The sequence below is a fragment of the Neofelis nebulosa genome, chromosome 13 (assembly GCF_028018385.1).
Source record: "Neofelis nebulosa isolate mNeoNeb1 chromosome 13, mNeoNeb1.pri, whole genome shotgun sequence".
Classification (NCBI taxonomy): domain Eukaryota; kingdom Metazoa; phylum Chordata; class Mammalia; order Carnivora; family Felidae; genus Neofelis; species Neofelis nebulosa.
Genome location: NC_080794.1, coordinates 75,010,690 through 75,154,868, shown reverse-complemented (window position 1 = coordinate 75,154,868; position 144,179 = coordinate 75,010,690). Strand labels below are relative to the sequence as shown.

General features: G+C 47.3%; 1 long non-coding RNA gene and 1 other non-coding gene across 3 annotated transcripts; one reads left to right on the top strand and one right to left on the bottom strand.

Annotated features, from left to right (window-relative positions):
• Window positions 1-45,608: 45,608 nt before the first annotated feature.
• LOC131493390 (uncharacterized) lies at window positions 45,609-122,526 on the bottom strand. 2 transcript variants are annotated; one of them, XR_009252615.1, is made up of 3 exons: window positions 121,881-122,526; window positions 121,044-121,195; window positions 45,609-47,077 (listed from the first exon to the last, which is right to left on the bottom strand). It is a non-coding gene; the product is annotated as an uncharacterized LOC131493390 (long non-coding RNA). The 2 variants fall into 2 exon arrangements; XR_009252614.1 differs by having other exon boundaries at window positions 121,044-122,526.
• On the top strand, window positions 74,873-74,957 carry TRNAR-CCG (transfer RNA arginine (anticodon CCG)). The gene has a single exon. It is a non-coding gene; the product is annotated as a tRNA-Arg (tRNA).
• Window positions 122,527-144,179: the final 21,653 nt, after the last annotated feature.

Genomic DNA, 144,179 nt, shown 5'->3' with positions numbered 1-144,179 from the left:
GGTCCTTGTGCTGAGAGCAGACCAGTCTCCAGTGTGCAGACACGCAACCGGGAAACGCAAATAGGAATTCGGGGGCAGCTGCAGAAGGCGTGTCTAAGGCTCTGCACTTACTGAACAAGACACGAATCTGTGTCCATTTCTTGGGGGGTAAATACTACCACATGTGCCTAAAACTCTCACATCATTTAGTCTGCGCTGACATGAATCCCCTTGGAAGAGTTAGCATTTGGTTAGGTAAACGTTTCCCCTCTCCCTCCCCTCTTCACCTCCCTCATTCTCCATCAATATCTTGCAGATGTTGGAACAAGCCGATGACTGTCTCAGTTCCCACACTGGAATGCCGGCCAGGGGAGAATGCAGGCGAGCTTTCTGGCCGCCTGCGACCCTCGGCTACGATGGGCCTCCTACATTCTCTTGCTTGTGCATCAAGCCTTCGGCTGCTCACTGCCAAGTATTAAGTGCTTGTTCCACAAACCTGGTGTAGATTATCACTTTGCTGTATAGATGTATCTAATAGAATTAAATAGTTGGCTCCTGACCAGTAACAGATGTGCTACGTATAATGCAACAATAATGAGATTGAAACCACCATGTAATATCGAGGGAAGAGTGGAGGGCGACTTGCATTTCTCCAGTTTGGAAGCCGGCTTGAAGGAAAAAGAAACTAGAAGGAATGGCCATTTATTCGCACCGAGTGAGCCATCTCTGTGTGTTTCAGGTTCCCCAAGGGGTGTCTTTCACAGCCCGGTCCGTGTCCGTGACAGGGGGCAAGAAGATAAACACAGTGGAAACGGGACTGGTTTGTGCTGGAGGTGGACTGATCCACCTTGTTGACATCCTACCTATCCCCCGCCTCCAACCTGGTGCTGTCTGGTTTGGGGACCCAGTAATGGGACCATAATGAAAGACAGTCATGCAGGCTGCTCCGAATGAGAAGTAACCAATGAAACCAGAGCTCAGGAGGCCAGCCACGTAGGTAGGGAGAAGACAGAAGTGTAGACAAGGACAAAAGAGCCCTCAGTGATCCCAGGTGGGGTCTCCAGTGCCCTCTCCTGACGGTTGTGCAGTTCTAGAACCCCAGAATCAGGATAGGCTGGTCCCTGGGGATATCTCCAAGCGTGGACAATCCTGGTTCCTGGGACTGCTAATCAGAAGACCCAGAAGGGAGTATGCCTCCACAGCAAGGGTAGCCAAGCTCAACCCTGGAGGTCAAAGGGTAATCACAGGGGTGGGATTCCTGCCATACAGTGGTGCTTAATGTGAATTCAGAGCTGGGGCTTTTCTGAGTGTTTTGGTCTGTCGCGGTGCCTTCTGCTCGCCTTTTCCCCCCACTGCCCCCCTTTCTCTACTCTTCAATATTAATGTCTCTATCAGTTGGTTATTGCTGAGTAACAACAACAATAACAAAAAAAAAAACCCAAGGCTTAATATATGGTTTGTTTTTTTCCCCTCGGGGTCTAAGGGTCAGTTCAGCTGACCTAAGCAGCCTCCACTGAGCCTGGCTGGGCTTGCTCATGCGTCGGCAGTCAGGGGCAGATTGGCAGCGGACTGGCTGGCCTAGGCTGGCTTTAGGTTCTCACAGCTCTTAGAGTCCTTCGATAGGCTAGCCTCACCATGCTCTTACGACAGAGTTGCAATGGAGAGGGAGCCCAATTATGCAAGACGGTTGTGGATGTAGATCTGTGCTTTCAAACCTCTATTTGTACCACATCACTAGGATCCCATTAGCCAAGTAAGTCTTATGGCTAAGCCATAATCTGAGTGAGAAGGGACTACAGAGTTACAGGGCAACGCACACAGTGAGGGAAGCCATGATCTGGGGCCATCAATGCAACCCACCTACTCTAGTATCCTTGGAATTTCCCAGAGGTTGCCTACAGATTAGGAACAGTTAACGGAACAGGTCAACGACATGCCCTAGAAACCCAAGTCCTCCTTCAGTCCATCCCAAGAAATGGTTGAGAGGGAGGTGGGCCAGTTTCCAGTTGTCCCCACGTAGATTTTCATCTTCTATCTTACTGCACGCTGACTTTGGGATTGCCCGCTTCTCCCTTTCTCTTTTGCCCTCCAAAGTACACATATACTCCCATGGGGAGACCCCGGTCCAATTTCTGGGGACCCTTCCTGCCATAGTCCTCAGCCCCTAAAAGAATGGTAAGGCACAGAAAGGCTGGGTGTGAGAGCCCAGCACACAACCTCAGAGTTGGAGTAACAACAGAAGAAAGATCGAGATGGAACAGACTCGATACAGAGAGGCGTTCACATAAGAGCGGGTTTCCCTCATGCCCTGGACCCAAAGGCACAACTGAGGCCAACACACATGGGGGTAAAGAGGCCCACTTTGTCAGGTGAACGAAACCGAGTGTAGCATGGCTGAGAATTCCTAACAGTACCAAACCATCAGGCTAGAAAAGCAAAAGAAAGTCTGCTGGGCACGTAATAATTGCTCAATGGATATCTGAGGACTGACTGGCTAGGAAACCATTCTAAGAAACCAACAGAATCTCAAACAAAGATTTAGGAACAAGGAGAATCACTGAGGCATATTTGTAAGAGTGGAAACAAACCAAACGTTCAACAATAGGGAGATGATTAAATAATTTATGGCACATCTATATAATGGCATAGGATGCAGTCATTTAAAATGTTTTAAATTAAATATTTATGACCGGAGGAGAGGTTCACCATGTAATTTGAAGTGAAAAAGCAGGTTGCAAAACTCTATGCAATATGATCCCAAGTAGGCATAAAGTAAGTGTGGTTTTAACAGTGGTTTATGGGAGATTTTTGTATCTTTACGCTTTCTATGTTTTCCAGGTTTTCCATAATGAGTCTGCATTCCCTTTATGACTCTTAGTACAACTGAAGTTCTGAAAAGAATGCAGATCTTAATTTTGAAACAGGGACCAAAATGTCAACTTCCTGTTCATTTTCAGGCATCCCTTATATTCTCTCATATATGCTTCCGTATTTTCACTGGTAGCATTTACCACATGTTATATGTACTTGGCGGTCTTTCACTTCTCTTCCCCCACAAAATGTAGACTACTGGAGGACAGGAACTTTGACGGCTTGTTCACTGATGTGGCCCTAGCAGTCACCACAGCTTTATAGACACCACGCCCTCAAGAAATATTTGTGGAATGAACGAATGAACAAACGAACGAACGAATGAACGAAAACACTCAAAGGAATTTCCATTCCCTTTTACTAAGTTAACTAAAATGTCCTGCAGCATCAGTATCAGGAGCAACTTGACTGATCCACAGAGAGAAATGTTCAGAGTAACTTTGATCTGCAAGTATTCCCTGCCTCCCATGGCTATAGATTGCCTATTGGGGACTTAACACGGTCCCAACTATGATGGTGGACAAGAAGGCAATACTTACCTAGACAGAGCATATTGCAGGACAGGGCATTCATCATATCAAAGCAGGGGACTTGAGCACAAAACACAAAGAAAGGCTCAGTTGAACATGGCTGCCATTTTCCCCCTTGAGATGTACCTTCCCGGAGATCTTCAAGAACCAATACAACTGTACTTGGTCTCCTCCACCATTTGGGGGTCAGCACCAGCAACCACACCCGTGTCCTCCCCACCCATCCCCTTGAAGGGAATGATGCATGTTCCAGAACCCCACTCTGTCTTCCACCACATGGAACTCATGTTGCATCTCAGCCAGTGTCTTGTCTCACATACAGGTCTGAGCAGTAACGATGCTATTAGTTAACAGTTATTCCTTTGTATTCTTCATCTCTGTCGGTGGCACTCTCTTCAGACACATCAAGATAACCCTTTTTGGCTGCATCTTTCTTCTTGTCTCTTCTCTGTTTTCTCCTAGGTCCTATTTTGAGTCCACCCCTCCCCCTTAAAAAGTCTCAGAAACCACCTCAAGCAAATGAGTATTGTCAGCAAGAGGTGAGTGGAGGTGGTGGGGGAGAAGCGACCAGCAAAATTAGCCATAAAGAGGACATTCCTGCGTAAGGTCCTTGAAACTGTTCCCAAGACTACATTGGAATATTTTCACCCTTCTTTAATTACACCTACCCTTCTGCACCTGCCAGTGCTTGAGATAAAGAAAAACAGTGTTTTCATCACTTATTGATGTTATTGGTTTCCTGTTTCACTAAAAGTGAAGCTTGCCACTATTTTTTAAGACACAAACATGCAGTATTTCACTTTCCACTAGCAATGGCTACTGTTTATTGAACTTACTGTTACCCAGCCAGTGAGCTAAGGACTGAATCTACCCGAATTATTTAATAACCTCAACAAACATGAACTAGCCCCATTATTATTCATTTTACCCATTATTACTCAGTATTACTCATTCTTCATTTTCCAGACAGGGAAACTGAGGGTCAGAGAGCTAAGTAACTTGCCCATGGTCATCCAGTTAACCTCTTCTTAGATGGATCTGGAAGAATAACCATTACTCATAACATTATTTCTATAAGGAAATATCTATTCCAGTTCCCAAGGACCAACCCAGACACACACACACACACACACACACCAGGAACACAACCTGCTTCTGCTCTTTAGAGGAGGGAAGGGTCATTGTGCGCAAAACTTTTGTCATTGTGGAAGATTCCAATTCAAGTGGCTTCTGGCGATACAGCAATAGATACTTCTGGATAAATGCAAGTTCTTGTCCCTTCCCAGCCAGAATGATTGGTCCACAAGCTGAACCTGTCATTTAAGCTGGACCAATCAGGTCTTCTCCTAGAATTTAAAAATTGTCACTGCGGGAGGGGGTGCTGGATGGCTCAGTCAGTTAAGCCTCCTACTCTTGATTTCAGCTCAGGTCATGATCTCATGGTTCCTGAGTTCGAGCCCCGTGTCCAGTTTCAGGCTGTGTGGAGACTGCTTGGGATTCTCTCTCTCTCTCTCTCTCTCTCTCTCTCTCCCTCTCTCTCTGCCCCCTCCAAATAAATAAATAAACTTAAAAAATTGTAACTGGGAGGAAGCCCTACTTGGCCTCCTATGCCATCGCTGAAAGGCTATGGATATGGGGTGGCTGAAGACTGCCTATTTGTAGAACAGCCTATTTACAGGAGGATAGAAGGAGGCTAAGAAGAGAGAAGCAGAAACCAGCAGTGTTGGAGAGGCAGGAGAGAATGAGACTGAACCCAGCTGTCCCCAAGCTCTTCCAGTTTCGTGAGGTGCCCCCTTAACCGCTTCCTTCTCCTTACAATTGAAAAAGTGGGGCAGGGACAGGGCAGATGTTCACAGGAGGTTATGCACTGAGCTAGCTCCAGAGCCTGGAGCACAAGTCCCCGGCTCCCAGACCAGTCAGTGCACCTGAGGACACCCGTGCGAATGGGGGACTGAGGGCAGGAACAAGCCGAGGGTTAGGAAGAGACGAGGGGAGATTGCTCCGTGCTTTTGGCCATGCCCACGGCCTAGTCATCCAGGGTAAGCGCATGCCCCAGCTCCGTGCCTCCGTGCCTGGCTGGTTCAATGGCAACCCAGTTGATGGCCTCATTAACTGGATCCACCTGTGGGCACTTTATTTAATTATCTCAACTGGAACAGAGTCAAGACGCTGGAGCTAATGTCCTTCCGCTTTCTGAGAGCTAATTATCACCTGTGGCTTGGCCCCAGGCACAGGCGCAAGGGGTTACCAATAGCACCGTAACTGTGTTGACGGGAGTCGAGAGCATTCCCTCTCATTTTGGTGGGAAAGGGGAGTTAAACGTGACAGAAGGTCAGAAAGCATCTGGTCCGCTGCCCGCCTCCAGAGATTAGAGCCCTGTGCCCTGGGTCGTCTATTTCCATCACCAGCCCCGGCCTAAGGAAGTGTCCAGGATCCTGGCACCAGAACACAATAGCTACATCTTATGGAGCACTGATAAGATTGCAAGCGTTCCCAACAGCTTTGAGGGTATTTTCACCTGCACCTCTGCCTGGGGTGGGTCTGTTGGCACAGAGGTTATGTGACTCGCCTGGTGCTTCTCAGTTAGGCAGCTGGGCTAGGATTCAAAGTGCAGTCCAGTCGGTGGTGTAGCCAGAACGTTCCCTTGTCCCCTCTGGGGTCCAAGCTGGGTAACTGGTTACCTATTGTGTGCCAAGCACCGTGATCCGTTTGGGAAATAGAAAGATATTTACCTTCTATATATATCCATTTCCTTCCAGGAGTTCACCTCAGGTCTTCTTGGTATTGAAATATTTACACTATCCTGACACCGTAAGAGGAAGGTGCCACAAAAGCACGTCGAATGTGGAATCAAAAGTTACAGATTGGGGGCGCCTGGGTGGCTCGCTCGGTTAAGAGCCCGACTTTGGTTCAGGTCATGATCTCGCGGTCTGTGAGTTCTAGCCCCGCATCAGGTTCTGTGCTGACAGCTAGGAGCCTGGAGCCTGCTTCCTTTCTGTGTCTCCCTCTCTCTGTGCCCCCACCCCCCCCCTCTCTCTCTCTCAAAAATAAGTAAACATCAAAAAAAAAATTTTTTTTAAGGCAAAGATTTGATTTTCCGCTCCACCCCTCCCTAAATGCATGATTTTCCATACGTTTCTTATCCTTTTCTCACCCTGGCCTCCCCATCACAGAACACGGAGCACGGAACTTGTCTTTTTCCACCCTGTTTCACAGGGTTGCCAGGAGCGCAAGTCGGATGACACATGTAAAAACTGTTTACAAACGCACGGCTTTGTTTGTTGTAGAAACTATTATTATTGGATGCACTCCAGGATTGACTTTACTCCTCAAGGAGACGGAGGCTTGATTATAGCATCATTCGCAAGTGAGAGGTCTCGGCTCGTGAAGTGGGGCCCCGAAATTGGAATGAGGTCCCTGCTCCGGAATTCTTCCTTCTGCCTCACACAGATCCAGCGGTAAGCAGAAAAGGGTACCTCTGTGCCTTTAAATTGACCCGCCGGTTAAAAGTAATAAACCAAAATCATGATTTGCTTACAGACACTCTGGAACTGGAATGGAAGACGATTTCTTCCCGTCTTGGCCTAGGAGATTGTTTTAGGGGAAATTTTGGTCTTGTTAAACAGTAGCATGTGTCATTGTTGTTATTTGCTTCTTCCTTTGTCATAAATCAGGAGGGTATGGGGGAGGGGCTGCCCTATAGGCAAAAAAGTACGATTGCCTTTACTAGGCCGACTTGCCAGGTGACCTCAGACAGACAGAGCTACAAGCATCGAGTGCCTATTTTTCTGAAAACGCTCTTGATGTAAACGCCTAAGGAGGTTCCTCAGCGTCAGACCATCCATACTCATAGGATGACCAACGCCGCCCAGTTTGACTGGACAGCCCTGGTTTTAGCTTTGGAAAGTCCCGCTCCCCAGGACCCCCCCTTCAATCCTGGGCACCCTGGGACAGGTGGCCACTGTACCTACGCTTCACATTCAACCGTCTGGGGCAGACAGCACACGGTGGGACCCAGTTGGCTCGGGTACCCAACAAGGGCCGCGCCTCTTCTCCATCCTGTGGGGCAAGTGGTATAACTTCTCCGAGTTCTCGACTCTCCATCTACAGAAGGGGACAGCGGCAGAACCTGCCTCCTAGATCACTGTAGGGAAAAAAAACGAACATACGTGGCAAGTGCTCCATAGAGCGCAGGCGCACGGAACAGTTGTCCCTGGTTCTTATTACTGCCTGGGGCTGGCCAGAAGAAACTTCCGGTCAAGTCCAGGGGACAGGACAAATATCCTAACAGGTAGCTGGATTTCTTCCTCCTCTTCCCTTTGTACCTCCCTTTCTGGTTTTACGTCCCCATCTACCCCCCGACTCTGCCCCTCTGTTACTTGTTGCCTCAATAGAGATTCGTGGTGCTGGGTCTCTCGCAGTACGTTATTCACGTCTTGGCAGGGCATGCCGCGCTCATAAGAATTAACATTTGGGTTTTATTTACTGGCTTACAAAGTGCCAGAATTGCATCGGGGATTCAGTTGCACAAACTCTCTTGATGGGAAATCAGTGACAAATTGAGAAGAAGGGGGTCTCGAGGATCAAACAGCAAACCCTTCCCAATCCTTGTTTGAAAACTCAGTCCAGGCTGATTTATTGCCGTTCCCAAAGAGGTGTGGGGGAGGGACGAAGTCTCTCTCTGGAGTCTTCTTGAACAGTTAGGCCCGTTCCCGGTCTTACATGAGATTAGTCACAGGATATTTCATTTTAAATCCAATGGAATGTTTTCCTAAATCAGACAAGACTCTTTCAGTGTTTATGGCTGTTTCGCTGGAATTCTCTTTGGCTCCAGGAGGGATTTGAAAATTAGATACATTTCCTTTTGGTGACCTGGGGCTGAGCTGGAGGGAGATCAGGCCTTAGGCTGGGGCCAGCAGTGACTTGTCAGTCTTGTTCCAAGAGGTCTCTCCCATTGGCCAGCCTTCCCAAGCACCTGCGGCCCACCGTATGGCCAAGCCAGGCGCCTCATCCCTACAGGCCCTCTTTCCCCTACCGGGCCCCCTGGTATACCATGGAGACATAACACAAATGTTTTGCAAAATTAAAAAAGGTGGGGTGAGCTCAATCCATTTGGCGGTGAGAAGGCTCGCATGGGACTTCTTTTCGTTTCAGAACTTTCTTTTTGCCTGCATGGTAGGGAAAAATATAGAATTCTTATCAAAGTAACTACGGTCAGACGCTGCAGAATTAGTCTGATAGGGTAGGTTGCTATTTCGCTTGTTCTGAACACACATGAAGAGACGAAAAGAACAACAGTCACAGAGAAATGATGGAGACGAGATTATGAAGAAATAGCAAGAAACAGGGGTAATTGCTTCAAACTAACGCTCTGTTCTCCAAAGGCTGCAGTGGCTTCCCTGGAGACTGATGAAAGTCTAAAGGTGTGTTTTTCCCATTTTATAATTTCAAGTGAGTTCTATTTTAATTGATCACTTCTGCCTCTTCCCTTACGCACTTTTATCTGTGGATCATAGAACCACCTCGAATGAGAAACAATTCAGCTAGCGGCACAGAATCTGAAGCCAGACGACTTGAATCCGAATCTAGCTTCAGCCACTTAGCTGAAGTTATGTGTCTCTGGACACATTACTCAGTTTCTCTACATTTCTGCTTCCCTGGCCACAAAATGTATATAATGCTGGGACCCACCTCCCAGGGCTGTTGAGAAGAGCAAATAAAGTATACAAACGTCTCAGACGTGGCCCTGATGTACAGCAAGCTCTGGAACAGTGCTTGCTCTTATCAAACCTGACTTAATCCAGAAGCCTGGTATCGCCACAACTTGTGTCTCCCACAGGGCTCCATCCACACGAGAACCGGAATCCCTACGAGCACTGCCCAGGCTGTAAGATAGGCAGGGATTGGGTCGAGCCGAGTATTTTTCCTTTGGGAAGGACCCAAGCCCCGATGAAGCCAACTGGAGGTACGAGCGCAGAAATAAATTTCTGGTTCTGCTTTATCAAGTATGTCCATTGGGACATGCTAGAGCATCAGTAACAGAAAACTCCACATACACAGACCTACACACTGAGGAGTATAGTCATATCCCAAGTGCAGAAAGTCCAGAGGGAGATGAGCTTCCAAGTTGGTTCTGGCTGATCAGCTGGATCAAGGACCCAGTGTCCTTCCTTTCCTTCCGCGTGGCATCTCTGGAGTTGGCATCATCCTGAGGCAGCCTTCCCTTGTGGTTATAACATGGCTGGTCATGGCATCAGGGCAGTGGAGTGTTTCTCTGCTGTGTCCATCAGGAGATAACATAGGGAGACGTTCTCTGGATGCTCTCCATTAAGAAACAAGACAGACTTTCTCAGAAGCCTCCAGTCTACCTCTTCTCACATTGTGTTATCCTCCATTGAGTCCCATGCTTGTTCCTGAACCTCTCATCGGCTAGAAGGATGGGCTTACCCCTACAGCTGTAGTAAAATCAAAAAGAGCACTTCTATGACTCAATTAGGGGAGAAGCAGAAAGGCACTGACGAGGTGGCCCAATTGTCCACCATTCTGTAGTTTAGGTGCCCTTCACATCATATTAGATGGTAATGTTCAGGCACGTATGACTTTCTAGGAGTTCCAGAAAGTTCCATGATGTCAGTTAATTCCATAAACCACACTGCATGGTGAAATTGCTATGAAGGAATTCTGGAGATGAGATTTTCAAAGGTGCGTGATGGTGAGCATTGGGTCCATTGTCTGTCCTATCCATACCAAAGCCCTCAGCTTTGACTTAACTATTGTTTTGGATCAGACATAATATTCCAATGCCTTCCCCCAATTCTTCCTTCACAATGACCAGTGAGAACAGTGATCACTTCTGCCTACTTCTCCACTGTATTCCATGTTGCCCGGCCAATAGTAACTTAATATTTATTGAATGCGTGAACCCTGCCTGCCAAAGAAATACTGCAGTTAGTCCTTTTTATTAACTTGTATTCATATTCTTTGCTCCTGTTGCTCTAAATGTTCTCTCTTTCTCTCTGCTCCCTGTGAGGCCTTGGTGACCTTGAAATGACCACGTCCTCCAGAAACAATAATAGCTTCCATTTGTTTACTGAGCACTTAAACCATGCACCCTGCCCCGTGCTAAGAACTTGATGGATATTACCTCACTGAATGTTCACAAAATTCAGCAAGGTGGGTTTATAGGTGAAGAAAATACCTTACCAAAGGCCACATAGTCCAGAAACAGAAACAGAATGGGGAGTAAGCCCAGAGGGGCACCAGAGCCTGGCATGCCAAGCACTCTGTGCATACCTTCCCAGACTTCTGCAGCCCTGGGGACATCCTTCCAGGGCCGGTCTCTTGGCTGTTCTCTCCTGTTGCTTTCCAGTGTCCGTGTGTAAATCTCACTTCCCCCATGCCATGTTATTCCCTGAAGCCCAGAGGGCTGTGTTTATCCTGCTGAGCCCCCAAAACTCATCCTAGCAGAGATATCTTGAGTAGATATCATTTGAATTGAATTGCATCTAGGGCCTTGGCCTCGGGATGGCCCAACTGCATTCTATATGTGGAGACTGCTGAGTGCCATCCCCCCTCCCCCGGCTTAGCCTGTGTGTGTTCTATGTCTAGGCCAAGCCAGCTTACAGCAGGCCACTGCCTCAGAAAATCACTGTAGAGCAAAGCCCAGTGTCCATCTGGATAAAGCATGAAGTCAGCCAGTCCAGTCAGACTGGCTTGACTTGGTTTTCTTCCGTATAAGCAAGCTCAGCGACCCTGGCCTCCTGGCCTTGCTATAAACCTCTCTGCCTCATACAGTCCATTAAAGTATTTGTCTATGTGAGCATAGCTCGTCCAGGCCAGGGAGGGGCACCCAGGCTAGTGGGGAGCACCAAGGCACCGGACTCTTCCCCCTCCATTAAAAGACTACAGCAACTCCCGACCTCTGGAGACGTAAGGATAGAGCAATTTACAAGTGCTTGTTATGGGTCGTGTCTTTAAGGGCACGCTTTAAGAGCTTTCGGCTGGGCCACACATACACACATAATCTGCTCAACACAGCCCTGACCACTTGTTCCTAGAGCCCGGCCAAATTTAGGGCAAGTGTGTGGCCACCGGTCTATTGGGCCAGCTATTGGAGATGCTGGCAGAGCTGGGGGCTGGCTGAGTCTTCGGGAAACCAAAAGCAATTGCTGACATCTGGATGCCGTGGGAGTGGGTTCTAAGTGCTGGATAATTAGTCACAGTCATGGGAGTAAAAAGCTGATAATGAGGGCAGGAGCAGAGAGAAAGCCTACCCGCTTCCTACCAGTCCTAAAGACTCAGAAGGCTGAAATCCCTCTGCCACCAAGGCAGAGTCCACAAGTTGTTGTGAATGAAGTTCTACCATTGAGATTGTGACGCTTTCCCTGGCTCTGTCTGGTAGCTCTCTATGCCACCTGCTGTCACCTCCTCTGCTGCTCTCTCTGATCTCATGCTTTGTCTTTTTCCCCTATTATTACGTGGGCAAAAGACCAAGGGAGCAACACCCCATTCTCTGCTGGCTCTGCACCCAATCTTTTTCCTTCCTACACTAGATCTCCGGGCCCCGGGGAAATAAAGAGGTAGGGAGACTCAGGACACAAAGGATAGAATCTCCTAAGGAGGTCAGGGAATCGCTCATATGTAGTCTTTGTTTGAGATAAAAAGGAAACAGAATGTTTTCTCCCATCACTAAGTTCAATACAAAGCAAGTTGGGAAGACAGGAAGATTTGATAAATGAAAAAAACACAAAAGAAAACAGTTTGAATAAACCCAAGCTGCTGAGTGATCACAATAAATGTGAATGGATCAAAGCCATCATATTTAAGAATGAAGACTTCCAGACTGGATAATAAAAATACCCCAAACCGGCTCTTTAATACTTAGGAGCGGTACCTAAAATAAAATAACACAAGAAGAAGGTTTGGAAATTAAGGGGTGATAGAATAGGCTCCTAAACAATGGGGAAGTGTGGATGGAAAACAGAGAGACAGTGGCCACCAGACCTCTCCCTGCTCTCTGAGAAACAATCCATTTAGAAAAAAAATACGCTGCCTGATTCTATCCTCAAAGTGAGCTTGAAGAAAAGCCTTTAGGGAAAATGGGTCCTACTGGCATCTCCAGGGCAGGCTCAACATTAACGTTTCTCCTCCATTTATCTCCCATCCCCTCCAATTTTAGAAGTCGGGAGAAGGACAGAGTCTCTTGAATGGGCCGTTCAATCTGTCTCCTCTCTGTTTCCAAAGAAAGGCAAAGATGTTAAATTAAAATCATGTTTAGAGAGGGAGGCCTGGGTGGCTCAGTCAGTTAAGTGTCCGACTTCGGCTCAGGTCATGATCTCACGCTTCATGAGTTTGAGCCCTGCATCAGGCTCTCTGCTGTCAGCGTAGAGCCCACTTCAGATCCTCTGTCCCCCTCTCTCCCTGCTCCTCCCCAGCTCGTTCACTCTCTCTCTCTCACTCAAAAATAAATAAAAATAAACATTAAAAAAATTTTTTAGAGGTCTCCCCATGCTTCTTCCCAGTACTATCCCAGAGAATAGCTTCTGGCTGGTCAGTGTAGATAATTCCCCAGGCAAAGAAGTCACATAAAGGCCATAGAGCCAATTTTGTGAGAGGACTAATAGGGCCACATATTGAAGCAACCAAGTGGTACCAGCACAAAGGAAAATGGTGACGACCCAACAAGCCAATGTGTGTACATACAGATATTCCATAGATGGGTCTCAAGGAGTTCAGAAAATCCCTTCCTATTATATGAAAATTATGAATCTAGGAGCCCTCCCCGCCCCACGACACAGGAACAGAATTCATAGCTTCCAGCACATTTCCAAATGGACTCATGTCTCCAAGTGTTTTAGAACCACGGACTTGCCCAGTAATTTCAAAACATGTCAAGGCTTGAGGTCTCACTGCATTTTACAGAGCAGAGGTGTCCCCAAAGTTGGTAAAACTAAGCACAGAACCAGCTCTCAAGGAGTAGGGGTTGAGCGGAAGTACAGTAGTGGGTTTGAGGAGGGTAGGGGTTCATATAGGCCTCATAGGGAACTAAGAGTAAAATTCGTTTTTCACTGGTTCCCTTCCCCAATCACTTCCTAATTCATGTATATGGGAAAGCATTTTCTAGAGCTAATCTCATAAACCTCGCCTCAAAAAAAATGGATTCATCGGTGGAATAAATCTGGGAAATGCTACATAGGCTATCCTCCCCCCATGAAGATTTGCAGTGCGTATCTTTATAATAAAGTTTCTGATATATCCTGTAGTAAAGAGAAACAATTTAATTTAATTTAATTTAAACAGTGTTTCCAGAAGTTGTTTGAGCAGACTTTTCTCCTCCCCGGAACCCCTCTTAGCATAATGCCACTCGTGCAGGATTGCACTGCTCACACTTTGGGAAGTACAAGGAAAGTCAAGTCCAATGAGCCTCTTGGCACTCTGGGCTTACGCTCTGGCCCTTCCCCTTCCAGCCAAATGTGGTGCCCACTCTCATGCCATCCCACCTTGACCTTTCCCACCTCTTGCTTCCACTGGCATTATACTTTAAGTATGCATAATACTTCTTTTAATTAAAAAAATTGTTTTTGTTTGTTTTTATTTATTTCTGAGAGAGAGACAGATGGCAAGTGGGGGTTGGGGGGGGGGGTGCAGAGAGAGGGAGACACGGAATCCAAAGCAGGCTCCAGGCTCTAAGCTATCAGCACCAAGCCCAACGTGGGGCTTGAACTTAGTGGGGTCATGACCTGAGCTGAAGTCGGACGCTTAACCAACTGAGCCACCCAGGCGCCCCAACACTCATAATACTTTTAGCACCCCTTTCAGGATTCTTCCCTGACCCTCTTGAAGGCCGCAGCTCTTACCCATCGGCAGCCCTAGCCCGCATCTCTCCTTTTTTTTCACAAAGACTTTCCAGCAAAGAGCGGATGCAAAATAAAGTATGCTGGAATGGGAGGGAACAATACAACAGGGAGGGTAGCCCTCTGTGGCCATCCCCTGCTATCTTCCAGGCCCTCCGGGACAGACTGTGTTCTTGGATGTGAACATCTAACTTTTACTTTAACTCACGGAGCTGTCACCAGCTTTCTGTCTGCATTTCTAGGCTGGAGGTGAACAGGAGGAGGGGGAAGAAAGAGAAAATAAGGCAAATTCAAGCAATGGATGTATCAAGTGCAGGCGCAAAGCACACTTGACCCGACCCTGCCTTAGTCCTGATAGGGATTAGCCCTTGCCTTCAGGATGAGGCTCCTCTATACCCAATCCCACCACTCATACCAGCTCCTGCAATGCACCCATAGTCTGGGCCACAGGGCAGTTAGTGTTCAGCGCAGGCTGGACTCCAGTCATCCTCAGTCAACAAAAGTACTAAGTACAGAACTTAGTAAAGTACTGGTGTCCTTGAAAAATTGCCTAGATCCCCAGCCAAACTCAGAATGAGTACTGAATATAGCGGACAGGTCTGTGGTTGACCAGATCTCCAAGTTCAGAAGCGCCCTTTGCTGCAGAAACCATAGCCACGTCTTCTTCCATGCTCTATGGCACAAAATTTTGTTCCTTAATCTCAGGATGGGAGGGTAGGCACTGACCCACACTCGAGTCCGTGGGAGTTTATTGTCTTGAGAAGACCCAGAGCAGCAGAGACTGGTCCTCATGCCTAGCCTGGCAGCAGAAGAGAGCAAGAGGAGTGATGTGCACTCGGGTTGGTGCCCTTCCTTTACCACTTGCAGGCTGTGCAACTTTAGGCAGGGTACTCAGCCTCTCTGTGCTTTAGGTGGTTCATCTGTGAACTGAAGATAGGAACTGCATCTATATCACAGGTTTATTGTAAGGACTACATGAAATGTAAAACCCTTCATACAGACCACTTGTGAGTAGCCATTGTCGTGATCATGGCCATCACTGTTAACTGTATCGTGCCCTGGACTTGGGAGTCAGTGCGCCCGAGTTCTTGGCCCAGGTCTAAAACTAATGTACATCTTGGGCTTGGGACATTCTGGGCCTGTTTTTCCATTTGGCAAATGAGAGTTCCATACTCCCTCCTCAGGAGAGTGCCCCAGGGCCCAAATGAAACAAGAAGTGTTGAGGTAGTTTGAACAACGAGAGACTCTAAGAGGTTGGGAGCAAGCAGGCAGTCACCGCACGCAGCTTGGGTCATCCTTTATTCACCCTTTAGTCATCCTCCGCAGCACCCCGGGACTTGACTGGCAACTCTTCCTTCTTGCTGGGACTCTCGACTCCGATCACTCGCACTGAAGTACCCAGTGTCGCTGCCAGGACTTTCTTTGCTGTGGCCCCAGCCTTTTAGGAATCCTCAGGAGACTCAAGAGTTGAAAACCAGCGGCACCGAGTGGCTCAGTCGCTTAAGCGTCCGACTCTTGGTTTTGGCTCAGATGGTCTCATGGTTTCGTGAGCACATCACGCTCTATGCTGGCAGCATGGAGCCTGCTTGGGAGTCCCTCTCTCCCTCTCTCTCTGCCCCTCCCCCACTTGCACTGTCTCTGTCTCTCTCAAAAATAAATAAACTTAAAAAAAAAAAAAAAAGAAAGAAAGGGTTGACAACATTCTTCCAGAATCTCGGAAGACCTCACTGACTTTGTTGACTTCCCGTCTGGCTGGACACCAAGGTCTTTTGAGTAACTCCCAAAATGGACCTTTGGAGCAAGGCTTACGCAAGAAGGAAAAAAATGCTTCCTCTGACAAGACTTATTACTATTGGCATTCCTATTATTCTTAGCCAGTATTATTGTGGTTATGGTCCTGATGGCAAGGACTTACTGGAAGCCAGGCACTGTACTGAGAGCAGAGCAGTTAGACATTCATTCCTGACAGACGCCTATGAGGGACGTGCTGGCATTACCCCATTTTACAGATGGTGAAGATAAAGGCCAACCTACTCCTGGCCCCACGACAACTCACATCACAAGGCAGGGGAAGAGTGGCCAGAGTCAGGGAAGGAGAAAATAGCCCCCTCTGACACTGACATCTTCCTCTGGAAGGTGCTCGCCCTGGGAGCATGTCTCCTGTCTTCTGCTGTGTCCTTTGCATCTGGGTCTGAAGCCCATGGAAGGATTTGGGCTGAGCTGGTCATCTTGGCCTCATGGCACCACTTGGGCACCGGTCTCAGGTCTAACATTAGAAGACCGTCAAAATTACATTGCTTTTCATTATTTTCACTACCCTTAGGATGCAGTATTGAGTTAATCATACTCGAGCTCATGACGCCTCATCATCATTGATAGATTGATTCATTCATTCATTTTACTTCTTTTTTAAAGAAAAAATGTTTAAGTTTCTTTATATATTTTGAGAGAGCAAGCATGCAAGTGAAGGAGGGACAGAGAGAGAAGGAGAGCGAATCACAAACAGGCTCTGCACTGTCAGCACGGAGCCTGAGGTGAGGCTTGAACCCGTGAACCGTGAGATCATGACCTGAGCCGAAATCAAGCGTCGGATGCCCAACCGACTGAGCTACCCAGGTTCCCCCTTACTTCTTCCTCTTGATCCCTAGATTCCATTTCGTTCCTCTCCTCTATAGGCGCTCTTCTAATGTGTTTAGTGAAACTTTTTTGTTTTACATGTACGGCTGCTTTATGTGCATCTACTTTAATTTATGTAAATCATAGTGTCTTATCTACTTCCTTCCACTCCTCTTTTTTTTTTAAACCCAGGATTGTGTTTTTAAGATCCACACACATCGATAGATGCATACGCACACTGACTCCACTCATTCCAACAACCGGGTAGCTTTCCAAGGGAAGGATGAGGCAAGTAAGACAAAGGGCACGTAGGTTGTTTCAACGAGTCAGTGCCAAGTCTGAGGGAACAAAGGAGAAGGTTCTACCAAGAGAAGAAGCTCTGTGCTCTCTCCGGCCAACACACTAAAGTCCAGAAGGGACTCCCCCAGACCCCACGTTCAACAACGTCAACCAGAAAAGGGAAAGGAGAAGAGGGAGGGGTGGAAGTCAAGCACAGTGGATGCTGACCCCAGTCACTTCCTCTCTGACAAACCCGCGTTTTCTAGAAGTCGTCAAATGTGACCCAGCCTTTTGGCAGTTCTCCTTGCCCTCTCTCCATCCACACAGAACCAGAGGAATGGGCTGGCTGTTTAATAAATCAAAACCAGTTTCATTCTTTAAAATTGAAATTTCACAGGTCATCAGCCTAGCCTATGGCCCGCTGCCCTTGGAGAGGATGGAAAAATAATTGGAATCATATGAGCCAGTTTGATTAGAAAAGTGAACGTGGTTTGGAGCGAAGGCCTGGATTCCCTGTCCTCGGTGACTAACGTGACCTCCCCTTCCCTCAGCAGAAATTCTTTAGAGATAAAGCTGCTTCTTGCTCAGGGACATTATCCCCACTTGAGAAGCGAGAGGTCACCTACCACTCCAGAGGTCAAGATGGTTCACCACCAGAACAGACAAAATTGAAAAGTGAGAAAGTCAACCCTATGACGGAATGTTTCCAAACCTTTGCCAGATGGCTGCCCCCTACCCTCTACCCTCTTCTCACCCCACAGAAGTGGCCAGTTGTTGGGCTGTAGACACCAATGTAAAAACACAACGTCATCGATGACCCCAAGGATTGGATTCTGCCATGACAAGCTACTTCATGTTTACAAAGCAGCTCCAGAAATGATAATATAGGAAAAGAGGGAGACACTGCGTACAAGGTTCCTTGTTAGGCCTCTCTGACATTTTCTGGGAGATCTGACGCGTGGTTCTTAATTTCACGGCGACTACATCCAGTCAGGTTTGGCTGGAGGAAGCAATTAGTTTGCCATGTCCCACTTAACACATCAAGGAGTTAGGCGAACTCCCAGAAATCCAGATCCTACACTCTCTTTGGATATCTTAAGCTAACACGCAAAGCAGTACGTTTCAGTAGTTAACGGATGAACATGGGTCTCCTCAATGGTATTGCCATCCAGAAGTTTTGGAAGTTACGCTTCAGGAGTTGAGTGACCCTTTAACTTCAGTGGTCTCTCCTAAGTTCTAAGACATCTTCCTCTCAGCTAGTCTCAAATCCCCAACGCTCCCATCCACCCTCCCTCTAAACCCAGGAATACGTCCATGTATTAGGACTTAGGGCTTGAGTGGCAATCTTCCTTCACTGACAAGAAAAGGTTCTCCAGTGAGGCTCTGCATCCAGTCACACACAAAAAAACAACCTCCCTTCGAAACAAAGAATCAAGTCAAGTGTCTTCTGTGAGCACCTTGGAAGCCTAAAATCTTCCCGGTTCCAAAACTCAAGAGTGGGGAATTGGTGAGTGGCCACAGAATTGCCTCAAGCTGCCTGAGCTTTCCTGATAACCTGTTCTGACCCACAGACCAGTCCCACAGCCATATGGAATGCAGACCAGCAATGACCTCTAACGACGTGGACTTTCACAGCCAGGTGTCTCAGAGCCAGGAGTGGCTTAAGCCAGATGTGCATGCAAAATAGAGCTGGTAAAATACTGAAGGTTTTTTTTTTTTTTTTTTTTAATGCCTCTTGTTAAACATGTTTTCTCCAAGACCTCCAGCTATCTATTGCTTTTTTTTAGGCTTAGTGAGGTGAACTACCTTTCCCCCATAGACCTCCCCTGCAAATTGCTTTTCAATAATCCCAGCACAACCTGCTGGCAGCCGCATTCTACATAACAATGCGACTTGCAAATGCATCACCTGCAATTATAACTCCAGCTTTGATGTAAGACCAATTTAAAGATAGAGAATCTGGGTCTAATTAAGGCAGCTCAAGCTCAGGCTGATAAGGGCCACCTTCATTACAGCTCAAGTGAGCTGAAAGCAGTCCCAAAGACTCAGGAATTGGTTGGGAATATGTTCCTAGCATTTCAAAGCACATTTTATTGTAAATCAGGATGCCTCCCCCATTTACTTCCGTGTACCGTGTACTCCTTGGCGGGGGTTTTTCCCTCCCTACTTTGGTCTACACCTGCAAAACCATTTCTTAACATTTGAAAGAGCCCATGACCAAGGGTGGTCCTGTATTCAAATGTGTTCACTCTGGGTCAATATCCATGGTGTCACCCTTACTTAAAACCCTCCATGGGGCGCCTGGGTGGCGCAGTCGGTTAAGCGTCCGACTTCAGCCAGGTCACGATCTCGCGGTCCGTGAGTTCGAGCCCCGCGTCAGGCTCTGGGCTGATGGCTCGGAGCCTGGAGCCTGTTTCCGATTCTGTGTCTCCCTCTCTCTCTGCCCTTCCCCCGTTCATGCTCTGTCTCTCTCTGTCCCAAAAAAAAAAAAAAAAAAAAAAAAAAAAAAACCCTCCAGTGGCTTCCCACTGCTTCCGAACAAAACCCCACGTCTTTGCCACGGTCCCCAAGGCCCTGCGGGGACCGGCCCCATCTGCAGGTCCAGCCTTATCGTATTGCCCCCTCCCCTTGGAGCAGGATTCAGCCCCCAAGCCTTATTTCTGTCCCTTGACCCCATGGAACTATTCCCACCCCACGGTATTTGCACTGGCTGTTCCTTCTGCTTGGGATCTTCATCTTTCTGCTGTTTGCAGAACTGGCTCGGCTCAGTGTCTCAGACCCAATTCCACCTCCAGGAGAGATCTTCCTTGCCCACTGTACTTACAGTAACCCGTCCCCTTCCCCAGGTCTTCCTCTTCCATTCGTTCACATATATTTTCATTCCAGTGCTGATGGCTCCTCTCTCTGAGTCAAGTTCCATGAGAAGCTCCTGGGGACCTGGTACAGCACTAGTAGAAACTCAATTTAAAAAAAAAAATCTAAAATGACAAAATTGACAAAAGGCCAGTGGCCCCTGGTCAATGGGCTAGTACGTAATGCTACGGTCTCCATGGCTGCACGGATCCTGGGGTTTTGAAGGGAGGGGGCTCAGATGTCCCTTGCCAGGTAAAAACTCCCTCTCCAAGGTCATAAATGAGGGTCCCCAGCCTCTGCGGGGACACCTCTGATGACATGGTAGTCTCATTGTGGGCCATAGGAGCCCGTTTTCTACAAAGCTGTTCTGAATCTCCGTGAAAAATACCCTCTAGAATGGACCTTGCTCATAAGCACTTATTACAGTCATAACTTGCCTTCACCAAAACCTCCTGGCAGTAAGCAGGATGCTGGGGGGGGGGGGGGGGAGGGCTGTGCGTGGTGTGGGGGTGTCATCATTTTGGTTCCTGGCTCTTTCCACGCAAAGAATCTTAAGGCCAAATTTAGAACTGTAAATGAAGAACTTGGTGCTGGCGATCTCGAACATTTACTGAGCACATAGCAGGTGCCACGTTGTATGCTTAGTGCTATAAGCATTTGTATCACTTAATCCTCACGCCCACCCTAGGAGGTGGGTGCTAGTATTGTTCCCATTTTATTGGTAGGGAAATGGCACTCAGAGAGGTGAGGTAACTTGCCCCAGGTCACACAGCTAGCCCAGGAGTAGCCCAAGCCCAGTTCTGCCTCGATTTCCCAACCCACCCATCCCATTTTGCTCCATTTTCAGTCTAAAGACCTTGGAAGCCAGGCCTCGCTCTCCCTCCGTGTCAGAAGGAAGCTTCCAGAGCCAAAGCAGAGGTTTCTGCAAAGTTGTGGACATGCAATTAATTTGCAGGCATGAGGCAGTTCAGTGCCCTCCTACCGGCGCTGTGAGCACTAATGAAGGAAGTCGGAGAGGGGAGGCAATGGTCAGGAAGAGCCAGCTGGGCCTGGGCTCGGCCTGGGAGCTCGGTGCCTGCCCCCGCCCGGCGTGCAGCGTAAATGATTTCACACTTCGGCGGTCCAATTGGGCGTTTCTCTGCTTAAAAATCACTGGGATAAAATGTTTCCTTCTCTATAGTCAGGGCATGTTCTTGGCCCTTCAGGGGGCCTTTGAAAAGGGCCGGTTTTGTATTTAAGAGTAAAGCATCGCTATCAAGAATTTTTAATATATTCGCCGGCAACTGAGAGATGACACCCGCCTCAGAACCTCCGGAAAGAGATGCCTCTGAGGGGATTTGGAGGCATCCTAGGGAGGGGGAAGGTCCGGTTCAGGCTCTTGGTGGAGGAGGGGCCACTCTGGGGCGGGGAGGGACGTCCGAGGTGGGGGAGGGAGGCCTAATGTTCAGAAAAGTAGGAGGAGGGCAGGGCCCTGGGCAGCAGGGCTTCAAGGGGTCCTCATGGGGTCCCTGTGCAACAGGAAGCCAAGCGGGGGAAGGCCGCGTGGCCCACTGTCTAGAGGGCCTCCGGGGTCCACGTAGTGCCCTGAGCAGAGACACTGAAGCTTCTCTTCAGCTCTAGCACCTCAGCACCCTCAGGGCTCCCTACCTACCTTAGAAAATGTCTCTGCAGGTTCTGACGCAAGAAAACAGTATGGACTCCAAGGCAACACCAGAATTTCTACATAGTAGGGCTTAGGGGTAGTTAGATACGACTGCAGGGGGTGGGAGGCATTGTTTGGGGGTAGGGTAGAAAGGCCCATGTGTTGGGGGTAGGGTAGAGAGGCTGGAATTAGGCTTGGCTTCGCCAGGGCCACAAGGGGTCGGGCTCCTCCCTGAAGCATTTTCTTCATGGCCCTTGATAGGAAGGGGCCAGTGTGGCTATTCCTGTGAAGTCGTTGCCTCTTGGTGAGGGGAGCAGGGAAGGGAGAGAGGGAGGGAGAAAGGGAGGAGAGGGAGAGAAGAGATCTAGAGAAATCCATGGCATTATCCTTCAGGGAACTCAGACACTAACCTACCTGTCTATAGCTAGAATAGACAATTCAGGCAAATAGCTGATCAATTAATGGAGAAGCCCAGACCTAGTCAAAATACTTGTTTTCCTGGAGAATCTAATCAATTCAATCAAGGAGATTGATTCTTTGTCCCTCAAGGGCCATGGAAAGTAGCTTCCTATGTGTATCTGTTTCCGGAAGTACCCCCACCCCCGCCCCAACCATTGTCAGCGAAAGAAGCACACCATTTCCCTCACATTGAAAGTAAGGGCAGTTATCTTTTCTTTTTTTAAGGGTAAGACTTAGAAAAGAGAGAGATAAAGTCCACTAGAGTGCCACTGACCACCTCTGCTCCTTAAATTCTTTCTAGGCCAGGAAAGAAACCTCTGGAACCCAGTCCTCTGCATGCTCAGAGGAGTTAATTTCCTGATTACAGGTCTCACGCAGTGATCTGAGCCTAAAATAGTAATTGCCGATCTTGAAGTCAACCACTGAATTGACTGTCATCTTTATTAAGAAGAAAACAGTGGTAATTTCAGATTTCAATAGAGTTTTTGAAGATGAAAATAGGACTTATAGTAGTTTAGAAAGATGGCAAAGTCTAAGAAAAGGCAAACGTTCAACTACTTAGTGAATTTTTCAAATGAATGGCTCATGCATTTGTATAAAAAGCAACAACTTAATAATACAGGTGAATAATTATAAGTAAATAAATAAGACAGGAAGTAGAGGAAATCGTCTATTTCCCAAAGATGGCAGACATGATGTGGGCATGGGGTGGGGTTGTACCTACACCTACAAAGTAAAACCAAGGAGATAACTATCTGTGTGGCCAGATCCCATTCCCCCCAATATTTAGATAATTGGAGCTACGTTTCCTAAACGGGGTGGGGTGGGGAGAGGCGGCCTCAGAGGGTTATCGACAAAGGCCTTCCATGCACTGGAAGATCACTTCAAGATTTCTAATGTCTCCTTCCGGAAGATCATTAGTGAGCCTTCAGTATATTCAGTATTCTCAAAGTAGGAGAGAGAGAGGGGAGCCAAGTTGATACCATGGTGCCCACTTATTTCCACATGGAAACTTTTCAAATACCAACCACGTTGGACACTATTGCACTCCAGTCAAGGCCTTCTTCCCACATGAAGAATGGAGCCCACAAAGCCTGTCTGACATTCGGAATCTGCACGGAAGCCAATCTTCCTGAGCAGGAAGCAGAATACAGCTTTCCTTAAGGTCCAGTGATGTCTGCCCAAGAAGGGGACCCACTCCCACAGGGCTGAAGCACTCTTACCAGACGTGTGGTGTCATGGAGCCCAAACCCCTCACTGGGCAGAAGGTTCACTCTGGTGACATTGGGCACTGTCTATGTTCACTGAGAATTTGAAAACACCCGGTTGTCCTCTATCCTGATGCTGAGGTGGCCCTCCATGGTGTGATTGCTGATTTGCCCTAAGCTCACTGCCCTGCACACGAGTCTGGGCCTCAATTTCCCCGTCTCTCAGGTACATTTAGATGAAAGTTTCCAAGGTATCCCCAGAATTTCCCTTCTAGCAAACCGTATTCGATCTGTAGGGTTTTTCTAATAAATTATCACAAATTGGGTGGTTTAAGACAACAGAGGGGTGCCCGGGTGGCTCAGTTGATTAAGTGTCGGAGTTTGGCTCAGGTCACGAACTCACGGTTCATGAGTTCAAGTCCCCTGTCAGGCTCTGTGCTGGCAGCTCAGAGCCTGGAGCCTGCTTCGGATTCTGTGTCTCCCTCTCTCTCTGCCCCTCCCCCACTCGTGCTCTGTCTCTCAAAAATGAATAAACATTAAAAAAATGTTTTTAAAAAACAACAGAAATGTTATTTGCTCACAATTCTGGAGACCGCAAGTCCAAAATCAAAGTGTGGGCAAGGCCATGCTTTCTCTGAAGGCTTCAGGGGAGAATCTTTGCTTGCCACTTCCTAGCTTCTGGTGATTACGGGAACCCTCGGCATTCCTTGGTTATGCATCTCTCCAGCCTCTGCTTCTGTCCTCACACATCCTTCTTCCCTTGTCTGTCCGTGTCGGTCCAAATTTTCCTCTTCTTGTGAGGACACCAGTGATTGGAACAGGGTCACCCTAATCTTATGTTGATGGTATCTGGAAAGACCCTACTTCCAAATAAGGTGACCTTCAGGGTGGTACCGCATCTTTTGGGGGGATCCCCAATCCACGCCAGAGACCATACGTTTTCTTTCCATTCTGTTCACTGGGGATTAACTTGGCATTTATGTTGGCTCCCAGGTGACCACGAGGAATGTTAAGCTCACGCATTCTGTCTTCTAGGCCAAGGGAAAACTTAAGCCACTTCCGCGGGGATTCAGGACAGCTACCAAGATCGGAAGGTAACTCGAGACAAAATTCCCCCTCGCCACCTTTCTGGAATCTTCTTCAGCCCTCTACTTTGCGAGATGAGAAGTGACTTGAGTTTGCACGGATAGCTACCACTGAAGAGGCAGCAGAGCCCCAGTGGCTCAGGACGCTGTGCTTTCCAGCGCTGGCTTCGCCTCCTTCTGGCAGCGTGACTTTCAGCACAGGACGCCATCCCCCAACGCAGGGGATGACAAAGATAGAACAGGACTTGACTCAGCGGGTTAGAGTGAAGGCCAGATAAGCTCATCAACAATAAATGCCGTTGTTGATGCCCCTACAAGTCAGTAAGGGTCGGATCAAGTTTAGTGACCGTCATTGGCAGACCTCTGCTTTTCTGGGAGGGCACACTGTTGGATCTGGGAGCGTGGGTCAGCAGATTTCCCCAAAGTTGCCAGGCTGGACTAATGTTATGACCCAAAGACCCACCTGAGTAGGATCTGTTACCGGTAAGAATTCTGAACGCTTGACGACAGTTAATGAACCCTGGCCACGTGTCGCAGCTGTTGCCGAATGCTTTACACTCCTCCTCTTCGTACACAACGAGCCTAAAAGGCAGGGCCTCGTGGTTATCCCCATTCTACAGATGAGGAAACTGAGGCCCAAGCATTTTGGCAATTTGCGCGGGTCACACGGCCAGCCCCACAGCACCAGGCTTCAAACCCGGACAACGTGAACTCTTAATCCCTAAATTCTGCCCCTGTGCGACTCCCACCCCAGGACTGTCTTCTGGAGAAGAACTGGGTCTGGAACAGAGCAATCCTGCCTCAGGCTTCAGGAGACAAGCAGACCAAGCTTAGAGCGCGAACCCCCGGCGGGACCCAGCCCCACACACACACGCCGGGGGGAGGGGGGGGGGAACCCTCACGCACGGCCTGGTGAGCTCCGCTCTGTTCACTCCTAGCTGGCAGCTTCCTCTCCAGCCTCTGGGTCCACGGACCTCCCTCCCTGATTCCTCTTTTTCACAGTTCTCTGCCGGGGAGAAGCCGCGATCACTCCCGGACACCCTCACGCCACAGGCCGGGGAGCACCTGGGAGCAAAGAGAAACACAGGAGTGCCAGCTCCCACCCTGGAGGCCGGATTTCTCCCCATTCCCAGGCAGAAACACCGGGGGTGTAAGCGGAGCCTTCTGGGGTCCCCCGGAAGCACAACCTCTGGCACCACTGGGTGGTCACCCTTCTCCATGAGGCAGCCGCAGAGCCGAGGTGGGGAGAGGGGTGCTGGGGGAAGGGGGTCACCAGGTTGCAGCCCAGAGCCACCGCCGCCCCTGACTGCCCACCCTCCCCGGCCCCAGCGTCCTCGCGCATCCGTTTCCTTCCTGCCTGGCTGAAAGCTCTGACTTACCTCCACCCAAGTGCCCAAGGTGACGTGAGGCAGGAAATCTGTCACCAGGGCAGCAGGGAGGAGCACCTCGTCCATCAAGAAGCTGGCCTTTTGCCCAGAATGGTGACTGTTATCCTGCTGCCCGGGCGAGTTCGCAAGCCTTCCTCGAGTGTCAGTTTCTTCATCTGTTAAATGGGTAGAATACCATCCTCCCTGTGCGAGAAGCAAAAAGATTCGAAGAACGCCCCTAAAGCACGCAGGGCAAAGCCCGCCACGAGCACTGGATGCTGTTCGCATCCTTCTCATCAGAAAAGGAATGTGCGTGAATCCGGAAAGGCACTTCGCTGCTGCAATTTTGGGAAAAGGGGTGGAAAACAGGGAAGAAGGATGCTTTCCCATGACTCGCGCCTTCCTGGTCTGGGCTCTGCCAGAACGGGAAGGGAAGAGCGGAGCGTCTGGATGGGGAACAGAAGCTGGCAATGGCGAGCGTTAGAGAGTAAAAAAGAGAAACCGACCTTCCCCGAGGCCTGGCTAGTGCTGGGCTGGACACTGAAATGTCCCCTACTGTTCCCCAGTAGGGCAGGGAAGGTTTCTCTCACTTTGCAGGAGAGAAAGCTGAGGTTTGGTGATAGCGAGAGACGTGCCCCAAGCCCCTCACCTGGCCAGGCGGTTGCCTTGAGATCTGAATGCCCCTCTGACCGGCCTCCTCCCTGTGAACAGGCGTTTCACACCACAAGGTGGACACAAGGCTCGTCGGGCGAATAGCTACCTCCTTGACATAAGCATCAATAGAGGCAAGAACTGGAAAGCGCCTCCATCACTTAGCCCAAGGCCCCTGTTGTAGCCAAAGACACCAAGCTCAGAGAGGTTAAGTAACCTGCCCAAAGACACACAGAGAGAGCTGGTGCCTGGATGAGGACATCATGCTGAGTCTCTTCAGAATGGCCTCTGGACTCTTCCTGCTCAGAAATACGGACCTGGATTTGGAAGGAAAAGAGGTCTTTAAAATGTGCAGGAAGAAAGTTCCAAGGGTCTCTTGGTGAGAAGTTTGGGTGAGCTGTCCCTTCCAGACTCGTTTTTCATGGCACATCGGGGAGCACACCCGCCCACAGAGCGCCTTCCTCCCGCTGCTCCCCAGGGATCACACAGCCCACTCTGACAGTGAATTTTATTTCCTCATCTCGATCCTTTCTGAAAAGGATCAGACACCTCACTTTCAGGATGCGTGGACCATTGCTGAAAGGGTAATAGAGACCCCTGAAATGTAATTTTTAAAGAATGATTTGTATCTTGAAAATACACTTTGTGTCAAGAGGCTGCGTCATTTGAAAGAACATTCTTGCCAATCTTTGAAAGGATTTTGGTACCTGTCATTGAGAGCCGTGTCCAGTGAAAGGGGCTGGGTTAAATGCTCCTTATTAAGCTAACCCTAAGATCCCAGCCCTGGTCTGCATAGGTGCCTTCAACATGAGTCATTATTACCACAATGACAATGGTATTATTCATAATAATAACTAGTTATCGGGGCGCCTGGGTGGCTCAGTCGGTTGAGCGACCGACTTCGGCTCAGGTCATGATCTCGCAGTTTGCGAGTTCGAGCCCCGCATCGGGCTCTGTGCTGATGGCTCAGAGCCTGGAGCCTGCTTTAGATTCTGTGTCTCCCTCTCTCTCTGCCCCTCCCCCGCTCATACTCTGTCTCTCTGTCTCAGAAAGAAATAAACATTAAAGAAATTAAAAAATAATAATAATATTTATTGAGGGCTTATTTATGTGTCAGGAATGGTATGAAGTATGTCACACAATTTCCTCTCTGTCTCCCATGCACTGGCAGACTCCCAACCACCTGATAGACAGTGTAGTTAACATCACCACCTGACAAGTGAGAAAACTGAGGATCAGGGAGGCCAAGTAATTTGCCCAAGGACACAGAAGTTTAGGAGCTAGGTTTTGAACCTGTGGCATCTGGCACCAAGCTGCACCCTTACCCATGAAGGCATTGATTAGAAGACCCCATAGTTCCACAGGAGCATCAGAGGCAGACATATCTGCCTATTTCCTATCTCTCACTGGCCACTCCTTTCTACCCGGTGTGGCCAGTTGCCTGCTCTTACCTGTGAGCTCAGGCCTATCACAAAGCCTTCCTGTATTCAGTCAACAGACATCACCACGTGCTATCTAACAAGGAGACGGGCACCATCCAATGCTTTACAGACCCATGGATGAAGAAGGTGATGCTCTGCCTTCAGGGGTCCCAATGTCTACCGGGTGACCCAGGTCGGAAACAGGCAAATGATGGTCCCGAATGACCGTAGAACAAATGGGGCCAAGTAGGGAGCAGCTCGCTGAGAGTAGAGCATTGAAACCCAAGCTCTAGGAGCTGTGGAGGGTAGAAGGGAGTTTGCCGGACACAGAGGGGAGAGCATTTCATGCAGAAGAAGGTACAATGGCACAGGGGCACAAAAAGGACCGGGTAGGACTGAAAACTGAGAAGAGTGGCTTGGATTTCAGGCGTGACCTGACTTTGGTACATTCAGGGCTCGCAGCCCCATGGCCATGCTGTCCCCTTGGCTGGGATCTCTTTTGGACAGGGAGCCGGCTCTTCCATAGATTCAAGTGTGTCTGTTTGCTTGACTATTGCCCAAGCACCAAGATTCTGAGCCACAGCATCTCTTCACTGTTATACGACCAGGCTCCAAAGCTTGGAGGGCCGAGATGGCTTGGGATCCACCTTAGGATCCCTATACCCCAGCACCAGGCTAGACACACAATAGGTGCTTATAAATAATGGCAATAAAGAAGTCCTATCCCGTCTGGTTTCTACTGGGTCCTCTGAGGACAGTGCCCCTGTGTCTGGAGCATCCTCAGGACCGCTCCCCAGACTAAGGGCTCCGGAGCTCCACCTCTAGCTAGAGTCCACTTCTTGCAAAGTTCTTCTTTTGCGGCCCTCCATCACCTACCCTGGCCTCCTGCTCACAGCTGTCCAGGTTCACTGTCCCTACAGCCCTGGATTTCTGAGTCAATGCCCCCTGGATGGGAAGGGAAGGCCACTCTTATCACCTAATATTTCACAGTGGGCTTCAAGGGGTCCAGACACCCTTGGCATTGCATACAATTTTTTGGTGCATGTGTGTATGTGTGTTTTTATGGAACTAGCTCAGTATGATGGTTGAGGGGTCAGGCTTTGGAGCCAGACCACCTGTCTAAATCCTGACTTTACTACTCACTAAATGTGATGGGTTGGTTGCGTTTGGGGTGGGGGGAGAAACCATGTAGAAGTCCTAACCCCAGGACCTCAAAATGTGACCTTATTTGGAAACAGAGCCCTTGCAGTTGTAATAGTTAAGATGATGTCATTACATGGGCCCTAGCCCAGTATGACTGGCATCCTTGTAAGTAGGGGAAGAGACGCACAGAATGACACACACACACACAGAGAAGAATGCCACGTGACAACAGGGGCAGAAGCTGAAGTAATTCAGCCGGGAACCAAGAAAAGCCAAGAATTGCCAGCAACACCAGAAGCTAAGAGCAAGCCATGGAACAGATTCTCCCTTAGAGCCTCTGAGAGAGCATGGCCCCGCCATGGACGCTTTGCTCTCAGACTTCCAGCCTCCAGAGCCGTGAGAGAACAAATTTCTGTTGTTTTACGTCACTCAGTTATATGTTGTTATGGCAGCGCAAGAAATTAATGCACTAAGTATAGCTGTGGCCAAGTTCACTGAACTTCCTGTGCCTCAGTATTTGCACTTGGCAATAGTAAGTAGTATCTGCCTTCTAGGGTTGTTCAGAGATCAGATAGTCCATGGAGGCACTTAGCATAGTGCTTGGCACATAAGAAGTGCTCGGGAAAGGTTGCCAGCATTCTTACTTTTTTCTTTCTTTTTTTTTTTTTTTTTAATATGGAGAGAAACCATGGATTTCATTTGATTCTCTCACTTTCTTTTTTTAAGTTTATTTCTTTATTTTGAGAGAAACAGAGAAGAGGAGGGGCAGAGAGAGAAGGGGACAGAGGATCCAAAGCAGGCTCTGTGCTGACAGCAGACAGCCTGATGCGGGGCTCGAACTCACGAACCATGAGATCATGGCCTGAGCTGAAGTCAGATGCTTAACCGACTGAGCCACCCAGGTGCCCCTCAATAGATTCTCAAAGGGGTTATGTCACAAAGAAAGAGTTAAGAAGCACTTTCCATGTACAGGTGACTGCAGCCGAGGATGGGGCCCCTCCACCTTCTTCCAACACCCTCGCCCTGTCATATGTGTGTGGGGTCCTGCCCCGCCACAGGAGAAAGGTGCTGAAATCCCTGTGTACCTGCTCTCTGCTGGAGCTACACTGCTCCTCGTGATTCACACATACTGTCTCATTGTGTGCTTACAGCCACTCCAAGTGGCAAGAAAGATCATCCCCATTTTACGCACGAAGAAACCAAAGAATCGATTACCCTTGCCCCCTCTTGTTAGAAATATCACGTATCACTGGCCCAGCTAGGGACACATCTCAGGAGACCACAACCCTTGGCTGATCTGACCCAGGGGGTGGACAGTATTGGCGATCTCAGAATCACAAAATCTTGGGAACGAGTCCTCAGCAAAGGTCACAGCTTGGCCAAAAAGAGGTGCTAATTTGGTGTCCAATAGAGAGTCAAAGAGGCTTAGGAGATCGAGGTAGAATGGAATTATCCTCTGGCTTTTCGAGTGATAATGGAAAATTATGTCACAGCCCACCAAGTTAAAGACTGTTCCTACTAATTCTGCTGTGCTTGTGGGCTTCTCCATTTCCATCTGCAGCCACTCGGCCGATGGTACTAATGAGTGGGTAGGTTCCATGCTATGTATGAGGAGGCAGACACCGTGTCGCCCAGGCATTTCCTTTTTGGCTTCTGTTGCTAAAAACGTCCAGCCCAGGTCATTGCTCAAATCCGAAAATCTACTCAGCCATGTTCCTCAAAGCCACGACTCTTTTTTCTACCTCCATGAAATGATCTTGGCTTCCTTTTACTTGGCTGAGCACAGCGCTTTCTTGCCTGAACTTCCTAGAGCCATCTAGGGAATAGCTGGGAGTAAACTCTAAATGCACAGTGACAATGAGACAGATCATTTGCTTAAAGTCTCCAAGAGATTGGCAGGAAAATGGGTTTTCCTGGATGGCAGAGACATACCTGGAGGAGACAGAGCACAGGAAGCATGATAGGATAGAAGGCATCTGGCCAAGTGGCGTTTCCTCCACCCCCACCCCATAGATAGGTGGGTGTGCCAAGATTGGTGGCCTGGTATGCTTGGAGCTTGGCAAGAATCACTGATTCTTTCTCTAAGTTGGTTCAATCCTTCTGACTGATCTTGTGGGGTTGGTTCAGTACCCCCAAAGTCAAAACTTATTTTCAACTTTTCATTAAAAACGGCCACAACCACTTTCCTCTCTAATGTCTTAATTATCTGCGCAAGGAAATAACCACACCTGTGGGGGGTGTACTTATGCACATGGGCAGCACCCTCGTGTGTAGATTCGAGTGGATCACAACGGAGACGTGACTGAATTTTTTTTAAACATGGCGGGAAATACGGTCTTGTTCTTGGGATGGAAGAATGAATTTAAATATGAATCATCCAAACTGGGTCTCGAACTGGGTTGAGGTCACAACATGGGTGCCTCCCCTTGTCCCTGTACCTGCCCCACCTGTGTTGATTTGGGCCCCGATCTTGAACTGCCTACGGTTTGGATTCTGATAGTTTGGGGGCACGTTTTCTAGGGGAAAAAAAAAATCTTGAGAAGAAATGCTCTGGGAGATGGTATTTGGGCTCCCTCCCAGATGTGTCTGTCCTGAGTTCGTTCAGCCCTTCCTTCCTGCATGTGCGGTAAGACACCAGATGTGAGTGGAGACCCGGTCCCCATCCGGAAAGCACGCTGACATCAGTGATCTCCTCAGTGGTGGTAGAAGAGGGTCACAGAGAGCTCACCCAGCTTCCCCAGATAGCCCAGCATCCCCGCGCAGCCAAGCCCAATGCAGGCCAAGCAGTGAGCCAAGAGCAAGGCCTGCCAGGCCCCAACACCTCTGAATGGTGATCGCCAGACTACTCTGAGACTCAGCTTGGCAGAGAGAGAGGTGCGAAGCCATATTCTCTGAGCTGGATATTTTATTTTATTTTATTTTATTTTACTTTATTTTATTTTATTATTTTATTATTTTCATTTTATTTTTTTAACATTTATTTATTATTGAGAGACGGAGAGAGACAGAGCATGAGCAGGGGAGGGACAGAGGAGGGGGAGACACAGAATCTGAAGCCGGCTGAGCTGTCAGCACAGAGCCGGACGCAGGGCTCGAACTCATAAGCCACGAGATCATGACCTGAACCGAAGTCGGACCTTTAACCGACTGAGCCACCCAGAGGCCCCTCACCTGGATATTTTAAAAACAAGAAAATTCTCTGGACGCTTTGGACCCCTTTCTAGTGTGGCTCATATCTCAGGTTGCGGGTCTCTCTTCACAGCTGTAGTTTGAATGTTTCTGTGTCCCTATAATTCATTATGTCAAAACCCTAACCCCCAAGGTGATGGTATTAAGGGTATGGTATTAGGGCGGAGCCTCGTGAATGGGATTAGTGCCCTTATAAAAGAGGCTCCAGAGAGTTCCCCCAGCCTCTTCCCTGCACGGTGAGAAGTCTGCGGTCTGGGAGAGGGCCCTCACCTGACCATCCTGGCACCCTGGTCTCAGACTTCCAGCCTCCAGAAGGTGAGAAATAAATTTCCGTTGTTTATAAGCCACCCAGCCCGTGGTATCTTGTAATAGCCCAAATGGACTGAGATGTTTATCATTGGCCCACCGAGTTATCACTTCCTACCGTGAGCTGGTCACCAAGGCAGGGAGTGGATTCGCCTCGCCGTCTTCTCATGCGCATGCAACTTAAAAAAAAAAAAAAAAGCCAACAGCATCTATAATAAACTTTAAGAGGCTAAAAGACATAGATCCATTGACCAGATCTCCCATCTCTGATGGACTCAAGAGCTGTGCCGAGAAGCACCAGCTCCCCACAAGTCCGGTACCCACACACGAAAAGTGAGCTTCCGAGTGCCAAAGTAAGAAAGGGCCTGAGCACCAATCTTTCCCCAAACGGGATGTTTCATTCTCCCCTGGCTTCATTCTAGACGTTTGGAAATAGAATGACGATGGTCTTTTTTCTTCTTTACAACCAAGCGGCCACAACCACTTCCCCACAGCCCCCTAGCCATCTATCCAAAACGCACCGTCTAAATATTTACCATAGCATAACACGGGGTCGGCTTGAGTTCATTCGTGTTTCTGATTATCCCCGGCATGTGATGTGAGGAATGCCCCAGATACTGTAAATATTTACAGACTGCTCAGATCGGTGAGTCTGGCCATGGCTCCAAATGGCTCACCCTTACTCTCTCCCACAGGCAGCACTGGCACCAGGGCACATACGTCGAGTGAAAACCCGCAGGAACATGCGAAAGCTGAGGCTGCAGGTTGGGAAAGCCGCTCACAGAAGGCACAGCTAAACAGAGGTGCCCTGAGCTTTGTGTTTCTATAATGGAAGCACCTTTAATTATTCATAAACACGAGGGTTTAACACTATTTATAGTATTAAAGTTAATCATTTATTTAGTATAGTTTCTCCAAAAGAGTTCAAGATAACCTTTATCATGCTCATTAAGCAGCAACTTATAATAATTAGTACTTGTTCCTTTTCTGTCTTCCTGGCTGGACCATAGATGTCCCAAGGGCAGAGCCAGTATCTGACTGGTTTGCTGCTTCGTCGGTGCTTAGAACACAGTCTCTTACATAGTAGGTGCTTAATCCATATTTATAGATTGAACACATCAATTGAGACCTTTGCTTTTCATTTGACTTTCAGAGATGTACAGGCAAGATATTATTTTGAGGTTTGAGCTCAACTAGGTTAAGCTCCTAAATTTGAGCTATTACCTTAAGTTTCTCTGAATCGTAGACTTTGGGGTCCTCTAATGAGCCCTGAGCAGAGAATTAGGGCGGCCTGGTGCCCTTTCCGCCACTAACCAGCTGTGTGCTTTGAACAAGCACTTACTGAGAGCACTGATCAAGAGTTCTTTGCCTGGGGGGGGGGGGGGGGCGTCTTTGAATCCCCTAGAGGTCCATGGCCGGACTTCAGGGGCTATAAAACCCCTGAAATCGTATTCACAAATGTGCATGACCCAAATGTACACTTCTGTTTAATGAGAAAGAGTCTGTAGCTTCAACCAGATTCTCTAAGGGCGCCATACTTAAAGTTAAGAACCTCTCTCTTTGTTTCTTTAATAATTGAGGATCGTGGTGGGACAGATCAAATCAAGCCTGCCTGACCCATAAATTGGGGTTACCTGCATCATGCTCTCCTACTCCTAGGCCTGGACATCCCCTCTAGGGGTTCTGCTGGCCAGGACTGAGGACCCACCAACTGACTCATCACCGTGGGCCCATCCAGCTCCATGTACAAGCTAGTGCTGGGCCTTTCCCTTCTCATCTTAAATAGAGTTCCCAACATTGAATAACCCCTGTTTGTTAGATGAGAAAATAGCAAGTCTCTTCTCTCCACACCTGCCTACAATGCTGTGGGATGTTTTTGAGAAAAGAAACATGGGTATCTTTCTAGGATGATGAAGCTGGTGAGTCCAGAGTCTACTATTTCATTCTGTGGAGAGCAGCAGTGAGTGGCGTGGAGCCTTGGATCCTTGCAGCCCAGAATCGCAGCCAGGAATTAGGTGTTGGGGGTGAGAGGCTGGGAGGAACTAATTAGCTCCACTAATATTCAGTCATTCACACATCTGCCCTTGAAGTCCACACTTCCCCATTTCGAAGATGCATTTAAAAATGCAATGATATTGAGGCACCCGGGTGGCTCAGTCAGGTGAGTGTCCAACTCTTGATTTGGGCTCAGGTCATGATCCCAGGGTCGTGGGACGGAGGCTCTGGTGCCGAGCATGGACCCTGCTTGGGACTCTCACCCTCTCTCTCTCTCTCTCCATCTGTCCCTCTCCCTCACTTGCATGCACACACACACTCTCTCTCTACAACCAAAATAAAAAATAAAAACATATAAAAATGCAGTGATATTACTAGGGATAGTGGAGTTTGGGACTGGTGATGCATTTTGAAGGCTATCAGCTAACACTCTGAGTAAGTTGTCACTTGGGCAAGCCCAGGAAAATCTAGTACTTTTAGGAGGGTGAGTCATTTGACTTCTGTGGGCTTGCGTTTTCTCATCTGAAAAATGATATGGTTGGGCCATATCAAACACACAGGCCTCAACTCCAATGTAATTCTAGCTGCCTAGACCCATGTTTCTGAAACTATTCTGTATACAGATCATCTAGGGATCTCTGTTAAATTCAGATGCTGGGGTGGGGCGTGAGGTTCCAAATTTCTGTCACATTCCCAGGTGAGGCCAATGCTACTGGTCCACGGAGCACTTTGGGGAGCAAGGTTCTAAGTCGCTCTACTGGAAAGATTTTTGAGGTTAGCCAGGTCCCATGAGGAAAGAGAAGCATGACTGATCAGTGATGCCTGCCCAGGAAATGAAGGAGGCGGAACATGGCTCTGGAATTACCATCCTGATTAGATGCTTCTTAAGGGAACTTCAAAACCTAACGCCGTCATTGCCAAAGTTGAGCTCTTGACCAACAGCAAGTGTATCACCTAGGAACTTGAGAGAGGGCCAAATTCTTGGCCACAAATTCTTGTCTACTGCATCAGAAGCAGGCTCCAATCGTCTGGAGTTTGGCATGCCCTCCAGGTGATTCTGGCACACCAAGTATGAGAACCAGTGATCCAATATGTAAGTCTTCTACAGAATCAGTGGCTATCCACCAAGGTCAGGAATGAGCACAAGTTCAGCGTGAGAGGTAGGGTGTCCCAAGGGAGGAAACAAGTCCAGATCGTAGATCCAGATAACACCCCTCCCAACGTACCCTCTTTTTCAAGTGTAGACTTCTTATGAAACATCATTACATCAAATACACTTCACACTGCTTTGGTCTCCTCCAATTAAATGTATCATCCCACCCACAAAATGTATATCTGGTTCATGTCTTTAAAAACTGATCATAATGTAACAAAGTAGTGTGATCTACCTGTCGCTTCCACAGCTTTGAGAAGCGGGCCACATGAGCCTTGAATGAGATTCCATTTTGTTCACAGCTGGTACATGAACTGAGTCTCAAGCTTGACCAACTGTTTTTTCCTGATCGGACTATTTCTGTATTGCTTAGCCATTTTAAACAGCAGGCCCTAGAGAGAGTTAGATGCTGGGACGTCCAGGTCAAAGTAGAATCTTGGCCCAAGGGAAGTTAACAATGACAGTTCAACTGCCAGTGACTCCTTCAAATAAAGGAAAAATCATCTACACACTGGAAAGTGGGCACGGGCTCTCTCCTTCTACTCCATCTCCACAACTCTGGGAAAAGTCCTAAAACTCAAGTAAAACAACACTCAGGTGTGAAACAGATTATGGTTCACAGCTGGAGGCAAAGAAGTTGCAATTCCATCCAATTACACCAGTTTAATTGGGTGTGAAAAACATCTTAGGTCCCAACAGTAGTCCTCTGGCCAGACAGCAGTCTGTAATGAAGAGAAGTGGCACCTCCATTTGTTAGGACTTGTGATTCGGGGCCGAGGAGAGAAAGCCCGACACATTGTTTGGCGTGCCCCAAGGTGGGCGCCATCTTGACTTTGGTGATGAACTTGATGTCTGGCTTGAATGTTGAGGCTCTTCTCTAAGGCCTGCAAGAGCACAGTGTGAGGGTGGGATCTGCACATGCTTTCAGTCCATGGGCTAGTAGGAAAAGCCCTGTATTTGGACTCTCCCATTCACTTCTTACGAATCTAAAAACAAACGCCAAATGCATGAAAAATTTGGCAGAAGCTGAACGTCCAACTCTTGGAGGAAGTTTGAGATACTTATAACACTATCATGGCAACAACCACAACCTGTATAAATTTTCATGAAGAATTTCTGGTGACGCGGTGAAATGGTTATGAGATAAAGTTATGTTCTCAATAACGGTCCAAAAGGCATGAAAAGCAGTCAACATTTAAAAGTGATTTTGAATGCTTTTTATCTTGCTTTATTGTACTTACTAGAACTCCCACAACTTCATATATTATTTTGATACACATAAATGAAAACAATTCAATAAAAAATTTTGCTTTTACTCAGAAGTGCTGCCTTAATCTGACTGCTCTGTTTTCTGCCACTGGCTTGCACATTTTTTCTACTCGTTTGCTCCAAGCCATTTGTCGTCCCCTGGAAAACTCTGCTTGCTCCTCTCTCTTTATCCAAACCTTCACCCTGTTGGGTTCCCTGTTCATCCAGGGAACTGACTGGGGCCATTCCACTCATAGAATATTCCCTCTTCTGAATACCTATACCACTGTTTCATATACACCAGTTGTGAAGGCTTGGAATGTGAGACATCTTCATTGTCAGCATGTTATCTCCATGCCTAGGCCACACCCCAGACTAATGATTTCAGAATCTCTGAGGTAGAGCCCAACCATTGGTATTTTTTTTAATGTTTTACTTTGTATTTGAGAGACAGAGAGGCAGACAGAGGTGGAGCATGAGCAGGGGAAGGGCAGAGAGATGGAGACAAAATCTGAAGCAGGTTCCAGGCTCTGAGCTGTCAGCACAGAGCCCGACGCGGGGCTCGAACCCATGAGCAGTGAGACCATGGCCTGAGCTGAAGTCGGACGCTCAACCGACTGAGCCACCCAGGCGCCCCAACCGTTGGTATTTTTTAAAGCTTACAAGACAGAGATGATTCCTATGTGTCACCAAGGACTGGAAATCACTGGTCAGAAGTAAAAAACCACCTCCTATATATACAGCAACAATTTGGCCAATTCTAATTCAAGTTTCTGTCCAGTTGATCCTACGTAAACCATTCAAGCTTCACAGAAATACTGGTGTTCCGGTGTTGAGCTAATATTATTATTACCATATTAATTGTGTGTCAGAGAGGCACTTGGATGCCAGAGTCACATCACATTTTTGTTTCTTTGCTTGTTCAGATACGTTTGTTTTGAGTTCCAAAAGGATTGTCAGATTTCATAAACAAAAGTACGGGATGCCTAATTAAATTCGCATTTCAGATAAACAATGAATCGTTTTTGAAGGATAAGTATATCCCAAATATATCATGGGGTGTATTCATCTTAAAATTGTATTCACTGTTTATCCAAAATACAGATTTAACTGGGTATCTGTATTTTATCAGGCAATCTCTGGTTCAAGAAATAAGAGTTTTTGTACCTGAGGACTTTGATTTCCTGTAGTGTTAGCATCATGGAACCTTCAGAGAATGCAAGCTGAACCCACCGTGTGACTGAATTACTGACTGCAGAATAGACTCATCCCAGATTCAACTGGGAGAAAGGCCCTACCTTCCAGGCTTTGTCACCGAGGGCACTTACTCGTTAGTAACATTTTACTTGCAGAAGTATAGATGATACCAAAGTACAAATTTTGCTTCCAATTCGCACCTGGAGTTTGAGAATCACTGGTCTACACTGGGTGGCAGCTCAAAGTACAAGGTTCTGAAATGAGAGTTCTGGGTGTGGCTGTCACCTCTCCCCGCTGATGTATATATTTTGAGGCAAATTAATGAACTTCCGTGAGCCTCAGCTTTCTCATCTGTAAAATGGGGCAAGTAACATACTTTAACCTAACTGATTAGTTTTAAGATTAAATGAGATCATGTTTCAAAGCTGTTGGCATAGTGCTTGAGTCGTTATTATCATTAATATAAAAGGAACATTCTGTTCCACTTCAGCCAATAAAAATACTGACGGGCTTACTGCTGCCCTAGCCCAGCTACCCTTCCGGTCCTGATCCTGCCACTCATGATATAAACAGACAGTCGTGACTGGGAAGGAGCAGGAGAAAAGCCTGCTACACGAACAGAGGGCAAGATAATTCTAGAATTTAAGACTGAAGATTGCTTAAGTAAGGCAGATCTCAGTTGGTGGAATTTTATGCAAATTACAACCAAGTAGCTGGCCTTTGTAGGTTTGTGCCCCTGAGTGTGGTCACCAGCACATCCGAATGGGAACGAGTGGCCAAGGTCACGGCTAACACTGGGGTCTTTGATCGGCCCTGAGTGCTGGAACCAAGGGCCAACGCATCTCCCGTGTGTCACTCCTTCAAATTCCTGCAGGTCAAAAACCATGTTTCTCTCTCAGCGATTGTTTCTACCCTGGGGCAATTCAGGATCACCTCGTCTGATGCTACCCACAGCCACCCCTTCCGGAAGAGCGAGACACTAACCAGATTTGATTTTTCGGGTTTTCAAAAACAAGTTTGAAAAATATCACCTGGGACAGCCCGAAAGAGAACGCCTGCCTGCCTGCTCCCCAGTAGTCCACAAAGAAGACACGTCAGCCGCCAATCACTGTCAACTTTCTGCTTAGACCGTGACAAGTGTCTGAGTGGGGAGGAGATGAAGACCATGTGACTAGCACATCCTTCCCGCACACATCCCAAGAGGGGACTGAAAACGGGGCCCAAAGGGGAAAGGGGACAGGAAGGAGTCAGGAGCCCAGCATCTGGCAGTCATTCGTCCAAGACCAGGCTCTGCCCCATTAACATCAGATTATTGGGAGCTCTCTGGACATGTCTGGGGGAGAGAGTAGAGTGAAGGAAGGCTAGCTCCATCCCAATGTGAGCAAACCACTCAACCTTCCCGAGTCCCAAGATCCTCTTTTGTGAAATACGAGTGGTATCCTTGCTCTCCTTACAGCAGATAAGAGGTTAAGAGGAGGTCACTAACGTGCAAGGTCTTGGCAAATTGTAAAGGTCTGAAGATGTTCTGTGTGTTACTATTAGTACGTCCCTTTGTCCACTGGGACAATGAATCCACCCAGATGTTGAAACAGCCAAAGCTGTGAGGAGCACCATGATCTCTGCTCTCCTCACTCGGCCCAAACCAGGAAAGCAGCTCATGAGCCCATGATAAACAGTTGTTTCCAACCTGTTCTGTTTCCCCACCGTGTACCTGAGTTCTTTTCCAGCGTCTGTCCTGTATCGGGGAAGGTTAAGCTGGTGAACCAGTGGCTCGTAGGTGGTCAGGCTAAGGACAAACTGGGCTAGAGACTCACGACAAGCTAAGTGTGGAAAGCCATTGTGTTAGTTAAGCCCAGCTCAGAAATGGAGTTGACCTCACTGGGCTTCTCACTCGATGCACACCCAAACGAGGTGACAACACACTGCAGAGGACAGGGGACTGGCCTTGTGGTTTCCCATCTGGTCTCGTTTGGCTTTGGGGGCTCGGTGCCTCTGACAGACACATGGGGAACAGCCCTGTCATCTTGAATCAGACAGCCGGCCTCTGTGCACGAATACGTGTGAGATTTCACACATGTTTGCTGGGGGACAGAGGCCACGGAGCAGGAGAGGAGGTATATTTACGTTCTCTGCGAGTGTTTAGACTTTTAGAGAAAAAAAAAATAGACATTTCACAGGGAATGTTATAAACCAAGGTCAGCTCTCCCCCTGCGTGGTATTGAAGAAACGTGAACAATCTGAAGCAGGAGAAAAACCTGCTTCTGACCTGCTGGGATTGGGACTACCCACCTGATTCATTCAGGAGATTCACTTTCCTTATTCACTCTGCCTGCTATCATCTCACGACAAGACTCAAGGGCAGGATGATATTCGTAGGTTTTAACAAGAATCTGTTTGGGGTGATTTGGAGTCTAAACCCCACATGCAAAGGACCAAAAAGTGACTGACTTTGAAAAACAGAGGTGAGTGTTAAAAAAATATGGGCAATTTTACTTTCTTGTGTTATTTGACTTTTCACAATAAGCATGAATAACGTAGCAAAGGCAAATAACATAATGGTTAAAAAAGGAGCCATCGTAAGGACGGCCATGGGCACAGAGCCTCACTGCTAATGCAGCTGGAGATGGGGCATGCGGATGAGAGCCGGCGTAGGTAGCTTGGTGGGAAGAACCGCCACCATCCCCCACCCACCCCCAACTCTGATGGGAATGACTCCTCTCATTTAGCATGATTCTTCTCAGACGACCCAGCCAAGCATGGCCATCTTTATGATGCTGTGAAATTAGCTAAGTAAGAGGCACTCGTGAAAATGCTAGAACGCGCTAGAGTTGACCAGACAGTTCCGTGTACAGTTCCATTTAGTCACCACAACAACCCTGTGGGATGACAATTATTATCCCCCTTTATAAGGGTTGAAACTGAGACTCGGAGAAATTCAAGTGTTTCCTGTTCCCAAAGCTGAGAGGGGAGGAGCCAGGACTCCTGAGTCCACATCTCCCCTTCTTAGACTTGGCCAGAGGCCAGAAGAACCGAGTGATGAGGCTGGCAGGTGCGGGTGCCAGCTGTCTCGGTCCAAGTCCCAGCTCCCACACTCACTTGCTTTGCTGACTTGGGAGTGAGATATTTCACTTCTCCGACTCTCAGTTTTCTTATCTGTAAAATGGAGGTGATAACAGTAAGACCCACTTTGCAAGGTTGTCATGGAGACTGAATGGACAACACATGTAAAGCACTTAGCTCCGTGTGGGTCATGCAACATATACCAGCTACCTGAACTTGGGAATCGGTGAGAATCAACGCCTTCACATTATGTTTTCCATTCTATTGACATTTCCTGGTATGTCTTGTCTTCCAACCATCTTCATGACCCAACAGTCACCACACCAATGGAAAGTTCTCTCCAGACTAAAACCCATTTCCCAGGGCTTAGAAGTTGTGGCCAGACCTGTTTCATTGCGACAAAGTAAAAAAATCTCTTCTAATGCATCTTCTGGGTTTCTTGGGAAGTAAACAATGGCCTATGAACTCCTTCAGACCTGCCCAAGGTTCCCACTGAAGTGAACGAAGGAGTCGGCCTCTTCCCTGGGGCAATGTAGATATATGTTTTTGGGTGGAATAAAACATTACTTAAAAGAATTTAATCCCTGGGGGAAAGGTATACAAAAACTCTACCAGGGGACACTCTCCGTGACCAGGGTTTATGCCTACAGGGTGGGAGTAAGGCTGGTAACCTGTAGTGCTTGGGCATTTCAGCAATGTTTGAACTTCTTGCCACAGATATGTAATCAGAAATTACAAGATGGCGCCCTACCAAGGCTGGCGAGGGGGTGCACCTTGTAGAAACTCCCCCCTGGGCCCATCTCAATAGGGAAACTCTGGCTTTTTCCTTAAAATCCAGCTAAATGACCACTTCTGCTAGAAAACACTTCCAGTGGAATCCATCGTCTCTTTGTTGACTCAACCGCGTCTGCACGTACCCGTGTTGCAGGACTTCCTTAATTCAGTCTTCCATTTGTTCATCCACTCGGCACACGCACTATGGACAAGGCCCTGAGGGAGGCTCTGGGAGGCAAAGGCCAACCAGACAGGGGAGGTACCTGTTTACATGGAGCACGTTCTGGAAGGGGTGAGGGACAGGAACCCCCCCAGCCCTGGACTCGTTAGCTGTCTGCAGGGCTCTGATGGAGAGAGGACACTCTCGAGAGACCTGATGTAGGCCCAGAGGCCCGGGAGGCTTTCTCTGTGCTAGTGACCTTTCAGCTGGAAGCTGAGAGATAGGAAGACGCATTAACTAGGTGAAGGAGTTGAGGAAGACCAGTGGGCTTTGGGCCGAGCGCCCGGAAGGGCATTGATATGAGAAGGAACAGAGCTCACCAGGGAGATGAGAGTAGATCCAAGCTCGCTCATGCCTCAGAGACCAGAGGAAGGATGGAGACGAGACCAAAGAAGCAGGCAGGGGCCGGATCACAGGATGCTTTGCAGAATATGGGATTTTCAACTGTACCCTAAGAATAGCCAAAAAGCCACTGAGAGATTTATCCCAGGGACCCCGTTGGTTTTCTTGTCTGTCTTCGCCCACTTCCACTTTGACACCCCAGCTCCCTGCTCAGTGCCCAGCACTTCATGGGAGCCTGATAATTACCGGTTGGATGGCTGAACCCAGACACCCTAAGGAGCAGCAATCTTCAGGCGAAGAACATGACCGCACCTCCTACCTCTCTCCTGCTCTCTTGGTCTCCCCAGTCGGTCGGGGCCAACAGGTTGCTAAGTGTGAAATCCATACAAAGAAGGAGCCATTAGCAATGAGATGCAGAGGGAAGCCACTTCTCCCACCTCCCAGCCCATCCAAAATGTTCACAACTGGCATCGGAGATCATCATCCTGACCAACGAGACCAACAAACCCGAACTGGAGAATCGGGAGGGGCAAAGCATTTCTCGAAGGCCGTACTGCAAAGCCGTCGTTGCTCTGAGAGTCACGTCGCGGCCAGTTGGCAAGGACCAACTACTCCATCCTCTGGCCTAAAATACGTATTTAGAGGCTTAATTATGTGAATTTGCTTTCCTTTGGCTCAAAGAGAGTAGGCGTGGGGACATTTTTTAATGTGGCACTAAAATGAAAGTATACTGAAACCATCCTGACCTCAAACTGGATGTTAAAGCAGTTGGATTCCTCAGCGGCAACTGAACACTTTTTATAGAACGGGAAGTCAATTGAGAAATCATAAAAAATTGGAGTTGGACAGGACCTCTGCGCTCACGGGGGCCAGGTCCCAGGAGCTGCTGCAGAATTGTTCCCTGCGGTGAAGGGTCTAATGTTTTGTCCACTCAAGTTTTAAATATCTCTCCAATAGCTCGCCCCCGGGGGACGCCTCTCCACAGGGCAATAGATCTTGCTGTCAGGACTTTTTTCCTGCTATTCAACCTCACTTTTCCTTTCCTCCACTTCATCCCATTTGTCTTTGGCAATGATTTAGACGAGAAGTGTGCTGACGGTTTGAAAACAAAAAGCCCTGTCTTTGCCTTCAGTTGCATTTTTTCCAGACCCCTCTCCCTATGGAAACTTCGAGATCTGGGAGGAGGGAGGAAAGCAAACAAGCTGAGATTGGTTCTGGAAGAAGCCATTTCAAAGGGCCAAACCCAAAGCGGACAGGCCTCCAGGCGGACGTGAAGAGAGAGGCACGAATGCCTCGGGAGGGCACAGGTCACCCAGGGCCTGACCCTCAAAGGCAGAGGGGACAGTCACCGAGTTTTCTGGACAGCCCAGAGTTGAACAGCCTCTCGGCGTCAAGGCTGGGACAGAAGGTGGCAGCAGAGTATCAGGCTCTGTGGGGCTGAGTGGTCCCGGCGACTGCCGTGAAGTCCCAACTACTCCGCATCCAAACTCTGGAGAACGTGTTTCACGGGGCCAGCACGGCCACACGTCCGGAGGCCGGGAGTGAGCTTCGAATCAGGGCTCTGGCCGGTCTTCTAAGACAAATCCCAAACAGTCAGGAGTCTGCGAGGACAGTCCGTTTTCTTCCGAAGAACGTCCTGCAACCGAGAGCTGACTCCAAAGAGTCACTTCTGCCCTAAACAGGCATGTTGATCCAGGCCGCTCTAAACGCAACAATTTACTGCCTGGTCTGTGCATGGTGGGTTGGCTAAAGAAATTTGGGGTTAATGCATTTTTTGTTCTTTATTCTTCCTAGCCCTGAGCTGTTTCTTTTCTGCATTTGTCTCTGGTTTTCCGGTTTCCCTTCACTCAGTTTCTTACTGACTTGGTCATGTTTGCATGCGGTCCTTTGGAAGCAGAGATCTAGAGAGTGAGCCTTTCTGACTTCAGGCTGGACTCCTGCTGGGGAACCAATTAAATGTACTACCCACCAGGGAGAGTGTGATATGTTTTATTACTTTCTAATTTCGGGCCCTGAAATGGCTTCAGTGATCAGAACATTCTTCTGCTTAAGAACCTAAAGAAGCCAGTGGAATGATGCTTTTGATTTGTATTTTATTTATAACAGTCCATACTGGCCATGAGTACTCCAAGGGTTTCCATGGGGCCTCAGATCCTTGAAGTGGGGAAAAGGCAGGACAGAGCAAACAGCAACAAAAATGTCCCCCTCCCTCGCCTTATCGTACTGGAAACTGCCAGCTACTTTGGAAAGTCTTTCTTTGAGAAGTCAGTGAACTGAGAAAAAAAGGATAGAATTAGAACAAAACCATTTCACTGGATTCCAAATCTATTTAAACTACAATAGTGAAGCAAAGCCATGCCTCTCTCTCATTACCGATGGCCTGATCGCAGGGCCTCCTAAATGCTCGTTAAGGCAAAAAGGAAGAGTTGTGTTTTATTTCGAAAAACATTCACAGGAACCCCCACCCAAGGTTCTCTTGCTGTTTGTTTTGTGCCTCTTTCTTTTCTTTAAAGAGTTAACATGAAACAGAAAGGCTTGAAAAAGAGGTGGGGATAGGGGTCTAAATACGTTCTAATGAGGAAGAAGGAAATAAAAGTCCAATTCTCCCTGAAAGTCTGAATTTCTGTTTATTTATCTTTGCAACAAGGAAGGATGCCTTAAAATCCAGAATTGCTCTTGGATAAAACCAAATACTAACAACCCAGCAAAACAGCTGAAAGCCCAAATTATGAGCTCTTCCAAATCCTTTCCACTTGCCACGGGGGTCTTGGGTGAGATTTTTTTTTTTCTTTTTTCTTGTTCTTTCCTTTTTTCTTTTTTCTTTTTTCCCCGCTTGCTTGCTTAGCCAGGAGGTAATTCTGAATGTTTATCTGAAGTATCTCCCTGATATTCTGAAGGGACTTCTCTCAAGCAAAACCTGCCCTGAATGGTCTTGTTTTATTCCCATTAAATAATGCTCAGTGTTGAGTCTTTCACTAGTGAATGGTTTCTTTGGGTGAGACTGACGACAGAAACTGACATACATAACCGTGCCCGGCATCCACGTCTGCAAAATGTGATTCAAAAATTAACATTTATAATTTTATAATCAGCTGGCTACCATGCGCGCCATTTTATGATGCTCTGTTAAAATTATCTTTCCTACTTTTAAATAGAAGTCCCACAAGAGCAGAAATGTTTATCTTTATTGTTTATAGTCCTGTTAAGTACCACTTTATCACAGGATTTAAAATTCAACAATGTAATTTAGCAGACAGTATTTATTTATTTAAAGAAAGAGTATGTTTCTTCAGTTTGTCTAAATTTAAAATCACAAACCAAACCACCTCTCTTCCTTTCTTTCTCCCTTACATACATTCATTTTAAAACACAGCAACTTATATGTTGTTGGGTTTTAAAAGTCCGAAAAATCAATTCCCTTTCAGGAATAAATATTTATAGATTATTTAGGATGACCAACTTCCCTGACATGCCTTTAGGAAAAATACTCTGTATAACTTTGACTAAAAAGGCAATGTTCCAGGGGCACCTGGGTGGCTCAGTTGGTTAAGCGTCCGACTTCAGCTCAGGTCATGATCTCACGGTTCATGGGTTCGAGTCCCGCATCAGGCTCTGTGCTGACAGCTCAGATCCTGGAGCCTGCTTTGGTTTCTGTGTCTCCCTCGATCTCTGCCCCATTCGCTGTTTGAGCTCTGTCTCTGTCTCTCTCTCTCAAAAATAAATGAACATTAAAAAAAAAAAAAGGCAATGTTCCAGATCAAAATAGAGTCAAGGTCTATACTGGCAAAGGGAATCGAACCAATTACACAACAAACAGAAGCACACATGCATGAATCGAGGGATACACAGACAGACATAAAGCAGCATCAAAATACTCCAAGCATCCAGTTCACCGAGGCAGTGAATTACCCGGACAACTGTCTCTATTCTCCATGAGACTCTTGCCTGCAACTAAGTCAACACTCATCGGGTAACCTCTTGCCTCCTGCAAGAAACAACAGATTGTCAGCCTCTGGGAAGTAGCATTATTTCAATCAACCAATTTGGCATGTGGTGTTTTACAGTTTCTAAAATTAACATAGAATCCAAACAAACACACGGCTGGTGTGGAACCATATGCAAAGGACGCTGTCGCCTGTTTGCCTCGAATCTGTTCATTATCAAAATTAGCTGCCTTGTTTGTCCTACTCCCATTTTTGAAGGCACACTATCAATTAGCCAACCTGTCATTATGTGCTGGCAATGACCAACTTTTCCAGGATTCTCGTTTTAAATACAGGATTTGACAGGAGTCCCAACACTGGGGGAAGAAGAGGCAGGGGGGGAGGCAGAAGTGTTGGCGAAGGTCAAGGAGATCCACAGGTAGGTAGGTCCAGAGTTACTCGTGGCCACTCTTGATTGCTGAAGCAAGAGCTGCGCCTGGAAACAGGGCCTGTCTGTTGCCTTGCACCGAACAAAGCTAAGATTTTCCAGGCTTCGGCAAGGAATTGTCCTCACAATATCTGCATGAATGACAAAGCTGATTACCAAGCAGGTGTCGGCCGCTCTTTCCCTCCTGTTTGCTCAGGGCGCATCGATGTTTAAGTCATCAGGCCCGTGGTGTTTGTCTCCTTTTCCAACCCATCTCATTTGGAGGCTAAAAAGGAACGGGGGTTTCTTTGTTAGTCACTTTGATTTTACACCGTTTCTGCGAACAGATCCATGGAATCCCGAAGAGAATGTTGACAGAACTGACGTGGGGAAGGAAGGAAAGAGGAAGAAGGGAGAAGGCAAGACAGATGATAAAAACAAACAAATAAACAAACGAACAAAAAAATACACGAGCCAACGAATAGTTAACAATGCATTTTTCCCCAAAAGACTTCTGTCCACCTAAACTGAAACTGTTTCCTGGGGGTGAACTATCTTCGGGAAACACATCCCAGAAGGCCTTCGCAGGAAGCGAGTTCAATGTCCAAAGGAGCCAGAACAGATTCTTAAAATTCCGTCTTTTGCGCCCTGATTTTCCACTTGAACACACTTATTAAAAATTTCCTCTATCACCCTTACCATACACAATTTTCCAAGGCAAAGAATGACTTTTTAGAGTCTCTGTGCGCCCATAAAATTCTGTCTCAGAGATTTTATTAATAATCATAAAAACATCAGTATCCATCAGGATCACTTGGGAAAGGGAGAGCAATTTTTCTTAAAAGCATGTTCAAATCGTCTGAGTCCCGTGTTAAAATAAAAAGGGGGTTAACTCGTGACTGATGATGGATTGACCTTCCTGCTTCCCTACCGTTCTGCGTCGGGGACACACCGGCCGGAAGCTAACGCGAGCTGCTTGGAAGCAGCTTCACGTAGGGGGGGAAGGGTTCCCCACGTCACGGCTGCAGGTTGTGCATTTATCCATGACATGGGGGGCGAGGGAGGGACTAGGGGTTCAGCACTACATATTTTTTAATGGCATGAGGATATGTTTCTCAGGACTCTGGGAAGTCAGTTAAGAGCAACCAAAATAGCAAACGCTGAAATGATCCCTGCAAAGGGATATGTAGGGTGGTCTCCCTGGCTCGCCTTTCAGAGGAGGCTGGTCGTGTGATCGTGAACCTTCTTCCCCAAAGGCCCTCTCTTTTTCCTTTTCTTTTTCTTTTTTTCCACAACATACCCTAAGCCCTGCAGTCAGGCAAAATTCTGATCAGAGGAATTCAAAACTTTAAGAACCAAAAATTTGTGAGGGGTTGTGAGCGATGGGGCATATAGCTTGATGCAATGGTCCCACCAATAGGGCAGCTACTGGGAAGCCATCAAATGATCCAATAATCCACCAACATGCAGGCAGCGTGGGGTGGCTTTGAGGGCATGAGCTCTGGAGGGGACGGCTTGAACTCTCCATCAGTTCTGTGACTGGCAGACCTCAACCTCTCTGCACCTCAGTTTCCTCGTGCACAAAAAGTAGGGTGATAATATTTACTCCAGCAGACTGTCAGGCTTTCGGGAACCCATGCGTAGAAAGCACTCGACACAGTGCCTGGTGTCTAGGAGGCCCTCAGCTTATGCTCGTGTCTTCTCTTAATCACAACCAAGAAGTGTTTGGTAATTACTTCCTGTAACAAAAAAGGTTCGCTAAACTGGCTGGACAGCAACATCGACTGAGGAGACACATATTCCCACGTACTTTCAGGGATGAGACCCAGAAGTCTCCCACCGGTGGGTCTAACTGCAGCCCGATACTCCATCCCATCACTACCACAGATGATGAAGAAGCATTAAGGGCAGCCCCGTCTCCAAGGGGGTTATGGCCTGGTTCTGAAGGCCAATGCATCGGACGTATCAGCACAATCTCTTCATGAGTAATACGAGACAGTAGAACTGAGGAGTACCTTGTGTGGCATTAGCGAGAGGCTCTGAAAGTCTTCAGAGAAAGGAGAATCCCAGTAATCGGAGTCCACCAGAACGACTCGTGGATATTGTGAGTTCTGTGGTGGTTGGGATTCACAAAAATTGCGAAATTCGGCACGCGTGTGCATGACCGTCCCAGACACTTCACTCGCAGTATCTCGTGAGGTCCTCACCACCCCCCTTGAGGTGCCACCTTCATTTTGTAGATGGAGGAGGAAACAGACGTCCAGAGACATTAAACCCCTTGCCCTTGGTTACCCAGTGTTTTAGACTGAATGTTTGTGTCCCCTGATCCCCAAAGCTCGTATATTGAAACCCGAGCCCCAATGTGATGATATTTTGGAGACGGAGTCTTTGGAAGGTAATTAGGTTTAAATGAGGTCTTGAGGGAGGTGCTCATGACAGGATTAGTGCCTTCCTAAAAAGAGGAAGATCTCCCTCCCTCCCTCCCCCCCCCTCCACACACACACACACACACACACACACACACACACGAAAGATTACGTGAGGACACGGCAAAATGGCAGCCCCCTGCAAGCCAGAGCTTGCAGAGCTCGCACCAGAACCTGAATCTTCATGCACCTTAACCTTAAACTCTCCGCCTCCAGAACTGTGAGAAGTATGTTTGTTGTTTAAGCCGCCCAGTCTGTGGTATTTTGTTATAGCAGCCTGAGCTGACTGAGACACCCAGCTAGTGAGTGACAGACAGCTGATTCAGCCCCTGGCTCCAGGGCTCATGTTCTTACAGATGCTATTTTAATTCAACATGCTTTGGTTTGACACTTGCTCCATTTCTAGAACCATCTGGATCTTATGGCTCAGACTTGGGAGAGAAAAGTAGGAAGGACCAAGAACCACTCCTACCTTTTGAAAACCAACCCTCTCTGAGTAAACAAGCATTCTGGATTCCCTCATTTACTCATGTACAGAGAGACTGGGGGAGGGGGGGCAGATATGAGAGAAGGAAGAAAAGAGGAGAGCAGAAGAGAAGAGTTGATTTTCACAGCCCAGCTTCCAGAAGAAGAGGAAACACAGAACCTGAAGACGAGAAGGGGTGGGGCTGAGGATGCTTAGGAAGCAGACATTCCTTGTTTTGCCAATCATTGTCCTGGATTCTGGTTAAGCCAATTGTCATCAACTCAGTTTAAGCCAGGGTTCTCAGTCTTGACACTATAGACATTTGGGGACTGATAACTCTTTGCTACAGAGGTCTCCCGTGTAATGCAGATGCTTAACAACACCCCTGGCTTCTACCCACCGGATGCCAGGGGTACCCTTCCCCCAGATGTGACAACCAAAAATGTCTCCAGGGACTGCCAAATGTCCCCTGGGGGGGCAAAATTGCCCCTATTTGAGAACCATGGCTTAAGATAAATGAAATATGTTCTTAAAAATTATGCAATACTTTTCCCAGGAAAAGCTTCCACATTTCCCTCTGTCCCTTGAGCCACGATCACAAGGTGAGCTAAGCTAAGTATATTCATTTCACAAGCAACTACCATACAAGTCTGATTATAAGGCAACGTGTTTCCCTGACAACTGTTCCATAGAACAGAAGCTCTTGCAAAGTTCCCTCATTCTTGACACTTTCTCAATTACTTTTTTTTGAACATCAAGGAAGCATTTGGAGGAAGACATCAGCCTGAAGTGACCTCAGCTGGTGCTGGTTGGTGAGGGAGAGAAGACTGGAGGCCTACAGATGTCACCTGATAACATCAGGGGGAAAAGAGAGGTAAAAATATTTAACACAGATTTTGTTATTTCTGAAGATATGACTTCATCATTAAAAATATTGAAGATATTTTAAGCAAGCCTTTTAAAATTCACTTTTAAAAAAAAAGCGCATTGCCAGTGGTGACCTTGTGGAGATCATAAATATCCACCCACAAGACAAACGTAAAAACCTCTTGAGGCTTGGAATAAAATTCTCAGTTACAGCATCTTACCTGGATTCAAAGTGCTGTGTCTTGAACAATTTAGAAGTGGGGGTGATACGCAGTGTTATATTATTCAAAAACGGCCTTAGTGATGACAAAGGCAAATGATAAAGGTGCCTGGGAAGAGTCTGAATGCAATTATTTTATGACCTGAACTTTAAAAAAAAAAAAAGGTTGGGGAGAATGATATTTCTAAATATAACTATTACTACTTTATATAAGATGCAAGTAAAGGGGCGCCTGGGTGGCGCAGTCGGTTAAGCGTCCGACTTCAGCCAGGTCACGATCTCGCGGTCTGTGAGTTCGAGCCCCGCGTCGGGCTCTGGGCTGATGGCTCGGAGCCTGGAGCCTGTTTCCGATTCTGTGTCTCCCTCTCTCTCTGCCCCTCCCCCGTTCGTGCTCTGTCTCTCTCTGTCCCAAAAATAAATAAAAAACGTTGAAAAAAAATTTAAAAAAAAAAAAAAAAAGATGCAAGTAAATTGATCCATTCAGTATAGAAGTAAACGTTGTACTATTTCATAAAAGGGCCTATATTCAAGTAGGCTTTCTCTGTGGAAAGTGAGACATTGCCTTCCACTTGGCTTTGCCTTATTATAGTCAGGTATGTGCTCCCTCAAAGCGCCTACTGTTTTCAAGACTGTGCGTCACTGTGGGTAGTGCACGGAGCACACATCTCTGGCCCTTGGAGGGTCTGTGATCTCTGTGGGAAGATCAGAAGCAATGGAAGTGGCTTCCACATAATTCACTGCAATTTGGCTGTGAGTGGTTGGGAGGATGAACTGAGAGGAGGAGGCAGAACGACAATTTGAGGCCTGCCTCCATAGGACCTTCTTGAAACTCAAATCAGATGTAGCACCCCCTGCTGGAGGAGTAAAGATCAACATCCTTAATGTGGGTTCCGGGGCCACCATAGTCTGGACGTCTCCCTCCTGCCGTTCCTCTCTCCATCTTCAACCTTCCTGTTGCCGACCCCTACCCTGGCCATGACTCAGAGGCCCTCACCCCCATCTCCAGCTTCAGCCGACCACCTGCTACCCACCCCTCCCCGGGCCGGCAACTTGCCTTCGCTCCTGCCCTTCTCTTTGTCTTTGCGACACGTTCTCTCCTCTCCCCTTTCCTCACAAGCTTCCTCCCAATCCTTAGCCTTCAGCTCGGTCTGCACATCCCCTGGGAAGCCTTCCTGGATGCCCAGTTTGGGTCAGCTTCCTTTGCTTTGCTCTCACCGAACTGTGATCCCTCCTTTGAAAGTATGTCTCTCCATTTATGCTCATGGATCCACAGTGTCACTGTTGATTGATATATATCTCTCCTTTTATGCTATAAGCCCAGAGAGAGCAGAACCTTCATTCTTTTCCACTCGTCAATGCATCCCCAGGGCTGGCCCAAAGTGGATACTCAGTAAACAGTTGTAAATGAGTAACTAAATATGTATCTGCTACAGCCTTTAACCCTAGGCCTATTATCACTACCCATATACAATAACTAAGATCTATGGGCATTACTATAAGTCAACCATTTTATGTGTGTTATCTCATCTAATCCTCACAAAATCCTGTAATATAGGTCCTGTTGTTATTATCAGTCCTGTTTTCCATGTGAGGAAGCTGGGGCTTCAAAGAGAAGTTCACTAATTTGGTCAAGGTTGCAGGCACAGCTACTGTGTGAAGATGGGATTTGATCCCTGGTCTGACCCCAGAGCACTACCACTATTGTATTATATCGTATTGTATTATATTGTACTGTGTTGTATTATATTACGTTATGCATCATATATCATATCACGTTATAATCTCATCTCTGATACTCATTTGGAGTCTACCCATATGATCTGCCGAGAGATCTAATGCCTTTAAGGAGCCCTCGGCCATGCCTTTCATCTTGGCCCCTGAAATTATTTTTAGCTGGTCCCCATCATTTGGTGATAGATATCCCGACTGATTGAGTCATTCTTACTATTTATAAATGTATCAGTCTATCGTGGTTATATCACTCCCTCCTTGAGACTGAATTCGAAGGTCCCTTCAGGGGGTCAGAAAATGCATCTTTTCTTACGATCTGATTCATGGCGTCTGGCAAATGTCGGACATACTGGGTTTTCACCTATCACTCCTTTGTTGGCTGATGGCATTATGAGGATTTCCTTAGAAGCAACAACACAGAATGGAAGCATAAACTGGATATTATATACCTTTGATGTTATTGCCTTTCCTAGCATTTTACCAACAGGTTGTCTCTAGTGGATACTGTTTATTTTAATATCTCACGCACATCAACCCTTTAGCAGATATTTGTTGGGGGAGGGGGACCAGTTGCTGGCCAGATCCCCCACATCCCTCCAACCCACCTTCTGGTTATGGAAAGAGACACTCGTACAGATGGTCCTCATTCCTGCCCTCTGTCTCAGGTATCTGAGTGACTTCCTTAACTTTCTCAGACCACCGGGTGACTCTGTACGAAGCCTTTCTTTCATTAACACGACTAAAACCACCAAGTTACCAGAACACATTAGCCTTTCAACCCTACTCTCAGATGTCTCCCCAAGACATAAGGGACGCCCAGGAACAGGCATCTGTGGAACTACAGAGGTTTTATGTGAGATCAAAATAGCAGCAGAACTTCTTAATTGTGAAACAATGGATCAAGAGAGGAAGATTCAGATAGGAAATGGTAAATATTCAATAAAGAGCATGATTAGAGTTCTCCGGCAGGGAATACCCACAGCTATCTTTATACTAACTTAAATTAAGCAGAAGCTCTAACGACAAGGATAAAATGAAATAATGGATGCATTATTTCTAGTGGGACTTGCATTGCTATTTGGCATAATTATTTGTGATATTGCACCCATCGGATAAGAAGCTTCTTCAGAGGGGAAAAAAAAATAACAGTTTGTCTCCTTGAGAACAGAGAACAAAGGGCTTCTGTGGTCTCCAGAAGCTCACCCATCATTAGGAGGAGAAAGAATCTGTCCATTAGCAAGAAATCGTCCTAGAAGTCTTGAATATCTCCCCAGATAATCCCTCAGTGGACTTCAAATGCCCGCAAGGAGGAAGATACAGAAGCCACAGGCCTTGCAGAAGATGTAAGAAAGAAGATGTAGTTTAGAGATGATGCAAGCCAAAGAAAGGCTCTCTCCACCTTTGCTCTATGGTGACTGTGTGTGTGTGTGTGTGTGTGTGTGTGTGTGTGTGTACATGAGCACGCATGTGCACCGGAACTATAAAATACGGAAAGGCAGCGTATTCCCAAGTTTGCTACCTTGTATGCCCTCTAGTTTAAAGGACCAGGTTTGGCTGAGAGTGATAGGAAACCCAAACAAGACAGATGTTTGTCTCTCTGCCTCAAGGAAGTCCCTGAGCAGTCCTGGCTGACACAGCTGCCTACAGTCAGCAGAGTCTCAGACTCCATCATAACCTCCGCTCTGCCATCATGAACGTGTGGTTTGTACTGGTTCAGGATGGTTATTTCATCTCTAAACATCATGTCCAATCTGCCATGAAAGGGAGGGAGATAGCATCGCTCCTCCTGGTAAAGACCCCTCCCTGGAATTCGTACACACCACCTCTGTTTATATCCCATTGGCTGGAGCTGAGTCACATGGGCTTAGCTGGGAAGTCACAAGGGAAGCTGGGAAATAGGGTCTTTATTCTGGAAGAGCATATCCCCCAGGAAGCATCAAAGGGCTCTACTGCTGTCGAAAAAAGGGAACAGAAAGACTGGGGAGCAGCCAGCAGTCTCCGCAACATTCTCCAAGGTATCACAGCTTTGGGGATTTCTTTCCAGGCCACCCTGCTCCCTTCCACCCGCAGGAGTTGACCCATGCAGCTGTGGTCGTAGTGGGGATCCAGATTGCCTGGCGGCAGGGGATGGGACCAAGAGTTTATAGGAAACTGAAGCTGGATAAATTATATGTTCTCTCTCAGGAAATGGCAATTAGGACGCAGCAATTGTCATTAGTCTTTCAAACTGGACTCCTTGTGGTACCATCTGGTGTGGTTATCCTCTGCCAAGTTTGTCCAGAAGCAGAGAACTGGTCTGCAGAACCTCAGAGAGAAGCAGAGACAAGATACCATGCAAGCCTGGACCAGAGAAAGTCTGAAAGAGTAGTGTCCCTGATACCTGATGTCTTTCTGGTTCTGGGGCTCAGCTGCCTTGCCTTCTCTGGGGTTGCATAAGAAACTCCCATGTCCTTATTGAAGCCCTCCACTTAGGGCTTGGTGTAGTTTGAGCGGGTTTCTCTCCCTTGCAGCCAGAACAACCTTGACAATGACAATGTCTCTATGTGGCTGTGGGTCTGACCAGGGGACACCAGTCAGCTGAATGGTCCCCTCCCTCTGGCTTCCTGGACAGGGACAAAGCACATCCCTCTCCCTAAGAACTGTGACCTCTGGGACCAGAAACCCATTAAGTTGATTCACTTTTAGAGTCTAAACTGTTCTCCTTCCTTTGCAACACATTTTCATTAGACCTTGGACGACCTGGAGACACCACACTGTAAAAGGAAGGACTATTGTTGTAAATATCGGGTAGCAAGGCAGGGGTTGGGAAACACATTTTAGGACGTGTGGGCCATCCGCTGGCCTTCAGATCTCCACTAGATGTAATGTTATCCATTTGGCTTAGGTAGAAGACCAGACCTGGGAACTCCCAATATTATCACAAGCCTGGTGGTAAACAAATCTCACCCTTCTGACTGTATCTCATATAAACAATTCCCATCCAAAGAGCAAGGGACAGGAACTGGAATACTAGACATTACAGCCATAACCAAGGGTTTTCTCCTTTGCGTATTTCCAATTTCTAACACTTGGAAAAGCTACCAGATGAATGCTGCTGATTAATAGCTTGTCTGTCTAAACAAGCCTCCCAAACATACCCATCTAGCTTGATCTCTCACCTCTCTGGGCCTCAGTTTCCTCTTTTGTGAAACGAACGGTTGGTATTAGAACCCTGTTCCGACTCAGAGGTTGTAGGAGTCTCCACTCACAGAGAAAGTGGGATCAGAAACCCAGTGGTTTCTGAAGATAGAAGGAGAGAGTTCAAATGTTGGCTCTGCTACTTACTAGCTATTGGCACCTGGGAAATATACCACTAACCCTAAATCTCACTTTCTAATCTGTAAATGAGGAATGGGGACAGAGCGCCTACGTGCTGGGGTCTCCTGGGGCTAAATGGTCATATTAAGCGCTTAGCACAGTGTGCTTGACGCATGGGGTATGTGCAATGGGTATGAGTCATCGCAGCACTGATGACCTCCAGTCTCCCTGAAATGCATCCATCCTGCAGATTATCACCTCCCCCCCAACCCCACGTGACACGTACATAGACTGACTTGTCATATTTGATAAATGTTGCTTTTATTAATTAACTCTGTGAGGGAAAAGCTAAAGGGAAGGGAGGCAGGGCGGAGAAGGGAGGGTGCTTGAGCTGTGAAAAATTCCTGACTTATTTTCCAAATAATCTGGCTTAGCAAAAAAAAAAAAAAGAAGAAGAAGAAGAAAGAAAAGAAAAGAAAAGAAAAGAAAAGAAAAGAAAAGAAAAGAAAAGAAAAGAAAAGTGGGGGGAATCCCTTCCCAAGCACACATTCTGTTAATTTTCAAACCCAAATGTGCATTTCAATGGAAATTTAATCCATATGTGTCCGATTCTTTTGTGCTTAACCTATCAAAGCACTGTTTGAAAATAATTATTTGATGTCCAATAAACAGCCTTTCCTGTTGATTTTCCCATGCAACCACCTGGGTGATAGTTACCTGAAAGCCAAATGGCCCCAGATGAGACTCAAGGTACGTTCTGCACAGTGTGAGCTGCGGACGGAGCAACCGACCTTGTGACTCTCCCCTCCTGCTAGAGATGACAGGATCGGGGGTGTTAGCCGACGGGGGTGGCTATCCATGGCGTCCCGGCCACCTCTCAATGCAGCCTGACTTAAAAGGATGAGCTTAACTCTCACTAAAAAAGGGGGTCAATCTCTCTCGTTGGAATTTGCACGAGGTGAGACAGAATGAAGGTGCCAGTGGGCTGGGGGTCCTCAAACTGCATGGTCATGTAAGCCCTGGGGTAGGGCCATTATGGGCTGTGTTAAGGTATTCCCGCAGAGGTAGACCCTTGAGTTTACTCGAGAGGCAATCCCAACAAGCACTGGTCAGGGAACGGGGAAGAGAAGGGGAGGGAGCAAGCCAGTCAAACACATTTCCAGAGGGGGCAATTGGAGTTCCATCTTGCTGGGGAACTCAGCTGTGTGCCTCGGAGTCATCTTGGCCAAGAGGAGAGGGAGCCAACTCCTGGTCATTGGTTGAGGACGGCTCCCTGCTCCCAGGGGCGTGGAGTCCCTAGTACCGTTGATCTGCCCTGCAACAAAGGGTTGTAGGTGCTGGCGGTGAAGACGTGTCCTGCTGTGCCCAGAGGTGAGGAGCGCCGAGGGCATTCATGCGGGGCAGGCGGCGTCACTGCACGGGCCTCCGTGCGAGCTGAAGCAACGACAGTGAGGCAGACAGATGGGTCGGCAATAGAACAGAACAGGTGCAGCGAGAGTGAGCCGGAGCAAGAGCACTTACCTCCCCGACTTGCCTCAGTTCCTTTCCACTTGAGACGTGGCCGTTCCACCTTTCCTAGATTCCCACAAGGGCCATATCTTTTCAACGACCCGCCCCATTTCCTTGAGCTGCTTTGAGTGAGTTGTTGTTTCCTGTCCAAGAAAGAAAGGACCCTCCCGTTCTTCCAGCACTGCAACTACAGAGACATGGTGTCTTCGAGAATCTCTCTCAGCTTTCTCCTCATCTCCTTACAGCAGCCAAGGGTTATTTTGGTGGCAAACAACAGAAACTCACACCGATGAACTTAACGACAAAAGACTGAATCTACTGGAAAGATTCGAGACACTGGGGGTGGAAAGGAAAGCCACAGCATCCAGCCAGGGACGGACAGGAACTAGGTATTAGGTCTCTGTGGAGGGAGCCTCTGGATCATCTCACGTGGGGATTGGCACCGTGCAGGAGTGCTAGCCTTTTCTTTCATCCTTGCCATCCAGACAAAATTCAGAGGTGATGGGGCCAGCTTAGCCAAACTTAGGTCATACAACCTCTACTTGGCTGTATTGGGCAATGAGAGAAAACGCCTACAGAGGACTCTGCGGAGTGAGAATTCTTAGAAGACAATGTTGTTGTGAAGGAGGAATGAGTGCAGGCTAGGGGGGAGCACGCACGCGCGCGCACACACACACACACACACACACACACACTATACCTATGGATTCAGGAAGACTACTTACTATTCAATGAGGGGATAGGAGATTATAATGCAAGGTAGGGAGTGCTACAGTAGAGGTCTCTACATTCAAGGAACGCTGGGAGGCCAAAGGAAGGAGTAGCTGGGGCCAGAGGAAAGGCAGAAAGGTTTTGCTGAGACCCGTCTTCAATATTCAATGGGTGACTGTTATATGAGGCGTTGTGTCCACTATGACATTTAAGCAGAGTCTGGAAAGAGAAGCAAGAGTTCTACAGTGGAACCGAAGTGTGGAAGGAAGCGTTGCAGGTAGGAAGAATGGGTGTAAAAACGTGGAGGTGTGAGACAGCAAAAGCAGGGAGCCAGGCTGTGGGAGAGGCTGGTGGAAACAGTGGGGGAAGCAGACAGATCTTAGGGATCTCAGGCCAGGACATCACAACAAGCTTTCCGTACCAAATTTATGAAACTGGATCTATCCAAACGCAGTTGGTCAGACAAAAATGATCTGTGATGCATCATAAGACTGAACTCTATTGTGGTAAAGCATATTGTGGGAGGGGCAGTACAACTGTGGCCAGAAGGTCAGTTAGATGCCTCATGCGCTGCCTCAGGGCTTAGAGAGGGAGAGGTGACAATTATGAGAGACATTTGGAGGGTAGAATTGCAGAACCTGGTCGTCAGCTTCTGGGGGTGGGCAGACAAAAGAGTATAAACAGAGAAAGCTCATACAGTGACCATATTCAGCAGTAATTACAAGGCTTTTCCTCTCCTCCCATCATGGAAATGGGAAGGTCTAGTCCATTCGTTCTTCCAGAGATGCAGTGGTCATCCATAGAACCCCAACCTGGTTTTCAGACCTCAGCTAGGGAGTAAAGTAAGCCAGCAGGGCGTCAGGGACAGGGAGGAGGGGAGCAGGGTCCAGATGGGCTGACAGTCCAGATGGGCTGACTGTGGAAGTGTTTATCTCCTCCGTGCCTGCTTTCCGAACTCCCTGACTTTCCGTTCAGGACCTTTCAAAGACTGATGCCAACCTGATGCGTCAGCCTTACCTCCTACCCCTGTCCTATACACGCACTGTACTGAAAACTAGATTCATTGCTTTCCACCTCCACACCTTTGTTCAGGCCATCCAGAAAGCCTTCCATGGCTTCCAAGTTCCAACACCACCTGCCTCTCCCATGAAGCCAGGCAGACAGCCCCCAGGAAACAAAAGGCCTCTCGGAAACACGATCTTGGCTCTTTTTCTGAGCAGCCTGGGAGCGAGGGTGAAACAGGAAGAGGTCTCTGCTTCCCGGGCCATCTCCCACTTGCAGAGGCCTAGGAAGCAGGAAGCTGGAGACACAGTAGGAGACACATGCTGGGAAAGCATCCATTCAAAGTGCCAGGAGAGAAAATCTGATTGCCCTCTACCTGGCCCTGCTTGGACAAAGACGCATCTAGAGGGAGGAGCCCATGCCCTCAGCTTCCACATGACAAGTGGGCACCTGGACTTTCACCTTTGCCTAGATTTCACATAATGGCAGATGGAGAAAGGGGGTAATTCCCCATAAGAAACTCAAGGTGCTGTAGGCAACCAGAAAGCAAATGTCTCCTGCAGTGGGGAACGAGCCAGAGGTTAGGTCTGACCAGAGGGCTTCAGGGGGCCAGTAAAACCACTTCCGGGCCACATCTCACTAAGAAGCCAGGCACGATGATGGCTGCATTGCAGGAGGCTCTGAGGCCCCCTTCAGGGCTGGAGTGGAGCTGGGAAGCAGGTTTTTCTTGTAAGTTTCCAGTCTTGCTGCGGGCAATAGATGTGAATGGCTTATACTGATTGGGATCTTTCCTTGGGAGATCACACAGATGGCTTTTTCTTTCCCAGTATAGGATATTCAGAGTAAGAGGGAAGCAGAATTGAATGCAGAAGCCAAGGTCGCAGAGTGCAGACTCCTAGTCTTGTCTTTCACCCTCCGGTTCTGTGGCTTAAGGCAAATCTCTCAGTTTCCTCCTGTGTAAAATAGGCAATGCCAAATCCCTCACCTGATTCATCAGTTGGCAAGGAGAGAAACAAGTCACAGCTGTAAATGTGGCTGAAAACACAGCATGGCAATCGATCTGGCTATCACTATCGGAGGCACCCCATGAACAGCGATCCAAATTTGTGTGTGGTCGTAGCCAACATCTCCCTGCAATTTGCTTGCAAAAATGATGCGTGTATATGCATGCCTATATACTCGCACATACAGACACACATGCGTATGTCATGGAGACTTCTGCACAACCCCTGACATTCTTGGGTTTCATCTGAAAAGAATCCAGCCCTCTAAATATCTCCCTGGTGACATGATCCGTTCAGGAGTAGGGCTGAGAGTTTTATCACTCTTCCTGTAGCAACGTAAGTTTCTCTGGGCCTCTCCCAAGTCAAGTAAAACAGTCAGAGTTAAACGCTGGCTCAGCATTTCAGTTTTTGCGAGGACATGTGCCAGCATGATATGGATCAAGAACCCAGGGGAGTTTTCAAACCAATAATGCAAATGAAAATAAAATAAGTTTGGGCAAGCAGCCTGCAATGTTAATACTACATTCAGGGTTATGAGCTACCTTTCCCTGAAAATTATTGCCCCTAGAGGTACTTGCTGGAAAACCAAAAATTGCTCCCTTAACTTGGAGGTTTTAATCCTTGAGCTTGAAATCTACCAGATGCCAACATATTCAGTGGGTTTCTTCCAACCTTTATTTGGATGTTAATTGCAACCCTCCTTGTTTTTATCACACATTCCCTTCCATATTTCCACGACTCCACTACTCTGCTTCCCTGGCATAGATTCGAACATCCTGGGTAGAAACAGTTGTTCTCTGTCAGTCGTTGCTAAACATGTTGGAACTCTTTCCAGATTGTAAAATCTCATCTTGCTCCCAACTCTGGCCCACCCTTCTGGTTGCAGCAGTTATAAAGCAGGTTTTGTGAAGGCCAGTGGGCAAAGATGAGTAATTAGGCCCTAAATCTATTGAATTTAAAAGTTCTCTTGGCCTGAAAAGTGAAAAATAATTAATTTTGTGTTGTAAAAGAGGAGGGGATGCCATGTGTCGCCGTGAGGCCCCCCGAGCGGGCTCATCCCCTTTAGATGGAGATCACTGTCTGATTATTATTCCCTTATAAGTGGGGTGGGGGTGGGGGTATATACCCTGGGGCTCAGGAGCCGGTCAGGTAGGGTCTAGACAAAGAAAGAGATTGGGGTGCTTGGCATGGTCCAAGGGGGTACAGGGCATAAAAATGGACTCCAGTGGAGATGGGAGGAGAGGGTCCACTTCTCCTCTGCTGGGGGAGCACACGGGTGACTTTACAAGGAGCCTGCATGAAGGAGGTTAGAGTGCCTGATTGCCTTCCCCCAGATGAATTTCTTTTTCTTGGTTCTACCTGAGAGCCCAGGATGCTATCAGGAAGAACCACAGTCTGAAGGGAGGAGCTTCGGGAGCTGTTCGGCAGATTGGAGGAAAACCAACGTACTGATTGGACCAAACTGGCCTGTCAACAGGAGTTGAGTTCTCAGGGGAGCCTAGGGGCTACGCATCCTCAGAGTCCAGGGGTGGCACACCAGTCTCCCACCGAGGCGAGAAAATTGTGCCAACCCCATGCAAGTTCCCTGAAATGAGCCACAGGCATTGTGCCCCATGCGACACCGCTGTGGTATAGAGTTTGGGATAGCTGCCTTTTCTGGCATCATTGGTACCCGCATCTCCTACCTACTGCATCAGCTCTGGCAAGTTCCTCCATCCTCCACTTTACAATGGGGTTGATGATGGCACCTACTGCAAAGGATGGTTTAAGGACTAAATGATATATGTGAAATGCTTAGGACAACACCTGATCTCACAGCTCCAAGGTGCAAAACTTGATTCCTGAGAGAAAGCCAAAACAGAGGATGGACAGGGGTCCCGTCCTCTGATGAGACCCACCAGCACCACATCCTGTTTATCTGTTGTTCCCTCCTGTCCCCTACTTACCTTCGTTCTTGTTCTAGACCTCTTACTAGTTGTACAAGAAGAGTTGTTGTGTCGGCTTTTCCTGCGAGGTGACTCGTCCAAAAAGCGTAAGTGGAAGATGATGTATGACAACAGCTCATGGATATATTAAGCATAAACAAAGCAATTTCCTTACGGAATCCACACCGTTTAATGTGAGCTAACATGTGTCCAGCGTTTTCCAGATATCACTTCGTTTTATCCTTTAAAAACTTTGCAGGGTAAATATTATTCCTGCTTGTCACAGAGAGAATCCCTTGAGCGTGGACTGGATTTACTGACTTATCTCTAGCAAATGGAGTATAGCGGGAATGATGAGAAGCCCCTGCCAACATTAGGTTATAAAAAGGCTCTTGCATATGCCCTCTCCCACGTCCACACTGCTAGCTCTAAGAGGAGTCGGCCGCCAGACTGGAAAGTGTCCTGCGGAAAGATCTGCGTGGTAAAAAACTGAGAGGGGCTTCTGCAGTCCGCAGGGAATCCAGACTCTCAGCCCAACAGCCCATGAGAAACCGAACACAGTCAAGTCCACACAGATGAGGTTAGAAGTGGATCCTCCCCTGATCCTCAGGCCTTCGGGGGAGAGTGCAGTCCTGGGTGACAGCTTGGCTTCCAACTTCGTGACAGATCATAATTCAGGGGCTTCTAGCTCAGCTGCACTGAGATTCCTGACCCACAGAAATTGTAAGGTGATAAATGTTTGCTGTTTAAGGCTGCTGAGTTTTGAGGTTGTTTGTTGTGCAGTGTTAGAGAACTGAAACAGCCATTTAAAAAATTTTTTTTTAATGTTTATTTATTTTTGACAGAGAGAGAGAGACAGAACATGAGCAGGGGAGGGGCAGAGAGGGAGACACAGAATCCGAAGCAGGCTCCAGGCTCCGAGCCGTCAGCACAGAGCTCCATGTGGGGCTCGAACTCATGAACCACGAGATCATGACCCGAGCCGAAGTCGGACGTTCAACCGACTGAGCCACCCAGGCGCCCCACGAGGATTTCTAAAGTTCAAAACTCTAATTAGAGTCCTTTCTTATGACAGGCATAATTTCATTGCGTTCTGGGCCTCACCCTCACCCTCACAGCTGGTTCAGGAGAATAACGAGAGTGCTACGGAGTCTGGCTTAACCTTGAGGGGTATACACCTGTCACGGGTCAACGTCCCTTCAGAACACCAGCTGGCCAGCTGGTATGTCCCCACTCGTATGCTCTCTGGCCGCACAGATACAACTGCGAAGAGCACTGATGAGTATTACCGCCTGAAATTAACCATGGCTCTCGGGTAAAACTGGGAAGGCAGATTGTGGCCGCGTTCGCCATCATGCCCCTCTGCGGCGCTGAGGTCCCGCTGGCACCTGCTGCTGATGCAAGCATTTGGCCCTGCTGAAAATCTCAGTTCCCTGAGATTCTCTCAGGCCGGGCCATACGATACTGTTTTCTGGGCCCGCCACACTCTTCTGCCGAGTCACGTTTCTTCATGCTCTTTATCTTTCACCTTTAGATGCCACTGCCTCTGGGACATGCTTCCTGACCACTGAGCCCAGGTCTGAATTGGGTGCTCATCCAAGATTCTCCCAACGGCGCCCTGACCTTCCGCAACCACAACACTTCTCACGTGGCATGATATTGTCCGGTTGTGAACCTCTTTCCCTCGCTAGACGTACACTGCAAGAGAAGCCATCTGGTCTCTTTGGCCACTGTTGCATATTCAGTGCTTAGCACCGTGTCTAGCGCCTCATAATTGAATAATAAATATGTGTTAAGTGAATGACCGCTTTGGACTCTTCAAGGCAAAAATCTGCGTCCAGAATTTACCGAGCGTCTGACTCTCAAAACCTCAGAAAACGGCAACCTGGATGAAGAATGTAGGCACTAAAAGGAAGGTGGAATGCCAAAGAACATACATATTCCAAGGGAAGTGGAAGAATGAGACAGCTGTCCAGATAATGGAAGCCATCAGACGCACTTGGGCTACAAGTCTCTGATTAATTCGGCCAAGAGTGTTCAGTTGGTCTAAATTATCTGGAAGATTCTTCCTTTTGCTTTGGTCCAGAAACTCTTTTCTCTCCTTTACACCTGGATAGCTGGCAAAGCTTGTCACTACCCCCCAGAGACTGTGGATGGCTTCCAAAGCACTGACCTACCTACCTCTTACCCGGTTTTGTGTCTCTTAGTTCCGGTAGGGTCCTCTGGGTTCAGGGTTTCAGAACTGTTTAAGAGCGACTTTCTGTTTTGACTCATCTTGCCACTGAACTTCAGTGAGCTTCAGTGTTTGGTATTTTCTTTTGCACGTTATTCTGGCTTTGAGAATGTTGATGGCAAACTTTAGAAATACGGTGGAAGGAAAAACTTTAACACATCTTCAGAAAAAAATCTCATTGAGGTTTTATATCTCGGCTTTCGCAGTTATCTTAAACTACTAAACAGTTCACAAGAGCTGCCAGAGATGTTGCTATTCCCCAGTCCATCTCCACAGAAAGAAAATCTTCTGAACAAAAAGGCGTTAAAAACTCAAATTGAAAAACTGGTTGATCTAATCAACAAGGCGAATAATAGGATGGATGCCACCTGTATCGATTAGCTTTTGCTGTAGAACAAGCCACCCACGACTAGTGGCTCACATCAACAACCACGTTTTATTTAGGTTCCAATTCTATGGGTTGGCTGGGTGGTCTTCTGCTCCCGGCTGCTGGGCACTCCCCTGTATCATGATAGGTCAGCTAGTGGTTGAGACGATCTAGACTGGCTTCCCTTACATGTCCGACAGTCTACAAGCTGTCCGCTGGGTCACTGTGATTCTCCATGTGGCCTCACGGTCCAACAGGCTGGTTCGGATTCAGCTGCAAAGCAGTCCCTGGGATCCAAGCCCGGCGAGAGAAAGAAAACCCTGGTGGACAATTTTCAAGTCTCCGCGTGCTTCGTTCACATTTGCCAATGTCCCAAGCCACACAGCCAACCACAACTCCAGGGGTGGCCAAAGAGACTCTTAATGGGATGCCTGCAACACCACAAGAGTGGATGCAGAGAGGGGAAGGCTTTGTGGCCACTCTGACGCTCTTTCATCATAGCGTTTCCACGTGACTTACCCAGTCAGGTCCTCGTGGTGGCTCACCGAGGGAGCATCCATTTCCATTTGATGGATGAAGCCACTGAGGCACAGGGAGGTAAAGCAGCAGGGTCACGGTTCTACCACGAACAGAGGGGGGACTTGTACTTGGTTCTGCATTGCTCTGAAGACTGCATTCCTAACCATTGTGCTTTGCACCTAACATGGTACCTGCTGTTAACAGGTTGCGAATCTGAATGTGAGGCTATTTTCTTTCCGTGTGTTTAGGTGGCAGCTTCAGTCTGTGTTTCTCAAATGTTTTCAAGATATTTTGCAAAGATTATTTTCATTACCAGTTCAATAAAACCTCAAGTCCCAGATGCGGTTAGTCAAGCTCTCTTCTCCTGAACTTTCAAACCCTGAGGCACTTTATGGTCAGGCAGCCTCAACCCCCGCCCACCCCCACCCCCAACTCCTTAGTGACATTCCTTCCTGCTTATAAACAAAAAATATCCTCTTTTTGGAAGCCATGAAATTCTGCTACAGGTTCCACCCTTGAAAGAGACGAGGCTCGGAACCTCTGGGCTCATTCCCAGCCCAGGCCTCCTCTCAAGACCAAGGGGGGAGTTCAGGGCCACATCCAGGGATGTTGCCTCAGTGCATAGATAAGAGGTGGTCATGAGAGGCTTTCACGTTTCGGACAAATTATGAACCAGAAAGAAATGAAACCGGAGCCACAGTGAGCCGTGCCTCCAGCGCTGCTCTCTGGCCAGTCTCTACAACGTCAGATTTTCTCCATTTCTCACTTCTTCTCCTCCGGCCTCGTCCATGCCCTTGCTTCCCACCCCTTCCACTTCCATTTCTTAGGATCCAAGCATCCTTTCGTCTCCTCTCCATACCCTTCTTTGGCTGAGGAATGCCATTTAGCAGTAGAAATGAGACCAAAAGATGCCTTCAGCTGCACTTTGAGAAGACGGACGACCCAGGAGGTGAATTACAGCCACTTGATGAATCTGGTACCCGTTTATTTTGAGGGGAAAGCAGCACATTATTTTTTTTTTTTACTTACATCTATTCTAATTCTCCTCTGAAGTTTCCCATCGAGTAGGAATGAATTTATCTTCATTTGACAATTTTATGACCCAAATCAGCCAGTTCTGTCCATTTATCTGATTTAAAACGCAACCAAAGGACTGGGCTGCTTTCACAGAAATCCAAGCATGACCAGCAGTGTTCATTATCAACACAGATTTTTCATAACTTGTGAGTTTCCCAGCATGGCTATCGGGGCCTGCTGGTTAAGCTTACCTCTTGAATGACCATTATTCAGCAATAGCAAATGATTCAGTAATGAAAACAGGGGCCTGATTTTTTTTTTCTTTTTAAAGATTTATTAAAGCACCTCAGAGGCTGTTTTTTATAAAAAACTCAGCCCTTAGAGTGGCTGACCTTAAAAATCTGTTTATCTAAGCTATATTCCCCCCAAACGCTGACCAACATGATAAATAATTTATTTAATGTTTCCTTAAATATTATTTTGTTTGGTTTAAACCCAAAGTAGAAACTCCTTCTCCCCGAAAGGAACACTGTCTCATTTTTGTATACAATGGAAACATTTGGGGACAAATAAAAGAAATAAAATATTTTTCACAAAATTTGGCTTACTGAGCAAATGCTGGCTAATCTAGGGGCTGTGGAATAAATGTGGTGATGTTAGGGAAGTTAAATTAGAAGCTGGGACTTTGAGTGAAGGTTATATACTTATTTTGAGCATTTCCTTATGCCCATAAGAAAATAAACATCCACAAATAAACACAGCCAGTAGGGCACAAAGGGGTAATCAATAGAAAAATGGTCCCCACCCAAGCCACAAGCAACACAGGGGCTGTGTTCATCTTGACAAGAATTCTTTCCCGGAGCTTTCGGTAAATCTAGAGCTCTGCCATATTGTAACCGTCCTTGAGGAGAATCTGTTAAAGGTTCCCATTTCACTTGCACAATTGTCCCTCAATCCACAGGACCAGTAATCCCAGAATTCCTACCCCCGGGCTATAGAAGCTGGCCCTGACGCAGGCTAGACAATCAGATTCTACTCCCTGAAACTCTGTGACTGGTTACATCACACATGGGCTCAACCTGAGCTGATTATAATCTGTGGCGTTTTTTTTTAAATTAAAAAAAAAAAAAAACAAACAGGAGAAGAAGGGGCCTCCCCCTCTTTGAGTCATGGAACTGGAAGCAAAGCAGAGGCTGCCCAAGAAGAAGAGGGAAAGGAGGCCATGGGAAAAGCAGAGCTAGGCAGTGGGAACGGTGATTTCTGATGACGACGCTACGTAAGTTCCCAAAGCCTGACCCTAAATTCCCCTCTCGCTCGCGGAGGCTGGCTGGAATCAGGACTGCCATGCTACTTCTAATACCCAAGAGTCTCGAATAATCCAGTGAATCAAGGATGAGACACAAGGGGCCCTCGGGGGATGTTTGTTTATTTGTTTGTTTCGCCTTAGTTTTCTCTTAGTAACTTAGATTTAGGTCTATCTGCAATCCCAGCATATCATTCTGCTCATCTTTTTTTTTCTTCTTTTTTTGATGGAAAGTTCCCTATAGAAACAGGATGGCAGGATGCCTAGTCAGATGCTTGCAGGGAAGAGTATGATGAACACATCCTAAACAAGCGAGTCCCTAAAAATACTCTTGCTGATTTTAGAACGTATCTTCGGATTAACATTAAACACGAGCGTGTTGCTCAATGACCTGGGAATCCTTACACTTTAAATATAATTATGAAACACATCTGTGAGGGCTTATCTCCGGGCCAGCTAAAGACATCCTTGTCACCTTAAAACAGTCACCCTTTGAGTGATTGCTAGGTGCCACGTATTGTGTGGAGTGCTTTACATGTACGGCCTTATTATAACCACCCACAATCCTGTCTGGCCGCTACCCCCTAGGGTACCGTCCAACTTCACAGATGGAGAAAAGACACTCAGAGTGGTCCAGACACTTGTTCAAGGTCACACGGTTTATGAGCTGTAGAGGCTGGATGAGGTTCTGGGTCTAAGGAGCCCCAGCCTTCCTAAACCCTGGCCACTGTGAGGAGAAAGTAAACAGCAGAGGGAGAGCCACCGAAGAGACCAGCTCTGTCACACGAGATTCAGGAGGGGCTATTACGAAGAGTCATCAGTGAGCAACAAACACCGAACGTGAGGTTAGACTATTCCAGGCTGCTACCCTGGTTCTGCCGTTTTCTTCCCACGTACTTTTAGATGCATCTTTTCATCTCACCAAGCATCAGTGTCCACGGCTGTGAAGCAGGCTGATAATACTGTAACAGAGAGTCTCCAGATACGATCCCGTCATCTGCAGAGGCAAATGCCACTCCTGGCGTCAAGAGGGAGGGTCCATTCGCCTCTCCTCGAATACCGGCTAGCCTCAGCACTTGTTGGGGCCGACGGGATGGGAAGGAAGTGATGTTGTGGAACTTCTGAGCCCAGGCTCGTAAGCTTCTGCTGCTTCCCTCTGGGGGCCCAGACCCCATGCTGTAAGGAAGTCGAGGCTCGACTGGCACACAATTAGGGGGCCTGGAGGATGAGCAGACATCTTGAATGTTCAAGCCCTGACCAAGCTCCCAGGGACATGCAGCCTCGTGAAAAGCTCTAAGCAAGACCGGAAGAAAAATCGGCTCAGCCCAGGCACAAAACCGTGAGAGATAATGAATATTGTCACCTTAAGCCATGACCCTGCAAGCTGATAACTTATGCAGCAACAGATACCTAACATGCTTATTTCACTGGGGGGTTGGGGGGATTAAATGGGCTCATATATTTATTTTTTTAAAGTTTATTTATTTTGAGAGAGAGAGAGAGGGCAGGGGCGGAGCACAGAACGAGGGAGAGAGGGAGAACCCCAAGCAGGTCCTGCACCGTCAGAATTCATGAACCATGAGATCGTGACCTGAGTCGAAGTCAAGGGTCAGACGCTCAACTGACTGAACCACCCAGGCACCCCTGGGCTCGTGCATTTAAGGGCAAGAGCACGAAGAACAGTGCTTGGCATTCATGCATTTCCCGGGCAAGGACTTTGTGCCAACACCGTTCTAGGCAACTGGGATACTGAAGAGAGCCAGACAGAGCCCCGCCCTCTCGGAGCTCACATTGTAGGAGGAGGAACAGTAAACGGCAACAAGAAAACGATCCCAGTGCTGATTGCTACTCTACAGAGTTGCCTGTAGCAACTGTCTGTGCCTGCCGCTGATGACCCTCGGGTCGGGTGACCCTCGGGTCAGGCCTCCAGACGTCAGATGGCCGCGAAGCAGGGGAGGAGGCAGAGCCTGAGAGGCAGAAGACCTGTATCGCACGGTGTGGTGGGAGGCCTGCACCGACAGCTGTCCGAATGACGTGAGGAAGTGAGCCACGCCCTCGTGGTTCGCCCACGATCCCTACAGCACCCACCCCTCCGTGGATTTTAATCGCTTGTCATCTGCCTACCCTCACCCACCGCAAGCTCTTGGGGGCACCCAGAGGTGTTTCTCACTCCGGTTCTCTGCGGTTGGGGCAGTGGCTGGCACCCAGCAGGTGTCCAGGGAGCATTCTTGGAAACTGCGTGAATTCAGGTCCTGACCACACACTGCCCAACAGTGGGGCAAAGGTCACCGAGCTAAGAAGCGGCCCCCAAACACAGCAGCCACCCTCTGCAGGAGTCACCCACAACACAGTCCGGCTCCTCGCTTCGCAGATAAGCCTGTGGGCCCCTCGGCTGTCGCGTGACCCCCACACGCAGCCTGAGGAAGCCCTGCGTTACTGGGGCCCGGATGCTGGGGACAGCCCGGGTCCCCATTCCCAGGAGGAAAACGCTTACCTACACCTCCCCTGAACTGATCCCCTGCAGAAACTGCTGAAGTACAGAGGGCCCCCTAGACCATCTCCTCCTTCACCCAGCAGCCACACTGAAAGTTCCAGAGAGGACTCGTCGGGAAGAAAGGTTGATGGAGGGGAGGTTTCTGCCCGGCACCCCCCACCCCACCTCATCTGCCCCTGGAAACTGTGCTGCGGTGCAGCGGGCCTCCTCAAAAACACCAAGTTCAGTTTCAAAGACAACACCTTGGTTGTGCGCCCCCCACAGGCCCGTGGGCTGTGCCTCATCCCCCCCCCTTCCCCCCACCCTCCTCTTTATCCTCCCAGGACCTGATAGCAGGAGGGCGCCTCGTCCTCGGAGCGGCCCCACATTCCACAAAGGGGGCCTTGCTGTTTGGCACTCTGGGAGAGAAAGCCCATCACAGGCCTTCCTGATGGAGCACACTTGCTCTCTCTCTCTCTCTCTCTCTCTCTCTCTCTCTCTCCGCCTCTCCTCCAGCTGCTCCTGGTTCAAGCCGCTGCCTGCCCTGGCTAATAATGCCTTGTCACGCAGCGACAGAATTATGGTCTCACACTGGCTTCACATGTCACAAATAATTGTGCTCCTTGCACATCATATTGAAGTTGTCAGGACTCTCTTACGCCTATAATTTGTGTGAGTTGATCATACTTTGGTAAATCAGCAGGTCATGACCTGTGCCCTTTAGCCCCAGTGGCTGGCTGAGAGCGACCTACAAATCTCGTGACAGGGACAACAGAGAGGGTATGAACTGTTCAATTGCTCGTGTCTATCACCCGCCATGGAGAAGTTATCTCGCCTTTTGCCGTCGCTTTAAATGGACCAGCGCGGCACCCCATGACATCCTGCCTTCGTTTCTTCACATCTGTTTCTCCCCCTTAGATTATTTTGAGCACTTTTGGATATTCCTTTTTTTTTTCCTTACCACAAGACCTTTTGGTGCCAAACCCAACTGTCTTTTCTTCCGTGTGTTTTAAATAAATAAATAAATAAATAATAATAATAATAATAATAAAAACCTCTGGCATTTGTGATAAAGTCAGCAGACCTCACTCTGTGTCCAGCCCAACTGAATAGTGTTTCCCTCTCGTTCTAGCAATGGTTAAATCCCTCTGGCAGCTTTATGGGCTCCTTTGCTAACACTTTATTGGGTAACACGTTCACAAATAGTGTTCCTGAGCCTTTGTTTTCATGAAGGTACAACATGTACCATCAAGTTGCATTTAATTCACTGCTTCTATATTTTATACACGGTATCGCTGACCGAGACCTTCTGTATCTAATACTGAAAAGAGAGTAATAAAGTTTAAAATGCTTTTACTACCCAATATCTTCAATAATTGACTTCTAAAAAAAAAAAAAAAAAGAAAAAAAAAACAGTGAAAAAGAAGTAAGATGACCAAGTCCTGGCCAGACTGATGTTCTGCAGATACACTGGAGTGAGGTCAAGAATAAAGTGGTTTTATGTGCGTCTGTTTCCAGAAAAGCTGTGGTATGTAAGTTAGGTGCTTAGAGAGCTGCTAACTCTCTCCTTGGGTTCAAGACAGAGAAGATGATGGGAGTGTGCATGTGGATATCCACTCCAGTTGCTTCTTTGGCCATTCTTTGGCAAAGCTACTCCACCCCCGCAGAAAAGTACACTAATCTGGCAGGTCCAGAGGCAGATGGCAACATCCAACGTCCCATCCTTCGATGCCAGAGTGTGTGGACCATGCCATCTGTTGGTACAACAGCAGGTGTAGGGCGATGGGTAAAATGGAAACCAAATGAGCCAAGCCCTCACTCCACCCCGTGCAAGGCACGTGCATTTAATTTCTAAAGGCATCAACCGAGGGGACGTGAACCAAGAAGGGTAATTAGCAGCACACACAACCAACACCAAGTTCGATGAAGGACACGAAGCCAAGTCGTTCCACTGTTTTGGAACAAGTGGCTGTCTGATTCATAGGCACAGACCGGGACTGATTCTAGGCACTAAAAGATATTTCACTTTTGACTCAATTTACAGACTGCTAGTCACCAGTGTAGGGCAGGGAGTGGGGCAAGAGGGGTGGAGGAAGGAAATGTAGAGGCCAGGTCACAACTGTAAACCTGCAAAAAAAAAACCCATCTTCAAAGCTAATTCAGTGCAAATGTAGACGGTCATGGGTTCTACATTTACCTTTTAGCTCTGTTCGCTGAAAGAATTCAGTGGAAAGCCGGACAGGGTTTCAAACCACTGCACTACCTCTGACCAGCCTGGTGACCTTGACAAATGACCGCCACTCTCTGGGTCTCAGTCTCCTCATCTATACGAGATTTGGCATGTAGTGGGCGGTGAGCATATCTTGATTTTGTCTCAGTCTGTATTCTCATTTGTGAGCAAAGTAGCCCAATGGCTAACTGAAGCAGAAAAGGAATTTAAAAGGAAGATGTCACATGGCTTACAGAGTCTACAGGAAGCCTGGAGAGCTGAGATGGAAAATGACCCCAAACCAAGAGAGCTGCAGAGCAACGAACACAGTTGAGGTCATGCCTTGGGCGTTGTCTGGTTACGATGCTAGCTATCCTCGGCACCATGACCACCGGCCATTTGGTGCCACCACCCGACTCCAGACTTCTCTATGAGCCTCTGCTTTGTCCCTTCCAGATTCAAAGTCCCTGGCAGCATCTTTGAATGGCCAACCCCAACATGGCCATGCCTAAGCTGTTAGAAGTCAGAAGGAGAAAATAGACTTAGAAACTTGGAAGGTGTTCACCATAGCTCCGGAAAATCCTTGACCAAGTATTCTCTTCATTCTTGTTCGCTACACAGAGCTCGGGGAGAGGGGCGTTCAGGTTCCAGGTTTTCCTCACAACCACTTTAATATAGTATATTTTTTGTAACCTCTTCAGCTTGTCCAAAGCCACATAAAGAAAAAGTGACAATGTTTGGAAGGAAAACCCATACATCTCTGATTCCTGTTGTGTCCACACTAGCGCACGTGGAGTGACTCTGGAAAAATTCCAGAGGAAAGTGTGGGACGATGGCTCCCCACTGGAGCTGCAAATGCTGGCTACCAAGTCCAAAGTCACTTTTGACTTCCGAACCCATCGCCGGTGAGACAGAGTTTTACAGAAGTGCCTCAGCTGGAGAAGCAAAATGGTGCCTTGGCCAAGTCTACGGATAAGAAGAGGATGCCAGAAGTACCCTCAAAAAACTGGAAGATTCAGTTATATATTCCATTTTGAGCAGTTATGTTCTAGGCATTAGGCTAAGTGCTTTTGTGGCATTATTCTACTTAACGGTCAAAATACATCAGCAAGGTATTTATTGTTATCCTTATTTGACAGATCTGGAAATCAAGGTTCAGAGGCTAAGAGCATGCGGAATAACATAGACATGGCACAAAACCTGGGCCTCAGAGCTTTGGCTTCAAAGCGGCACGTGCCCACAGATGTCGCTGAGTAGTGGCAGGGTGTAAGAAGGACACCGGAATCTCAGGGTGCGACAGCACGGGGACTTAAGAAATTCCTGACGATCTCCTAATCTCAAAACCAGTATTGTTTGGACTGAACGATCAAGGGACAAAAAGCCAAGGAAGATTTCATGATCTGGAAACTCTCAGTCCCTTTAATATGAAAATGCTCGACATAAAGTATTAAAGATGTAAGGATTCCGAGGTTGCAGGCGGCCAAGGGAGATTAAGAGCTTCTTTCCCCAAATGAAGTGCATAGTGTATCCATTACGGGGCATGGAGATTTCTCCTCCCTCCCCCCCTCCCCACCCTCTCCACTTAATAGGCAAAATGCTAGAAACTTTGAAGAAATGTTTTCTTTGTTCTTCAAGTTCCATGATTAATTAGGTATAAGCCATGTTTCAAAATGTTTCGTCATTTATTTGTAATTCTCCCCAGAGCATGTATAGTAACTTGGCTCAGAACGCATAGATCACATTGCAAATACTACTCACAGGCTGAAACTTTTTGTTTCCTTCTCTTCCCCTCTCTGCTTTCCCCTATGACACTGGAGTTGAAGAACAAAGCCGGATTTCAATCCGAGAGCACGCCCCGCTCTGTATGGATCTCCCTGGCCCGTCTGTAACCTCCGGAAGAGGGACTGCAACTGGAAATGGCCAAGGGGGGCAGCCTGGGACCCACACGAGGATGGAGGCTTTGGGGTTGCTTCAGTCCCTGGTCAAGTAAAGATGGGCATTTGCTTCTAGACCACCTTTATCTCTCTATCTCCATCCACGCCACCCCACCCCCCTTCCCGGGAGTAGCTCCCAAGTATAAACTAGCGAGCAGTGTTAGTACAGTGGTAAATTGTGAGGGCCTGACTCAGCTCTTGGAGCTTCGTTTCTCTTATCTGTAAAATGGGGACAATAATAGCCTGCGAGATGCGTTAGGGCAATCCTGGGATTGAATACGGCTTCGTGCGGTACTCCATTTAGAGCATGCTTTCTTTGAATATTTCCTGTTGCTTTTATTACTGTCCGTTTGGCTCAACTCCCCACGCCAAACACGCACACGTGCCCACACACCCCCCCTCGCCCCCAGGGCTGTTCCTTCCTCCTCCTGTCAGGATCCCTCACCTGCAGCCTCTCACTTTGAGGCAGCCCCTCACTTTGGAGTACCTAAGTTGCCACATTTTTTGCTTCCCTTCACTCTTACCGAAGCAAATACTCCTCTTCCAAAGCTCAGATCCAAAGTCGTCGCCTCCTCCTAGAAGCCTGCACTAGTAGTCCCAAGAAGTACCAATGATTTGCCCTGTGCTCACTGTCCTCACTTTGCAGACTATTAGAACTAGTTGAACAGCTTGGTCGCCCTTATGGGCAGGGTGCGGCCAAGGGTGACGCATGGGCTGGATAAACTTCACCTGCCTGGAGTTTCGAAGTATGTTACACTTGGGGCACCCGGGTGGCTCTGTTGGTTAAGCGTCCGAATTCAGCTCAGGTCACAATCTCGCGGTTCATGGGTGTGAGCCATCGCCCTACCCGTTGAAAAAATGGAGGGGCGCCTGGGTGGCTCAGTCGGTTGAGCGTCCGACTCCGGCTCAGGTCGTGATCTCACGGTTCGCGGGTTCGAGCCCCGCGTCAGGCTCTGGGCTGACAGCTCGGATTCTGTGTCTCCCTCTCTCTCTGCCTCTTGCCCGCTCATGCTCTGTCTTTCTGTCTCTCTCCCAAAAGTAAACATTTAAAAAAAATTTTTTTAAGTATGTTGCACTGACCCACTCGGTGCATTAGTTTCCTAGGACTGACATAGAAAAAGTGCCACAATCTGAGTGGCTTACACCACAGACATTTATTGCCTCACAGTCCTGGAGGTTTGAAGTCCGAGATCAAGGTCTCAGCCGGGTGGGCTCCTTCAGGGCTCCGAGAAAATCTGTTTCCGGCTTTGCCGCTAGCTTCAGATGCTCTGTTGCCAATCTTTGGAGTTCCTTGATTTGTGGAGCATCACCCTGATTTCTGCCTTCATCCTCACATGGCGTTCTCCCTGTGCGTGTCTGTCTCCATGTCCAAATTTGCTCTTCTTATAAGGACATGTTATATTGGTTTAGGGCCCACCCTAATGACTTCATTTTTTTAAATGTTTATTTTATTTTGAGAGAGAAAGACTGCACGCATGAACAGGATAGGGGCACACACACACACAGAGAGAGAGAGAGAGAGAGAGAGAGAGAGACAGAGGGAGAGGGGGAAAGACAGAATCCCAAGTAGGCTCTGCACTGTCAGCACAGAGCCCAACATGGGGCTTGATCTCATGGACCACGTGATCACGACCTGAGCCGAAATCAAGAGTCGGACGTTAACCAACTCAGCCTCCCAGGCTCCCATTTAAAAAAAAAAAGTCGTTTAAATTTATTTTACCTAATGACTTCATCTTAACTTGACAATCTATAAAGACCCTCTTTCCAAATAAGGTCACATTCACAAGTGCTGGGGGGGTCAGGACCTCAACATCTTTGGGTAGACACAACTCAACCTATAGCACGGCGAGGTTAACAGCTCTGAGGCTATGTTTGAAGTCAGAGGATAAGTCAGGGCCGCATGGGTTTATTCCGCGCCTTATTATAGCAAGGGCAGGGTGCTGTGAAGTCTGAGCGGGTCTCACCATAGTAACACCTGAACCTGTATTTCTCCTCAGACTCAGGCTGGTGGTTCTCACCCTGCCTGCCTCAATAGAATTACCTGGGAATCCTAAGGACAAGACAAATAAAACAAGATAAAAACTACCACTTCCGGAGGTGGGGGAAGACAGAGTCGATCTGTCTTCAAGCATCATCGTTTTAGGTACAGCCAGGGCTGGGAACCTCTGTACTAGACTAAACATACGAGCAACCCATGTGGTTTTTCCCTGGTCCAGCCTGAGAGGCATTTCTTGCCTGGGGGCTGACAATGTACTCAGGATGTTTAAATGACTCTTAAAAAATTAAACTGACCTCTTACGTAGAATTTTATGAAGAATATAGAACGTTAAACTTCTCCAGATGGTTGACATTAAGGAGGAAAGGCTCTCCTTTGAAACAGGCAGCCATTGCCTTATTGTTAGACTAGTTCTGATGGTACCGACTCCTGCCCAAGGGGAGAAGTGTAGGCTAAGTTTTTAGTCGCGCACAGTAAGTACTTTGAGATCCAAGAGGGAAAGGTTTTGTAAGTGAAGACACCATTGTTGGCTTCTCCCGTGGTGGCCGGAATGATATTCCAGATTAATACTCGATCTGGCTGGCTGGTTCACCAGGGATGTGGTAGAATCGGTGCCTGGCCTTTCGACTGGAGAAACGAGCTGGTGTATGAGGGTATGCAGACAGCTGGAGAAAAATGAACAATTTGCTGGCCAGGCTTTTGGTAGAAAAGATAGCAAGAGCACTGGTAGCGATAATAATATTAATAATAACAGCTAACACTGATATGAGTACATTTGCCCCTGATGGTTATAGTACGAACGCCTGTATCATTAACTTTTCAGGCCAATTTTCTAACGGCCAAAATTCCGTTTTGAATATCCGGCTACTCGAATGCCTACCTTCTTCCCTGTGTCTTAGAAATACGAACACAAGGAAGATTCTTTGGAAGTTGAAGGCATCTTTATTTGGCACAGGTCACTGAAGAGTCTAGCAGGACAAAAGATGCCCAAATGGGTGTGTCAGTCTTTGGTGAACTGAGGGCCAGACGCCTGAGCGCAAGTTGCAAGAAACAGCAAAATAACGGGCGTGTAGGCCTATAAAAGGACTGGGAAATTACTCATTCTGATCCAATTCCTTTTTCTTGTTTCAGAGGCAATTGCGGGAGGAGGAGGAGAGGAAAATGGTATAGTCCGTGAGGACTGGCTGCGTGGTTAGTTGCAGAAGGTACAAATCCCAGAGATGGAAACGATGCCTGGGGTAGTGCTGTCTTCACCAGAACGCATAGAATAGCACAAATGGTCTTCCGTCATTTCCACAAGTTTGCCCTCAATTTGATTACACCGGTCCCAGCAGATCGCGCCCAGCAGAAAGGGGAGGAAGGTACAAACTTTGCCTGGGTCACGTGAGTGACGGTCAGGTTAGGGACCGAGGAGCCCTCTTCTGCCAAGAAGTTGATCTCCAGTATTTATTTGGGTGCAAACCAAAGTAGAATAATGGGGAAGGAGGTCCTTCATGTAAAAGAAACTCAAAAGCTTTACAGACTGAATTAGGTGTAATCCTTATGGGATCCCTAACAGCTCATAAATAACTTTTAATGAGATTTCCAGCAAGTCAAATAGCACGTGGGGGGAAAAGTATTCTTTTTTATTTTTGTTATTTTGTTTTCAATAAAGCACATACTTCATATCGTTGTTTTCCCAACCCGTAACCGAAAGAAGGGAAACCATTTCAATAAGAAGAGATTAGTACTGAAAATATTTAATTAACTGATAGGGACAGGAAACGCTTGAATATGTCATTGAAAACTCTTGACATTGACCACTAATCTATGGAAACTTATAGAGCGGAGTCTAAAGCATGTTCCGGAGTTAAGCAGAGAAATAAATCAAGGTTTGCAAATGTCATTTAAGTTTTCACCTGTCCCACGATTCAAAATTATTGGCTTCCCAATGAAAAGCATATGTTGTGTCCCTTGCCTGGGGAGTAGTAATGAAGTGAGGCAGACACTCTCCAGCTCTCCCTCCCATCGTGCCCCTCTTGATTTCCCATCGAGTGAAAATAATTACTGTATCCTTAAGGGAGCGCTTCCCTGGCTTCCCTGCGTCTGGTCTCCCGATAAGCACTGCCATGCTGGCTCCTCTAGCCCTGCCCCTCTTCCTTGAGGGACCCACGGTTTGATTTATGAGAAAATAGTTGGAAAATTGCAGTGTCCATCTTGATGGATGACATCATTTGGACCGTTTTGCTGATCACGTATGACTACCTTTTTTTGTTTAGCCTCGTCGCAATTGATCCGCAGCTCCAACAGCCGAAGACGGGGGGAAAATAGCAATTGCCTTTTTCTTGGAGAGGCCACCAAGCAGAAAGGGCTCTGGCCTTTTGTTCCCTTGAAACCCACAAGTGGTGTTTGGACCCTTTACAAAGAGCGCTCATGGATGGTATCTTCGATGATCCGAAGACTTAGAGGAAGGCAACACAGGCAGAGTTCCCCTCATTCAGAAGAAGGAAGAAAAGTGAAATTCCGGAGAGACGGAGTGCTTTGCCCAAGGTCACACAGTCATTCAACCGTGGGGTTCAAATCTTGGTCTCTGGACTCCAGAGCAAGTGCCCATTTCTCTTTCTGTTGCCTCTAGGTGGAGGGGGATGTACATTTAATGACAGAATCGAACCTCCTCTGTACTAGTCGCTTCTATTCCACCTTCTCCAGCACAGTTACCGCTGTGGCCCTGACTCATCCCCACACCTCTGATGTCTCCTCCCCATCTCTCCTCCTGGCTACCACCAGCCTTAGAGTTCTCCAGACCAAATCTGGTGTCTGGCCGCACGAGTTAACAATGTTACATGTCTCCCCTGCCCCACTGCTTGTCTCTCCAAACTTTCCATTTTATCCCCTCTAACAGGAAAGTTATGGCGGTGTGGGGTGGAGTCCAAACTTCTGTGAGATACCGAGCTTCATCTTAAACTTTAATGTGGATTTTTTACTCTACTCAATATATTCTTAGCTGTTTGTTTGGTTTTGTTTTCATTTAGAGACGGAGTATTTCTCTAAACTTCTTTGAGTACAATCAATGCCCAGGAAAGCTACCTCATCTTTAGCCTGCAACCTTGTGCACTCCCTAGTGTGCCCCCTAGTTTGAGGAGCTAGGTCCCAGGGGATCAAGTCCAGAGCTTGGCGTAGACTAACAGGTTCTTGTAGAGCTGGTCCTCCCTCCTCTGCCTCATTTCTACCACTCACCCCCCAACTCCCTCCCACTAAAGGCACCCCAAGCCTCCAAACATCAGTGACTCTGCACATACTGTTCCCTCAGCCTGCAAGTCTCTTCTCCCTTCACCTCCAGCATGCACAGTTTGCATCCCTGGGACGTGGCTGTGGTTCTATCCCCTGCACCCCATTCGTGGTAGCAATTAATCCTGTGGGTGCTAATCACTTAATGGGCATGTCTGTCTTTGCCACCAAACTAAGCTGCCCGTTATCTTCACCGTCACATACCAGTGCCCTATAGACCTGGCACAGATGAGGCAGTAGGTAAATACCGGTAAAAGGCAGTAACACATTTTCACTAGGCAATTTGTTTTCTGAAGTTAGCCTAATTGCTTGTATCGTATAGCTTCTAAGAGCTTCCACGCATTCAAAAAAAATAAAACTCCAGGGAGCATCTCTTCTGTATGCCAGGCGCACGATCTAATTTAATGTTTGTATTCATGCCACGAAGCACACACAGTCGCTCCAACTTCCCTCAGCCCCTTGACATGACTCAAAGGTAAAGTCCAGGCACTGGACTTGGACTTCTGGGCTCCACGGCCCCCTCCCTGCCAGCTCTGTATGACCTCAGCTTCTTCATCTGTAGAAGGGGATGATAAGGGTACAAATGGGAGGCAGCATCCCGCGGTGGTGACGAGCAGGGGCTCCAGGAATAACAGCCTAGGTCACGGATCAGCGAACTACAGCACATGAGCCAAATCCAGCCCCCCGTATCATTTTGTGTGGCAGAGAGTGATGTTTATCATTTTAAACGCGCCAAAAAACCAAAAGAGTAATGATACGCTGCGACCCGTGAACATTAAATAAAATTCCAATGTAAATGTTGAGCAGTAAAGTTTTATTGGAACACAGCCCTGCTCGTACGTTTCTATGTTGTCTGTCATTGCTTTTGTACGACACCGGCAGTGTTGAGCAGCTGTTCACAGAGACTGGTCAGCCCGCCAACCCCCAAAATACTGGCTTTCTGACCCTCTACAGAAGTGGGCTAATCCCTGACCTGGGTTCAAATCCCAGCTCTGCCCATTACCAGCTCTGCAACCAGTTTTCTCTATTGCAAAATGGAGATCATTTTCAAAAAGTGGAGATAATAATTCTGTCTGTTTCCCAGGGCCTTAGGAGATTAATAAAGTGCTTGATAAGGGCCCAGTAAGTGTTAGCTAATATTACTAAGCTACCTTCCCCGAGGACTGGAATTTGCCAAGTGGCAGAGCGGGGGGAGAAGGGCGTGCTAGTGCCAGCTGTGTGTGGAGCTCCAACTTGACCGATTCAGAGAGGCTGAGGTGAGATGTAAGCCAAGCTGAGTAGAAGGAAGAAGCCAAGGGCCTAGGTACAGGCGCCCAGGGGATCCCCTGTGAGCACCCTTCCAAACGGCCTGCACACAACCAAGGCCGGATCACAACGTGAAGAGTTCCACATTGGGTTTAGATGGGACCAACTCAGAAGCCGGTGAAGAGCAAGCAAGGGGTAGAAGTAAAGGGTTCTGGAAGATTCCTCAGGTCTCAGACAGCACTCCACTCAAGGGCTGGCTTAAAGGGATAGGCGTGCCATTCCCATCTACTGATGAGGAGACAGAAGCTCCAGGTGGGCCAAGGGCTTGCCCAAGACAATACAATTTGGAAATGACTATATCCAAAATGCCCTATGCCCAGCCCAGGGCTTTTCCCTCTGCTTCACTCTGCCAACTTTCCTACTCAATGTCTCAGTTTCAATCCTTCGGTGGCCCTTCTGAACACCATCAGTACTAAGGGAAACGAGCTGGTCTCTGTTGTGTTGTTTTGTCTTTTCCAAGAACAGAGAAGAGTGATTTTTTTTTAAACCATCAAGCAAGAATTAAGGGTGTTTTCTCCCTCCCTGCAGTTAGATTCCTTGTTGCTAGATGCAGTGGGCACCTGTTCTGCCGACTCAGCTATGCAGCCAGGGCTCTGATGGGAACTCTCGCCTACGTCTCCCTCACACAGTTCAATGACAATGACAACCCTGCAAATGGCAAATTGTTCATGACATTAGAGCAGTAAGGATCCAAGACGCATTGAAAGAAGTTAGGGGTGGAGCACCTGGGGGGCTCAGTCGGTTACGCACCCAACTTCGGCTCAGGTCACGATCTCACAGTTCATAGGTTCAAGTCCCGCTTCAGGCTCTGCACTGACAGCTCAGATCCTGGAGCCTGATTCGGATTCTGTGTCTCCCTCTCTCTCTGCCCCTCCCCTACTCGTACTCTCTCTCTCAAAAATAAACATTAAAAACATTAAAAAAAAAAAAAAGAAGAAGAAGAAGGAGTTAGGGGAAAAGAAGGCTAAGAAAAGCAACAAGTAATTCAAGGATCTAGGCTAAACATAAACCTATAAATCTCAACAGACGCTTGAGAAAAAATGTCTTTACAATGTCTACATGTCTTTGAAAGAAAGTTCCAGATCCGAAGCTCCTCTTATTTATTATTCCTAACAAATGTGACTGCCGAAGAAGCCTAGGTTCAGAAAGGCATCCTCCAAGGGCAGGGCGGAGACAATTATGCTTCAGAGCCTGGAGACCCAGAATGTTTTGCTGCTCAGTCGAAAGTGGGGATTCTTGTTTATTTGACAATTTTTCTTCCTTGGACATTGTATTTAAACAAGTGTCTCCTTTTGGTCCAGTGTTTCTTCAAATTTATTTATAGAAGAACTTTTCCTTCCCCCCGTCTAATCTGTTTTTCATATTTTGGTGAAAGGGATAATATATAAAATTTTACAAGGGTTTAGCTTTCTTTATATTTCCTAAATGTCAGCATCTGGTGTTCCCATTAAGCAAGTGATGTCCATTCATAGACTGGCTCCATCTTTAATTCATGCTAAAGAGCAGTGCAGAAATTTAAAGAATACACTGCCTTCCTATGTCTTTGGGGAAGCTTCTTTTTTAAAAAAATCTATCTAGCATTCTTTGGTTAGTTTCATTCTGCTCATATCTTTAATTTTCAAGGTTTCCCCTTTAAATCTCTTTTCCCAAATGACAAAATACGGAGCATTATTATTTTCTGATTTCTGCCAAAAGCATGCTTTTTTATGCTGTAAGTTTCTCACTAGCACGCATTGAAATTTTAGGCTTTAGGGCTGAGGAAAGAGGGAGAGCTAGCAAGCAGAATGCACACAGAGTTTCTCATTACGCATTACAATGGCCCTCGAAATACTATACTCCTGCTGAGACCGCCTAAGATTTGGTAAGACTTTAGAAAGCTCCAATTTGAGTTTATAATCTCCTAAAAGTGATATAAATCCAAAGGTTTGCTTGGTTCCTGTGATGTCACCAATACATTTAATTATGTGAGAGAAACGTTTGGATAGCATCATGGAAAACAGACACACACAAGTGCACACACACGTACGCAAGATGCAATAGTTCAACCGTGGGCCAACGGATTAATGCCAATTTCAGAATCGTCACCTAAAAAAGTCTTGTCTCCAAATCTTTTATAACGTTGGGGTGCCTGGGAAGCTCAGTCAGTTGAGTGTCTGACTTCGGCTCAGGTCACGACCCTACGGTTTGTGAGTTCTAGCCCCGCATTGGGCTCACTGCTGTCGGCACAGAGCCCGCTTTGGATCCTCTGTCCCTGACTCTCTCTGCCCCTTCCCTGCTCATGCTCCCTTTCTCTCTCTCAAAACTAAATAAACATTTAAAAAATCCTTTATAACGCTTTCATTACTGTTGTTGGTAATAATACTAATGGTTTGAAATAGAATTAGAGTTCGGGCAAAAAATAGTGTTGTTCCTCATTTGCCGAGACGGTCCCCTCGAACAAGGCTTTGTTGGGCAGTTTGCATTTTTTTAATATGTGGGCACAACAAATTTCTCCTTAAAGTCCTCTGCACATTACAATCACTTATATATAGAAATCCATTTAAATTGACAAGCTGATGAATGGCCTGTCCGGGTAATATAGATGACGGTGGGTAAACATATTGGGTGCAATGTATTTTAATGATGTCTAAACAGTCAGATGTTAGTACACCTAGCTGGGAAAGGTCTGTTGAAATTGAACCTGCTTGTTTTCTTCAAGTTTGTTCCCAGTAATTTATGAGTTTGAATGTGGTCTGCAAGTTTGTGTTTCCTCTGGTTTGCCCTCCTTTGGAGTTGAGTTGGGGCTCTGCTCCATTAGGCTGGCAAATGAGTTGCCTTGAATTTAAGTAGTTCCTGGGAGTGGAGTTGCTTACACACAATTAGTCCCCAAAATCAGAGTGAATCACTCATTCCTCTGCCACCTCACACGGCCCTGGGGTTTCTGGTTCTAGAAAGGGTCTAGAGCAGTGCGTGGGTTGGTAGATGGGCTGGAAATCACGTGAGGTAACATCAAATACATAGCATCATTTATGTTGTATCTTAGCCCAAAGTGTGTAATTGAGCCCATCAGGTTTTGTTTTTTTTTTAATGTTTATTTATTTTTGAGAGAGACAGAGTGTGAATGGGGGAGGGGCAGAGAGAGAGAGAGAGAGAGAGAGAGAGAGACACGGAATCCGAAACAGGCTCCGGGCTCTGAGCTGTCAGCACAGAGCCCAACGCGGGGCTCGAACTCAACGAGTGTGAGATCATGACCTGAGCCGAAGTTGAACGCTCAACCGACTGAGCCACCCAGGCGCCCCAAGAGCCCATCAGGTTTTAGATAGTGGATCCAGCTTATCAGAAATAGGGGCGGTACAGCAGCAACGGAAACACCACTCCAAGGAAACAACCAGACAAACCGAGACAGCAGGGCATGTCCCAGAGCCTCTGGCCTGACCTCTCCACCAAGTCGGTGGCATAGAGAAGAGATCCGAAGGCCATCGCAAGTGCACGCAACGTGGAGTACTGGTTTATACTGAAGTTTGGACAGGCACCTGTAATGGATATTCTGGCTCCAGTTGGGGGAGATTAAATATGGTCTGGCTTTTAGGAGAGATAAGATTTTACTAAAGTGGAAGGGTAGAGTTGACCAAAAAAGTAAGTTACAAAAGAGGATGTGCAGTATGATTTCATGTTGGTTAAAATTTTAAAAATAAAAATAAAAATGTGTGTGTGTGTGTGTGTGCACGCATGAATGTGTGTGTGTGTGTGCATAAAGATCTGGAAGGGTATGCACACATATACTAAATTACACTGGTGACTTTGGGTGTGTGTGTGTATTAGTTTTCTGTCACTGCTGTAACAAATTACCACAAACTTAGTGGCTTAAAACAACACAAATGTATTATAGTTCTGGAAGTCAGAAGTGTGAAAACAGGTGTGTGAAAACAAGAAGCCAGAGGGTGAAGACAGGTGGTTCGGTGGGTTAAACGTCCGACTCCTGATTTTGCCTTAGGTCACGATCTCACAGTTCGTGAGTTCGAGCCCCACATCGGGCTCTACTCTGACAGAGCAGAGCTTGCTTGGGATTCTTTCTCTCCTTCTCTCTCTCTGCCCCTCCCCACTCATGCTCTCTCTCTCTAAATAAATAAACTCTAAGGAAAAAAAATAGTGTGAAAACAGTCTTACTGGGCTAAAATCAAAGTCTCCTTCTGGAAGTTCTGGGGAAGAATCCATCGTCTTGCTTTTTCCAGCTTCGAAGGGCGGCCCGCATTCATTGGTTCTTGGCCCCACATCGCTCCAGCCTCTACTTCCTTGTCACAGTGCCCTCTCTGATTCTGGCCATTCTGCGTCCCTCTTAAAGTGACCCTCGTGACGATATCTACTCCACCAGATGATCCAGGATAACGTCCTGTCTCAAGATCTTTAACTTAACTGTATTTGCCAAGTCCCTCTTACTGTGGAAGGCAACACATCCACAGCTTCCGGGGAACAGGACGTAGATATCTTTGGGGAAGAGGAAAGAACTGTTCGGCTTATCACAGGGGGTGACTTCTTCATCTCTTTGTTTTTATGTGTAATTTCCAATTTTATACAGTACACATGGCCTGGTTCTTTAATATTGACATCAAAACGGTATCTAATTTTTCTTGCTTGGGAGCCCTACGGTCCAGTTCTTGGTGAGCCTCCCCTTGCAGAGGACAAACAGATGATGACGAGCCAACTCCACGGAAGATGAGCCAACTCCACGGGGCTGGGGCGGGATGGCAGAGGTACTGCCGATTCCTTCCAGATCCAGGATCGGGCATCAGCACAGCTCGCTCCACACTGAAAGGGTCCCATTCCACGCCAGCATCCCCAATGCCAGGCACCATCATCGCTCGAGGTCCCCACGTGTGCCACACCCTGTGCTCAGAGAAGGACCTCAAACCCCGAAGTACACATCTGGCCCCTATTTCACAGAAGAGGACAACGGAGCTCAGAAAGGCTAAGGAACTTGCCCAAGGCCACAGTTTGTTACGCAGTGAAGTCCTAAACCCAGCGCCTGGGCTCTTAACCCCCGTGCATACTTTCTCGCTGAAAAGACCTGAAATGGTCAATTCGTTTCTCTGTAACCATGAGCAAGGAAAGTGCCTGTCTTGGAGTTAAAACTGAAGAGAGTGTATACTGGGAGAGGACTTCTCTGTTGCCAAGTCGAAGCTTCCCATTGTACAGAGGAGCAAACTGGGGCCCAAGTCAGTGCAGCTAGTCAGTGTGAGGGCCAGGAAAGAATTCAAGGATCCTGGCTTCCTGCCTGCCTGGGGCTCTTTCTACTAAACTCTAGGCCCCCATTTTTGCCCATGTAACTTCACTTTTATACTCACCTGCCTATAAAAAATAATCTTTTGTCCCAAAAGTAAGAGATAAAGAGAAGTGAGATAGCTGGGATTGTAGCAGTGCTCGCAACTGGGGTGTTAAGCTCCTCGCTCCAGGAAAGTCAGCTCAGATGAAGTCGATCCTGTGCTCACCTCCGTTTAGTGGGTGAACCCAGTTGAAAAGAAGACAACACTTACACGGGAGCCGGATCCTTGGATGCCATACCAGTTCTGACACCTACCCCAAAGAAGGCCCCAGTGATTTCCCAGGAGACCACACCGCACCAAGGTCCTCTACCACAGGCCATTTCTGCCCCATCTTTCACTCCTTCTAATCTGGAGAAGGCCCGGAGAGCAGGCAGTTTGGCACATAGGTCAGGGGAAAGGCCTGGGTTTGGAGCAGTTTGCTTAGTTCTTTGATGACTGTCTAGTCACTGCTGGTTTATCTCACTGGATTACTGCCCCAAACTCTGACAGCATGAGCCCTGTGACTCACTTGGTACAAAGATGCCCTTTGGAGATCAGATGAGACATCCCTTCAGCGGGACATGGTGTCTGCTCAAGTTTTCACATGGGCCCCTCTACTCCTCAGCCTAACCTGGGCCTTCAGTATGAATCTCTAAAATACACTATAGCAAAACAACAATAAAACCCGATTTGTCTCCCTGCCTCCAGCCTCCTCTCACCCTCCATTTGACCTATCCATAATGGGCCAGAACATCATCCAGAAGACCAATCTCGACCAAGAGTCCCTCCTTCCAAAGCTCTCAATGGCTCCCTCTTGCCCGCAGGATAAACTAACTGCATTTCTGTGCCCCCAGCCCAGGCCACATCATGGTGGGTCAGCTCATTTCCTCTGCAGGGACATCATCAGTGTGGCTTCTGATGGTCAGGGTCCTGAGATGGTATTGTAGATCCTGATGGCATCTGACTTGAAGGTCTCAGTGCCACTGAAAATAGCCCGAGTCTGCACCTACTGTCCTGATGGAGGTGAGTTCAATGACTCATTCTCCTGAGGTTGCTAACACCCTTAGCACAAAGACACCAAGGCCTTGGCTGTTTGGTGCCTTCTCCAGCTTCTCCAGAGCCCGTGTGCCTGGGAACTTCAGGACAAGATTTTGGAAGTGGAGTGATAAGACTAAATGAGACTCCCATGCCTTCCCCAGTGCTGGCCCATTGGCCCTTGCTCCCGGCTCGCACTCTCTCTTTCTTGGGACACATTGTAACCAGGCTGCTCCCGGATTCCTCAGAAAACAGATCCTGGGGGGAACAGTGCACAGCCTCTCCCACAAGCCCAGATGTGCCTGAATCTTAGAGCAAATACATTCTGATGTATTCCATTCCACGGTGTGAGGAAAGTAGGAGGAGATAGTTCCAGGAGCGATTTCGCTGACAATAATATGACTAAACGACATGCCTTCAGGACACCCTGGGAAAGTAAATCCTTTCTTCTAGGCCACACTTCAGTGTTGCAAGCATTTTTGATGCTTGCCCATTTGTAGCGGGTAAGCAGGTGTTAAAGGTATGAGACAGATGTGTGGGCAGAAGCGTGAGGTTGAGAAGCTTCTTTCAAATAACGTCATGATACTTTGCAAATCTGGAAAAGCCATCCCCTGTGCCATTTTCAGGAAAGAGCTGCAGGGTTCGGCAAAGATGTGGCTTAGCAAATGCTCTCCCGCATTTTGCACACACGAGGGAGAATAAGCAATCTTCCAAGGTGTCCTAGAACCCAGGTCCCTCACCTCCCTTGCCACCACACCTCCTCTCTGCCCTCACGGTCTGTTCCCAGTGAGCAAGTCCACACGGCCCGTTTTCTCACGTAGCATGCTTTACAGATGAGGCTACAGAAATCAGCACTTGGCGAAAAGTCCTTCTTTTCCGATATTTTATGTGGGAAAAAGAAAAAAAAAAAAGAAGGAGAAAAACATATCCAGATCTTTTTTTTTTTTTTTTTTTTTTTTTGAAAATCACTTACAATCAGCTGGAAGGTATTCGGTGAACTTTGTTTTACAGCGTTTTGTGGCCAGTTACAAATTTGGGTCATGCCCTGCAATCAATCTCTGCCGGGAACTTTCACTGCGGCCATCAGGGGAATTAGAAATAAAATGTTAGAGGCAGCATCAGGAATGCGCAGATGAACCGAGGAAACTTGTGACCGGCTTTCTGGATGCAGGATAAAAGAACAGCTGGACAATTCCAGCACAAGCCCAGGACCAGGTTCCCATCCAGTGTCGCTCACAATTCAACCCGGAGTGCGTTTCCCTACATCACTGACGGCACGGAGGTTTACCTGACTTAAGGACCGAGACCCAATCATCTCGCCACAATTATTTTCTTGGCCGCAAGGTGCATGAAAAATGGTTACAACATGAAACTGTACTGTGACTAAGAAAACGGGGGGGAACGGCCAAGTCTCGAAAATGTCCTCTGACTTATGAGCAAGCGCACGCCCTCTTTGCCTGGGACGCTGAGCAAATTTCGAAAGGAATTCATGCAATCCCCACCCACCCCACCCCACCCACCCCCCCACGCACACACTCAAAATCTGGTGAAGGAAAGTGTCTCTCTTTAATAAACATTCCTTTTTGTAAGGAACCTGACTTTCATCTCCAAACACCAAGCGGGGGGAGAGACTGGGAGTGTTGTTTTTGTCTTCTCTGGAGGACCACAGAGATCTTTCCAGCTGTTCCCAGAAGCAAGCTAGAAAGGCTGGAGAGCCTTCCCTCCTCTACAGTGTCTCTTTGAGAGGATCGCACAGCAACAAAACCGAAGATTGCATTCAAGCAACTGCTAAGATTTCCTCAGGACCTAAATGGAGAGGCTCAGCCCCCACCCCAAGCCCCCAAATCCCAAGGAAGAAATTTTGACTCTAAGTACGGAAATCCTTAACACCATCCCATTTAGGAAGCAAGCTCTCTGATTTTTTTTATTTTTTAGAGAGAAGTTAAACTATAAAACTAGTGGAAATCCTGATCTGGACTCCTATCTTTGATCCCCCCCCCCCCGCCCCCGCCAGAGGTGCTGGTTAGACAATAATGTAATAGCCCCCTAACCACAAGAAATAGTTACCATTTATTCAGCACTTATATCTGCTAGGCTATGAGCTAAGTGCTTTGCATTAAATACCTCACTTAGTCTTTACAAGAACTTTAGTCTTTACAAGAAACTAAAGCTCAGAGAGGTTAAGAAACTTGCCAAGGTCACACAGCAGTTAAGTCACAGAGGATAGAAGTGTTCATGAGGGACTGTACTCACTTCTCAGTTCCATCCCGGAATAACTTCATCTTGGAAGTTATATAGGAATATTCTTCATCCTGGAAGAATAGTCACGTTCTTCCAAGGAGATTCCTGCCTGCAGCCTCTAGAAATGCCATCTCTCTTCCCTCTCTCCCTCCTCCTCCCCATTCCCACACAGCCAAGTGCAGGGAGCCGGGCTGGGTTACACGATGCTCCTTCAGAGCCCAGGTAGAGAAATCAATCCACCTTTTGCTTGACCCAAGCCTTCTGATTAGAAAGTCAAGCCATCCTCCTTCTGGAGCAAAGATTCCTCTTCTAAACCTAAGTGGAACTCACTCAGTCTTTCTGAAATAAGACTAGCTTCTGAACAAAAAATGGTTTTGATTAGAAAATGAAGGCTGTTAGCCAGTGAGATGTGGGATTTGAGGCTCCACCGAAAGGGTACAGGAGGTCTGAGGCCACCATACTGATTAGCAGGGCTAAAGAAAATAGAGTGTCACGCTCTGTTGATGCCCCTGGGCAATGCCATTCCTGCCCTCCCTGGCGACCGTTTCATTTAATTATTTTAAAGCAGAGTTTTATGGACTATTTGCCAGACGTCATGTTTGCTGGGGGCACCTCAAGTTTCAGACATTTATAGGAGTTGACCCTAGTTAAGATTCTGTTTCTTGCAAACGCCTTCAGTTGGGGGACGAAGGTGTGGGATGGGAGAACGGAGCAGCCCCCAAGAGAGGGGCACTGAACACATCCTTCTTCTAGAAGACATTGAGAACATCTTAGAAAACCTTCAAAAAGGGGAGAGACATCTGCAAAAAGAGACTTTCTAGTACTGGCAAATGCTGTCACTGAAATGTAGCAGTCCCTCTAGACAGCACCTGCAAGATAAACATTCAGGGAAATTATAGAAAAGTTCCTCCATCAGAGAGCCTGGCATTGCCTTCCTGTCCTCAACTGAGAAGGAGTCCAATTTTCTGGCATTTGAGAAGAAGTAATATTTAAAGATTTAGGGAAAATTAGTGAAATGCACCTTGATTATAAACACATGTACCCGTTTCATTTGGCTATTTTAAAAAGTGGGTTTTTAACCAGCTGCCATTAATAGCAAATACACTGCTTGTCTGTTTCTCCCTCTCCTTGTTATAGACACGGACGAGGGAACGAAATATTTAGACATTTCGAATTTCTTTCCAGAGCAGGAAGAATTACTGACTATAAATTGTATCTTCCTATCTCACGAAACAAATGAAACCTTCTAAATTAAATAAAAGGAAAATTAACAATCAGGATTAGGTAAAAAGCATTACATTTCCTTGGGGCTCGAGTTACAAAGATATGTTTTTGTAAAAGAAAGCAAGGTCAGTTAGCACTATTAAACTTGTATATTGTTTTATACTAAAGTCCTTTCAGTGGCCTCTCTGAGGGACCCTTTAGTTTGTATTACATGCTAATAAACTCCAGGTGCACAGGACAAACTGAATAATCAGAACCCGATGGCCCAAACTAGTTAAAAAATAATGTGGTACATTCCTGGTTCTCTGCATTTAATTTATTGTTAATCATTGTTATTACTTACATTTATTGGGTAGTTTTTCCAGATTTATTAGGCACTACATTTAACAGTGTTATCGCTTGTAACTGACCATCAGTGGAATCGAAAACATATTTTTGTAAAGACTCTTAGCCTAATTAGTAAGTTGTTTCCCTTTGAGACTAAACAGACCCCCAAAATGACTGCGTTATGTTCCCCTTGAGTCCGAGGGAAACTCTGGTACAAAAACCCATTTTTGCTAAAACCACCTGTTGGCTGATAAGGGAAGGGGTATCATCCTGGGGATGCTGAGGTGACCTTTCCATTCAAAGCAGGAAAACGTTGGGATTCTATTCTACAGGCCAGAGGCAGTCTCCTGTCTCAGGGGAGTGAGCGGCCTCCTGTAGGCATGACTTCTAGGATGCCAAGGAAGGACAGGTGGGGAACCTGGGATTCCACTACCCAGAAGCCAACCTTTGAGTAAACGGGTGAAGTGATCCTTTGACTAAAATTCACACTCAGGTACAAGTGACTGACCAGTCTCCCAGCCGGTCTTAAGAGTTGTTTTGAAAAGGGGGTGGGAGAGGAAGCAGAACAGCAGAAGGAAAAAGAGTAGGAAGAGGAAGAACCGAAGAGGAGCCTTCTTGTCCCTTCTTGTCCCGTTTTCGCTGGTCCTGGTCTTGCCAGGGAGCAAGGGCTCTCACTTGGAATGGGGCGAAGCAATGGCTCGGCACAGAAGATCTGCCCCCGGGCATCGGGTCATCCCGTTGGCTCCATATGCTGCATGAAGGCGAACTTGAGTGAGGCCCAGCCTTGGAGATCGGGAGGTGGCCCCAGCACTCGCTCCAGCCCTTAGCGAGCCCTAAATGCTTAACGTGCAGCACACTCCTTCCTTGCTGAATTGCCCGCCGAATGAATGCCGGTTCCTATCACATCTCGTGGCTTTCAGTTGGAGCCCACGGGATCAAAGGAAAGGCCACAAGAGTGGGAGGCACGAGTCTTAGGCTGTAGTGCGCTTTCTGCTGAGTGACCTTGGGCACGTCTCTGTTCCTCCCGTGACATGTGGTATGCTCCTCTGTTAGGGGAGATGGCACGGAGGTTGACTGTTTGCACTAAGGGCCCCAATTCCTCACCACCATCACCCCGAATCCGTCTTCTTTGCCAAGTGACTTTGCAATTTCTTTCACCAAAGAGACCAGAGTCCGTGTCCCCGCTCCCTGAATCTGGGCCAGTCTTATGACTCGCCTAACCGGTAGAATGCCCCAGAAGTGACAATGCGCCAGCTCCAAGTGGAGCCTTGGGAGGCTCTGGGGTTTCCTTGTGCTCTCTAACCCAGCATCTTGGGGGACGAGAGACACATGGAGCAAGGCCAAGTCCCCGTGGGCTCCCTAGTCAACTACCAGCCAACCCTTAGACGTGTGGTAAGTCCAGCCAAGATCGGCAGTGCTGCAGAGCCCAGACGTGAGAGCGGTAAATGCTCGTTACTGTGTGCTGCTAAAGGTCCTAACTATTTGTCATTCAGCATTATTGTGACAATACATGCCTAAAAGATGGCGCTGCTAGAGGCTTCCTAAGGTCCGGTCCAGTCCAAACTCTACCAGCTACTTAGAACCTAATCCAGCCCTAATTGTACCCCCACCCCTGCCATGAGACACTGGTGACTCTTTTTACGGCCCCGGGCCTATTTTAAATAGAGAATGATAATCCTCATCCGTCCGTATCTCATAGGGTGGGCCCCTCACAGGGTATTTTCAAGGACAGATTTAATATTCAATATGGAATCACTTTGAACCATTCAAAAGGCAGACACTTAGTTAATTCTCAGCCATAATAATGCTACGTCTTCTTCGGGACCTCATTAGAAAGCCCCCTAAGGGGACATCACTTAGAAGATAAGCAAAAAAATCAAGTCGACGTTGTTTAAAAACCCATTTGGCTCTCTTACAAGGTATTCACATTAAATGCCCTAAATTAATATTTTTGTTTCGAGCCACGGTATTGCAGCCCCTTTTGATGCCTCTGCAGGTACTTCCTCGCTAATTTTATGTTTTTGATCCAAGTAATTTTGACCCACAGTGTAACTACATGCAGCTAAAGGAGGATTGAAGACAAACTGGAGGGGCAGTGAAATGGAAGAGGCAGAAAAGAAAAGAGGTCATTCTATTCGTTCATCTGTCCTTTCAATGAATACCTAACAAGTGTCGATGACATCACGGGGCCATATTTGACCCAGGGGGTTCGTGGTAACAAAAAATGGTCCAGGCTTTGCCCTCATAAGGGTTGGGGATACATGTTAGAGGAGAGAAAAACATTAAGCAATTAATTACAAAAATGTTAGCCTAGCTATTCATTTGGAACCTGACAAATGCATTCAGCATTTATCCTCCCTTTCCAATACAAACTGTGCCTTGGAGTAACTAAACAGAAGTTGAAGGCAAGTCTCCCATTTTAGAAATATTCTCACTAGTAAATGAAGAAAGAAAAACAGAGTGTCACCACTTCACCAACCTTGCAATAAATGAATAGAGCTAGATGTTGAGCGTCAAAGAACCAACACAAAAGACAGAGACAACCAGACATTATATGCCTCCTGATGGAAGAAGATATCACCTCTTATATAGTCTTGCCGGTCCCCTCACCCTGGGGGGAAAAAACTGACCCTTAATCCAATGAAGGCTTAAAAGCCAACTCTCAGTTACAGGAGATTCAGGGGACAGAGGAACATGTTCAACGGCACCAAGGGGATGCAGTCAGCAAAATCTAGACTGTGGGAAACTCACAGACTCAGTTTGTTCACAAATAAACGACAAGGAGGAAAAAGACACAGAGGATGAAGCTGTTGATAAACAAAAACTTAAAAGACATATCAAAACGAGACAAAAAGGAGGTTCTGGGGATGCACGCTCCGGTATTAAAACAAAGGAGGAAGCTCATAAAACAAAGTAGAGATGAACATAAATGCCAGGAGAGTGGCTACTTTTGGAGGGGGGCACCCTCTGGACAGCTTCAGGGCCTATTGGCAAAATTCTATTTCTCGAGCTGAAGAGTGGTGTCAATGTTACTTGCTTTATAATAAGCTATGAAGCCACACTTTTTAATGTAGTTTTCTGTTATCTGTTAGATTTCACAGGAAAAAAAGTTTTAACATACTTCACTGCATACATTTTAAAATACCACAATTGATATAAATGCTTCTAAGGAGAAGTTTCAGGCACTGAAAGGGTTTAAGAAAGGCTTTCCTGAGTCTGGGGGAGACGGCTAACTAAGGAGATGAAATAAGAGCTCCAGGCAGAGGGAATGGCATGAGCAAAGCCCCTGAGGTGGGAAGAGGCACTGATAATCACAGCGTCTGCCATAGAACCTGGAGATGAATGGTAGGTCTTCAATAAATCCTTATCACATATAGGTGGATAAACGGGACTGGGGTTCACTCACTGGGTGCGCTCATTGCCATTGCTGTCGTAACAGTTTACCACAAACTTAATCGCTTAAAACAACACACATGTATTATCTTACAGTTCTGGAGATTAGAAGTTCAACACAGGCTGGGGCGCCTGAGTAGCTCAGTTAGTTATGCGTCCGACTTCGGCTCAGGTCATGATCTCATGGGTTTGAGCCCCGCATCAGGCTCTGTGCCGACAGCTCGGAGCCTGGAGCCTGGAGCCTGCTTTGGATTCTGTCTCTCTCTCTCTGTCTGCCCCTTCCCCGCTCACACCCTGTCTCTGTCTCTCTCTCTCTCTCAAAAATAAATAAACTTTAATTAAAACAATTTTTAAAAAGAAGTTCAGCATGGGTTTCATGGAGCTAAAAGTCAAGATGTTGGCAGCACTGAATTCTCTGGAAGCTCTCGGGAAGAATCCATTTCCTTGCCTTTTCAGCTTCTAGAGGCTGCTCACAGTCCTTGGCCTTGACCCTCTTCCTCCGTCTTCAAAACCAACAAAGAAGGATTGAGTTCTTCTCAGACCACGTTGGAGGAGAGGACCTTCTCTGCCTTCCTCTTCTACTTTTAACAGCATTTCTGATTACATTGGGTCCACCCAGATAACTCAGGATAATCTCCTTTAACATCAGCCAGATTAGCAAACTTAATTCCATCTGGAACTTCAAGTCCTTGCGGTCATGGAGCATAACATAACCACAGATCCTGGGGATTAGGACTTGGACCTAATTTCGGGGCCCGTTATTCAGCCTACCACAATGAGCAAACATTTACTGAGCAACTACCATGTGCCGGACCCTGTCTGGGTGCTAAGGATATAGGACAGGATGAACAGATGATGTTCTTGAGCTTAGAGAGCTTGCAACCCACAGGGGGCAAACAAATATAAACAGGCAAACAAATATACAAATAGTCCTAGTTGCCTTGAAATGAAAATGGGAAGGAGAGGGAGAAACCTAGTAATGCTGCTGCCTTCAAAGATACTACTGGTTAATTTTTCTACTTCCCAACAGCTAGAATTCAAGCTCAGCATCTCCATTTATCTGACCCACAACTTTACTCTATTTTGAATTGGTTTCTGTATTTCAAAAAAAACCACCTAAGAATTGAGTTAGTTGTTTTTTGGTTTTGTTTTTTTTTTAAGTCTCCCTGTACTTATCTCTGGAATCCAATTTGGACTGATTTTTTTAAAAATATTCTAAAGCATTCCCAATATAAAACTTCTCTGCTTCTGGTTTCCAAGGGAAATTTATTATTTGAGGGCAGACTTTGAAACATGTCACTCTTTGCCAGTGCGCCTCAGGGTACAAGTACAATAAATAAAGGGTATATTGAAATAGAATATTTCAAATAACTAGCAGCATCATTAAAATATCAAATTAAATGAACAGAAAACAAACAGATTCTAGTTTCCTCGTATAATCAGATATTCCTCGTTAAGGACTCTCGCGTGGATTGTAATACCCGCAATGCCAGCTGTAGCTCCCCGGTTAAGTACTTGCCTTATGCCCCCCCAAAAAAAACCAATGGAGGAAAAGAGAGCATATACCTCAGCCCCACCAGACACCCCAAAGTTACCTTGGTTTGTCCAAGGCTTTATAAGATCTCTGAAGGCAGAGGTAGGTCATCAGTCCAAATCCAAAATCAGGGCTCTGTTAGCATAGCCAACAACCATCAGTATTTTCTGGCCTCTTTGAAGAAGAGAAATGCCTCCCACATAGTGCCTAGAGTTCAGAGACTCAGTGGTGCTCTTGGCATTTGGGGCGGGACGGTTCATCTATGCACGCCAACCCTCTCCCCACATACACACATGACATGTTGTCGCTGGGTCAAGCAAAAATGCCTCCAAACATCTCCAAATTCTCTCCTGGGGTGGGAGATGCTAACCCATTTCCAACAAAAGGCCCTCCCAGTAGCCACAGTCCAAGGTGAATTCTCCTTGCCTCTAGAATAGCTGTAGTATGTTCTGCTCATGAGAGACCGGGCATTATCACCACCGTAGGCTGTCGGCATGGTGTGGATGGATGCACCCAAGCTGCCTGGAGTTGGATGTCTGTCCAGCTGCGATGATACCTCTATCCCAGCCTTGAGGATAGGCAAGGGATCTCAGCCAATAGCCCAAGGGGAACCAGATGTGAGATGCATAGGAGCACAGGCCAGGAGTCAAAGACCTGGGTTTCAATCCGGGTTCTGCCACTCCCTTGCTGTGTGACCTTGAACGGTTACTTTACCTCTCTAAGCCTCAGTTTTGTCCTCTAAAAGTGGAGTAAAATCTTCATTGGACCTCGTAGGTCATGAAAAGACTAAATGAAATAATATATGTAAAGCACCTAGAGCCATTCCTGATACTTGGCATTCACTCACTGAAAACTGGCGATCCTTGCTGCTTTCATTGTCCGTGATAATGAAAATGAAATAGTTCTTCAAAAAATGACATCTTAGGCAATTTTCTGTTTATTTTATACACATGAGATGCTCAAAATGGGTGTGTGTGTGTGTGTGTGTGTGTGTGTGTGTGTGTTTCTCTGTCTTCCAGTCTTCCTGGGAAGAAAATCATATCTGTGTCTCAATTCACTGCTTCTTATAGTTTACTGGAAATTTATTCTCCTGCTGATAGAACAAGACACCAAAAGGATCGTGTATCATGGGCTCAAGGAAAGCAGTGTCCCAAAGGTGGCGGCAGTGCCTGGAGACCCGGTCCACACTCGAGATTCCGTGTGGTCCCTCGAATCTCTGTTAATGGGGACACCATCCTCCCTCTTGCTCAAGCCAGAAGCATGGATCTCATTCTTGATTTTTCTTTTGCCCTTTCTCCCCCTCCACACCCCAAATCCAACCCATCACCAGATGCTATCTCCCAAATAGATCTTGAATCACTCAACTGTTCTCCCATTCCATGGCCACTACCCTGTTCCAAACTGCCACCATTTCTCACCTAGAATTTTGCAGTATTTTTTTTTTTTTTTTATTGATCCACTCTTGCTCTCTAACCCATTCTCCCATAAAGCACCCAGAATACTCCTTTTCAAAATCAGATCAGGCCCTTCATTCTCCTACTTAAAAATCCTCCATGGGGCGGCAGGGTGGCTCAGTTGGTTAAGCGTTCTACTTTGGGTCAGGTCATGATCTCACAGTCCATGAGTTCAAGCCCCACTTGGGGCTCTGTGCTGATGGCTCAGAGCCTGGTGCCTGCTTCGGATTCTGTGTCTGCCTCTCTCTCTGCCCCTTCCCTGCTCTCTCTCTCTTAAAAATAAATAAACATTAAAAAAAAATCTTCCAGTGCCTTGTCACTGCCCTTAGAATAAAATCTCTAGTCCCAGTGTCCTCTAGATCGTGTCCACCTGTCTGGACCCCATCATCATATACCATCCCCCTGCCATGCTTACTCTGTTCCAGCCACTCTTTCCTTTTTGATCCTTGAACAAACTAAGCTCTTTCTCTCCTTTTGGGCCAATGCTTGCTATTCCGAATGCCTGGAACATTCTGCACCCAGATCTTTACATGCCTGGCTCCTTTGTATCACTGGGATCTCAACTCAGATGTCACCTCCTCAGAATGGCTTGTTCTCTGCTGTCTTCCCAGCACCCAAAAGGATGTCTGGCACGCAGTAAGCCCTCCATGGATGTTTATGGAAGAGTGAATGAGTAAAAAGCCAAAACAACTGGACACAGTTTTATACGGGCTGACAACCACACCCTCAGTAAAGGGTGACAACAATCCTTCTTTCTATGAGGCTCTTCATGCAGTTTAAGGAGAGATCAATCCACCCCCCCCCCGCCAAAAAAAAAACACAACACCCAGCCCACAATGCCAGCGAAAACCAGAAAACATGACTCCTCAGAAAAACAATGAGTGGAGAGTCATACTTCTTCAAGCAGATGAGGATCCGTGCCAAATGCCTTAGATAGCTTTCAGAGTTAAGCAACCACACTGTTGACAACAGCCAAAGAAAATGCTGCAGCTCATACCAAAAGAGTATCTGCAGCTTGGGCTGACATTTCAGCACAAATTGGATTACTTTGCCCTTCCTGGAAATGCATGATCTGGTCACATAATGGGACACTATTCAATTAGCAAGGTTCCTGGTTGTTCCGAAAAGTATAGGACAAGTGGTTGCCTTTTAGAGGGAGCTTTGTGACACAAAGGAATCTGGCTCCTGCTGCCCACATTCACCCTAAGCTCTTCTGTCCCAGAAAAGCAATCAAATGACATTCTTGACAAGTGGACAGAAACTCTTATCTCTTCTTGGTCGGCGTATCATCTCCCCCAGGAGGGATTTCCTGGGAGGTCTATTTGAGACCAGAGTGTTTCTCACCAGAAGTACACAATAGGCATTTAATCAATTTTGTTATTTTAATCTCCATCTTAATAAATGGCATCCGCATAGAGGTAACCATTGAAGACATGGGACAGGATCAGGTGGTGGTAGGGGGGAGAAACGTCAGGGGAGGTGGAGGGTACATGGGGTGGGAGGGCTGGTGGGCAGGAGGCAGCAAAGAAGACAAAAGAGGCAAAAATAAAAGTGTGGGGGGAGGGCTCCTGGGTGGCTCAGTCGGTTAAGCGTCCGACTCTTGGTTTCAGCTCAAGTCATGATCTCACAGTTTTGGGAGTTTGAGCCCCAGGTCAGGCGGTGTACTCTACAGAGTCTGTTTGGGATGCTTTCTCTCTCTCTCTCTCTCTCTCTCTCTCTCTCTCTCTCTCTCTTTCTCTCTGCCCCTCCCCTGCTCGCACTCTCTTTGTGTCTCTCAAAATAAATAAACTTAAAAAAAAAAAAAAAAGAGTGGGGCAAAAGACTTTAAAGACTTGACCCCAAACCCCAGCAGGTCATGGTTGTCCTAGTGTCCCCCTTTCCCCCACCAGCACTAAGCCATAAGCTCTTTAAAAGCCAGATGATACATAATTCACCTGTCTTTTCCTTATGCAGGGTCTAGCTCTAGCCCTGACGAATGAATTCGAAATCTGAAGAATGGAGACAAGAATGTAACACTCTCTGAACTTCGGATTGCACTGACTCAGTCCCACAGCCAGCAGAATATCAAAAGCATGAAAACAACCAGCACGGAGGGGCCGTGTGCTGGCACCGTTTCCATCCTGTTCGTCCTGGGGTGGGGGGTGGGGGGGAGGGGAGGTCTGAGGCCTGGAATGCTCAGCGTGTCCCAGTTTGCCTGAGACTGTCCTGGTTTTAAAAGTAAAAGCCCCATGTCCCAGGAACCCCCTCGGTCGCCCTAAACAGAGCTTTCAGCAAGTATTTGTTGAATGATTGAAAGATGTGACTACCTCACAGAGCTGTTGGAGGATCAAAGAAATTATGTCTATAAAAAAGCCGTAAGAATTCTAAACTGCGTCCAATTGGAAAGTATCACCCCGTGTCAAGTGTGATTAGTGTGGGGTTTTGTGCTGATTGACAAGAAGCAGCAACTTCTGCATCTGACTTTGAGTGCCGGGTGCACCTGTGCCCTGGTCCTCGGCTTCTCTTCCTGGCAGAGTTGGGCAGAAGGTGGGAAGGTGGGAGGTTGCAGGTTGTGGTCCTGGGACCGCACGCCAAACCCCGCCCACGTCAAACTTTCTTTTCTGATCCACAGAGCAGGTGCCAACAGTTCCGTCCACTGGGAAGTGGGGTGAGGAGCGGAGCTGACGGGTAAATCAAAGACCTCCTGCCAACATCCTCAGACCTCAGTCCCCTCCACTGCCACCACCATGAGGCGAATCTCTACAGACGCCCGTTTCCTCGTCTAGATAATAGGCATTAGGGGTGCCTGGGTGGCTCAGTCGGTTAAGCGTCCGACTTCAGCTCAGGTCACGATCTTGCGGTCCGCGAGTTTGAGCCCCGCGTCGGGCTCTGGGCTGATGGCTCAGAGCCTGGAGCTTGCTTCCGATTCTGTGTCTCCCTCTCTCTCTGCCCCTCCCCTGTTCATGCTGTGTCTCTCTCTGTCTCAAAAATAAATAAACATTAAAAAAAAAAATTTAGATAATAGGCATTATGCAGGTAGGAGAAGCCCCAAGGCGAATGAGAGTTTTTCACACAATAGAGACGGGTGGGTGGGAGAGAAGTGATACAGGTCAGGGAGAAGCCACCGATGCAAGGATGGGGTGCAATACAGGAGCAGAGACCATTTTCATGAAGATTTAATGTGGGTACGATGCCTTCATCTACCCCCTCGCTGTCCCTTCACAAAGGCCCTTCTGCAAAGATTTTACTCTGTGAGGTCTTTGGATTCAAAATCATGCTCCTTTTGAATATGCCTAACCAACATTAAGTACAGTAAAATGGGGCTCAATTTGACTGGAGAGACACTTCCCTTATACCTGGCCAGTGAGAGACAGAGCTGGGATTTGTCCTCGAATAGATGACAAGGCTGTGGCTGAAAGGGGGGAGAGAAAGAGAGAGAGAGAGAGAGAGAGACAGGAAGACAGAGACAGAGAGAGAGAGAGAGAGAAACCCCAAGGATTGGGTCCGCGTGTGCCCATAGTGGAAACTGAGAAAGGTCAAAGCTTTCCGGTGGAACCAGAGCATTACACCTTGAGCTTGGCCAGCTTGCCGTTGGCATGTGTATGTCCACCCAATCTAATCCCCAAGTGTTGTTTTCTTGCCCCCCATAAACCATCTGAGCACCCTCATGTAGACACAGAAACTGCCTGAGAGCCATCCACATGCCTAATAGCAGGGCCTTTCAATAGCATAGTAGCTGAAATTCCGAGTGCCTTTGTGTTCCATAACATTCCAAAGGCTCCAAGAACATTATCTTACAGTTTGTGACCATAACCCAACAAAGGAGGCTGATAGGATCATCCCCATTCAGCTGATGAAGAACATGAACCAAGAAGAAATCAGTCTGCAGTGACCCAGCTGGCCTGAGCAAAGCTGATACGAAATCCTAGCCTCCTGGTGGCCCCTTTCTGCAAACCAATGCCTCTTACTTCCAGATAGACGAAACAGAGGCAAAGGGCACAGCCACAGAGCCTGGGAATTTGGCTGTGCACTCGGAGCCGACCTCAGTTTAAGACCGACACAGATTCTGGATCTGAGTAAGGTCTGCTCCAAGCAGGCCCTGTGGGCTTGTGCATATGGCCTCGGGGCTTGATTTCTCCCACGAGTTTAATCAGAGATTTCCTTCAATTCTTTCTACTGCAGCCTTTGAGTGTGAAGATAAGAATCTAGACATTTCAGAGGGTTACTTGTGAACTGTCAGCAGGGTCCTTTAGACCGTTCTGTGAAAAGGCCCAAAATACCTTACCAAAATACCCAAAGTTCCTCAGGGACAGGAGAATCAAAAGAGTGACAACCAGCCCACTGAGAAGTCCTGATGAAAACCGCTAGGTCATATTTTTCCATAAGCATTGTCACCTACTTGAAAGTCTGAGTCATTTTGCCGGTCCCAGGGAGGGTGGATGAGTCACACTGATGAGAAGGATACTTTTTTCTTTAACCTAGTTCTCGAACCTTTTACATGAGCACTCTTGGTCTGCCCTGCTCCGAAAATATCCAGATGGGTTGTATAAGATCCAGTATCATGACTGTTTGTGCAAGGTCACTCCTTGTATTTGTGAATTTGAGTCTTTTATTGCTCAGAAAGAATGTTCTCATTTATATATATAAAAAAATGCAACCCAAGTTACAATAGCAAAAATAATTTTATATCCTCCCACGGAGCTGGAAACTTAAACTCAGTTATGGAGGAATGGGGCCTCAGGATCAGAACTGAAAATGACTAGTTTGGTTTCCCAGTCCAAATTAAGTAAAGAGCTGGAGGAAGAAATAGGAAAAAATGAATGGGATTTAAGACTTTCTATCGTTTCCAGAAAACAAGTTACCCAAGTGATTTAGGCTAGGGTTGTGCTTTCTCAAATTTTATTTCTTACTGAAGATGGCTTTTGGAATTTGTTGACACAGTTAAGAAGAGAAGCCCCAAATTCCTTTCCTTTTTATTAAACTCAGACGCCAACAGAAGGAGGAGTGACAAAGCACAAGGGGTAGTAGAATCTGCCTTGTGAAGGTCATCCTGGGTTGCCTGGTGCTTTGACATTAGGGTGATTCAATCTGAGATGCTGACTGGGGAATATTTAGCAGCTTGATAGCCACGGACAGTCATCATTCCTTCTACACTGAAATCCTTAAGCCATCCATGTTGAACTCTCAGAGTTTACCAAGGTGTCCAAAATTCTGTAACAAGAATATATTTTAAGGCTTTAATATGTCTTTAAAATAGGTTTGTTCTTTTAATAAGGACAAAATAGGGTGAGGAACTGGGGTAGTATCTGTATAATTCTTAAAGTCTTCCCATTTGGAATGGAGGGTTGGACCACCTGATCTGGATTACCCAAATCAGTGAGCTACACTGATTGTATGTGTCAGCTTTTGCTGCAGTAACAAATATCCCTAATGTCTCGGTGATTTCAATAACTTTTATTTCCTGCTCAGGGACAGTGAGAGCTTTGGATCAGCTGTGGCTTTGCTGACGTCTGCTGGGCTTTGCTGTGAAGAGCTTAACTCAGCAATTTGTGCCTTCTCATTCAAGTCCTTATGGTGAAGAACAAATTCTCAAAAGGACAAGTCTCTGTCTCTGTCTCTATGTTGTATATAAATACATATTATATTTAAAAATTCTATATGTTATATAATAATTACATATGTTATATATTTTTTAAATATTTATAATACTTAATATCTCCTGGTGTGTAATATATATATATATATATATATATATATATATATATATATATTATAGAAGAGAAAAAGAGATTATCTATTTGTCTATCCAACTATCATCTATCTATCATCTATCTGTCTGTCTATCTATCTATCTATCTCCTGTTGATTCTGTTTCTTTGGAGAACCTTAACAAACAGTGGTTCACTGCAATTCTGAAATCTCTCTTGGCAAATCTGAGAAGCCCTACAGGGAGGGTCAGGAACGCTCTTCCATTAGACCTTGGTCATGACTCCTGGAAGAAGTTCCATAGCCTATTGTTCTCCATGGTTTCTGACCACACTCTCCAGGAAGCCCTTCCTTTTCCATTACCCTTCCTTTTCTGTTGCATTGGAAAATATGCCCATCCTGGTGGTTGAACAACTTTCTCTGCATGCTTTTCTAGCCCATAACCAGTGAAGACCCAAGGTTTATTTTACATCTTGAACAATCACTGCCTCTTTGTTCAGTGTGGTGGCACTTTTGGAAATAGAGCTCTCTCAGAAACTCTGTTAGGGTGTGTGTGTGTGTGTGTGTGTGTGTGTGTGTGTGTGTTTAATCAATCTGATTTCTGGAAGCTCCATCGGCCAATAGCAGCATGCACAATCTTTTTCCAGACCTGCCTCATTCTATAGACTTAATTACAGGTGCTCTAAACTCATCAGGCCTTTGTGGGAGTACCTTAGGACACTTGAACCCAAAATATTTCCACGTACACAAGGTCTTAAAGGGGGAGGCATACACCATTCGGAGGTCATAGCAAATGCATGATGGCCAAGCTCCCGTTTTGGTGTTTGTCCTAGGGCTGTGTCTTAATTCAAAAATATTTTGCTGTCTGGGGCTACAACCTTTAGTTCTGCAGGTCTGCGAATATCTGGATTCTCTCTTGTTCCTTTTACCCCTGCAGGGAGGGAGGGCGTTGTTAGAGATGGCCTCTACGGCAGGTGGCCACCGGAAGTCGAGTCCTGCAGGGTAAGGAGTTCAGCAGCTGGAGGCAGGAGGAGGGCGGGCATCTCCGCAGAGACTCCCTGGAGAAGGCAGGAGCAGGTGGCCAGGAGGGCAGTGCGGCTCAGGCAGGGCACACGGGAACCGAGTGGAAGGACAGACGAGGCTGAGCATCCATCCAGAGGGTGTTCAGCAAGATCAGGAGGGACCTCATGCATCAGAGTGTGAACTCTATGCAGAGAGCATGTAAGGCTCACTTTCTTCATCTGTGTTGCACAGTCAGACCTGACTCAGCGCGGGCTGCCTTTCCCTTGCACAGGGCGCACACACAGGCTAGAGCCACGCCTCATCACAGCTGCACAAGGCCTTACCATTCTCTTTGCAAACCCTGAAAACAAAGCACGTGAAGCTGGCTGGACAGGACAGTCTGCTGTGGCAGGCAGTAAGAAAGGACCATCTTTCCTGTAAGGACAAGCAAACCAAGGCCCCCAAGGTGGCTTGCTGCTCATTCTTATGTTTCCCCAAAACTGCACTTTGCTCTAAAAACTTCCCTCTTCCTTAGGCACTTCCAAGAGCCCAGAATTCAGACCAGCAGGCGCAGGCAGGCTGCCCATCAGCTCACGGAATAATAAACCGCGAGACGGCATCTGTAAGCAATCGGCCCAGCTTCTCAGTTCTGACTTGAGTGTCAGGGACGGGCTGTTTCTAATGCATCCTGGGGGTCAGGAGCTGCGTGAGGCGGTCGTGTCTTGTTCCTTTCTTCATTTCTTTGTGTTTCTTCTTCCACTTCATGCCTGCCAGCCTCGGGGGACAATGTCCAGCCCTGCTTCCCGGTCCCGGTCTCAGCGAGACAGACCGAAACACAGAACTGAGTACGAGGGCAAGGTCAGCTCCTGGGTCCTACCGGGGTACTGGTCTCAGCTCTGCTGCGTTCTCGAGGTGCTTCCCAAGGAAATCCACTTAAACCTCTCATGAGAAAACTGATGGGTGTAGCCTTCATACCCCCCAGAAACGCCAAGATGTATAAGTCTGTTTCTTTCATCATGTTTCTGCTGATGTCCACTCGGCATTTTTAAGAATGGCCCAGAACCACCTGTAGCATTGGAGAAGATAAATATACTCAAGTCCACCCCTCGTCCCAGGTTCTGTCTTGTATTTAGAAAGAGCAGCTCTTGAGTCGTGGGGATGTCAGCACAGAGCAACGGCACGGAGGTACCAGAACGCTGGCATGGTGGGCATGCACTTGGACTGGCAAGAACCCTCATAGGGCAACCCTAATACGTCATCCAGAGAACCTCATAAAATAAAAGCGTTTAGTAACTTTCTTTGTCAGATACAACCATACATCCATCTGGAAACTCTCACGGAGACAAAAATATGTATCACAGAGCATAAATATCTCTACCAAAAACAACAACAACAAAAAAACCCTGAAAACGTGAGTTCAAAATAACGAAGCCTCTGCCAGATTTTCTGGAGACATGCTATCAGCTTGTTTGTAGCAGCTAGGGTCGGTTCAACATTTAACATAATGTGAATGATTGTCACAACTAAAGTAAAACTTTAAGTCTCTATCCTCTTCCCCTGGAATGACACCTGCAAATGTTACAAGAGGCAGCCTCTGTCTGAAAACAGCACTACGGCAGAAATGGGATTCTAGGGTCCCCACTTGTGACAGTGAAGGCGATTTCAGACCTGGTTTTCAGGATGCTGTCTTTTAGGAGAAGGTGTCAAACACAAACTGCTAATTCAATTCGATTTTATTGACAGATAAATAATTCGGTCTTCGGAGTTTTTCTTGACTTTAGCAAAGTAATTGCGGAATGTTTGTGTCATTAATATATTTTCCCTTAATCGTTGCCTTCCTTTTACATCATCAGGTGAAAAAATAAAAACCGTTTACACCCTCGTGGGAAGGGAAACTTTTGGTGGAATCGGGGAGCTGTCTACATTTCCTCTCATTACCACCCGCTCCCTGCCACCCTGGGAGGACGGACAGTGAAAACTAGCAATAACTCAGCGTCTCAGGTTCCACCTAGAAGCGTCCAGGGAGCAAGGATGCTGAGTGAGATTGAGTGGCAAATGTCACTGATTTAATTTCACTTTCTTAACTTGCTGTCTTGAAAAACATCTTCGTGTGTGACCTGGGGGAGGGAAAGGCGAAATGAAAACAGATAGTCACAGAGAAGCCGCTGTGAGTTTTTAAAATACACACACTCGCAGTTGGTGGTAAGGAACCTCTGGCTTTCACGGAGGGGAGGAAAATTTGGCATCGCTGGATACCATCCGTCTTGATACAAGTGTTCCACTTCCGCGTCTTCCACCAACGAACCACGCGGCTGTGGCTGGGGGTACGAGTAAAACAAACCCATCGACGACCTCGCGAGGAACAAGCAGGCTGGCACAAAGTAATCTTTGGCTGCCGTGAAGCTACCCCGAGCCCGTGGCACCTCCACAGCTCTCCTGAATGCACCAGAAGACGTCCTGCAAATGGCATGTGCCACGCCCCCTGCCGTGGGTTAAAATGGGTCCACACAGTCTTTGAGAGGTGCAGTCTGGTGCCCCTCCCCCAAATAAGGCCTGGCTTCGGTGATGCCGTGACTTCCAAGGCTAGATCATAAGAAGGTATGCAGTTTCTGCAGGCTGCCTTTCAAGATGTTTGTTTTTGGAGCCCAGCTACCATGCGGTGAGGAAGCCTGGGCCATCTGGGGAGGCCACGTGTGGCTGTTCCAGCTGACCTCCCCAGATGAGGTTCCAGCTGGCTGTCAGAATGCCCCACTAGATGCCTATGGGGGTGGGGGCGGGGAAGCCTTCCTTTCTGGATGACTCCAGCCCAGCCACTGGAAAGGCATGAAGACCTCAAGTGAGAATGTGTTAACTGAGCCATGTCAGCCCTCAGAAAATTTAGGGATAATCAGACTAAAAGAATTGTTGTTTTCAGCCACTGAGTCCTGGGATGGTTTGCTACATGGCAATAGAAAGTTATAATCTAGAACGCCAGACTGCCTTCTCCAACAGTATCTCCCATCCCAAGTTGTCTTCTACGATGTGACCTTGGCGTTCTTCCCAGCAAGAGCTGGGGGTTATGTCCCCTACGCCCTCGAGCCTGGGCAGGTTGTGGCTTGCTTGTAACCTACAGAATGATGTTCTGAGCCTAGGTCGAAAAAGACAACACGGTTTCCTCTTTATTCCCTGAGGCATCCCCTTTTGGAGCCATCAGAGTCTGGCTACCTTGAGGCCACCATGCCATGAGGAAGCACCTGTCAGTATAGGTATTTCCATCAGGGACTCTAGCTGAAGGTTCAAACAACAGCTAGATTCCAAAGTCAGAACCGTGGAGGAGCCATCTTCTAAATCCAGCCCGGTCAACAGTGGTGCTCTGAGAAACCACCTGCGGACGGGGTGCTCTGAGAAACAGACACCAAGATGGGGTCAAATGGCAAGACATTCGTTAGGGGAGCTATCTGTGGGAGAAAATGGAAAGGAAGCCAGAAGAGATTTGGGAAGCTATCAGACCACAGTGGGAAGAAGTTAGTTGGTTGGCCAGTTGGTTAGTTAGTTAGTGGGTTAATTAGTTAGTTGGTTAGTCAGTTGGTTAGTATGGTAGCATCTTAGACTACTGCGTAGGCTAAGGAAAACTTGGCAAGGCCAGTGAGAATCCTCCAGCCAAAGTTACCCATCACAGGAGTTCTGACTGCCCCAGGAACATTCCTGCCTTAGTGCCCCTGTTGTATCATGGGCTGGGAGTGGTCGGTCAGAATCATGCCTTCGGCACAAACACGGCAATGGATTTAAGAGCACAGCAGCTTCTGATCTCAAGTTCATTCAACTCGACTGAAGCAAGGACAAGCCTGTGTTCAGAACCAAGGTACTCTCACAACTTATGGGCTGCCCATAACTGGTGCTTGGGTGTGACTGTATGAGGTGAAAGAGGGAGCACCCAGAAGCCATTTTGAGAAGTCATCTATGACACTTCTCTTCCCAGGATTGAGATGGGTTTCTGACATCTTCCTATGTTCCATTTGTCTGAATCCTTATGCCCTTGGTGATCCAGAGGGGTGGCATCCTATCGCAGGACTGGGTTCCAAATGACTCTCTAGCGGAGTTCCCCTTCTCAGACTGACCACAGAAGGCACCAAGATCACTCTAATCCAAGACCTGAAGGAGCATCCACGAGCGGAGACAAGAAGGCCAATCACGACTGCTGACGAGCGGAGCTGCACGTGGGAAACAGACCATGTCGTACGCTCAGACTCAGAAAGCAAGGAGAGGCATAATCCTTACAGGAAGGACTCGGGGCTAAGCAGGAGGGGCCGGTACAATACCACGAACAGCTTGGGACATCTCTCCCACGCTTCAGTGGGAATAGGGTGAGTGGGCTTCCTGGAAAGCTTCAGTTACAGAGTCAAGAAGAACAACTTTCCTTTGCAAATGCTTCAAGACTGGAAGCAAAATAGGCCACAGGACACAGGAAGTAGTAGCCTTTAAATGTGAACTGTATAACTCGACCAAAATGAAATGATCCTAGACTTTAAGAATAGTAGGTAAGGGGTGCCTGGGTGGCTCATTTGGTTGAGCGTCCAACTGTGGTTCAGCTCATGATCTCACGGTTCATGAGTTCGAGCCCCACATGTAGCTCACTATCAGCACAGCCTGCTTCAGATCCTCTGTCCCCTTCTCTCTCTGCAACTCCCCCATGCACTCAAGCGTGCGCTCTCTCTCTCAAAACTAAATAAATAATTAAAAAAGAGAGAGAGAGAGAGAGAGAGAGAGAGAGAGAGAGAGAGAGAGAATAGTAGGTAATATGCTGTGGCACCTGGGTGGCTCAGTCAGTTAAGCATCTGACTTCGGCTTAAGTCATGGTCTCGCAGTGCATGAGTTTGAGCCCCGCATCGGGCTCTCTACTGTCTGCACAGAGCCCGCTTTGGACCCTCTGTCCCCCTCTCTCTCTCTGCCTGTCCTCTGCTCCTTCTCTCTGTCTCTGTCTCTCTCAAAATAAATGAACTTAAAAAATTTTTTAAAGAGTGATAGATAATATCCTGACAATTTGTGAACAGCTTTAATTGTGTATGTAGACAGCTGTTTATGGTAAGCACATGTGTACACACACACACACACCCCAAAAATAATATAATAATTAATCCAGAATTGTATGTTGTTAACTTTCAGGAAAGAAAGTAGGTGAGCTAGATCCTTCTACATTCTAAATTTTCAATTATGGTTGTACCACATGGCCTGAGTCGTTTCCTTTTTTGATTTGGCTGCCAGGAAACTCAGAACTAAATTGACAACTTATTACAGCAACCATATATGATCTTACAGTCTGACTTTTTAAGTTTCATTCCTTTGCTTCCTCATCCACTACCTGCTCCCACCACAGCCGACCTGTCTGGTTCTCATGTACATTTGCCTTAGTCCTCATGGCTTTTTTTCCATTCCCATCCTTCTCTCGCTGGCAATTTTTGTTTAATTACGTGTTTTGGTGCATGTACTTCTTGTAGAACATCTCAAATGCATTCTGAAACGACAGTATGAACAGTGCACCAGGAGAAACTAGACTTTCGTATTTTTGTGCGCTGCATACCAAACGCTTTATATGCATCATGAACACTGTAGAAGCAGGTGTCATCATCATCATTTTACGGATGAGGAAATTGAAGGATAAAGAGCCACTCGTGCAACGTCTGGTCAAGTTTGGCTTTTGACGGCCTTGCACCTGAGCTGGTGTTGTTCCTACCCACCAGGCTGTTGGCCTTGATAGAGTAGATGGGGAGTCAGGCAGCAAAACACACACACACACACACACACACACACACAATATATATATATATATATACACACACTACATGCTCCTCCAATGCAGATAACTCAGGGCATGACCTCGCCTGCTATGTCTCCAGACTTGAAAACAGGCAGGGCGGCGCGTAGGATACCAGTGAAGAGCGTGATCTGTGGAAGAAAAGAAGCCCAGGGAGGCTCTTTGCAAAGGCCCAGCTGGGCCAAACGCTGTGGCCCCCTTGACCCTGCGGGGCTTCTCTCTGTGCGTTCGTACAGCTCCCCACGCTGCAGATGAGGGCCGTGACACTGCTGCGGGGTGGAGAACAACCCGACCCTGTGCCCCCTGAAGTCGTGGCCACGAGCGAAGCCCGTTCTGCAAGGTGAAGAGCAGGGCCGGGATGGGATACGTTGATCACACCGAGCCAGTTGCAAGCTCAAAAGTCAATGTCTACTTGGCATGCGGCAGTGTCCTCATGCATGCAGGGAGTTCAGCTCCTCGAGAATGTGCTTTTCCTTTTTCTTATAGATGATCCAGTCGGGAAAGGGGAGAGGAGACGCTGAGTGGACCCAACAATATTGGAAGCTCTTACTTTATTTCCAAGTAGTAGCATTTGGAACGCTTGTATAAAAATTTCAGAGCCAGGGCGCCTGGGTGGCTCAGTTGGTTACGTGTCCGACTTTGGCTCAGGTCATGATTTCACCATTCGTGGGTTTGAGCCCCGCATCAGGCTCTGTGCTGACAGCTCTTCGGATTCTGTGTCTTCCTCTCTCTCTGCCCCTCCCCCACTCGTGCTCTGTCTCTCTCTCAAAAATAAATAAACATTAAAAAAAAAAAGAATTTCAGAGCACTAATGTGTGGGCTAGAAGCTAAGATTTGTAGCGTACCTACTGTGCACTCAGTACTGTGCTGAACCCTTATCAGGTGAGTATTTGATTTGCTGCCCAAGGCCTATCAGAGGATCACTAACTTCCTCCTCGTGTTTTGGGGGGAAACCCTCAGCATAACATATCACTTCCAGCCTCCTGACGGCTCACGTGCTCTCCAAGGGAGAAGGAACTACTTAGCGGATGGGGGCTGGGGGCGAAAGCATGTGTGGCTTCACCCCTTCCCCTGCCTCTCTTTGGGATCCACCTGCTTGCAGAGAGCCTCGCTTCAGCTCTGCCCTTCCATCCCCTGAGTTTACCCGCTAGGCTCTGCTTTTGGGGAAACACTAAGTCAAGGTGCACTTCGGACCTCAGGCTTGCCTGCCTGTGTCTAAGAGGTGAGTCTGTCTGCATCTGGGTTTCACCACTTACCAGCTCACTGTTGCCAGCTTACCATGGACCCAAGTCACATCCTCCAACCTCCCTGTGAAGGTAATAAAGATGGTGTTTTCATCTCCTTCTGCCCACTCCTGTCTCTATTTCTCAATTGGTGCCAAACTCAATTAGTGCCAAATTTCTTGTGTGGCCTCGGGCAACTTCTTAAATCTCTCTGAGCTCCTCCACTCTGCAAATACTAAGCATCTATTCTGTGCGATTTGTGGGAAATAGAGCATTCTTTAAGGACCCATCACCTAGTGGGAGAGTCACACATAGAAACAATATACTGTGGGAGGATGAGAGTGCTGGGATGGATTAGTGATGTCTGCCCTGGGCATGGACTATGAAAGTGGTATATGTCATCCCTGCTCCATGGGATAAGAAGGTCTAAATGGAGCATCTGTTTCCTGGGTTCTATTACATCTGGTGGCAAGACCTCCCTACCTCTTGTTCAGTGTAATTTAATTCAACAGACATGTGTTTGTTACTTTCTGTGTGCCAGGCATTTACATTAAAAAATTCCTTAATGTCTATGACATGCCCATCCGCCCATTATGAACATCAATCTTGGCTCATTTGAGAGATGCTTTTTGGCAAATTCCACTATGAACTCCCTATACAGGGCAAAGGCACAGGTCATATTTCAACGTCTAAAACTTCGACACAGAGACCAATGGCAGCACATGACAATACAGAACATTAATTTCTCCCTGTGACTGTTGACCTCTACGTACGAATCAGAATTAGTAAAGGTGTAGCCGAGAAGCACCCTCACAATGATCCCATGACTTCAGCCAATGCTTGCCATATATGAAGCTCAGTTTTCCACCCTGTTTTGCTGAGTCTTTACCGCTACCCACGAGGCAACCTCCATTGCCATCCCCAACATTCCCATTACCAAGGTGAGGAAATTAAAACTTAGAACAGTTAGGGGTCTGCCTGATGTCCCAGGACTGCAAGTGACAGAGCTGAGCCTCGAACCTAGGTCTGTGTAACTTCAGAATCCATAACCATCCCTCTCACCCAGTCCTTCACTGGGCAACAAGAACAAAAGCTTCTGGGCTAGATCTCTCCTTCTGAAAAGTTCTCAACATCATACTCACTGAATCCCAGTATCCCCAGTTTGAGTGAGGTATTACCACCGGGTGACCCTGGGCCAATCAACACCCTCATGGGCCCTGGTCTCCATATCTGGAAATGTGGGCATTCAACTTGAGGATGGAGGGGTTCCTCGGCTCAAAACAAAATCCCGTGATGTGTATTTCAAAATCAAGATGGTGCAGTCCTAAGAAAATTCATGTGTAATATATCTATGTCACATATTAATTTATTAACACTCCCTCATTGATAATTAGGTAATCATTTTCTCCCAGTGCCCAGTAGGGAGATGGTTCTCTTTCCAGATCCTTGACAGTAAAGACTGAAGGCATCGTATCTTCAAGCTGCCATGCCAAGCTGCTGCCTCCATCACTAACACATCCTACAAGCAGCGTTTGGCATCTGTGCGTTGAGGACCCGGGGCTGGATTACATTTCTAAGTCAAACGCAGTAAAGTTCACATTCAGAACGATTTCACCATAATCCAGTAGTACCTTAATGGGCCTGTAAGCCTCAAACCACATTTTAACCCATGAATTCTCAGGGAGAGTTTGGTCATATCATTTTTCAATAGAGACATTTCACGGTTTATTGATTTTATCCAAGAATTTTAAAAGGCACTTACAGAAAAAAGGAGTTTGGCTTAACTTGTAAAACTAAATGGATCTTGAGCCCTAGATTTAAAGGAGTCTTGGTTGCTAAACACAACAGTGAATGAAGTGCACATAAACAACTGGGCCCATGTGAACAATGAAAATTGTTTCCTTTACAGAAGATCACAACAGCTACATGTAGCTGCAGACAAGAGTATTTCTCCTTTATGCTCAGTGAGCCTGCAGGAGGGACCGTAACGTAGGCTTTGCAGCTTTTGGCCAAAGCGCACAAATTGATTCTGAAATGCCCAGCGCTAAGTAACAGACCATACGTGCATTAATGGACATGTTGGGTCTTGAGCTAGAAGGTAGTTCTCACTGTTTTGAATTTAGAAAGAAGAAGAAAGCAAAGAGTGGGGGTTGGGATGCAAGTAAGAAAGAAAAGAAGAAATGGAAGGAAGCACTGTATTCATGGGTGGAGATGGGTTGCTTCATGGGCTTTAGTCTGTCCAGCTTGTTTGCTTTGGGAATCTCGGCAATGGCTGCGTTTGGACGTTTCTCGATGAGCTGAAGGAAGGCAGAGCGCCCCCACCAAGGGAAGGTGGTGATAGGTTGCTGGACCATTGGCCTTGGAAGACATCTGCAGCTTGAGCCGTCTTTATTTAGAGCTGAGAAAACTAAGGCAACTGAAGACCAAGAGGCAAAGAAATTGTCTGAGCCGCTCGGCTTGGGAGTAGTACATGTGGTACAGAACACTCAGCTGCCTTTTCTCAGGTTGCCCCCCGTTTCATCCCCGAGGCCGTCCCACGATGCGCCCACAGCCATCTTCTCCTACGACAACCACCTCGGGTCACTGTTCACGCGTGAAAGGTCAACGTAGAGGAGACTTCAGATCCTAACGGTAAGATGAACTGAACTGAGATTAGAATCAGAACCACGTCACCCACTTACGTCCGATAGCTACCAGCTATCAGCTGGTGCCAGCAAGGTGCTCTTTATAGCAGAGTAAATGAAGGTCGGCATCACATCATGTAATCAGAATCATCAAATATTTGTGAGCACCTGTCACGTGCCATGGGAAGAGAGATAGAAAGAGGAGAAGGAAAGCAGAAGGGAGGAAAAGAAGACATACTGAAAGGTGCCAGGGCTGTTTGGCCACCAGAGTTCAAACCCACAGAGGCCCATGATGAACACGGCACACGAGCGATGTATATTCCCATCTCCTAACAACTATAGAAGAAACAGCAGAGGAAAAGCCCCCAGAACCTCAGCCGATGGACGACGGTGTGCAACACTCTGTCCTCATTCAGAGATGGTTCAGAGCCCCCAGATGCTCTCCGTCCTTCTCCACTCCGGGCTACGGGAGGGCTGCTTCCCTTACCCTCGACTCCGCGTTGGGTCTGGACAACGGAAGTAGGAGATTGGAGGGCATGAGAAAAGGGAGATCCTGGTGTTTATTCCTTTACTCTTTACTCATCAGCTGTGGATTGTCAGCTGATGGCTTTCTTTCCGGAGGGCCTTGGTTCCTGCCAGGCAGCCCTGTCCTACCTTCTCCTCCAAATCCTAACATCGTTCTCCCTCTACTCCTACAGGCCAAGCAGTAGTCACGACTCCCACTATTGCAAGCACTGGGTGCTTCTCCATCCCTTATTGGTGTCCTCTCCCCTGCTGGAAACTTCTATCAATAATACCTTCGTTAACCTTTCCTTGCTACCCCCTTTGAATGGGCCATCTATTTCCTCCCCACAGCCTGATCCAAAGAGCAGTTACTTCGCATCTCTGAGACTCTGTGTTCCCCATTTAGGTAGCGTCACCAGTGCGAAATTCTTGCGGGAAAATAAATCCAGCAAAGTGCTTCACAAGAAAGCCCACCGTCTACTCACAATATCCAAAAAGCGGACACAATCCAAGCGTCCATCAACGGGTGATGGAGAAACAAAGTGTGGCGTGCACACACAAAGGAACATTATTCAACCGTAAACAGGGATGCAGTGCTGCAACGGCGGATAGACCGTGAAACCATCATGCTGAGTGAAAAGAGGCCAGACGCGTACGCATGTTGGGGGATTCCATTTACACGAACTACTCAGAACCGAGAAACCCATAGCGGCGGAAAGCTGACTGGTGGTCGTCAGGAGCCGGGGGAGGGAGAGATGTGGAGAAGGTGCTTAACAAATGAGGGCTTCCACTTACCAGTGTCGCGAATGTTTCGGAACCGGTTAGAAGCGGTGGTGGCACAACTGAGTGAACATACTAAAACGCCATGCCCTCGTTCCCTTTAAAATGGTTAACGGTGTGGTATACGGATTTCACCCGAATACATTACGTTTTCTTAACTGGAACATACTTATCTAAAAAGAGTCTTTGCTGTTTATCTGAAATTCAAACTCCACTGGGCGTTTGGGTTTTATGGGTGTGCACACGCGCTGCCACGCTATGAGGTACGACGACCCCACGCGACAGGCGAGTTGCGTATGTAGCCCTGAAAAGCCAGTAACCTTTCAACAGGGCTTAGAAAAATCTTTGCCTTCGATCACGAAAATAAAAAGAGTCAACAAAATAGAATTCCTGGCAAAGAGAGCTACCATCCCAGAGGGGAAAACATGTGTACAAAACGAGTGAGCCCCTTTAAAGGCTATTCATAGGGGCGCCTGGGTGGCTCAGTCGGTTGAGTGTCCGGCTTCAGCTCAGGTCATGATCTCACAGTTCGTGGGTTCGAGCCCCACATCGGGCTCTGTGCTGACAGCTCGGAGCCTGGATCTTGCTTCGGATTCTGTGTCTCCCTCTCTCTCTGCCCTTTTCCCATTCACACGCTGTCTCTGTGTCTCTCAAAAATGAATAAACGTTAAAAAAAAAAAATTAAAAAAAAAATAAAGGCTATTCATAAACTCAGATTCATCTTTCCAGCTGGTGTATTTTTTTGTCATCGTTCCAGGGCAGATATTTGGAGGTTGATCCTAGGGGATCCCTGGGGTAGCCCACACCGTGAACCCTGAGCCTTCCTTCAGCCGGCCTCGCACACACATCCCTGCCAAGTCACCCCCAGCTACCATTTTGTAGCTGCAAGGGGGTCACGTGCTACTGGAGCCCTGCCCCTGGGGAAAGAGCCGATAGAGCAGGGCCGTCTGGCTGGCTCTGTCAGTGGAGCATGTGACTTTCAATCTCAGAGTCATGGGTTCAAGCCCCACATGGGGCATAGAGATTACCTTTAAGAAAAGATTTTTTAAAAAGAGTCAATAGAGCAAAGGCAGAAAAGATATTTAAAAACACAGCTGGTGGGGGGGGGGGTGGATTCCCAAGGGGCGCTGTGGAACAGGGTATTCCAACCTCATTCAAACCTTACTGTATTAGTTTCCTGCAGCTGCTGTAACAAATGATCACACCCTGGTTGGCTTAGAACGGCAAAAATTTTTTGTCTCACAGTAAATTGAGGCTAGAAGTCCAAAATCACAGTGTAGACAAGGTCACTTGCTCTCTGATGGCTCTAGGGGGGCATCCTTCCATGCCCCTTCCTAGCTCCTGGCTCTTGCCAACAATGCTGGCCTTCCTTGTGGTGGCACCAAGCTAATCTCTGCCTCTGTCATCACATGCTGTTCTCCCTGTGTACCTTTGCATCATTTCCGTGTGTGTGTGTGTGTGTGTGTGTGTGTGTGTCTTTTTGTCTGTCTCTGTGTCCTGCCTCTTACTACTCACATTGGATTAGGGACCCACCCTACTCCAACACTGTCATCTTACCTACTTGAATGTATCGCAACTGTGTTTCCACATAAAGTCACATTCTGGGGGAGGTTACGAATTCTTGGGGGATAATCTTCAACCCAGTACGATCACTTTCAGAATAATTATAGCAGACTCCTAACAGTACTCACTCCGAGTCAGGCACTGCTTAATGTGCTGTATACACACTGAGTCATGTAATCCTTGGAGTGACTCTAAGAAGTAGGTATTACTATAATCTCCACCCAACAGATGAGGAAATTGGGCTACAGAGAGGTTAAGCAACTTGCTCAAAGTTATACAGCTAATAAGTAACAGAGTAAGGATTTGAACGCAGGTGGAAACTTCTAGAGTCTGTCCTCTCAGCATTATACTGGATCGTCTCTCAGAAAGGTGGGATGGTCAACTGCTTAAAACCTACCTTCCCACAGAGACAAGGAACCTCATAATAAAAATAGTAGCAACCAAAAGTACAATAAGAAAAGCTAACCTGAGAAGTGCTTTGAGGGTAGGCGGTGGACCCCATCAATATCCTCGCCTTTACAGAGGAGGGGATGGAGACCTGAAGACAGTGATTGCACATGGTAACACAGATAGCAAGCTCTAGAGCAGACTTCTCAAGGGCATGCATGATTACTATTTTATGTTGGTGGCCAAATCCTCCCATCCACGTTGGGAATTTAGAGATATCTTAATGCGCCTCCAGAAATCCCATTTGCAATGGATCTGCCAAGGCTTCTGGGGAAACAAACACATCATCCTGATTTGTAGCATGTATTGACTTCCGTGGTATAAAAACTCTCCCCATGGCCAATTTCAAGCCCCAGTATGACGTCACCAAGTTAAGAGCAGGGCAGAGGTGGGCACAATCAGTTCTTGAGAGTCTGTCGACCTAGCTCACTCACACCACCACCCCAGGGATCATGGGTAAAAGATCGATGTGGACTTTTGAAAGCAAACAAAGTTCCTGATCTCCTGGATCAAAACTCAGAAACAAAGATTCCCGTAGCTTTCAGAGGTGCAGTCCGAGTGAGTAGGGTCAGAGAGGCAATCTCCTAGGCAGGCATGGGACATGCTTGGTATAGTCCCAGGAAGTCCATAACACTTATAAGAATTAACAGGTACTGGGGCACCTGGGTGGCTCAGTCAGTTGAGCGTCTGACTTTGGCTCAGGTCATGATCTCACGGTCTGTGAGTTCGAGCCCCGCGTCGGGCTCTGTGCTGACAGCTCGGAGCCTGGAGCCTGCTTCGGATTCTGTGTCTCCCTCTCTCTCGGCCCCTCCCCCCCTCACAAATAAATAAACGTTAAAAAAAAACTTTTTTAAATAAGAGAAAGAATTAACAGGTATCACTTGCGCTTAATATGTGAGAGATGCTTAATAATCACTATTAAATTATCATTCTGAGGTCATTAAAAGAGAACTTTGCATTTACATGAAACCTTCCCACCAACTGTAATGGTTAAGTTTTAGCATATTCCAGCCTTCCAAATTAGATAGGATTGACCCATTCTGAACAGTTGAGGAAACCGAGGCAAAGAGACAAGTGACTTGACCTAAGTTTGTGCATCAGAGCTAGCCTTGAAGCCAGGTCATCTGAACCAAAGCTTGGGATCCACAAAACCAGCTTTCTGGGCTTGAGGGTGATGCAGGTGAGGGCCCGGAGCAAATCTGGCTTGGGAGGGTGGCGTTGCTCTCTGCAGGGGTGGGGGTGGGACGGACAAGACTCCCCAGGCCGGCAGAGGGAGCCAGGTCCCCAGGCGCCCTGGAGGCGAGGCGCTCCCCAGGCACAAGGACTTCAAGGAAAGGTGTGGGTGGATGAGTCAGGCAATGGCTGATCTAAGAAGCTGAGGTCCTGAGAGGGGCTACCAGCCCAGACGTCGCCTAACATGAATCTGAAAATCTAGAAAACCAAAACTTAGGTGAAAGTCTGGAGGGAAATGAATGCGTATCTGTGTTCTGACCTCTGCCCTTCGCTGCCCATGTCACCTGGACGTGTCTCCTCATTTTGTGAGCAGAGAACAAAGGTGGGGTGACTGCACATGTCATAGAATGTAGGAAGCAAAGACCCTTTGCAGGATTATCAGAAGCTTTTTAACCCAATGTAGAGCCCCCAGTCTTTCATTTCCTCCCTCCCATTCCCCAACATAGCCATCTTGCTGTTTTTATTTTTAATTTTTAAATGATTACAGACATACAGGAAGTTGCAAGAATGGTTGATAGGAGAGTTCCGTGAACCCTTCACCCGGCTTCCCCCAATGGCGACATCTCTGTATAACTAGTACAATATCAAAACCAGAAACTTGACATGGGTATAAACCTGTCAACTAGACCACAAACCTTGTTCAGTACTGATCAGTTTTCTTATGCACTCCTGCATGTTGGGGGGAGAGGGATGTAGTTCGATACAATGTGATCCCTCATCTAGATTCATACAGCCACCGCCAAATAGGATCCAGGCTATTCCATCACCACAAAGAAACTCCCTCATGCAACCCTTTATAGACTCACCCCCCCCCACTCCTGTCCCTGTGTCCTGGCAACCATCGACCTGTTCTCCGTCTCCAGAGTTTTGTCATTTTGTGTATGTAACGTAAATGGAATCATCCAGCATGCAATCTTTTGAGATTGGCTTTTTTCACTAAGCAAAATGCCCTTATCCATGTCGTTACATGTTGAGCTGAATTGTGTCCCTGTCAAATTCACATGGCGAGGTCCTAACCCCCAACACTCCAGAATGTGACCTTATTTGGATGTAGGGTTGCCGTGGATATTAAGATTAGGTCCTACTGGAGTAGGGTGGGCCCCTCCAATATGACTGATGTCCTTATGAAAAGGAGAAAGTTAGACACAGATACATACATGGGGAGAACACCATAAAGGATTGGAGCCAAGCCCAGGAACTGCCAGGAAGTAGGAGACAGGTGAGAACAGTTCCTTCCTTAGCACCTTCAGAAGGAGAACGTCCCTATCAACGCCTTGATCTCAGACGTCCAGTCTCCAGAGCTGTAAGGCCCTAGATTTCTGTTGTTAAACTACTCAGTCCTGTGGTACTTTATTACAGCAACCCCAACAAGACTAATACATTGTATATCTCAAAAGTTTGTACCTTTTCATTGCTGAGGAGCGTTCTGCTGTGTGGATGTAAGAGAGAGCATTTAACCATCGACCCATTGGAGGGCATTTGGATTGTTTCTAGTCTCAGGCAATTATTGACTAAAAGCTGATAAGTTCATGGACAGGTTTTTGTCTAAACCAAAGTTTTTGGTTCTCTGGGATGAATATCCAAGAGTATAACTTCTGGGTTGAGAGGCAAATGTAGGTTTACTTGATAAGAAATTGCCAATCGTCCCATATCGTTCATTTTTGTGGTGTGGTTGACTCCCTACAGCCTCTGAGAAGCACTCCTTCCGTTTTTAAAGGTTGCAATGGACTCTTGGAGGGAAGGGGGAGGAGGGGGAGGTTGGCGTCACAGCCAGAAGGCAGGCAAACATGACAGAAACATGGCATTCTGCTAAGTCAGGCCGCTGACAATGGAGACGTGGATTAACCAAAAGAGCCATAGTCAACCTTGGTCAGCAGAATGAATTCAACAAACCAGGACTGGGATGGAGCCTCGTTCCCCAAATCCTCTCAATCTGAGCCAGACACACGTACACAAACAATCTCCATGCTACCTAGCATGACTAGGAGGGCCGGGAATCGTGAGACATGCACAATCCACAACAGCCAATAAACCCCAAATTATAAGCATTGGGCTCTGGAGTGTGTGAAATGACCGTGGTCGCTTCTTAATTTCTTCTTACTTAGGGCGTTATTGTCTGGAACATGAGTAGGCAGCTTGGAGATAGGGCTGAGATGAAAACTTAATTCCAGGCAAACCAGAAAGTGAACACAAGACTCAGAATCACCTTTTGATGGTTTGAGCTCCTGGACATGGACTATGACAGTTGGATTAGTCACAAAAACACGAAGTGTTTTATTGGATTATCTGGATCATCTGTCTGGTTGAACCCATTTACTCAGGGATAGCCCATCTCTCACACTCCCTTCTTTGGAGGGAACACATCCACCCCCACCAGCTTTCCTTGTCAATCCATCATTTTTCTTCACCCTCGCCTTTCGAAACAACAAAGCCTGAGGGACTCAGGCCGGGCCTTGATTAAGGGCTGTGGGCAAGTCCATTGCCTTCATTGTCTCTTCTCAACGGAGAGCTTTTAAGGCCCAAATGAGGACTGATTTTGCATTTAATCTCATCACAAAACTCCTCTAAGTGAAGTGAGTAGACCTCCCTTGCTCGTTTTATTGATTTAAAACATCCAACAAATGTTTTACCCCCTGACTTGTCTATTGTAAGTTTTAGCTTGGGCACAGGATGATATTTAGCTTTCCAACATTGATGTTCTCTGCCTTTCTAGTGTCCACATGAGAGATGGGGAGCTCAGGGCTAAACCAAACAGGAATCATCACTGCAACATTAGTCTGTGAAGACACATCTCCAAGATCACAAACTAGAAACAGAACAGAATAGAGACGGCTAGTCATCTGAAAATCCATTTACCTCTGAGCTTTCTCTGAAAACGGGAGCCACCTTGACTACATTTCCCAGACTGCCCTGCCTCTAGGGGTGGTCACATGACTGAGTGCTGACCAATGGCATGCGAGCAGAGATGATGTCTGTGACTTCCACGCCACAGCCTTAAAAGAAAAGAGTGTGTGTTCCTCTATCTTACCTCATCGAAATTTGACATGACGGAGGGCCATTTTGGAGCATGCATTCAAGAACAACTCCTCAGGGACGGTGGAGAAACAAGAGGTCAAGATTCTGAGGCCTTACCTCTATGGAGCCATCTCATCGACCAACTGCTTGTTCTTGGGCAACCTCTTGAAAGTGAAATTCATGTCCATCTTTCTTGCTTCTTCCAATGTTATTTGTATTCCGCTAATGCATGGAATAAACCCAAGGAAGGGAGCCAGTCGATGTATGAGCTGTATGAGGAAGAAGCAGGAGGACAGAGAAGTAAGGGTCTACCATTGGAAAAGCAGGTACTGGAGAGTGGCACAACCCATTCTGTGGACTGGCTCACTATTACCGAAGCACGTAGTGGCACTCAACTAACGTTTGTTGCTAGAAAGCTCTCTCCTAGGGGTCATGCCCACCATGCAAATACAACATCCTCTTTCTTACTTCCTGACCTTTGCGCATGCTTTCCCTTCAGCCCAGAATCCCCCCTCACCCCCACCATCTCCAACACCTGGATAAATTCTACTCCTCTTTCAGATTTCTACGGGTATAATGCTTTCGCAGGGAGAGGCTTCCTCGAGGTGAGGCTCCCCTGTCTGTCCACCTGCCTGCTCATTTTTCTGGCTCTCCCTCCAACTGAGAATTGTAGGAGGGCAGAGCCCACTGTTAGCCACTGTATCCCCAAGGCTAGCCGCCAGGCTGCCCACAGGATACCAGAGACCCTGACAGAGTCACAAGGCCAGAAGCGGGCTTTCAAGAGGTGTAGGTCAAACACCTGTCACCTGAGAACTGGGGAGGCTTCAGCTGGAATCAAACCCCCCTGGGAACCCGTGCCTCCTGAGGAGACCCAGACAAGTGCCCAAATGCCTGTCTCTGGGGGGAACCAACTGGGTGAATCCCATCTTCCAGCAGGGCTTGCCGACCACTTACAATCCTACAGCCGTGTCCTCTGTCGACTCCTCCTTCATTCAGGCGGCGGTGGGTGAGTCGGGGATTTGTTTTTCTGTTTCTTGAGATTCTCACTTTCCACCTTGGGTTTTATGTTTCCAAGTGTTATTCCGCAGCTGGGCTCCAAGCACAACTCTCTGGCCATCCCCCCTCCAGGTCATCTCGGCCCCACAGGCATGCCTGCCCCGGGAGCAGGCAGGACCGAGGAACACCTGCGGCGCCAAATAAAAGCTCCATATTTACCACCAGGCCTCCTTGCCTCCGATTTCTCTGTATCTTATTAAGGCTCAAGCCATTGCCTCCAAAGCCACACGAAGTGTTCGAAACAGCGACAACACGGGAGGAATGAAAAGAGCTAAACCGCAAACCTCTGGTGCACACAGCCTCTCACGCCCTCGCTTTCTTCCGGGAGCGGACCACGTGACCCCGGGAGCAGACCACGTGACCCCGGGAGCCGGTGGGGGAGGCTCGCCAGGGAGCGGCCATCCAACTTCCGCTCAGGTCATGATCTCGCGGTTCATGGGTCCGAGCTGGGCATCGGGCTCCGCGAAGACAGCTCAGAGCCCGGAGCCTGCTTTGGATTCTGTGTCTCCTTCTCTCTCTCCCTCTCTCTCTGCCCCTCCCCCATTTGCCCTCTCTCTCAAAAATAAACAGTAAACTTTTTTTTTTTTTTTTTAAAGAAAGAAAAAGAAAAAGGAAAAGAAACCAGCCTGCTTTCCTCCAGCACCAGGTCACCCTGCGGCCGGTACTCCTCCCAGGAGTAAGGGGACACATCCAGGCTGCCAGGTCCGCAGGCCTGTGACCTGCACGTGACCCAACGCTCACAGGGACCTTTGCTGGGTTCAACTCTCTGCTGTGGTGGTCTTGAATTCTTAATGACTTCTGAACAAAAGCCCACCTTTCCATTTTGCCTCGGACACTGCAAATTAGGTTGCCTGGGCTGTCCTTTGGCTTCCCCTCTTGGGGACCACAGCCCGCCTTCCCGCACGCCAGGCTCAGAGCTTCCCAGGGCCACGAGGACCGTGGATTCAGAATGTTGGAACTGGAAAGGGTCCTGGGACAGGGTGAGGTAGGACAAAAGTCCAAGCTGGGTTTGAATCCCACCCTGCAATTTATTAGCCTTAGGTTAATTATCACACACCTCTGAGCCTCAGTTTCCTCATTTGTAAAATAAGGGAAGTAACACCTTACCTCATAAAGCGGCTGGGAGCAGCAAAGAAAGTAATTTATTAGAACAAGGTGCTTGGAAGAGACTGGGGCTCTAAATATTTGGGGTTGGAAAGCATCCATTTTGGGAATTTCAGACAGTCTCTGTAGTTTATGAAGGGGAAAAATGAATTTGTCTTTGGAACAGACAGTCCCTTTGTTTAAGGAAGGGCCACATCGCTGAGCCTGTTTGGTCCTACTGGTAAGGCCAGTTCTCATCCTAATGTATACCATTTACAAATGTCAGCTGGAGACTCTCCAGATGAATCCCAAAGTTAGAAATTCTTTTTCTGTAAAACTTGGAACTTCAGTGTCCAAGACTTGAAAAAAAAAAATCCCTGTATATTCTTGGGAGATTAGTTTGTTTTTTTGACCAAAAATGAGCTCACAAGTGATCGAGTGCCAAGATCTATCCCCGCAAGAAGGGAGAGGCAGTCTTGGCCCCCAAAGCTGGTCCCAGCCCATTGAGTTGCTCCTGTGGGGCTATTTATGCTGAAGAAGCCAGACTCGGTGAGTCCGGAAAGGTCGGTGATGATCGTGATTGGCTCAGACAGCAACCTGACAGGTGGGAATGGGCATTTCTTCCAGAGGTGACAGCGGTTCCCACCGTCAGGCTTCCTGGGAGTTAGTTGGGCTGAATCCTGGCGAAGGGTTGAGGTGCATTTCAAGCTAGAAGGGATGAAGTTCTTCCCCTCCCTGAGAGTGGCCTGAATCCCTCAGCAGAAATGTTCTCAGGATGCCTTTTGGGTCCTCTAGCCTCATGAAGTCCCAGTAGAAGGTACACCAGGCCAAGCTTTGTCTTTTTGTTAAGTTCTGTTGTCCACAAACATTCCATCAAAACAAAAATTATGTTGTACAACTTAAATATATACAATTTGTGTTTGTCAGTCCTAACTCAATAAAGCTGGAGGGGGGTGCAATAAATATCATCTCCATTCTCTTTTAGCTATGCTTTGGGGACAGAAGGAAGGAATTCACATCCATGTTAGGGATAAAGATACACAAGGGTGAGTGTCAACACGATGACAAGAGATTCCCATCTGAGCTCAAAAGAAGCAATCACGCAGAACAAGGAGGCTGGGAGGGATGGCAACCCACCACCTTGGATGGACTTCTGGAATGCACACACGTTCCTCAGGGTTCCCAGAAATACCCGAGAGAACTTCCTCGAAGAATGGCCTTCCTTTATCCTATGAACTGCGGGTGGGGATTATCATATTGTGCCCCCAGAGAACTGAACAGGTACAGGAGTGGGGGTGTGGAGGTCAATTGGTTTCCATATGTAAACTGGTTACATCTGACATTTAATGACCAATATAATAACAATTAGTATTATTTCACAGTTGGGGAAAGTAAGACCCAGAAAGCTGAACCAATTTTTCCAAATATTCATGATTTCTTTACCAGCCATGTCCCCTGACTAGAGGACATAGTCCACAGCTCCAGAAGGCACAGCTGTGACGTCTTCATGGGATCATTTCCCCTGATCACAGGGGGTCGGACCAGGAGCTAACACCTGAGCCAAGTTAAACCAATCAGATTCTCTTTCCTCGGGGTTTAAAAACAAAGTGATCATTGGTCTCGACTGTGCCAAGGGGCTATGAGGAGCAGAGAGTGTCAAGTCTGGAATCATGACCAAGGTCAGCCAAAGCCATGGGCAAATGAAATAAGGCGGAGCAGAAAGAAGGCCAGGCAGGTCAATTCTTGTGTGGGGAGGTGAGCTGAGCAGGTGATCTGAGGAGCTGTGGGGACAGCTGTCCTAGGGGCCCGGTAGAGGGGGGTGACTTCCCACTTACTGTGAGGCCAGGCTGAACTTCCTGCAACTGAGTCCCAAGAGCAGCCCCTGGATACTCCTAATAGGATCCCTGCTTTTTATTTGAACTAAAGTGATTGTTTTCCCTAAAACCAGCCATCCCTGGCCCCACGTCACCAGAGAAGACCAAGCCTGGGGCTTTTTCTATGGCACCACAACACCGGCTTCCTCCCTTGGAGTAGGGCAGGTTTCTTTGGTATTGACTCAGTCCGTGGAGGTATTTTATCGTGAAGATGTGATTTTTCTTATATCCTCACAAAGTCATGAATGCGGCTTGATGCCCAGAAATGGCCCAAGGCTCTATCTGAAGATCTCTAAGGAGGGATGGTCACATGACACCTGAATGCCATCGGCAGACACCCAGCCAAGGCAGTGGCTAACGCCAGCTCAGAGACCAAAGGGGCCTTTGTCTGCGGCCTGGCAGGGCTCCCTGTTCTGGACCCGGCACTCAGGTTGCAGATCCTGGCATGAGGTGATTCCCAGAAAATGGTGAGACTCCAGCCTACGGTGGCCAAGCTTCCACGTATTATTTCCCTGCTAGGAAACAAACAACAAATAACTGGGCAGGCAGAGACACGGGGGAACTTCCCACCATCGGCAAGAAAGCTGGGACCCATTCCGTCTGGGGCTGTCTATACGGAACAATCCACACAACCTCTCCGCGGGCCCATGGGTTCGCTGCTGTGCATTTGGGACCCTCAGTCAAAGAGAAACTTCCTCAAAATAACAATAGTTAATGACTGAGTTTCTGTTAGTACCACACGCCCTTTGCATACATTCTCTTCTGCCTCCAGAATCCGCATAGAAAATAGGCGGCATCCCTGCATCTTGTAGGTGAGCAAGCGCAGTCTCAGGGAGGGTAACATCTTTCACACGATGTCACGGCGCCGGGAGGCCACTCCACGCTGCCGCTACCGAAAGCTAACGTCTCTTGAGTTCATAAACTTTGCCCTGGATGCTTTGTCTCAATTTCTTCATTCCCTCTCATGAACAGCCCTATGGGAGACTTAAGACTATTAAATGGATAAAGAAACAGAGAAAGTCTAAGTCATTTGCCTAAATGGGTGGTAGAGTTGAGCGCTCTCAGGTCCTGAGGAAGCCAGCCCCGTTTCCAGAAACTTTGGGGACTGCGTCGTCAAACCAAGTGCCTTTGTGGTCCCACAGCAGCGGATCTGTGATGCGTTGGCCAGTTCTCACTTCCCGCCCCCTTGAAATGAAGAGGGGACATGTGGCCCGCGGGCAGTTTTCCTGGATGGACCCTGGGAGGTCTGCCTGCAGGAGGTTTCCAGGGCAGCGCTCCGATCCATGCTGGGAGGGGTGTGAGGGGGGCAGGGGGCAGCGGGGCAGAGGGAGAGGTCGAGCTGTGGTGCCGCCACAACAGAGGCTTCTGCTGATCCCACAGCGAGCTCTGGAGCTGGACGGCCCCCAGGGTCATTGTGAATCCAGGCAGGAGGCTGAGGTTCCCTCCCTCACCGCCCCCACCCCCTGCCCCCCGCACCATATCATGGACCAGCCATCACATGCAGGATGCCACGGGGATAGGGCACACAGTCCAACAAGGCAGCTCCCTTTGGCTGAGGGCAGTTCTCGGTTGTGAGCCTCCAACAGCCGACAGTGCCAGCTGCTAAGTTGAATAGGCACCCCAGTTCTGAAGAGGGTTCCGGGGTGCACCATGACATCCACTATCAATATCCTTTTGGGATGTGCCCGGTGCAAGTTCATGCAGGGGCGGGCCCACGAACACACATACCCCCTAGTCCTGCCCGAGCTCCTGGAGCCCCACCCCATCCCCCCCCAAAATTAAAATTTGCAAGAAAGCACTGTTAGACATCACCCTCCAAAACAAAAAGACACAACTCCCCAAAACTCTTGCTATTCCAATAGCTAAAGTAGAAAGAATGAAAGAGCAGGAGTCCCCTGAATTTGCGATGGCTTTGGCTGCCCTCGCCACCGTGATGATGGATTACGTTGTTGTTCAATTACATAATAGATGGTTGCCTAATTCATCCAACTGTATATAGATTTTTTTTAAATCCATTTCCCCCATAAACAAGTGCATAATTTTAACCAGCAAACCACTCAAAATCTTAACCCCAAGCCACCTTATTTGCATTTTTTCCCGACAGAGCTTACATTTTTTATTTCTTTAATTGGGCAATTTTGAGCATGAAGCCTGACCACCAGCCGTGCCGGGTGATAACATCCTTACTCTATAGCCATATTCACCCCTCTCTCCCCATTTCCAGAATTAAAGGAATGTTTAATGGCCTACGGCCACTTCCAGACTTAAAAGAATGTTAAAAAAGATTTGGGGCTCTGTCTATTGGGTCCAAAGAGGATACAAATGAGAGTACAGGTCCCCTGAGCCCCTCCTCATTTTTGGCATCACCAATAGTTGCCACAAAGGTGGGGCTCTTACGCATCCCCCCCCCAAAGGTGGGGCTTCCTTACTGGAAGTTCTGAGACCTCTGAAAACTCTTAAGAATCTCAAGAAAAACAAAGGACAAAGGGGAAATTCATGTATCTCCCCTCTCCTTCATGCGACTACTCATCTTACAAAAACGGGCAACCGTGACCCAACGTTTCCAGGCCCAACGGTTTTTTTTTGCCCGTTTCCACACTGACCTGGGGATAAATTAACACGGACGCCCTCGTGAGAACAAGCACAGACGGCCGATTTACAATTCACCAGTTCGAAAACCTCCCCAAACGATTCTCTGCGTGTTCGTGTTTTTCTCAACAGCTGCTCTGTGTGTCTGTTTTTGCTTTTATGATTATTGCCGTCGTTGTTTTTCATCTTCCATGTTCCTGAAGAACCCTTCTCCTCCAGAGCAAGGTCACTGGGGTTCTTTAATGCCAGGCTAGCTTTGCCCTTAACTTGCAGCCATGGTACCATTTGAGATCAAAGGGGCAAGGCGGGATTAACGGGAAAGAATTGCCGTTGCCTTGTAAGAATTTCTGGATGTTAACCATCTCTGACCGTGTCTCAACTCCTTCCAACTTCATTCATCAGTAGGCTCTCTTGAAACCTCATGGATCCCCTGGCCTATAATCTTCTTTTGTTTCTGTAATGAGATGAAGGGAAATAAAGTTCCACTGAAACAAGTTCCAATTAATTATGCCTCTGAGTAAATCTTTTGGATCACGATAAGTGGCTCACAGTAAGAAGGGCCAGCTCTCCTGGAATATATGTGTGTGCACGCTCGCTTTTGTTTCTTGTTTCTTTATAGGAAGTAGGGGAAATCAGGCGACATTTCAAAACTCAAAAATTGATTGCAGTTAAATACTTTGGGGGATGATCCATGATTTGGAAGACGAGACAGTTCTGCCTTCAAACCTTCTGGAAACATTCTTTGGCCAGGAGGAACTGGACTCGTGTTGTTCCTGTTAAATCTAAATCCTATGAAATTATCTGAACTTCTCTACCTGTAGAGATTTCTGGCAGGGAGGTGGGTTGGGGGCAGGGGATGGGAGAGTAAGTTGAAACAGCAATTGTGTTTTTTGAAGTCAAATAAAAGTTTTATTATAAGTTTGGATTTTTGCAAGGGGGAAGGTTAACAATTTGTTTTCAAAGTCATTTGATGGCTTTGGATAAAAGTTGATGTGAGTTTCTAAACTGGGATATTATTGGCCACCAAGTAATGATCTGAGGTTTACAGAAGTTTCATATATACAGATTATATTCGAAACCAGCAGTGGAAGGTGGTGCTTGGCCAGTTGAGTGGTAGTTCTCAATGAAAGGGAGGCCAGAATAAAAAGAAAAGAGAGCTCTGGGGAGCACAGTTATTTAAAAGGAGATGGGGAAGAGACCCCGGGACAGGTCATCAAGACATAGTAACCATCCTGTATTGAGCATGTAGTATGTTTCAGGGATAGCATTAAGAATTTCTCAAGCATAGGGGTGCCCCAGTGGCTCAGTAGGCTAAGCCTCCGACTTTGGCTCAGGTCACGATCTCACGGCTCGTGAGTTCGAGCCCTGCGTCAGGCTCTGTGCTGACAGCTCAGAGCCTGGAGCCTGCTTTGGATTCTGTGTCTCCCTCTCTCTCTGGCTCTCCCCTGCTCACACTCTGTCTCTGTCTCTCTCAAAAATAAAATTTAAAAATATTAAATAATATAATATTAATATTAAAATAAAAAAAGAACTCAAACATTGACTAGACTCATTTTTCAGACAGTGAGACCAAGGCTCAAGGTCAAATACTAGCAAACGAAGGAGCCGGGATTTAAAACCAGGCTGCACAGCACAATCTTGACCCCTGGACTGGACTGTAGGCTGGGGAGAAGGAAATTCTACAGGAACCTGGGGAAGGGGACAAAAGGCAGAAGTTTCAGTGATGTGAAAATGGCATCTGGTCTGAAATATGCAGAATAAGAGGTTTGAAGAACCAAGACTGAATTTGGCAACTAGGAGATTTTGATGGTTAATCTCATGTGTCAACTGGATTGGGTGATAGAGTGCCCAGATATTTGATCAAACATGATTCTGGGTGTTTCAGGGGTGGGGAAGGTGAGATTAACATTTACATCAGTAGCCAGAATAAGCATGTTGCCCTCCCTAAAATGGGTGGGCCTCGTTTGATCAGTTGAAGGCCTGAATAGAAGAAAACAAACTGACCCTCCTCCAAATCGGAGAGTGTTTAAAATTTATGTATGCACGGCAAGGTTCACTGAATTGAAAAGTGAAAGGGGGACCCACTTACCCTCCCTCAGGTCATTTATTCATGTATAGACTGAAGATTTTCCAAGAGATCTGTAGACTCCTGAGATCCCACGTACCCGAAAAAGCGACAAGACTTGGTATGAATGTAATTACCACACGTCAAGCACCTGCTGTGAGTCAGGCACTTCACTGACACATAAAGGGACTAATGCAACAGAGATACAGCCTCTGCCCTCATGCAGCTCCCGATCTTGTGTGAGAAGGGAAAATGCATATGCAAATGGCTGTAATGCATGTCAGCCTTAGAGCCCCCTTTGAGAGAAGGGCCCTGTTACAGGGGAGCCGTGTTGGGTCTGAGGGGGAGGCAGAGGAATCCAGGGTCGATCAAGTTCTCACTGGGCACCAAGAACCGTATCTCATCTACCCTTCTCGACAATTCCCTGAAGATATTCTATCCACCATGCTTTGAGACAAGAAAACAGGGGTCCAGAGGAAGACCTTCTCACCCGGTCTTATCTGCTCTACTGTTCTCATTCTTTCCATATTCCGGTGCGTCACAGGGTGAGGAACAGACCACCACTCCCTGGAAATAGATGTTTCATTCTAAAAAAGGGTCCCATGATCAAAGATTTGAGGTAAGTGATAATCCTCTCTCGGAGAGTGATTCAACACATTAGCACACTGAAGGCTCTGAGAAGTCCCGCAGTAAGACCCTTGCAAAGAGCATTCTCCACATTTACCTGACCACTGAGCCGTCTTCTCACGTGCCATCTGCAGATCCTTTTGGAAGCAGGGAACCTTACGCTGTGTTACAGCGCTTCCTTCTGAGCGGCAGAGGGGGCATATGACAGCAGCATGGCGGAGGGGAGCCCAGGGAGCTTTGGCAGGTGTGGGAGAGGGAACAGGTTATCATTATCCTGAATAGCTGGAGCGTTCCAGCCAGCCTGCAAAGCACCCTAAGCGAAGCCCCCTCGCCCCCCACGCAAGCGCTGAGGTACCGCATCTCCCTGCGGCTGCAGTGATGCTGAAACACAGGGGGCCATGGAAAGAGCCCAAGTGACAGCCGCCAAGTCAGTGACAAGTTAATTTCCCCAGTGAGGATTTGAGCCCGTGTGGCCCAAACAGGCGCACAATTTGCCTAATTTTCCCTCAAGGGACACGTGTCCTCTCCTCAAGAAACCCGCTAAGGAGTTTGTCACTCTCACTTGTAAACAACCGTGGATAATGTCTTCCCATGATCTCTCTGCAGTGCTGGCCTTTGGATGCTCATTTAACCTAAATTGCTGACAGCTTCGCCGGGTCCCTGGAGGCCTACACCCGCTGGAGAGGCAGCCCTCCCTCAACCCCTCTACATCCTAGCTCGCCGAGGCCCTGGGCGGAGGGCAAGCGGAGGGAGCCACGGATTCGGGGACTCATCACCCCCTAGGAATCGTCCATGGATTCAGGAAAAGGCTCCTAGGAAAAAAAGGGCCGCTGGCCCAGCAAAACTAGGAGAAGTCAGGTCAGCAGGTGCACGTCACACATTTATTCTTATCATTCATGCACTTGGGAGTCCGCCCTGGGTTTGAATCCCGCCCCTGACCCGTACTAGCTGCGGGACTTCTGACAAGGGACACAACCTCTCCCAGTCCGGCATCCTTAGCCACAAACAGGAATGGAGTAAAGTAAGAGGACCGTCGTGAAGTACCAGGAACACAGCCTGGGAAATGGGAGGTCTCCACCACAGCACTGCTCATGTTGATGACTGAGACACAGACCCTGATCTAAGATCCCTGTGGCTGGGAATGAAATGAAACAAACACAGCCCAGAACCTCCCAGAACCTCCAGGACTAACCGCAGAGGAGTCCTAAGAAGAAAGACCCAGGACACCAGCACAGACAAGAGGAAGCTTCCAGGGGACTTGCAGTCTTGAAATAAGAGCATGATCAAGCAGGAAGGAAGGAGAAGGGAAGAGCATGAGCAAAGGGCCAGAGGCCAGTCCGGCGACGTGCGCGTCAGCTGGCCCAGAGGGGAGGACCCCCGGCCGGACATCAGAGGACCGGGGGCAGGGAGACGAGGAGGGAGCAGGGCGGGACCATCGTGAGAAGTGTGGGAAAGCTGATGCCACAAGACACGGAGCCCTCAAAGGCTCCTGAGCCCTGCCAGGGCATTGGTCACCGGAAGAGAGGTCCCAGGCCTGTGTGTAAATGGCATGAGAGGAGGAGGGGGGACACCTGGGGACAAGAGAGAGCAGTCACAAGGCCAAATCACAGCAGATCTCGCCTGAAATTTATGGAAGCTCTTCTGAGAAGAAGCATCAAAAACCGAACAAACACATACACAAGTCTCCAGCGCTCCTCCCCTTGACCATTGACTGTGATCCTTCCAGGCAGTGAGGGGAGGGCGCCGGGACGAGGGAAGGAGAGTGGGGAAAAAGCCACCCCGGCCTTATGCGCAATGACTGAACTGGATTAATGCATTACTTGCCCAATGAAAAATTAATTGAAAAAAAAAAATTCCTAAGAAATCCACCTTCCCAGCATCCTAAAAGAGGATTCTCCTTAAGGATTCGTTTTTGATTTTTGCACGGAGGTTTCCGCAAATGAGCCAAATGAAACACCAAGGTCTCTGGGAGACTTTCTTTCCGAGGCCTGAAGGCTGCCTCCGCACCTCTCCTCCGTGGCCTGGCCTAACCAGCGAGACGCCTTTCCGAATGCTTGCTGTGAGTGAACCAACAAGGGGCAAAGCCAGCGGTCTCCTCGGTCTGTTAGCTCAGGACTTATCGACTGCTTCTCTGAGGTTCTGTTCTCCCTGCCTGCCTCCTCAGAAACCACCTTGCCGGGGCGCCTGGGTGGCGCAGTCGGTTAAGCGTCCGACTTCAGCCAGGTCACGATCTCGCGGTCCGTGAGTTCGAGCCCCGCGTCGGGCTCTGGGCTGATGGCTCGGAGCCTGGAGCCTGTTTCCGATTCTGTGTCTCCCTCTCTCTCTGCCCCTCCCCCGTTCATGCTCTGTCTCTCTCTGTCCAAAAATAAATAAAAAAAAAAAAAAAAAAAAAAAAAAAGAAACCACCTTGCCTTCGAGACACCGCTTTCTCTGTGCTGTGAACGCTTCCAACCGAAACTAGCACGGTGGCAAGATTCCCACTGGAGATGAAGTTTCCTGGTGCCTCTTTGGCGTCTGGTGAAGACAGAGGCGTGCCAAAGCCGGAACCTAGAAAACCAGTCGGAGTCCCATTTTACACTCTTGTCCCTCGCTGCCTTGTCAAAGGTCCCTTCTGTCCCCTACCATCGTCGGGAGAAAAAAGACAGAAGGCTGCGCTAGCTGGGCAGTGATCAGTGGCACAGAAGGCGCCAAGGGAGGGGAAAATATGCAGCATTAATATTTAATGCCCTTTTCCATTTTCCCCTAATAAGCTGAGCGCTACGGCGGGGAAAGCTGATTTATTTTGTCAGCAGTGGAAATATTTCAAGTATGATGCATGTCACTGGGTCACACAGAACCCATCACACAAAAACACACACTGCAGAAGCATCCAAGGGAAGAATCTTCCGGACTTGATCTCAAAGCCTTGAGGCTTCTGGAAGGCTTCAGGAAGCACTGGTTGCAGAGCCGGCCGTGGGGCAGGCGTTCGGGCCACATGTCTGCCCCCCGCTTCCCCCAGTTGATGTGAGGAACAAGGCGGAAGGAGCTAAGGCTTCTGAGGCAAAGCACAGGGGCAGGCTGCCCTTGTCCCCCGGCCCTTGTCCGTATTCTTGGCACCGATGGCTTCCTCTTATGAGCGCCTGCAACTTTCTGTCTGAGGGTTTCTCCCGCCACCGGGGCTTGTCCTGCCCAATTACAGGGCAGGCTGGGAGAGCCAGGGGGCTAATGCTTTGGAGCTAGCCCTAGACTGGTATCAGACGGGAGTCGCTGGATGAAGGGTAGAGCTTCTCCTCCCCTCCGAGATGGGCTCAACGCCCTCGCTCAGCGGCCCCCAGTCAGACCCAAGTCCGGTTGCCTGTGGCACCGCCCGCTAACACATGGTGCTGGCGCCTTCCCCTCCCGTCCCGCCTCCTCTCTCTTCCCAGGTCTTTCCAGAAGCACTTGCACGCAATTGTTGTCTTCCAGAAGCTTGCACGCAATTGTTATCTTAGGGGTCTGCCGGGCGATCGGTTCCACTCTTGATTTTCCCGTGGGTAAAACTGGTGACAGCGGCCGCCCTCCTGCTGGCAGTTTTGAGAGCCAAATGAAATAACCCATATGATGGCACCGGCATGGTGGGAAGTCAATAAGGAACGACTCACTTGTGTCTAAGGAGAGCGTGGGTTCTTTGTAAGCCAGGCGGCAAACCCTGATTTTATTTTTCGTTTTATTTAAGTTCTAGTTAGTCAACATCCGGTGCAATATTGGTTGCAGGAGTAGAATTCAGTGATTCGTCACTTACATACAACGCCCAGGGCTCATCACAGGCGCCCTCCCCAATGCCCATCACCCACCCACCTCCCCTCCGGCTACCCTCAGTGTTTCTCTAGTTAAACGTCTCTTATGGTTTGTTTCCCTCCTCTTCCCCTTCATTGGCTTGTCTGTTTGGTTTCTTAAATTCCACATATGAGTGAAATCGTATGGTATTTGTCTTTCTCTGACTGGTTTTACTTAGCATAATACACTCTAGCTATAACCACGTCGATGCAAATGTCAAGATTTCATTCTTTTTGATGGCTGAGTAATATTCCATTGTATGTGTATGCCACGCCTTCATTACCCACCATCAGTCAGTAGACATTTAGGCTCTCTCCGTAGCTTGGCTATTGTTGGTAATGCTTCTATAAACATCGGGGTACATGTAGCCCTCCCAATCTGTATGTTCGTATCCTTTGCAAACCCTGATTTCAGATAAGTTCTTCCTCCCCCCTGATGGGAATCTTAATTTAGTAGAACTCTGGTGGCATCCTTCATATTTTCCACACCATGTGCAGTTAGTACCCTGATGAGAAACAAGACAATCAGAGGAAGTGCTAAGGAGATGATGGTAGAAAGAACATCCGCCTGTAGGTTGAGTAATGGGCTGAGCTGTAGCCCCCCAGAAGGATGTGTCCAACTCAACCCCCCATCTCAGTGATTGTGATCTTATTTGGGAAAAGGGTCTTTGCAGATATAATTAAGTTAAAGAGTTCAGGTTGAGATCATCCTGGGTTAACTGGGTGGACCTGAAGTCCGATGACAAGTATCCTTACAAAAAGGGGAGAAAATACGAAGAGAAAATACGAAGAGAAGGAACACAGAGGAGGAGGCCAGGCCATGTGGGGATGGAAGCAGGCAAATTGGACAGATGCTACCATAAGCCAAGGGACTCCTGGAGCCACCGACAGCCAGAGGAAGCAAGGATGTCTTCTTCCCCCTTAGAGGCTTCAGAGGGAACAGGGTGGGCTTGGTCTCCAGAGCTGTGAACAAATTTCTGTTGTTTTAAGCCACAAAACCTGTTACAGCAGGTCTTAGAAACTAACGCAGAGAATGAGACTGGGTCCTGCCTCCACTACTGGACCTTGACCACTACTGAGTCTCAATTTCCTCATTGCTGAAGCAGGAGTTTGGGAATAGACGGCCTCCAAGATGCTTTCCTGAGCTAACGGTGAGCAGCCTTGGGCTGTCTGTAGATGCACTTAACTTCACAGATGACTTGGGCAGACAATAAATTTCTTGGAAGAGTGTCAGATCTGCTTGTTGGTCAGGATGGGCTAACCGCTGTAACAACTCAAAATCACAGTGGCTTGGTACACACAACTTCCTCCCACGCATCACAGTTCAGTAGTCATGCAGGGATCCAGGCTCCTGCCATCTTGTGGCTCCGCCCTCCTCCAAGCCTCACAGGGTTCTCCAGCCGGCACGTGTGGGGAGGGACAGCTGGAGGATGACCTATGTGTTTTTGTTTGGTTTGTGTTGTTTATTGGGTATAGTAGGTTGAATATTGTCCCCCCCCCACCACCACCACCAAAAAAAAAAAGAAAAAAAAAGAAAGAAAGAAAAGAAATGTCCAAGTCCTAACCCCTGTGAACGGGACTGTATTTGGAAATAAGGTCTCGCAGATATAATTAAGATTCCTGGAATGAGATTATCCTGGATTTAGGTAATTGATGATTGGTGTCCTTGTCTAGAAAAGAGGGAGGCTTAAGACAGAGACACAGGGGAGTCACAGAAAGATGGAAGCTATGGCTTCTAGAAGCCAAAGACCGCCAAGGATTTCTGGAGCCAGCAGGCACCAGGAAAGGAGCAGGGAACAGATTCTCCCTCAGAGGCTCCAGAAGGAACAAACTGCTGACACCTTGGTTTTAGATTTCTGGCCTCCAGAACTGTGGGAAAATTAATTGCTGTTGTTTCAGCCGCCTATTTGTGGTCATTTGTAATGGCAGTCCCAGGAAACCCACACGTAGGGGGAGGCCAGCAAGCGGTGCGTATCACTCCTGCCCACGTCCATTGGCCCGAACTCGCTCCCGTGGCCCCATGGAGCTGCGAGCCCGGGAAGCAAAGCCTGGCTGTGTGCCAGGAAAGCACGTGTATTCATGAGCCCTACTGTGTCTGCCAAATTCACAGAACCAACTGCCAAGACGCTGGGCAGCCAGAGCAAGCCAAAGTCATGCCAAGATGTGTATGGTTAGGGCACAGCTGCTACAGCCATGGACACAGATGTCCTCTCTCGACACCTCTGTCTTCAACATCAGCTGCACCCCAGAATCACCAGAAGGGGTTGCCTTTAAAAAAACAAACTATTGGGGCGCCTGGGTGGCGCAGTCGGTTGAGCGTCCGACTTCAGCCAGGTCACGATCTCGCGGTCCGTGAGTTCGAGCCCCGCGTCAGGCTCTGGGCTGACGGCTCGGAGCCTGGAGCCTGTTTCCGATTCTGTGTCTCCCTCTCTCTCTCTGCCCCTCCCCCGTTCATGCTCTGTCTCTCTCTGTCCCAAAAATAAATTAAAAACGTTGGAAAAAAAAAAAAAAACCAACTATCGCTCTCTTTCCCCCGGGATTCCGATGTAATTGGTCTCAGGTAGGACCCAGACTTCAGTACTGTTTTTTAAAGCCCCCTAGGTGATTTGAAACTGAAGCCAGGATTGAGAATGACCACCCTGGGGCGCCTGGGTGGCTCAGTCGGTTGAGTGTCCGACTTCGGCTCAGGTCGTGATCTCAGGGACTGTGAGTCTGAGCCCCACATCAGGCTCCTCGCCGACGGTGCAGAGCCTGCTTGGGATTCTCTCTCTCTCTCCCTCTCTCTCTGCCCCCACCCCACACACTTGCATGTGCACTCTCTCGCTCTTGTCTCTCTCAAAATTAATAAGTAAACTTAAAACAAGAATGACTGCCCTACACCAACTTAATAGCTGGTGGGTTTTTTTTTCTTTTTAACATTTATTTATTTTTGAGAGACAGAGTGAGACAGAGTCTGAGCGCAGGAAGGGCAGAGAGAGAAGGAGACACAGAATCTGAAGCAGAACACTTAACCGACTGAGCCACCCAGGCGCCCCAAAAGCTGGTGTTTTTCAATACATAATTTTCTCATAGATTATCTCATTTGAAACTCCCAACAGCCTTAGGAATGATGATGGACTTCTGCCATTGGCTCCATTTCACAGATGAGGAAACGAAGTCCTCCTGGAGTTCAAAGGATTCTTTCATTCTACTCAGTTGTCCAGAGCACAGCCGGGACGTGAACCCTGGGCTACATACAACGTTAAGTCTGAACCGGAACTCTTTTTATAACAAGACGGTCGGCTATAAAACTTACTACCCCTTCTTAATGAGGCCCTCACCTGATGGAGAGGCATTAGTGAGCCCTGGATTCAAAGCAAAATGACTGTGTCCTTCTCTTAACATCAAATCTCTGACATCGAGAGATTTGTCCAGCCTGACATGACACGTGCCAGCCATTTTGCCTGTGACACACTCCAGGCACTGGGCCTGGGGCCCACAGTCTTTGTTTGCAAGGGCTAACAGAGATACTTGAGATCTGAACTACCATTGGCTCCAAAACACTAAAAGCAAAGTGCAAACTAAAGACAAGTAAATGCTTGATTGATATATACAAATGTCATTACTTGTTAACTGTAGAATGCATTTAAATTTTACAGCATGTGAATGCAATTTGTAGGTTAGATTTTCTGGCTTTGCCATGCACAATTAGCTGTGAAACCTGAAAAACCATGACTAATTACAAAATAAATGAGTTACTTGGAGCCATATCATTTCAAAAGCAGAATCACAAAGATCCTTTGAAGTTCCTTTATAGCAAAAAGTAAATGGCGCTATAATGTGAGTGCTTTTAACATTTTTGACATGACATAAGGTGGGACCATCAAAATCAGAGCGTGCCGAGAGCAACAGAAGACTGAAAATGGCCCTGGTTATATGTGACGCCATGGTACTCATCTCCCCCATCCTGAAACACCTTGTCCAAGCCTGCTGGGGACAAGACTGGGATTGTCATGCCCATGGGCTCTGGCCTTGTCTGTCCCCAAACAGCATACCCCAGGGACCACCACGGCCCTTGGTGAGACAATAGGAAGATGTAGTCAAAATAGGACTTCTTTCTCTCTTTATCATAACCGACTAATGGAAATCCCCATTGGGCACTGATTTTTTTTTTTTTTTGAACATGCCAAGTTCTTAAAGTTTTGTTAAAACAGAACAAGGTTTAGTCTTCTCATGGACTCTTCATGCTTTCCTGAATAGCCTTCCTACAAATCCCCTTGTGTTATTCACTGCCTGTGCTCCATTAGACCAAACTGGCCTCTTTCAGCATAGCCTGGGGACCTCTTTGATAAGTTTCTCCTTTTCTGTCCTTGGATAAATACTCTCCCTCTTTCTCTTCCTTTTTCCCCCTCTCCCTTCCTTCCTCCCTCCCTTCCTCCCTTCCTTCCTTCTTTCCTTCCTTCCTCTCTTCCTTCCTTCCTTCCTCCTTTCCTTCATTCTTTCCTTCCTCCCTTCCTTCCTTCCTCCCTTCCTCCTTTCCTTCATGCTTTCCTTCCTCCCTTCCTTCCTTCCTCCCTTCCTTCCTTCCTCCCTTCCTCCTTTCCTTCATTCTTTCCTTCCTCCCTTCCTTCCTTCCTCCTTTCCTTCATTCTTTCCTTCCTCCCTTCCTTCCTTCCTCCCTTCCTCCTTTCCTTCATGCTTTCCTTCCTCCCTTCCTTCCTTCCTCCCTTCCTCCTTTCCTTCATTCTTTCCTTCCTCCCTTCCTTCCTTCCTCCTTTCCTTCATTCTTTCCTTCCTCCCTTCCTCCCTTCCTTCCTTCTTCCTTTCCTTCATTCTTTCCTTCCTCCCTCCCTTCCTTCCTTCCTTCCTTCCCCCTTTCCTTCCTTCCTTCCCCCTTTCCTTCCTTCCTCCTTTCCTTCATTCTTTCCTTCCTCCCTTCCTTCCTTCCTTCCTTCCCCCTTTCCTTCCTTCCTCCTTTCCTTCATTCTTTCCTTCCTCCCTTCCTTCCTTCCTTCCTCCCTTCCTCCCTTCCTTCCTTCCTCCTTTCCTTCATTCTTTCCTTCCTCCCTCCCTTCCTTCCTTCCTTCCTTCCTTCCTTCCTTCCTTCCTTCCCCCTTTCCTTCCTTCCTCCTTTCCTTCATTCTTTCCTTCCTCCCTTCCTTCCTTCCTTCCTCCTTTCCTTCCTTCTTTCGTTCTTTCTGTCCATTGCCACCACACTCACCCTCTTAGGCTGGATACAGTGATAAGATACTGGGAATACAGAATTTTAATAGGCATGAGACCTGTCCATAAGAAACTGAAATCTAGTAGAGAGAAGATGAGGAGAACAGATATATCAATAAATAATCAGAATTCAGAGACATGCAGATATACAAGTGGAACCACAGGTATATAGAAGAGGATACAGAAACAATAGAAAGAAGTTTTGAAAAGGCTTCCTAAGAGAATCTTATGTCAAGGGATACGACATTATTCTGATTCCATGTTGTTTGAAGCTGATTTGGGGAGAAATTGAGGGGGACTAGGCACAAAATGCTGCTGTGTGGAATACTCGTGTAAGGCCCCTGGTCATTTTGTCAGGTTAGGAGACAAGATTTTATGATGTTACTCCAAATATTTTTTTTTAATTTTTTTTAATGTTTTACTTATTTTTGAGACAGGGAGAGACAGAGCATGAACAGGGGAGGGTCAGAGAGAGGGAGACACAGAATCTGAAACAGGTTCCAGGCTCTGAGCGGTCAGCACAGAGCCCGACGTGGGGCTCGAACTCACAAACTGCGAGATCATGACCTGAGCTGAAGTCGGCTGCTTAACCGACTGAGCCACCCAGGCGCCCCTACTCCAAATATTTTTATATAGGCCCTTTAATAAATTCTGCCAAGTACTGAACCCAAGGAAAGATTTGCCTTTCCACGATGAATTGGCATCAGATAATGAGAGTGAAGCAATTCAACAGATTTCCCTTATTGCCTTAGCTGCCAGGAAGCTCAGAGATAAATGCCATACCTATTAGCAGGGATTATCTCATCCTTAGTCTCTGGTGGAAGATATCCCTCGTGATAAAGACTGCTGACCTCTAAATTCTTAGCATGGCCCAGTCCACTGGTTTTGTTTATGCCCTGCATAGTGATAAGGCTATATTACTTTTTTTTAGAAAAAAACAAAACAAAACAAAACACTTTTGAGAAATTTAATGACTGAACTATTAGTTCCATAAAGTCGAAGACTATATCTGTCTCATGTATCACAGTAATACCATTACGAGAGAACATTTGGCAAAAGATCAGCGCTCAACGGATATTTATTGGGAGGCTAAGTGATGAATCAGTAAATGAGAGAACCATATATCTAAATGTATATGCACCTAATGTGTCTCCTTGCCACCAGTCACCTCCTGCTCCTACCACCCAGTGATGCCAGATATACCTCTCACGTTATATCTCCCTCCTCCTTTGCCAACATGTGCACACTCCTGAGTTTCCCATGGTTCCCCTTTGCCTTTGTAGTTGAAGTTGTGAACGTCTATTATTTGTGGACCCACTCAGCATCCCTTTCCTTTGGGTACTGATCCCCCTTAACCAAGCATTTTCTGGCAGGGCTCTCAGGCTTACAGTTCTATTCCCGCCCCCGCACCCCCGTACCCCCTCCCCCCCACCCTGTGATGGAGTGGTCCAGAACTCACACTGGTCCCTTGGTGGGCTTATAATCCAAATATAGCCCACCAAAGGCCTTTGGGAAAATTTATATGGACACTGGGAGACAGAGGGTGTCCCTCAAGGTAGGACAAGTAAGAACCATGTGAGCCTGGTTCCTGAGGGCCATTCTCTCCAAAAGAAAGAATATTCCAGGGAATAAAGCCAACAAGAGAATGTAGGGCAAGAGATGGGGAGCAGAGAGAGAGAGAGAGAGAGAGCCCTTGAGCAGCTGGCTGGATCTAGCTATGTCTGAATCTGTCTCAGTTTTGTCAGCTGATCTATTCCTGTTCTTGTTTAAACTACTGGAATTGGGCATCTTATCCTTGCACCTTTAATAGTCCTACCTGAGGATATTATGTATAAATTCCTAACTCTTCTTTCTAATCTCTTAAAAATCTCTTAAAAATAAATCTATAAAATCTCTTATGGATACCCAGGGTACGGATAGGGATTGTACTGAGTGTGCAGATTGCTTTGGTTAGTATAGACATTTTAACAATGTTCTTCTAATCCATGAGCATGGAATGCTTTTCCATTTCTTTGTGAACTCTTCAATATCTTTCATAAGGGTTTTATAGTTTTCAGAGTATAGATTTTTACCTCTTTAATTGGGTTTATTCCTAGGTATCTTAATGTTTTGAGTGCAATTATAAATGGGGATTGATTCCTTGATTTTTTTTCTGCTGCTTTGTTATTGGTGTATAGAAATGCAATAGATTTCTGCACATTGATTTTATATCCTGCAATTTGCTGAAGTCATGTACTGGTTCTAGTAATTTTTTGATGGAGTCTTTTGGGTTTTCTACATAGAATATCATATCATCTGCAAATAAAGTTTGACTTCTTTCTTACCAATTTGTATACCCTTTATTTCTTTTTGTCGTCTGATTGCTGAGGCTAAGACTTCCAGCCCAGTGTTTATAGCAGTATTATCAACAATAGCCAAACGATGGAGGGAGCCCAAATGTCCATCAACTGATGAATGGATAAAGATGTGGTATATATATATACAATGGAATGTTACTCAGTCATCAAAAGGAATGATATCTTGCCACTTACAAAGACGTGGATAGAGCTTGAATATATTACACTAGGCAAAATAAGTCAATTAGAGAAAGACAAATACCATATGATTTCACTTATATATGGAATTTAAGAAACCAAACAAATGACATATGGGAAGAGGTGGAAAAAGAAAAGAGAGGGAAATAAATCACAAGAGACTCTTGATGATAGAGAACAATCTGAAGGTTGATGGAGGGAGGTGGGTGGGAGATGGGCTAGATGGGTGACGGGTACTAAGGAGGGCACTTGTGATGAGCACTGGGTGTTGTATGTAGGTGATGAATCACTAAATTCTACTCCTGAAACCAATATTATACTATATGTTAACTAAAATTTAAATTAAAAAATTTTTCATTAAAAAAAAAAAAGAAATTTGCAAGGTATTGTCATGAATAGGACCACAGGGTTAATCCTTGTGGTCTTGCTTCTCAAGTCATCTGGGTGAAGAATCTTTTTATAATTTGTAATTCCATCCAGTCCATCAATTTTTTTAGTTCCATCTGTCCAACAAAGGCATTATATACAGAATGTTGAAATGTCTCCTACTCCTCAATAAGAAAAAGATTGAAAACCCAACAAAAAACAGATAGAAAACCTGATAGAAACCCAGTAGAAAAGTGGGCAAAACATTTGAACAGCCGCTTTTAAAAACCAGGGTAAACAAGAGGCCAATAAACATACGCAAAGGAACTCAACTTCCGTAGTCATCAAGGAAATGCCAAAAAACAATCACAATAAAATATACAGTCCTGTTTGAATACACTAATGGCAAAGAGCAACTGAGTTTAATCACAGACCAACATGGCGCCCTATCCCATGGCACATATCCATAGTTCATAACCACATGCAACTTTCCACTCAGGTCAACGATACCTGAATCGGTCAGTTCCTGTTCACCAAGACAAATCTTCTGATCGCACACTCAGAATGAAATGCCACCTCATTGTCAGAGTGCCATAGATGTGTCTAAATATTGACTCTCAAATTCTGTATTGCAGAACAGTACGAGGTCTTGGTAAACAGTGGTCCGCAGACCACACTTTGAGTAGTGCTGACCTATAACTAACGCTGCTGGGATTCAGGTGGCCAGAGCTGGAAAAAGCTGGTAAGCAGACTCCTTTGCAGAATGAAGCCTCAGCCACGTTTAATTTAGCAAGATGGACTGCACATTAACCAAGACGTTCCCTAAACAGATAAAGAGAAGAACTTTATTCCAGTATTGCTGAGAAAACTAAATGGTGATGGCTGTGAATGTGAGCAAATGTAGGAGAAGGCTGCAGCGTATACCCGAGGATGACTTTGTACACTCATGGAAATAGGAGGTGATGTCCGGAAATAATAGCTCCGGGGGAAGTTGGCTGGAAAGAGGTCAGCTCCCGAACTGATATCTCTTCCCGCTACTCCAGATCTCTGAAAACAGCATAACTGGTCCCTAGAGAAGGGGTTTTTACACTGGGAAGATGTGTCTCCTCTCCCCAGTGGTTGGGCAAATAATAATTTCCGTGCTCAGGTCACAAAGGTGTTTCTACAAAACTCAAGGGGTGCGGTCTCTGGGGGTGTTTGTCTTTTTAATTTCCAACTGCCTCCTCTGATCCTCCTCCTCCCACTTCTTTCTTAGCCTAGTGATTCTCAAGCCTGGCTTCACAACAGAATCACCTAGAAAGCATCAATAAACACTAATGCCTGGACCCCATTCCCTGAGATTCTAGTTTATTTATCGACAGTGAGGCCTAGATATTCATAATTTTTTAAATTTGTTTTACGTTTTATTTATTTTTGAGAGAGAGAGAGAGAGAGAGAGAGAGAGAGCAGAGACAGAGTTGGGGAGGGGCAGAGAGAGAGGGAGACACAGAATCCTAAGCAGGCTCCAGGCTCCAAGCTGTCAGCACAGAGCCTGACATGGGGCTTGAACCCATGAACTGTGAGATCAGGACCTGAGCCGAAGTTGGATGCTTAACTGACTGAGCCACCCGTGCATGCATCCCTTAATAATTTTTTTTAATCTCCCAGGAGAATACAATAAGTAGAATTGAGACCTCTGTCTTAGCCAAAAGAACTCACTTGTCCTTCTATGTGTAGTTGAGTGTAATCAACCCATCCGTCACCAGCATTTTCTGAACTCCTAATGTGTTCAGGGGCTGCAGGAGATGTGACAAAACCTACTACGAAGTATTTACCCTGGATTCTCCAGAGTCATGTCCACAAAGTGCCGTCTCTGGACCTACGGCATCTCCATCAGCTGGGAGCTTGTTAGCAATGCAGATTCTCAGGCTTCGCCCCAGATGGACGGAATCTGAAATCTGGGGAATCAGGGCCAAGAATTTGGGTTTTAATTTCCTAGAGGAAATTGTGTTTCCTCTAGGAGCAGAAAAATTCATAGAGATAGAATGTAGAATGATGGTTGCCAGGAGCAAGGGAAGGAAGAA